This window comes from Syngnathus acus, chromosome 2 (assembly GCF_901709675.1).
Source record: "Syngnathus acus chromosome 2, fSynAcu1.2, whole genome shotgun sequence".
NCBI lineage: Eukaryota > Metazoa > Chordata > Actinopteri > Syngnathiformes > Syngnathidae > Syngnathus > Syngnathus acus.
In genome coordinates this window covers 3,794,492-3,915,079 of record NC_051088.1, presented here as the reverse complement: position 1 = coordinate 3,915,079, position 120,588 = coordinate 3,794,492, and the positions used below count along the sequence as shown (strand labels likewise).

Sequence of the window (120,588 nt, the reverse complement as noted above, 5' to 3'; positions counted from 1 at the left end):
AAGAGTGGTGTGAGTTCATCAGAGCAACAGCCTGGGGGAAGAAGCTGTCTCTGTGTCTGCTGGTTTTGGCGTACCGAGCTCTATAACGCCGTCCGGAGGGGAGTAGTTCAAACAGACTGCAACCTGGGTGAGAAGGGTCTGTAGAGATGTTCCTTGCACGTTTCCTGGTCCTGGACAGGTACAAGTCTTGGATAGATGGGAGGTTGATTCCAATTATCTTTTCTGCAGTCCTGATTGTCCGTTGCAGTCTGTGCTTGTCTTGTTTGGAGGCCGATCCAAACCAGACAGTGGTGGAGGTGCAGAGGACAGACTGGATGATGGCAGTGTAGAAGGTCCGCGGCAGGTTGAACTTCTTGAGCTGTCTCAGGAAGTAAAGCCTCTGCTGGGCCTTCTTCCGGACGGAATATATGTGGCCGGTCCATTTCAGGCCCCGAGAGATTGTGGTTCCCAGGAACTTGAAGGTGTCTGTGGAGAGAATAGTATTACTGCGGATAGTGAGGGGTAAAAGTGGTGAAGGGTCACGCCTGAAGTCCACTGTCATCTCCACGGTCTTGAGCGGGTTCAGCTCCAGGTGGTTTTGGCTGCACCAGTGGACCAGCCGCTCCACCTCCTGTCTGTACGCAGTCTCATCACCGTCCTGGATCAGTCCGATGAGAGTGGTGTCGTCTGCATACTTCAGGAGCTTCACAGGAGAGTCACCTGAGGAGAAATCGTTGGTGTAGAGAGAGAAGAGCAGTGGGGAGAGGACGCACCCCTGAGGGGCTCCAGTATTGGTGGTCCGGGTGTCAGATGTGATGCCCCCCAGCCTCACACGCTGTCTCCGGTTGGTCAGGAAGCTGGTGATCCACTGACAGGTGGAGGCAGGCACCGCAAGCTGGATGAGCTTCTGTTGGAGGATGTCAGGAGCGATGGTGTTGAACGCCGAGCTGAAGTCCACGAACAGGATCCTGGCGTACGTTCCTGGGGTGTCCAGGTGGTGCAGGATGTAGTGCAGTCCCATGTTGACCGCATCATCCACTGACCTGTTTGCCCGGTAGGCAAACTGCAGGGGGTCAAGCAGGGGGCCCGTGACATCCTTCAGGTGGTTCAGCACTAACCTCTCGAAAGATTTCATGACCACAGATGTCAGTGCGACAGGTCTATAGTCATTCAAACCTGTGATGGCGGGCTTCTTGGCCACTGGAACGATGGTGGAGCTCTTGAAGCACGAGGGCACCTCACACAGCTCCAGAGAACGGTTGAAGATCCGTGCAAAGGTGGGCGCCAGCTGCTCAGCGCAGACTTTCAAGCAGACACGCTGTCTGGGCCCGGTGCCTTCCTGGTCTTTTGTCTCCGGAACATCTGGCGCACCTCCTCCTCGCGGATCTGAAGTGCGGGCGCGGCCTCTGCAAGAGAGAGTGTGGGTGACAACGTTGATAGAGGTGTGGACAGAGCAGTTGTGGGGAGAGGTGAGTATGTAGATTGTGCTGCAGGAAGTCCCGTTGTGTGGGAGGACCGATCAAACCTGCAGTAGAACCTGTTTAGCTGCTCTGCAGACCTTTCCACACTGTTGAGGGATCAGGATCGGCAGAGAGGTGTCTCTTCAGGCTCTCCCCGTAACACCTCCTGGCTTTCCTGAGTGTGTTTCTGGTCTGCTTGAACAGGTCGCGGTCGCCGCTCCTGTAGGCCTCCTCCTTGACTTTGCGCAGCCTCCTGAGGTTCGGTGTAAACCAAGGTTTGTCGTTGTTGTACGTGCAGAAGGTCTTAGTCTGCACACACAGATCCTCACATCCTGTGACAGTGTCAGTGAGTTCATGCAGGTCTGGAGGTAGGATTTGAACTCCAGAGTAAGGGTTCGTGTTAGAAGACGCTTGCTTTACAACTGAGCTAATCAGGTTCCTTACGACAGCGATTCTTCACACGGGGCTGTGAGTCAAAATTAAATAAAAATATTACTTAATGTTAAATATTACGAAGTGGCCATGTTAATACTGTTGATGTTATAAACCTGTAGACATGACACAAACTATTACTTTCTGAAAGATATTGTAAATGACAAGAGCAAAACTCACTTGTTTTAAGTTTTAATAATAACAGACAAATTTGCATTACTTATAACTCCTGTTTAAAATGTTCATGAGGCAAAAATAATTTTAAACTCCTGTAAATGTAAGGTATTTCAAACAGTTTGTTCAATGTTATCTGACTCTTCAGATATGAATGAAAGGCAGAATTTGTGTTTTTAGAGTTGTTCACATCTGCCTGAATGGCTTATATTTGGTTATTTTGTCATTTGAAAAATAAAGACAATTGTGACAATGAAATTTGTTTTATAACTGTATTTGCATGAAATTGTTGAAGTTAAAAAATGTCTGAAAAAACTATTGGCCCCCGGGCCCCTTCACTTTATTAAATCTGGCCCTCCTTGCAAAAATTTTGGACACCCCTGGTTTAGCCTGTTGTTGCTCGTTCATGTCTGTTCTTGGTGTTGGATTTTGTCGAATAAATTTCCCCCAAAATGCGACTTGTACTCCGGAGCGACTTATATATGTGTTTTTTTTCACGTTATTGTGCATTTTATGGCTAATGCGACCTATATTCCGGAGCGACTTTTAGTCCGAAAATTACGGTATATAGAATTTGTTGAGTATTTTCAACAATTGGAAATAAAATAAAATCATTAATTACATTTCATTATCCAATTATTTAATAACAATGCTAAATGTATATACAAAATTATTTATTTTAATGTTATTTAATTATTATTTACGATAAATCAAGTAACCAATTATTTTATAACATCTCTTCCTTACAAATACATTTAAATGAACCAATTTTAACGGGGAAAACATAGTTCAACAAATATTACAGGACTCTTGGCAATAAAAAAAAAATGGATTAAAGAAATGAGACGGCCGCACGAATGGTGGATGGATGGATAGAATTCAAGACAAAGCAAAAGTAAATTGATGGCGTTGATACGTAGATACTGACTTCAGTATGTAGACCTATTACTTCAAAATGGCACATAGACAAGTTTGGCATAATTTATTTGTATTCTGTTGCGTTGGTAATAATCTGTGAAGGTTTACACTGGAAAGAAATTTACATATAGCACCATTAAACATAAAATATGGATTTAAATTGACGACAGATTAATGTGTTCAAGCCAGTATGTGTAAACTGACATCTTCTCTCACAATCTAACATTTAGACTAATAGCCATTATATTATGATGATAATAATAGAATGTGTTTGATTCATTGTATAAAACATTCCCCTCATTTAATATTTCTGCAATAGGATGTTGGACCCAGGGGTTGCTCTCTGGCTTAATGCAGCATTTGGAAATGTCTTTATTCACATGCAGCAGTAGCTTGTCAGATTACAGAGTGGAGACAGGACAACATGTCTATGGTGAAAGAGCTTTTGCATTACCAAGCAGAGAGAAAGTGAGCAAAAACTGTGCAAAACAATGCATCAACACTACTTTAGTTTGCAGCACTATGTATACACATTACTTTTTTTCCATAAGCAAAGCTGGTGTGTGTGTGCGTGTGTGTGTGTGTGTGTGCGTGCGTGTGTGTGTGTGTGTGCGCGTGTGTGTGCGTGCGTGTGTGTGTGTGTGTGTATGCGTGTGTGTGTGCGCGCGTGTGTGTGTTGCTCTAAATGGGCCACACCCCCACTACTTAAATGCCCCGCCCCTCAAAGACTACTTACAGATAGCAAAATAGTGATAAAAGGCACAAGAGAGTATCTGTGGAGGTTCAATCATGTCAATACAAAACATGTTTATTGCTGAGAAGAGGCCGCTCTGTCAAGTAAACCCCAATTGGAATGCAAAACATGTTACTGAACCATCTAAACTTGAATTAGTATCTATGTTTCTCCACGTCTTGTTGTTTTTTTGCAAAAAGGTGAGAAATAGTAACATCTAGTGTTCAATACTAACACCATAATTTGCAACTCTCCCATTGTACAACACTCATAAAAAGCAAATATTTCTGGATGTAAAAATCTATGATATGGCTTCTCTGTTTTTCATTGAATAAGATACACAGGGGATTTTTTTTTAAATTTCTTCCTATTTTGGATCGGCCCAAACATTCTTCCCAGATGTGAATTATCCTCTCAACAAAAGTGAACTTAAATATAAAAAAAATCTCAACGTTTTACTGTACCTTTAATTTTATGACGGACGTTTATTTAATCCACCCCACTCAAAGAAATTCTATAATTAAAGAAAAATTCAATTCCTCCAATATTTTAAGTTTATTAATTCAAATTGTCTTCTTCATTTCTCCATCACTTTCCCTCCATATGCTGCATCCCCCCGAGCAAACCCCCTCTACTTTTTGTAGTTTCCGAACTGGACAGCCATTCGGTCACCGACGCAGCGGAATGTTGCGGGCTGCACCTCCCAGTAATTGACAGGGTTGGAGAAGAGACTGATGCCGTGGTAGAAAGCTCTCTTAGTTCCTGCTCCTTTAGGACAGAAGGCATTCAAATCCACCTTGGCAATGTTGTTGTTATGGAGGTACACCACCTTGAGAGAATAAATAAAACACTTGTGGCAAGCCCTTATAAAAACACAACATGGCTGACGGGAGCTGTAGACTCACCTGCAAGTATTTCATATCCGGGAAGCCTTTGGGAACAGTGGAGAGTTGATTGTTGTCAAGGTGCAGCTCTCTGAGCCTCGGTATGAAAGCAAGACTTCCAGCCTCAATGTTGCGGATGTGATTGAAACTTAGGCCCAACCTGGAGAAAAAAAGAGGATGAGCGTGTAATTTATATATATACTATATATATATGTATTTGTGTGTTAGAGAATCGATGCTAGATTTGCATTGTGTGTAAGCATTTAGCTAGCAGCCTCCGTAAATTTAAACTGCTGTGGTTAAGGCTGTTGAAATAACAGAGGAGAACATAAACATACAGTAAAACAAAAACTTCACAATTGTGTGTTTTGGAAGATTATTTCTGCGTGAATTCAGCATGATCCCACAAGTGTTCCAATATAGGGTTGAGGTCAGGATTGTTGGCAGGCTACCCTATTCTTTGTTCTGTGAAATTCTGGAGGTAGTCTCTAAAAAACATGCCTGTGTGGGGGTGAGCAGTTCATTTAGATGAAGAGCCATCCCACAAATGGATGTTTAAGTTTAATTTTAAAAAGCAATTTATGTCTTATGACGATCGTTAAAACCGAGAAATAATATATCAAACGGTTTTTGTTTTACACTTATATTGTGGAAAATGTTTCAAATGCCTTTTGCTGGGTGTTACCTGAACAGGTTCTTGTAGCGTTTCATGTCCTCCAGTTCCACAGCCTGGATCTGATTGTGGTCAAGATGAAGCTCATGGAGACTGTCTGGGAGATCTGAAAGACAAACATACATTGTCTGAAAGACTACTGAGATTGACAGTAATACATTTTCCAAAAAAGTAAGTTCTATTTCCAAAGTCCTGTTCTGTCACACTGTGGTATGGTGTGCCGCAGGGTTCAACTTTGGGGCCACTGCTGTTTTCACAGTATGATGATGAATCAGGATGAGAGTTGTGGTACATGCAAAACTCATTATTAGTCAATCACAAGGCTGGCGTGTAGAGCGACTTCATTCACCCCAACACAAATGTGGCGTCTTCATTTGACGTATTAATGGGACTGTAGCAGAAAGCCACAGTACAAGCGGATATGATGCACAAAAAGCAGGAACCCAGTCTACAAACCTGTAACCTTCTTGCTGTGAGGCAATAGTACTTACCACTCAGTTGCTGTCGTTTTTTCATCTGATTACTCTATTGTAAACATATTTAGCCAGTCAATTACCTTTGGGTATGCCAGTCAGTCTGCTGTCTGATATGCGCAAAAAGTTCAGTGTCAGGCCCTTGAAGGCACCAGGTTCAAAACCACTGTTCTGGATAGGGTTTCCTCCCATCTCTGCAAGAGAGACAGATAAAATGAAGACACTTAAATCACCAGCGTCCCAGTCAATAACAAAGAGTTGTGTTCGGGATTTTTGACCTATGCAGTTCATGCTGCCCAGTCCTGAGAAAGCACCAGATTGCACCTTCCTGATCTGATTTTCGTGGATCCTAATCTCCACCAAGGAGGCAGGCAAGTTCTTGGGGATGCTGGTGAGCAGATTCTTGGAGAAGTAGAGCTTCTGCATGCTCTGGAGAGGGATAAATGCCCTGGGGTGGACCTTGGAGATGTAGTTGTTCCTCAGAGATAATCCCTGTGAAAGGCAAGTCAGCTAAGTGGCAGCATCCAAATAGTCAATAGAAAACAATGTCTTGTATTCTCTATAAAAAGTAAATCTCTCCATCTCCTAGGAAGTGAAGGTTCAAAATGATATTTCACACCAGCGCTGAAGCCAATGTAAGTTGAGTCGTTTACAAAGATTTCACGTTTGTCTTACATATAAATTGGTGAGGCCCTTGAAGTCATTCTCTCTCAGCTCGCTGATATGATTGTTCTGAAGATCCAGGAACCTGGTGTCAGGAGGGATATTACTTGGCACCTCACTCAGACCTGGAAACCAACAAAAACACAGAAGGGAGCCATGCTCCATTACAAACATCTCCGCGAGTAGCATGTGAAGCAAGACCCTTAAAAAACGCTACATAATTAGGATATCTTGACTTAGTTTTAAGGGAGTTGGTGTGTTTAGGACCTGCAGATTACAGTGCCATACAATGTCAAATCTGCGCATTGGGGTTCTGGGTTATTATTTTAATGAGAGATACATATAAATCATATCTAAACATACAGTAGGCAAAGCCATGGAGATCACTCACAGTAGCACATAACTGGTTGGTTGGATGTGTATGAAGTCATGCACACTTTAACACACACTCACTCACTCACACACACACACGCACACACACACGCACACCAGATGGGGACACCAGATGTTTTCCGTCTGGTCTTCATTTGACCAAAGTCACCAAGGCGACGATTTAAGTACCATCAGTATAAAGCTTCGGTTAAATGAAAAGGAAACAGAGCAAGCTTGCACTCCGATGCTTGTGTGTTTTTGTGTGTTTGCGTGCGTGTGCGTGCGTGTAGTGAAGTAGTTGCACTTGACGATGAAAGTGTCCTGTTGCGGCTGCAATGAAAAAACAAGTCCACAAAACAGTGATAATGTGTAGTTATTGATATCAATGATACCATCGCCTGTTCAGAAATTATATCTTTTGGTTTTTCTTTTCATTTTTTTTTTTTTTTAATTCAAAAACAACCCCAAGGAGATTTTTGCAATAATTCAACATCGGGTCCATTTAAAAAAAAAAAAATTTGAGCAAAATGACACTAGGTTATCTTCATTATCAACTAGATCACAAAGAGACGAGTCCTGTATGTTTCAAATGCAAGTCAGTTTATCTGCATGATGCAAGCAGGTCCGCTTGGCAGCCGGTACCAGCTGTCCCATTGGGATCCAGCCTTTCACCATCCCATCCCACCACATCTACCAGCCGCAGCTGTCCATTCAGAGTTAAGTTTAGATACGGCTTTGGCTGTAACCAGCCGCGCCCTCGCTTCTCACCACCAGGGATCGAACACCGCGGTGCCGTCCAGTTTCGGTTCAAATCCACGCAAGCAGCATTCAAGATGCAAGCGATTCTTAATCATACAGTAAAGGCACTTTGTGGGTGCGTGAATGCTTCTGACCAATAAGCCGCTCTGGGAGCATAATCAGACGAGGTGTTGAAGAAAAAAGAATTCTTTATCCTTGCCAGAGCAGCGTTCAGCATGCATGCTACAACTGGCACCCTCAAAGGTGGAATGCGGCATCAAAGTCAATATTAAAGAAACATTCAAGCGGCACACGGATCAAAATGCATCTCCAGTCACCTAAAAGCCCAGACCGCAGATTTCACCCGTAAAGCCACACGGCTCAAAGGCTTGACCACAGACTGACAAAACTGGCACCTTGTCAAACCCCCCGCCCCTCTCGACAAATACTCAACATGGTGCGGGGATGCACACAGAGAGGAGACAGACGCCACTGCACTGCCGAACACACATCTGTTCTAAATAAGCATGCAGGAAATTATATCCTTCCACATTTATCCTCTGCAGAATCACCAAGGTTCCACAGTAAATACAGAGAGTTCACAAAGTGATGAATCAACACAACCATTATGTCAAAACAGAAACTTGGAGAAGTTGAGCATCTTCATACCTGCGTATATGGCAGACCGCTGTATTTTTTGGGGGGGTGTCCAGACAAACTTGATTGGAAAATTAGGAGAATTATAATTCTTGTAGTTGAAGTGTGAACATCATGTTTAATGGGATTTTGATTGCTTGCTGGTTGATTGTAACTTTAAATGGAAATTTGGATGGATATTTGTCATAATGTTGCTTTGGTTTAATTAATCAAGATGATGAGACAGTGACCCGGACAAACATGGAGCTGTTTTGATTTTGTTTCCTTAAAAGTGCTGGTTCTGGAGATGCAAGATTTCCACCCGACGCTAGCGAACGTATTTGAAGTCTCAGCAGTGTGACATTGTATATTGCTTGAAATTATTTGGACACATTAGCTACATACTTGATCGCTCAGGATTTTGAATTTAAACTGTCTTTCAAAACTGAGCTTTCCAGTTAGATTTATCTTTGACGGAACTGAACATACCGTACCCTTTCCAAGCAAATGTTTCGTGAGAACCCATTGCCCTGAACATATAAAATAGCTTGTCTCCTCCCATCGTATACTATGAATGTCCGTTATTTGTCCAAGATCATACAGATTTTCTCTCGGCTGCTTCATTCCTTCACTCAATTCATCCGTAACAGTCCATCAACTTTCTCGGGTTACCGTTTATTTTCTGACTAAACCCCCCCCATCTTCCACCCAACATCTGCACAGAGAATCCCTGAAAGAGATGTCAAAACATACGTTCCCAAGGGATAAAATCCGTTTGATGTCAGACCAAAAGACGGCTTTGCGTTGCGGAGGCGTGAGGGTCACTGACCATTTTGTTTCACCCAAATTTCCGTTTTCCATTTGAAGACCTTGCACATTTTGTATCGCAGAAACATTTTCTTGCCAAAACCCAAACACACACACTCTCACCGACCGAGGTCAGAGCACTGGACCACTTTGAGTCGACACTGGCAGCCGAAGGGGCACGTGGGCATGTCGGGAGGGGGCAACTCTTCAATGGCTGATCCTTCTTCCTCATCCTTCATCATGGCCTTCAAGTCAATGTCCAGACTGTCCAGGGCAAAATCCCAGAAGCCTTTCTGCTCGAACGGCAGGGCAACAGACGGGCAGAGCAGCTGGGCCACGCATAGTAAGAGCAGGAAGGAGCAAGAGGACTGCATCTTTCTTTGGGATACCTGAAATGAAAAGAAACAAAGAAGCAGAAGTTGATATGATACAAATATGTCTGTGATAATATTTCGTAAAAGTTTGACCTGGCTTTGTTGATACATTTCTAAAACTCCATCACCAAACACAGAAAGAAATATGCACTGGTAACTAAACATAACAAATCATCATCTCCTGAGGTGGGCATTCCGTCACACCGTCACTGATACAAAGCCGTTTGGATGACGAATGATGAGAAACTTCAAAAAATGACAGACTAAACATTGAGGGAAGTCAGTTTCCAACCGTGTGCATAATCGTCATGAAGCGAGTCAAGTACAGACATTTCTCTTAAGCCAATAGCAAATGTTTTTCCCCCTTTGCCAGGTCAATAATTGCCAGTGCTCTGTAAGCTGAATATAGCGATTAACACACTTTGTAATAATACGACACAGTGGGATGAATCTGGGCTGCACAGCTCAGACGTTTACACTGCACCAAGAGGGACCCAAGAATCCGTTCAGGGAGTCGAAGCCACCCAAACCACAAAATGTTGGCGGTGCTTCTTGCGCACCGATTCTGAGGTCAGGTCTCTTTGCGGTTTAAGAGGTGGAAATTATTACATCGGTGCAACCTTACAAAGGTGCAGTTCATTCACAGAGGAAAGAGGTGAAGAGCAAGTGCGATTGTGTTTGTTCTTCTCGAAGAGCATGTCAGCAAAATTCCATGGTGCTAATCAAGAGCTACAAACATGTTAGATCATGTGGCTTGATTTATTCTGCCTGTGCTGACTAGACAGACACCCACTCTGTTGAGTCCCTACAAAAATAAGATTAACACCCCCCCCAAATTCATATCCATACCGAAGGAACTGTTGCTCTTTAGCATCAAGGCTAATCCCAGGAAGCTAGCTAATCTAGGCACATCGAGCAACTGATTTTCTCATCCATAGCGCGAATAATTCCACAGTGTACTGGAACTGGTTGTCTGCTTAAGGTGCCAAAAACCTGCATGCCATCCGCACCAGGAACTCCAGTTGGCTTAGCGGGAAAATTGGCAACAATGTCACTAAAAAATATATCTTTAGATTTGTGTAAACCGCAACCACCTTCACAAGAATGGGGTACCAAAATAACAGTTCCTTTCTTCTACTTTAAAGAAGTAAGAAAAAAAAGGAATATTGCATGACGTGGATTTGATCTGGTCCTTGCAGTGTGTTCCATGCAGTATAAATAGCAGCCAAATTATACCGTTTTGCAGCAAAGAAATAACAGCCCTGGTTTCGGCTTGGTCAGAAGAATGAAGCCAACAGGACACAGCCACGACGACACATTTGTTTAGCATCGCACAATGGCGCACAGAGAAGAGCTGCAACACAACACCAACAGACACCTACAATTTCTGCAACGTGCGCAGCACAAAATTATGGGCGATATCACAAATATAATGTCACTCTAAAAATGTGTGCCCTAATCAGTGGCTTTCTGACGCACAAACCGATGATTTGTCTGCTGTTAGTCTGCATGTGACGCAAGACGAGGGAAAGATCTGGAAAGAGAAATAAAAGATGGAATGGAATAAAGCAAGTAAGCACTTTGTTAAGAAACATGGCTACTATTATATTAAAGTTTAATATTGAAGTAAGAAGAAGACTGGGCGATACACATGAAATTAATAAATAAGATGTAAACTGATGAGACAATTATGCACCAAAGGGTAAATTATAAGGTCTGACAGGGGGAATTATTGAGCACAAGAAAAAGAGGAATTGGCTGATGAAACACGGCAATAATGTCAAGTTAACCAAAGTAAAACCAATAAATTGACCGCACATGACCACACCTCAGGCATGTATGATGAGCCTGACATTTTTTTATATTATAGGGAACCCATCAAGTGTTGGGTACTCGTCAGAGCTTCCATCCGTCACTCATATCTGATATTGCTGTCATTCCCACCGTGCAGGTTTGGCCCTTGTCAAGCTCAATATGTGTTTACCTTGTATGCTGCCTGTGTGGCAAGAATAATCACCCTGGCATACAGCCGGTGGTGTTTAGTCTTAAGTGAGTCAGGAGAATCATGTGACTCCCTGTCATTTAACTCACACGCTCACACTTTGAAATCAAACTACTCATTAGTTGAGATTCAGACTCAAACCTCAGGAAAATAAAACAGTAATGTTGGGACTTTTCAAATGCCTTGTAGGAAGGAGACATGTTTTCTACCTCTACAATCCTCCAAACCACTTAATGTCGGCTCATTCACCCTCCCGCGCAATGCAGCTGAGGTTTCAGAAAGGTCGCCATTTTTCCAATTATCTATGGCTCGCTAGGCAAACCAGCACACGATGCAGATTGGAAGCGCAGTCAAGACAGGGTCAAGGGGTTGAGCAAAAGTTGCCACGTCATTGTCGGGTCAAAATTTAGGACAGTGGTAAGATGGGTAAGATATTGTTGTTATTTTATGGGAGGATAATGGGAGATAGGTCAGGTAATGTTAAGATTAGCGGGCTAGGTTAATAATAACACTATCCGACCATACCAGGAAGTGGTCCGAAAGGAGGGCAGCGTTCAGAAGGCAGTTCGGTTAAACCTGCCACGTCAAAACTGAAAACTGATTAGCACTCGGGTAAAGCACAAAGTGCCAATTACCCATTTAACTTTTTATTGTTCTGTGGAGAGAAAATCTATTCATGGCCTGGGTTGGACAAAGGAAGAAAGTGTTTTTGTAACAAGTCGGTGTTATTCTGAATAGAAATCCAATATAAAATGCAAGCCAATAAAGCTAGAACAACACAAACCTAAAACTCACAAGTATTCACCCCGCTGGCCAAAATCACCACTGCTTGCACGTACGTTGACAAAGTGCTTTAGTCTGGGGATAAAATTAAACCCTGCTGGAAATGGGTCGGTTGAGCTGACCTCTTAATTTTGTCCATGTGGGCAAACACACACAAATTATTGGGCTGGAAAGTGTTTTGCTCACATGCACCATTTGCTCTTGTGCGTAAGTGTGTTTTGCTACAGTCTTCTTTCCTGCTGGAAAAAAATAATCTCCCCAATTAGGGACTAATAAAGGCCTCTTCTATTGCGTTCTACTCTATATTATTCTCTTCTAATCACATAACTCCAGTTGACACACAGGCTAAGCTAGGCGGGTCCTGTACCAGGCTCCGGGTGGAGTAAAGTGCCACAGTGGCTGTAATTTGGTGAGTGCTGCCCCTAAAAAAAAATTCTTTGCCAGCTCCTCTGATGCAGCCAAGCTTGGATGTGGTGGCAAGCTGCAGAGAGCAAAACTACATACAAAAGCACAAGAACAGCGCCCAATTGAAAGTACTGGCAGGTATTTTCGCAGAGGACGTGACTTTGAGTTGGATGCTGAGAGAGAGACAGGTGAATGGCGACACATGTGGGAGTGTGCCACAGACGGTCTAATAAGCGGGGAAAGTCAAGAGACAGGAAACAGACACGTTTCATTTAGAATGTCTGACCAGTTCCACCACACTGTTTGCTCTGTCTTTGCGCAGTTAAGGTGACTCAATGGCATGAGTGGCTCATACAGTGGCCATGAGGTCATGGCTATATGGCCGAACGGGGCCACCGAGGGAGTTCTGTTTTATTCTTGAGCACGTCAACATCAGACGTATAAGTCGAGTCTGGTGAAAAAAAAGAAAAAGAAAAGCTATGTGCGAGTTTCAAGTTCAACCGTCATTATTTTCTCGCTACGAACAAATTGCGCCATCTAGTGTAAATGTGGAACTAAGGTTGAAACCAGATATGATTTATGTAGGACGCCAATCATCAAGTCTTAGAGCTGACACAAATGTGCAATTATTTGGAGGGAAAGTAAATAAATAAAAAAATCTGAAACACAAAGGAAGATGTATTTGACTTAAAAAAAAATGGCGTATATAATCTTTGAAAAAATATACAGTTTATAGCACTGACGGAGTTGCACCTTGTACTTTTAAACGCAATTGCTTCTCAATGAAATAAACAGTTTTAGATTATTGTTACCCATTCCAAATTTCTGTGCAGAGCTGAATGTGGTATTCCAAATACAAAAGTTACAATTAATGTATTACATCCAATGGAATTTAAAAGAAAATTTGTCCCCTACCTTTTGAATAGAATTCTGATATTAACTCCAAATTCCAAGAGTAGGTGGAACACTGTTGCCTCCCTCGGTGCGTCAGATTATCCTGCAGATTTTTTGTTTTATATGTTCATCACATTCAGGGATTATTACTGTATTTGTCTTTGGTCCTCTGGCATCCAGCCTCTGCTCCTCCACCACCGTGTGCCACTGTGAGCCCAAATAGTGCTTCCAGCCCATAAAGTCAACAAGCCAGCCTCCTTTCTCCCCTTTTTTGGGATAGAGGAGGAGAAGTACAACACCGCTTCCCAGTGGTGCCTTGAGATACAAGTGGTTGAAGAATTGCAGGTCATAACTTTGCTTTTGATTAGCTTAATGCTAACAAATAATGCAAAACACCATTGACATGCTCACAAACAGCATCACAGCAGTATTCCATTTTAAGACAAATGGTGAAGTAACACAAATAACAATACCCTCTGGCATATTTTTTTAATCCTCTGAGATGAACAATCAATATTACTGTGATTTATTGAGGAGCTTTGACCAGCTCCATGTATATGTCTGAATGTACACACCAGAGGGGGCAGCACAATGTCCAGTGAATAGAATTAAAACAGTTTCTTTTTTTCAGCATATTTAATATTGCATTTTATCAAGTACACTTATAGAGAAGTGGTTGTCAAACTTCATTAACTTTTCAAAAATGCCAATGCTGTCGTCTATGAAGGAGACATGGTGTCACTTCCAGGCTCCATTACGAGGACGGATCAAGTATATTTGTAGGATACTGGTATTGTCTCTCCATTCTGCTTTCTATTTGATTTTGTTCAGGCAGGATGAACATTCTCATCTACTGGCTCTCTGATTTCCTCTCTGAGTTGCCAGAACCCAGACTGAGGCAGTTTAGCGAGCCGCACCATCTGGGAGCTTTTCCCACCTCGCCCGACAAGCTAGCCACAAAAACACTTTTCGACTAGCTCCACATTGGCCCCGAGCGCCACCGTTCTGGCTTTTGAATGTCACATCATATTATTTAGCCTCGCTATCTAGTGCAACAGTGACTTCCTGCTCCGTCTTACAGTGGACAGTCCATTGTTGCAGGGCCAGCCTGGTGCTTGGCAGAGATGCACTTTGGATGAAATCCTTTGCAGATAGCATTCTTCTTGTTCTTTTAACCCCATTCAGCTCTCGTTGTGTAGATTCAGGCACTTGTGTTTGTCTCATGTTTTTTTTTAATCCCTCCCTGTCGCTCTCTTACTGTGGCTTTTTTGATTATGGTGTTAGTCTAGAAATGGAGGGCTTGGCATCCCAATTAAACTCTATTTTTCACTCGCCCGAGTATCCGTGTATTAGCACAACCACTTATTTGCTCTTTGGATGATCATATGCAGTCAAAGTCCAAATTACTCATTCCCTGACCAAATTATGTGTAACCTTAATGTTTATTATCTCAATGTGTTCCTTTTGATAGGAAATAATGCATAAAACCTTTGAAGGAGTTGTGTGATAGTAATCCGCAATTTCATTGTAGTGTTGCTTTTGTAAAGTGAGGGAAGAAAATGCAAAAAGACCGAGACTCATTCAGTTTTTAAGCCACGTCTGTCTATGAAAATAGAGCCACAAAGGATCACTCCCCATTTGCCTAAGTGCGTTAGCACTCATTGGGAACAAAACAAATCTTCAAACTTGGTTTCAATGGACAAAATCTCCCAAACGTGGCAAAATGTTGCATGTTTTGCTCAAACTTTTCTTTTTTTAAATATTTTTACATGTACAGGTTAGAGGTCACATTAATGACCCAAAACTTTGATTTTTATTATTATATCACATAATACTAGCATTTTGACGGGGGGGTATGTGCATGCCACCCATCTTATTTGATTTTTTTTCAGCTACCTTTCTCTTTTTGAGCTTTCAATCTAAACATACGCGTCATGTGAAACAAAGAAACGCACCATGCCGCTCTTTCGCCGTCGTATTACAGTCGAGTTTACGAGGAGTTATTCAACATCTGTTGGATGGGATGTGGGTTTAACAGTACAGTCACACACATAATGATGGATGGCAAGCCTGTCAGATTTGAAAATACCCAAATGTGACGAGGGATTTAAGATGAGAGCGGACTGGCAGGGGCGCTGGGAACGCGGGCTAATACATTTTGGTTCGTGTTTGTGAAGCGGCAGCGACTGCCGCATAAATGAGAATGAGCGGTTCCTTCGACGGTAATATGCTGTTGGCTAAAGTGACTGTGCAATTATGGAGAATGGAAGCTTGCACCACATGCGCAAGGCTGAAAACGAGAAATGTAACATGTGATTACTCGCCCTGGCAGAGAACGTATAAATGCCAATGGTACAAAAGCAGCTTTGTAGCATTTTCGGAGCAGCTTTATTCAAACTCGATTCTGCTCTTCTTGTTTACTTAAGCATCTGCTAGAAGTCGTCTCTAATTTACAAGCAAATTACTTGCCTTTACAGTTACTTTTTATAGTCTTAACCCTTTTTCAGAATTAGGTTTGAGGACGTATGCTGAAGGCAGGTGGAATGAAAGTACAAGACTCATCACAGAAGAAGAGGGGCAACAGGGTTTTTTTTGGTCACTCACTCACACACACACGCACGCACGCACGCACACACACAGACACACGCACACACACTTACCGTCATACGTGGAACTCGACCTCAGTGTCGGCACACAAGGCAAGCAAGTGCACCCCGACACCATCAGCGACTCCCCTAGAGGGGCATCAGGTGATACTCAAACCGAGATAAGAGAGACATGAACGTAAAACCAAAACAGAAGCACGCCCAACATGAATCCGCAAACCAACAATTAGGGGCCACGTTTACACTCACATCACACATTCAAATGAAAACAAATGTTCACCCTCTATTTTTTTTAGAGGAATTTAATGAAGGAAAAGGTAAATGTAAAAGTTTCTCAATGGTAGTGAAAGCAAAATACAAAATCTGGCTTTCCTGTATGTTAATGTAAATAATTGAAAAGACAAGAGTTCAGCTGAGAAACATATGAATTGAGTCGGACTTCATACATACATACTTCATATGCTGCGATTAGCTTCTTCAGTGCATCACAACTGTAGCATGTTTGTGTAGTGTATTGAGATGAATGCAAAACTTTGCCAAAATCTAACGAGATCATGTTTACGTCTGAATTTCCGGCAAATCTCCTCGTTGAGGATAAATGACAAGTCCTTGAGCATCTGTGAGACAAGCGAAGGCATTCGAGGGAATCTTGTCCACTGCCAACAGGTTATTTTCTAAGTGGACTGACGCTAAGGTGGAGCCAGAATTCCTGGGGTGACACACTCCCCAGCGCTTCACCAGCCTGTAAACACCAATTATTGCAAATTACAACTTCAAAAAAAAAAAAAAGCGATCTCACCTGATATAGTTGTTGTCCAGCCTCAGCACTTGCAGGTTCTTAAACTGTCGAACCCAACGAGGGACCTCCCCCAGGTAGTTGTCGTCCAACAGGAGCTCAACGAGCGAACGGAACGTTCCGACAAAAGAGCCCTGATCGACGCCCTCGTCCGTCAAGGCGTTGTGAGACAGATCAAGGGAGCGTAAGCCAGGCCGCAGGTGGCGGAAAACCTGAGCGGGGATGTGGCTGATGTTGTTATTTTGGAGCTTCAGTTTGAGGAGACGGCGAGGAAGATTCATGGCCATCGACGTTAGCTGGTTGTGGGACAGGTCCAAGACTTCAAGTCTCCTGTGAAAAAAAAATTCTTCAGTCTGGATTTAAATAAAAGAAATCTCTAATTTGAGTTTAAAACTCTTACCCAATGTTGAAACCCTACTTTGAAAATTAACTAATTTGAAACCTTAACCTTTGCTCTCCAATCTGAGTTTAAAATCCTACTTTGAACCCCTAATGTGAGTTTGAAACCACAAATCTACTTTTAACCCCCTTCTTTGAAACCCCAAGTAGTTTCAAATAAATCAAACTTGTTGCTAGTTGATTTCATGAACACTCATTCAGCCATCGACTCATTCAAATCTAACAGTTGTTAATTTGTTAATATCTGTAGTGGAAAACGTATTTTTAGCAGTGTTGCATGAAAAAAAAAAATATAACAAAAGATCTATTAAGGCCGCAGCCTGCGTCATTCTTAATGGATGTCCTGTATTTCTCTCGTTTTGCATCGCTTAGCAATATATACTGTGCTTTTTCTCTGCAGTTTTGCTCTCCCAGAAGCTCCAGCCGTGGTTCAGAAGAATCCCAGGGAGCAATGGAAAAAGCCACAGGAATTAACTATATTTATACACGACTCACACGCACAAACTCACACACCCTCACAATCACATTGAGACATGCAATTGCCCTCGCTCACACAGCTACTCATCTCCACACACACATGGTCAACCTTCAGCCTGAGAATCTGTGAGCCTGTCATTGTGTCTTCAAAAGGGGGCAGAGGGTTGGGCGGGGGGGGGGGGGACAAAAGTACATAATTCATATTGACTGACACTGATGATAGGAACTCAAAATGAATTATTGTAAGCTCTAATTTGTATCGTGTTCTTTCTTGGCTGCGTGTGTGCATGTATGCATCATAGCTTGATGTGTAGGCACTGATATCATGAATAGCTAGCTAATGATCTCTGTCAGTGAAGGTTTCTTTGGCTGCCACAAGTTAAAACCGCTGCCAGCTTTATCATGAATCAAAATGCATGCAGTAGCATAATCTATAAGACACTGGCCTACCCCCTTGTGCCTGACACGGGAACTGCAGTATGATGTATGAAAAAAATGTATATTTTTTATATATATATATATATATATGTATATATAATATACATATATATATATATAGTATTTTTGTTTGTTTAGCATGTGATTTTCTACAAGCAACAATCACCCATTAAAGGTTGTGAAACAATAATTATGGATGAATTTACTGAAGGCGGCTCCAGACATGTTGTGCAAGGCCGTCTTCACGCAGAAGGTTATGACTCAGGTCCAACGTTTTCAAATTACTGCAGCCCCTGAGTGCCTCTTCTGTCAGCGCTTCGATCAGATTTTCATCCATATCTAAAGTCTGTTTGAAAGAAGGACCGAAAGAATGAATGACAGATGTGTGATCTATCCATCCATCCGTATAAACGTGGTGGTGTTGGTTGAACTTGGAAAGGAAGAACTTTTGCACCTGCAGAGAACGGGGAAGGCCCCGAGGGAGAGAGCGAAAGCGGTTGTTCTCCAGTGTGAGGTGACGAAGTCCCTTGAGCGGTTTAAACGCTCCGAGTGACACGCCACCCTCATGCAGACCGTTGCCTTCCAGCTCCAGTTTCATCAGGTTCGCCAACCCTAAAGGTGACAGAGCTATCATTTAAATCAATTGCCATATGGAAACCTACTTGCTCTTTGATGTACATGGACGTGATGTTGACCTGCGAAGCATTGAGGGAACAGGGTGCCTAGCTTGTTGTTGTTCACACTAAGTTCTTCAAGAGCCGGCGGCAGTGCGGGGATCACTGTGAGCCGGTTGCCATCTAAATTCAGCTTTTTCAGAGAGGTCAAGTTCTAAAGAGCACACATCAGAAAGAGCAGTGAAAAGGCCAAAGAACAAAATAAATGCTTGTCTTGAACGCCATCATTTTCATCAAGAAGATAGAATTACAGAGTTCAAAGAAGTGATCCAAGTGAAAGAAAGCCAAAAAAACTCTTCTATATCATCTATCATGTTGTATTTTTGGTACGGCCTATCAATGCGGCATTGAGCAAAAGCCTCGGCGGTCGATGCGTGTCATCTAAAAGCTGCGGACTGGATCCATTGCTGTGTCCTTCAAGCCAGTCCATCAGTCCTCTGTCATTACTGAAAGGGATGGGGGGGGCAGCACCCCTAAAAATAATTTCCTTCCCTCCTCGTCATTGGCCGCAGCTGTTTTCCAACAAATCCGCGCAGCCAATGTCGTCAGAGTGCTCCGACGGCGGCGCGTAATGATTGGTCGGGAAGCAGCCGGTCGCTCGAGTGCGGTCGGGATCTTTGTGTGCGTTTGGCCTGTGGTCAATTCGAGGTTGGACCGAAGGTTATTCTTAGGAAAGATGAGTTAATGTGATTCCCAGCACTCGCTCTCAAATTATTGTAATCATACGGGATTAAGAGTGCCTTTGATTTTAATGAGATGCGAGGGCCCGTTTGAATTTTGCATCAGTAAAAGACAATAAAAACTCACTCATACTTTTTGTGACATGATGCCAATCGTACGCCGAAATAACTTAAAATGAATTCTGCGCATGCCTATGTTATCACAAAGCTGCATTTGGCGTGGGTTTTAGTTCTTCCTGCCCCCTTGGTTTTGAAAGGCGCCCATGTTACTGGAAGTGGTTCTGCAAGACCTAATTTCTATGCATGAGCTCCACTGTGTGACGTTTTGGCCACAAGGTACGTGGACATTTTTGGAGGCTTGCACTATTTTGAGCGACTGGAAAGACGTGTAGGTACAAGACTACTCACAGACAGCGGTTTTTGGCTGAATGAATCATCGTCCAGTTGGTTTTTGCTCAGGTCCAGGGATTCCAGCTTTGGCAGACCGGAGAAAATGTCTGGAGGAATGACTCTGATGTTGTTGTCTTGGTGAGACAAAGAGGAGGGATAAAGTGCTTATTGTAATACAGAGGCAGAATTGCAATATGCAGACAAAAGTATTGGGACATTACTTCAATAACAACAATAGACAATTGACTTACTATTTGGCATAAACCTCCCATGTACAAATTTAGTGAATTGTTTTTGTTATTGCTGTTTTTTTCTTTCTTTTTTTGGCAAATTGATACTAGTAGTCAGTCCCAATGTAGGTCAGTTTTTTTTTTTTTTTTACAAATTATTGAATAATATAAAGTGTAGGGAATGGCTTGCTCCATCCATCCATCTTTTTTTCTTAAAATGACCTTTGCCAACAAATGCTGCATGAAGGTGCAGGCGGATCCGTAATTCATAAAGAATAAATGTTTTAGATTTCAAAGTTCATCAGAGAACACACCTCCCACGTCCAGCTTGGTGACCTCCAGGTTGTGGATGATTGGCAGGTGAGCCATGCCCACATCCCTGCAGTTGATTTCAGTGTTGTCAGTCTGGCACTGACCCACGGGAGACTCCGGCGAGATGCTTGTGGTTTCGCTCTGATTGCCAGGAGCTTCAGTTGCCTCTTCTTCTTCTCCCTCTTCCTCCTCCTCCTCCTCCTCCCCTTCCTCGTTGCCTTCCTCTCCTTCCTCTTCCTCCTCTTCCTGAGACAAACAAGTCAGCAAGGTGTTTCACTGAACATTAAACACAACTCCTTCAATAAGTTTGAACCTCTTCTTCATCTTCCTCCTCCTCGTCGTCGTCGTCGTCATCATCGTCGTCATCATCATCGTCGTCGTCATCTTCCTCTTCCTCTTCCTCCTCCTGTTTCCCGTGTGCTTTCTCTTGATCCATTAGCTGCCTCTTCTCATCATGAAACGCCTTCAGTACAGCCATTAGCGTGCTGCTCTCCTCCTCTCCTTTTTTGCTCATCCTCCAGCCCACCAGGCGTCGCCCTAAACCTGCCTAAAAATAGTTGCTTTACTGTTTCTCAATTTTTACGATAGAAAGTTCAAGACGCAAACTATGGAGGACCAAAACAAAACCCCACAAAATAGATAAAAGCGAAAATAAAACTAAATGTAAAAATATGTAATTAAAATAAAAAAATTAAAATATATAAAACAGTATTTATTGTATGTCTACATTTATTTTTGTATTATTTTCACATTTATTTGCTACTTATCTTAAATGTTTACGTGTTTTTTATTTTGTATTTTTGTTATTCTGTAATTCCATATAATTTGAAATTTTATTTTTTCAATTATATTTTTATCTTCGTTTTATTTCCCCTCTCCTTTTTTTCTTTGTTTGGCAGTTTTCGTCCTCTATAGGCAGACCACCGATCACAAAAAGACATTAAAAGACGTTATTCCACAGTTGGATCGGAATTTTCGGTGCCCCACGTGAAATTTCAAATAATAAATAAACTAAAAGTGCAAATTACAGTTATTCTGATCATTCAGCAGCATCTTGAACTGTGGTTCTAAAGATTTTCACACCACTGGTGAGCCTACGTCTGTAGAAAAACACAAAAAGTACGTATGACTTCTTACTATTCTATATGCAAAGGAGTCCACTTTGGCAGCATGTTTCCTCTTCCACCAGGCGTCTCTCCTTTGTCTATCAGCCTTGAGGAGTTCCTGGTTCTGCTCTTCTGTCATCATCAGGACGTGATTGTCTCCTCTTCCATCACCTTTGAAAAAAGATGTCGTTTTAAACATGATTCTATGTATGTCACGAGAATAACTTACCTTCAAGGGGAGATAGGTCAGAATCTGATAATTTCATCCTGGTATCAATCCCAGTTTCTTTGGTTGCTGTTTCTTCATGTTTAAGTGATTTGGGTTCCAGCCCTCCTTCTTCATCATGTGGCAAGCTGTGTCCAGATAAAAATGTGCCACTCAACAAAATGAGCACTAACCATAGCTGTGGCATTTTTGATAGTAGTCCACTGAGGTACCAAAAAAAAAAAGCTAAAGTTCTGAAAATTCAGAGGTTTTTTATTCCCGGCCACAAAGTGGGATAATGAACGCTGCAGGTAAAAACAGTGCAAGGCTCCACTCTGCTGCCTTGCCAGCTCAGTGACTGCTGCATGTACAGGGATACAAGTTATGTTGTAGGGGGAGAGGTAAAAAAAGAAAATCTCACATTGTTAATAGAGGCCCATGTTCGACTGAGCATGATATACACAGACACGCCTGACTCCTCCTCGTCTCGTCTCCCACTTCTTCTTCCTACCTACTGTCTGCCTCACACTTGCTAAGGGGCAAACATTTGACCTAGAGGTAAACATGCCATGCATATATTCAATCTATGGGAATTATTAATCCATTACATCTTTTGGTTTTACCCTTGAAAAAGCAATATTGTCTTTTCCTTTTGAATATTGACATACTAGGTGTGCAGTATATGTGTATTAGGTCCTTTCCCAGAGGTGGATTTTTCCATTTGTGGTCATGGGGTCATGTCAAAGTCAACCCTGTTTGGCAAAGCTCCACTAGCATCTATGTATGAAAACAAACACGACTACGTGGAAACAAACGATGTGACCCACCATCGTTATCTTCCCAACATATATAATGCATGTGCACGCACACAATTTGACACAGTGCTGTCTCAGCTCATCACGACGGGTAGGGTGCCACCAGCCGGGTCCTGTGGGTTGACACCTGCCCACAGCCACAATATATTCAGTCAGGAACTCCACTCACACCCCCAAATCTGTCATGTGTGGCCATTTAGCAAAGTCACACATGCTTGAAATGTGCCTTACCCTGGGTCATGTGCTGCAGACAACTGGCCAAATGCTGGAGTGCCAAATGGGGGAGAAAAGTGGTGACAAATCAAAGGGCCCAGTATTTCCACTTTGCGTGCATTGGAAGCATTTTTTTTTTCTCAGGGCCCCAAATCCTTGGCAGTACCAGTGGACAAATGCCACATGGAACAGTTTATCACCACTAAACACTGAAACACTCGGGTTCTGGTGGGCCCTTCACACACTTCTCTGAAAAAGTAATAAGAAAACAAGACTAAAAGCCGCCAGCAAGTCATAGTATCTGTAATTACTCAACTCAGCTTTATTTATAGAACATTTTAAAAGAACCACTGCTGGATACAAAGTGCTGCATGTGGAGTGAACATTTGTCACAAAACAGTTAAATCAAAATTAAACAGTAGATAAGGCCAGGGAGCCAAAGTCAACAGGCTATACCTGGGACACTGGGAGCAAACACCCTTTCATTGAAATTCAAGAAACTCAGTGCCATTGCGGCCCTAACCCTTAACGAGAAAGCAATTTTAGTGCTGAGTCGGGCATACTGTACAATTGATCTGAGTGACATTTGCAAAGAGGTGGAAAGAACTACTCCCATGTTTTTTTAAGATGTAATTTAGGGCCAGCCAATACAATGAAAACAGTCGGGGCCCCAAAATTTAACAAAGTGGAACACCAAACAAGTGAGGCATGGCGGGACAAGGCGAACACACAAAGGTCTGTCTGCCAAATACCCTAGACCAGTGGTTCTTAATCTGGGTTCGGCCAAACCCTAGGGGTTCGGTGAGTCAGTCTCAGGGGTTCGGCAGAGCCTCCACTGCGGAGGTCCGAACGTGTAAATTCGTGACGACGCATATCTGAACTGGTCTCGCAAAGGCAACAGCAGAAGTCACACTGATTTGCAGGTATGTAATTTGCTTTGAGTTCATGCATTGTGTTGGTTATGTTCTTTAAACATGAATGGCTCATTTCGTGCACCATTAATAAACATTGATGTCTTGAATTTGAAAAAAATATTTTTTTCACTAAAGAGTGAATGCACATATGAAACTGGTGGGGTTCGGTTCCTCCAATAAGGTTAAGAACCACTACCCTAGACACTAAACCTCTAGACAGTTTCCTGGTGCTCCAAACTAGCTGAGAAAATACTGTAGTTCACTGTATCGCAATGAATCCAAATGTCACTTCAAAACAATCACAACAGCTTCTAACAGAGCGCTTGTGGCATTACCCACTGAGTCAACGAAAAGCCAAATCGGCAAGAATAACTCGCGTTTTGTTTTGTTGTTCAGTTTCCTCCGCTTCTCAAAGACGTGAAAATCAGGCTTGCTTTTGCGAGAACCTTCATCATCACGACGTTCATCAGCCATTTTCAGTCAAAAGTCAAGCAGGGAACGCTACAACTAAGCCAAAGGGTCCAAAAACAGAGTTTTAATCACAAGTTATGCGCCATGTACTTGCGCAGGAATGTGAGCGAGCATGGATACCAACAAATACAGCTCAGTGGCCTATTGGTGGAGTGTCTGCCCTGAGACTGGAAGGTTGTGGGTTCAAACCCGGGCCGGGTCATACCAAAGACTATAAAAATGGGACCCATTGCCTCCCTGCTTGGCACTCAGCATCAAGGGTTGGAATTGGGGGGTTAGATCACCAAATGATTCCCGAGCGCGGCACCGCTGCTGCTCACTGCTCCCCTCTCCCCCAGGGGGTGGATCAAAATCACACGGGGATGGGTTAAATGCACATTGGGACTTTAACATTAACTTAAAAAGGAGATGAAATACGGAAAACTGAAAAGTTAACTGACCAGTGTTGCCATTATTCACCCCGACAATGATTGGTTGAGGTTTTTCTGGTCCCACAGAGCGCATGGTTTATGTATATTAATATATATTTTAAACATGACGACCGATTTAACAGTCAGTCAGTGGTATGCGGGGAGACATTTGAGAAATATTACAAAATAAATTCTAAGTAAGATCATATCGAATACCTTAAACACAGAGGAGTGAATATTTTGAAATGGTGTTTTATTGGAAAAAAAATCGAGAAAGCAATACAAATTAAAATCAACAAGAGATCAACATCAATTTTCCAAACAATCTGGAGCACATTCAATACATTCTCAATGTCATTTTACATCATTGGAATTATGGCAACATGCAAGTACGAGCCAGTGCTGTTACATTCAGTACACTAAGGTATTACGTATAACTACACCTGCCAACACTCCCAACCAAGACTAAAACAAATCTTTGTGCTGTTATAGTCTGTGTTTATGTGTTTTAAATGTGATTTTTATTGCTTAACCCTTAACTGTTACCTGATTATGAAGTATATTGTAATGTGTGGGAAAGACTTTGTTGTAATTGGTTTCGTGCTTCTATATCATAACCTTTCAAACAATTAATCTTGTATCTATTAAATTAGTAACATGTACTGTACATACAATCCTAATCTATATGAATACTAGCATATAAATACATGATATCCAGACAGAAGTGGTCCTTCCGTTGTTGACGTGCTGTCAATTCTTACTGACGTCTACCAGTGTCATGTCACCGCTCACTTTCACATGTGTGATCTTGTTTAAGCCGACTCTGTATTTGTATTCCAGTTGGTCTCTGTTGTTGACAGTCACATGGAAAGCGTCAGCGAAACAGGAGATGCGTATCTGAATGACAAGACAGGAGCAGTGAGCAACATGGCATCTTAAGAGAGCTTCAACCAGTAAACATGTTCTAGAACTAACTCTGGAAATGTACACAAACTTGATTCACACGTCAATGTCAGGGGACATAACAACTATTGACCTGAAAACGCTACCAAATATTGCTCGTCCGTCCATGACTTGAGCACCCTTCCTTATCCTTCATAATACAGTATAATCGTCCGTCCATCCGTCGTCATTCGAAAAGGATTCTTGGTCTGTCAAATGTCATACATAGTCCAACAGATTAGACCCTATTTGATTAAAATGATGGAGTGAATATAGTATCAGAGTATCTACACCATACAGTGGCTGCCAAAGAGCATTTACAAAGACTCAAAATCGTCACTTTGATTCACAACCCTAAGATGCCAAAACGGCATTGTAGCCAAGGGTAGAATCAGATCTAAGTTGGTTATAGGTTGGTTATACACAATATCTGTCCTCTCTGCAGCAAAAGGCTTTTCATGCGTCATGGCATAAATGAGTTTCCATATACATAAACATTTAAAGCTCATTAGCTGGCTGATTTAAATCCACTTTACTAACAACCCACTTCTGGGCTAATTGGCTTCACATTCACGTGTGTGCGCTTGTGCATGCGTGTGTGCGCGTACGTGCACGTGTGTGTGTGTAATGAAAACTATGGGGGAAAAAAACATACTAATACATTACAAAAGGGTGGGCGATAATTCAATATCAATATGAATTGCGATTGACAGGTAGCAATAGAAAATGCCTTCCATAAAATGTTTTATATGAATTCAGAAAGATGTTCCACATGAACTAAACAAAATCAAAACGCCTCCAAACACAAAGAAGCCTTTTTTAGCATTAGTTTTCTTTGGACTCCCTCTCTTCTGTCTGGCATTTAGTCTATTGCCACACTTTCCGATCTCTCTCTTAGCAGTTGCAGTACGAGTATGCAGAGTCATTATCTTTCTCCTTTCAGGAACAATGACATTGGTGTGAGCCCTGTCACAACTCGGTCTCTCCATGAAATCGTCAATCTGATGCAACGTCAGTGGAAGACATCCCAATGCTGGCTGTTCACTTATCACAGGCATAAAGCGCTGTTGGAATGACCACTGACAGAGACGTAGCTTGATGGCCGTAGTGATGCCTTTAGATGACCAAATGTTGCTGAGCCGTTGGAACACTCTTGCAGCTTTGCCTATTACAACCCTAACCCTATTCCTGATGTCTTTCTCCATGTGCCTTGGATTAGAGAGGTTACTTAAAAGGTACGTGAAATTGTCAACATGCTGTCTTGTTGGCCTGGAGTGGGCGTTGGAAGGTGTTGGTATTGTCCGATGGTCATGGCGTTGGTCTTTTCCTGGCTTATTCATAAATCGCTCATATCTCAGTGCTCACATAGACTGTTAATTCTTTTTTGGGGAATACTCAAGCTGCAAGATACTCTTCATTAGCTAACATGTATAAAGTCTCTAGACTTGACATGCCTTTTATCATACAAAATCTATTCAGACTGAGACAAAATAACCTTGGGCTCAGAGCTCACAACTTTGATCTAACAATCTGGTATAGTAGTGTACAGCCTGCTCCAGGAAAGCTGTACCATGAGCTCGTATACAATCAAAGGGCAGAAGCTACGGGCAGTGGACAACTTCTCCAATCTCTGCATCACCGTTTTACGAGCGTGTGAACATCGCCGTTGAGGTCAACAACAGGATCACTAAGGCCAGTGCTGCTTTCGGGAGACTCCGTGAGAACATGTGGGAGCAAAAGGGACTCGGTCTGTCCACCACGCAGAAGGTCTACCACGCAGTGGTTCTTACCACCCTTCTCTTTGCTGGCAAGACCTGCACGGTCTACAGCAGACACGCCCGACAGCTCAACCATCTCCACCTGAGTTGCCTCCGCAGACTCCTCCACATCAGATGGCAGGACAAAATATCCGACACAAAGGTCCTTGAGTGAGCCGGCATGCCCGGCATCTACACCCTCTATCAGAAAGCACAGGTCAGGTGGGCTGGGCTGCCTGACAGCCGACTGCCGAAACGGCTGCTGTACAGCGAGAGGCAGCCTAAAAGCTTCCCTCAGAGACCTCAGCATCGACGCCAACAGCTAGGATATGCATGCTTTGGACTACCAAGCTGGCTCGTGCAGCCAAATCTCGACGCAGCACAAAGGTTCAGTAAAAATGTGCCCAACGCAAGAACCGAGCTGCTGCAGTTACAGCAACTACACCCACCCGTGTCCCACATGTGGGTGAGCCTTCAGGGCCCGGTGGCATATTTTTTCATCATAGGGCCCGGTAGCATATTTTTTCATCATAAAGTCGATTTCAATGATGAAGACCAGTGAAGGCAACCCTGTTTTAAACTGGTCATGATGTCAAAGTCATTGGTTGTGCCGTTTTTCGTTTTGACTCGTCAAATGAGGTGATCTGCCAGTGATTATGGATAGATGCTGCCAAGGTTTCTTCTTGATGTAACATGAGTTACATGCCATCATTGTCCCTATATCCAAGAAAAACACAGTGAACTGCTTGAATGACTATCGCCCGGTTGCCTTTACCCCTATTATCACTAAATGCTTTGAGAGACTCATCCTCCCTTCCATCAAGTCCGCCAACCCAGCCAACATCGACTAGTGCCAGTTTGCCTACCGAGCAAACAGGTCAACGGAGGATGCAGTCATGATGGCGCTCCACACAGCCCTCACTCACCTGGATCAGAGAAACACGATGTGAGGAATGCTATTTGTGGACTTCTGCTCAGCATTTAACATGGTCATTCCCCAAAAGCTGGTCACAAAGCTGCACAACCCTGGGCTAGACAGTTCACTGTGTGCATGGATATGGGACCACTTATGGAATCCGCTTTTCTAGGATGACCAGGCGTGAATGGTATGGGCAACATTTATCTGAATATGATGGTATTAAAGAAACTCTGCAGGAAGACACCTCCCTCAAAACCTGGTCGATGCAGAATATCCATAGCAAACATTTATTGGAGTTGTTGTAATGGAGGTGTGTGCAGAAAGACAGTGTTCAGTGTAACCTGAAAGTCGTCGTCCGGTCTAAGGAGAAGGAGTTTATCTGGCGCTCCTCCATGCCCCAGGAACCAGACAGAAGGGAGTTCCGCGCAAACACGTTCACATCGCCTTTCCAGTTGAAGCGAGGGCTCAGGTTCAGTGCAATGCTGTTGCCATCGCGCATCATCAATGCAATGTCAAAACTGCAACACAAACACAAAAGCGCAAATATATAGTCACGGGCACACACCCTTATTTCTTATACATTGGATGTAACCTAGTACCGTTTTGGGTTCCGACTGACTCGCCCTTTGATGATTATAGTGCTGCCCACACTAAGACCTCCAATGAGCTCCCTGGTTGAACCACCCTGCAACAAGAGAATGCAATTTGTGAAAAAAAAAGAATAGTGTGAATTCTACCAAGAGTTGACACAAGTGACATGCTGTGGAATTAAAGGTTATACTGTACAGAAGCACCGGCGGAGCCAGAGGAGTGGCAATTGCCACCAACCCCATCAAAGCCTTGTGGCCACCCCTGGTGCCACCCTGATGAAGATGGCCATGTTTACACATACAATATTGCACTGCCGTAGCATTTTTGAAGAAAAATAACTTCCCAGTCCATGTGATTGCATCCTCACGCAGAGCACAGGCGTACGTGCTGCACTCTGGTGATTCATTGGATGAGATGACACAGTTCCTTCAGGTTGCAAAAAAACAGCAGCAGCATCAGCAAACAGCCTTTTGAGGCTGTTGATATGCGTGTCTTAAATTGGTAATACAAAATGAACTAAGGCAATGTAACATGCAAGCAAGAAGCCACTGGACTATTTAGCTTAGTTTTTTATGTGGCTGTCTTGTTCAGCTGACTGACTGCTGTCCATGGAGACCTGACAAGTGATGCAATTGTGAAAAACCTGGTTAAAAGGACGCAGATACAGTAGAGTTCCCGCAAAATACGTTCTGATTTATTATTATTAGGCAATCTAGCAGCAATTCACTTCTTTTTAACAGTATTCTTCCATGGTGTTAGAATACAAGGTTTAGTGTTTAGTTGGTAATGTCACACTCATGGTAAATGGACGATTTGGAATGGTCAGTTGACCTACCATGCATGTCTTTAGAGGGGTTCGGTGAGTCTGTCTCAGGGGTTCGGCAGAGCCTCCCGCTGTGGAGGTCCGAACATACCTGATTTATCGTGTAAATTTGTGATAATCCATATTTGAACTGGTGTCGCAAAGGCAACAGCACAAGTCACACTGATTTGCAGGTGTGTAATTTGTTGTGAGTTTATGCATTGTGTTAATTTTGTTCTTTGAACAAGGTGATGTTCATGCACGGCTACAGTGATGACCTTTTTGTTACTTTTCAGTCATTGTTTGTTTGTACTTTTGTCAAGAACGCTCCCTTTTGGACCGCTTTATGTTTAACTGTTTCTCAGTATGAGGTGTTTAATCTTATTGTTTGAATAAATTGCTGACTTGACGGCCAACTCATCTCTGTGCCTGAGTCCTCCATTCACCCAGTTGTGTCAAAGTGATTGAACAAACTAGCAATGTTTGTTCTCTCTGTGGCACCGTGGTGCTTCAAAATGCATGCACTATGAATTGAGGTCACTGCATTCTATTAGTTAACCACGAGATGGCACTAAACACACACGGGTCGTTTAAATACAGCTGAACCTGTCACAGAAATTCACTCAGGTTTACGCGCTAGTCATTTAGCTTCCAATGGTCTTTATATCTTCATAAATTGGAGTCTATGACCAAACCACGTTAGACAGAGTCGCATAAAATTGAAGCGCGTAAAATCAAGGTTCGGCTGTAGTGGCATTATGTAATACTGTTTCTAGAGATTAATAATAGTTTGTGGTTTCATATGATTTCAATATACTCTGTTTACTAATGTTTGCTCATTGGTTCCACAAGATATATTATTTAAAATGGTGGATGTAGAATTAGGTAAGGCAGTATATAGGACATTTCATACACAGGGCAACTCAATGTGCTTGACACAACCAAAAGCACCATAGCAAATAGAACACAGGCCGTTCATAACAGAGAGAACAAATACATTTGAATTAGTTAAAAGTCTTACATTTAAGCACAAAGAAATGAAAAGTAGCGTAATAAATGATTTATAAAGGTTTAAAATGGGACAAATGTATAGTTTTTAACGTGGATTTAGAAGCACTCATACTACGGACTGATTTCATTTCCAATGCTAATTTAAAGCTGACATATCATGGTTATAAATCCTTCTATAAGGATTTATAAGAATCCTATAAATCCTTCCTAAGTCCATACACATAAAATAAATCCCCTCACAATATTTATGAACACGTCTTGTAAACAAGCACTGCAGTCAAACTGCAAAGTATGAAATGCTAGCCCTAGCGTTAGCGAGAAGCTAACATTGTGTTTCCCAAGAATAATACAGCACCTTGGATGCAATTCATCTGATACAACTACTCAAAATACACCCCACAAGAAGTGAAAACAGAGCGCACAGCGCTAAAATCAGCAGAAAGACTGATGCTAATGCTATGAAAACGAGGGCATTATAGACACGTAGTAATATGAAAGTGACATATAGTTTATTATTTTTGTGTCATCTCAAGCTCACGGCTTTACTGTGTCTGTCATTTCCGTAGATTGAAGGAACTGAACTCTCTATGAAACAAAGTATTTTGGCGAATCCTTCCGAGCGTTGCCACCTGTCCTGGATTTTCCTTGTTGTCCCGAATTTTCATGGTCTGTCCCGGAAAAAAAAAAAAAAAGAAAATCCGGGACACAGCTGTCCAGGATTTTTGTACATATTGTGCAAAATGTGTATTTCAGTTTATTTGTAGCATGCCTACGTGCATAAACTTGTGCACAGCCTTATTGGCTCTAGAAAAATGACGTAGCATACTCATTTGAGGTGGTGGCGGCTCATTGGGAATGGTGAGGTGGAAACGGAGAGTGTGTAGCCATAGGATAAAGAGAGACAGAAAGGACAGGATCCACTGACTAAAAAGAGTGAAATTTTATCGTGAAAATGGGTGGAGAGACGGATGACGAGATGATGACAGGCCAGTAAAGAAAAAATATAAACACTTGACATGTTTTAACAATGACTGGTTAAAACAAGAGAAATATGCTATGTGGCTAAGACCATGACCAGGCGATCCATTTTATACTAGCTGCTCCCTGGGCCCAGCGAAAATTCTCAAATATGAAGGTAAAACCGCATTCGATGATCACGCCAAGTCTAAAAAACATCAAAATCGAACCCAGCCAAGAGCAGCCAGCAGCAGAGGCACAGGAAAGCACAAGCAAAGCACACACCACACGCTAAGCAATTAGGTAAGCTGTTTGACATTACACTTTACATTGCTACATTTGGTTATTCTTACAGACTGTGAATAATTACATTACCTACTTGTTTTTATTCTGCATAAGCAAACAGAACATAAATAATTATTCCGCCTTTTTCCCCCCAATACTGCCCCGAGGTGTCCACAACAACAAAAAAAAACATTGAAAATGAACCAAAATAATAAAGGCCTGCTATTAAATAAAGCAATTAACTAAACAAATAACTAGTAAATGTAATTTGTATTAATTAGAGGTATACAATTGCAGCGTAGAAGGGTGATTTTTATCTTAGGTTAGATGTGCGATGGGCGCCATTGCGTTTAAACAAAAAGGTCAATTCGATGGTCAAAATTTACAGGATTTTTGTCAGACCCAGGTGGTAACCCTAATCCTTCCCTATAGTAACAAGAGATTTCTGAAACACTCATCTTTAAAGTGAGACAAAGCACAGACAAGCAAGACTGCCCACAGATGTGGGAACTTCGTCCTGAAAATTTTAATTTAACCAGGCACTTCTTTGAGGTTCTTATGCTGGGGGACCGTGTAATGTGTTGTGTGGCTTAATGCATCCGACAACGCAAAATTTCAATCTCTCCACTTTAGCATCATTGAGTTGTTTGGACTACAAAACTCTGTTAAAGATGGCGGACTTGTGAAACAGTTTGGTCACACCCATCGTATTTAAAAGCTAAAAAGTGGATTTTCCATGATATATCTCATTTGTGTGCAGCATAGCAGCTAAATGCAGCTTCACCATGTTTGCTTTGAAACCTGGGTTCCACTAATTGACCAGGGTCTGTCGACATCTGTATCCTACAGGGTTTGTAACAAATAGCATTTGTATTCAAGACTCAAACCATTCAGCTGTTTATAGACCGGTAGCATAATTTTCTTTTTTTGTATTAGGTCATTTATGTAGGTTGGAATTTTAGGGAACGGTGTTGCTTGGTGCTGGGGGAACCAAGATCGGAGTGACCCTGGATCAGCATGTGTCGTTCCTACATGACAGCTCCAATAGTTGTAACACTACAGGCACTCTAATGAATGTGGCAATTAATATTTCTGCATCTTAAAGTGATGAGGAGACGTATCACTTGTCCCACCTGCAGGATTAGGACACCGTGGACTTCTCACACACCTTGAGTTTCTCACACACATCATTTTGGTTATGGTCATCCACACTGAACAGAGGCAACTTGGTTACATCCTACTCCTGCTAGTAACCACAGGGCTTACCTTGTCTTTGTGGTCTTTTGATTTGAGCGTGTTGCTTTCAGCTGTCTCACTGCTGCTGTCTGGGCTTTTTAAGATGAACAGCGGCAACAGGACCAAGATGGCAACCAGGACAGTCACCAGAATAGCTATGAGGATAGCCACATGCCGGGTCTGCACTGACGCTTGAGGAGAGGAAGGCTGCACACAAAAGTGTAATACTTAATACAGTCAGAACAATAATCCATGTCATGCTTTATGCTTCAGGTGAAATTAAATTGAACATAATCAACACCTTCCAGCTTCCGCTTGGACAGGGATTCACAATAGTGTGTACGTGTTCAATGTTCAAACTGGATATAATTAACGTGTTGTTGCACACGGTACGACTGATGCATAGTACCACGCCACCCAAAATAATGTCAATTGTTTAAACAGTTTTTAATACTGTATATTTGTTATTAATTTAACTTTCATGTATAATGCGTGGATTGGAATTGAGTTGAGATTCTCAAATTTGTCTTACGAGCCATAGACGAACGACCAAGCTGTGAGCAATAAAGGTTTTCTCTGGGAATTATCAACTGTGGCGGACAAGTTTTTAGGTCACTTGAGAGACAGAATGATATTGCTCAAAGTATAGCAGCATGGTGGAGAGCTTGTTTGCCCTTCGCCTCACAGTTCAAAATCAAATTTGGGCTCTGGTCTGACTGCCTTGAGTCTGTCTGCATCCTCTCACCATTCCTTCTTCATTCCTCAATCATACATGGTAGGTTAAGTGAACTCTTAATTCTTAATGTGAATGGTTGATAGTCTATGTGTGCGCTTCAATTGGCTAGTGAAAAGTTCAGTGTAACCCATTGGTTGGTTAAAGTCAGCGGGGACCCTAGCAATGACAAGCGGCACAGAAAATAAATGGACGTTTTACTTCACCATAATTCCAAGTTAGTACTACTAGTCAGAATACTGTTAGATATCTTGAATGAAAATTCCAACTATTCAAAGTCTATTTGCAATAAGTCAGAAAGGTGTTATTGAAATCTACAGTTTGGTTAGTTTGCACGGAGAAATTAGCAGTTCAGAGAAATGATAGGTGCATGTTGTTGACGTAAAATGTCAACTGAAAATCTGTTAAGTGGAGCGCCCGTGACGAAAATTGTTATCACCTATTTGTTGTAGGAGGGTCAGTGGGTTAGGGTTAGGCTTGTTTACTGTTAAAAAAAAAAATGTTAAAAAAATTGGTCATACTAAACTATGTCCAGCAGATAACAGTCTTTGGTCTCTTTAGGATGAGATCACCATGTCACAAAGGCAAGGCAAGTTTATTTGTATAGCATGTTTTATATAGAAGAAAATTCAAAGTGCTTTACATAAAACATTTAGCATTACAAAAAAAAAAAAAAAGATGAAGACATCATAATTAAATCTAAATGAAACAACAAGATTAAAATGATTAAAACCAAGCACCAGTCTAATAAAATGGGTAAATGAGAGATGGAGATGAAAATAATGGGGATTAAAACAAGAATAAAGTATGAATGGATTCACGAGAATGTTATGCAGTGAACAATAGTTTTCAGCCCTGATTTAAATGAACTGACCCCCAATTTCCTGGTGTTTCTAAGGACCAAGGAATGCAGAAGCATGTGAACATAGCTGCGCTTTGGAAATTTGACTGTTACAAGCAAGCAAGATCAATGTTCTTGTCATCTTAAATGTCACAAATGAGAGAAAGAATGACAAAGATTTAAAACAGAGCTCCAGACTCCATTTTTTGGGTGAACACAGTGGCACCTAACATGGAATTTTAAGGGTGCAAGTAGAAACTTTACAGGCTTGCAAAGTAAATACTCATGCCCATTGTCAGCAACAAAAAACATTCAATCATAATTTACAAAAAAACAAATCTGAAAATTACCTGAACTTTGCACCTGCATAAGCAAATGAAATTACTTGTACAGTCTCAAATATTAGAGGCACAATACCTCCTATTTTAGGGCAATCAGGAGCCCTGGTAGAAGTGATGACATAACACATGCGCTAAAATTTTATTCCGGTGAATACGCTGAAAAAATGTGTAAATACTTTATTCAATTTTATTTCCTCAAGTGTGCGTCAAATAAAAACATCAAGGTACATTTCTATGGAGACTATCCGCATCTAAATAATTTCATTTTGTGCAACTGCTTGACAATATTAAATTGAGTAAATTCATTACACCATTCTTTTCAGTCAGCTTACAATATTTGTACTTTTAAATTTTATCTGGATGCAGATGATTTTAGTTTGTGCAACCACTTGACAAAATAAAATTGAGTGAATTCAACTAAAATGTTTTTTTCTGTGTATTTTTAAATACATCATTTTGACCTTTAAATGTACATTTCTATTGTCTAGTATTTTGTAGAAAAGAGGCAGTACAGATGTCTTGAGGCATCAAAAACGCAAAATTAGCATCACAATTCACATGTCGCTTACATGCATAATACACAAGTTCACTAAAGGCATGTTGTCTATCTATCTATCTATCTATCTATCTATCTATCTATCTGTCTATCTGTCTGTCTGTCAATCTATGTGTCTATCTCGATGTAGATAAGTTGTCGCTACATAGACAAAGGTTGGATTAACTCACGTTAAGATTAGGTACAGCCATTTCTTCAAGCTCAATAGGCGTCAGCAGCAGTCGTGGTCGGAACTAATTCGGAAACTGGACTTCCTCGTACGGGCGAGCGCCTTCTTGACGAGCATTCGACCGCTGGTGGTTGTTTGCCTCTTTGTTTTGTGACGCACTTTGCGTTGCTTTTAAGACCTAAAGGATGACATTTCAAAAAGAGCCCACTAAATAAGGCTACAGAAGGAATCGACAGATTTCGTAGCCACGACGCAGTGGGGTTGGCTAACTGCTTCTCAAACGTCACAAAGTATAATAAATAAATAATAACACACCTCCTGTGCTCAAGTAGAACTTTGGCTGTCCCGTTTTACGTTGCCGTGTAGAGCCTTTTCCCAAATTCCCAAAAGTCCCGCTTTTTTTATTCGACCTTGCCCAAATAAAAACACGTCCAGTGGTGGCAACTGTTAAATTATGTTCAGAGAACACAACGCGCAGTAGTCAACGTTATCAAACTACTTACTGGCGCACGAACGTCTATCTTTACCGTTACGTCTAAAATGGGAGAGCGCAGAGGTCAATTATGTCAGCGACACGCTGCCGGAAAATTGTTGGCCGACTGGATTTCTAGATTGTCCTGACACACAAGCAAACTTTTTCTAATGCTGATTTTCTTTACTCTCTATTTTCGACCCCACATAGTAACTAAAAAATGCAATTTCTGGAGAAATTGCGTGTGAAGGCGAAGAAGCTGAATAAATTATTGGGGAATGCTCCAGTTTGATGTTGGAACGAATTGAATTACTTGAGAAATGTAGAAATGAGTAGTGTCAAGTGAAATTTTGGAGAATTTGGCGTGAATTTCAAAATTGAAAATTTGGAATTTTTGGTAAGTTGTGGAATAGGTGGGCAAATGATGAACAGTTGAAAGTTGAAATTGATTGAATCGGTTGAAAAACGTAGAAGTTAGAGCAAATGTTGAATGCCCCATAGAGAATGAATGGGGATTTAAAAATAAAAACAATTGCGCCAAAATTTTTGGGAATTTGGAGCCAAACGAAAACTACAGGTTTAAAAGGTTCCCTTTGGAATTCTACAGCTGAAACGGGTTGAATCGGGCAAAAATTGTAAAAGTTCGAGCAATTTTTTTTTGGGGCTCGTCAATCGTTAAAGCAAATTTTTACAACACTCATCACGTATGGCATTCGGAAACTGCAAGCCTAGTTTTAACTTCAACATTGAAACTATAACCCGAGTTTCAAACCTACAGGACTGTCTCAGAAAATTAGAATATTGTGATAAAGTTCTTTATTTTCTGTAATGCAATTAAAAAAACAAAAATGTCATACATTCTGGAGTCATTACAAATCAACTGAAATATTGCAAGCCTTTTATTATTTTAATATTGCTGAATATGGCATACAGCTTAAGAAAACTCAAATATCCTATCTCAAAATATTATAATATTTCCTCAGACCAAGTAAAAAAAAAGAAATGTCTGCAAGAGAGATGACTACAACCTTAACAGCATTGTGAAGAAGAGTCGCTTCCAGAATTTGGGGGAGCTTCAAAGACTGAAGCTGGAGTCCAGGTATCAAAAGCCACTGTTCACAGACGTGTCAGGGAAATGGCCTACAATAGCCGTATTCCCATGGTCAAGCCACTTCTGAACTCAAGACAACGGAAGAAGCGTCTGACTTGGGCTATGGAAAAGAAGCACTGGACAGTTGTAAAGTGGTCCAAAGTCCTCTTTTCAGACGAAAGCAAGTTTTGATTTTCATTTGGAAGTCAAGGCAACAGAGTCTGGAGAAAGGCTGGAGAGGAGCAAAATCCAAGTTGCTTGAAATCCAGTGTGAAGTTCCCACAGTCAGCGATGGTTTGGGGAGCCATGTCAGCTGCTGGTCCACTGTGTTTCATCAAGTCCAGAGTAAATGCAGATTTTAAAGCACTACATGCTTCTGTCTGCTGAAAAGCTCTATGGAGATGATGATTTCATTTTCCAGCATGATCTGGCACCTGCCCACAGTGCCAAAACCACCAGTAAGTGGTGTACTGACCATGGCATTGCTGTCCTCGATTGGCCTGCCAATTCCCCTGACCTGAACCCCATTAGAGAATTTGTGGGGTATTGTGAAGAAGAAGCTGAAAGACACCAGACCCAACAATGCAGATGAGCTAAAGGCCGCTATTGAAGCATCCTGGCCATCCATAACACCTCAGCAATGCCACAGGCTGATTGCCTCCATGCCACACCGCATTGGTTGCAGTAATCCATGCAAAAGGATTCCCAACCAAGTACTGAGTGCATTAATGGACATTTTCAAATGTTTGATTTTGTTCTGCTGTTTTAAATCTTTTTTTTACTTGGTCTGAGGAAATATTCTAATATTTTGAGATAGGATATTTGAGTTTTCTTAAGCTGTATGCCATAATCAGCAATATTAAAATAATAAAACACTTGCAATATTTCAGTTGATTTGTAATTAATCCAGAATGTATCATTTGTTTTTTTAATTGCATTACAGAAAATAAAGAACTTTATCACATTCTGGTGGCTCAGTGAAGCACTGGGTAGCACGTCTGCCTCACAGTTAAGAGGGTGCGAGTTCGATTCCACCTCTGGCCCTCCCTGTGTGGAGTTTGCATGTTCTCCCCGGGCCCGCGTGGGTTTTCTCCGGGCACTCCGGTTTCCTCCCAAAAACATGCTCGGTGGGCCAATTGAGCACTCCAAATTGTCCCTGAGTGCGAGTGTGAATGGTTGTTCGTCTCTGTGTGCCCTGTGATTGGCTGGTAACCGGTTCAGGGTGTCCCCCGCCTACTGCCCGATGACAGCTGGGATAGGCTCCAGCACACCCGCGACCCCCATGGGGACTAAGCGGTACAGAAAATGGATGGATGAATCACAATATTCTAAATTTCTGAGACAGTCCTGTATATTGCGTGGTGTCATCCATACCATTGTAGTTCCGTCTTTTACCGCTAGAGAGCAGACAATATACAATGAATAAAGAGGCTGGCTCCCTGTGAACTCAAAGCAGCAGTCATTATTTGTAAAATAACCCAACACAACAGTGTTGGGTTATGTTACAAATAATGACATTGCGCTTCCATGTAGGGTTGATCCCCTTTTCATGACATTTACTTTGATACAGCAAAATGCAGGTCGCAATGAAAAATTCGTGCTACCACATAAAAAGCTGTCAAAAACTTTTTTCTTTTTTGTCACTTAAACACACATTCTCACTATCTCGGGATCGAACTCACGGTGTCAGCACACAAGACAAGTAATTGTACCCCGACACCATCAGCCACTCCCAAAATTATTTCCCATTTACAGTTTCGCGGACGACATACAACACCGCCACGGACCACTCGAGAGCGGCGTACCACCGGTTGACATTCGCCGGTTAAAGGCAACTTCACCACAGCCATCAAGTGCCGATTTCTAGGGTGATATGTTCTATAAAAGGCAAAATGCTGACGTTCTTCGCGGCTTACGGCCACACTACTCTGAGAACGCCCGATCTCGTCCGATCTCGGAAGCTAAGCAGAGTCGGGCCTGGTTAGTACTTGGATGGGAGACCGCCTGGGAATACCAGGTGCTGTAAGCTTTTTTTATTTTTTTTTATTTTTTTTTTGCACTTCAATTGTTTATGCAAGTTTTTACAACAGCCTAAAAATGTTAAAAAGAAAATACATTGAGGTGAAACCTCAAAATAATTAGTTCATTATTACTATTTCCAACTCGAAAAAACATTCAAATAAGTATTTTTATTTTGAATACATTGTTTTATTTTCCAAGTTTTAAGATCAGCACGTTTATTTTCAGATTCAAGTTTTATTTTATTGAAGTTCGAGTTTTATTTTTTCAAGTACAAAACATTTGACCCCAATCTTCCTCCATATAATACCGCGTATGCCTGGAATATTCTCAAGATTTACTCGGGTAAGCTTTTCTAATCATTCGATCATTAAAGTCAGCGGTAGAGGACTGTGGTCGCACTAGAGCCATATCCTGCCCGTTTTCCACGTCTCCCACCAACACACTTGGTACAAATAATCAGGCTCGTTTCAGGTTTCTACAAAGCATGCAGATGAGCTGATCATTTCAATCGGGTGTGTTGGAGTCGGGAGAGACATACAACAGGCAATATATGGCTCTCGTGGGACCAGGGTTTAAAATACATTATATTTATTTACAATCAATCAAATTTGCTTTCACTGTTAAATGATTGCGGTTTTACAACGTTGCTACAGTGTGTCACGTGTATTCATTCAATTGAATATTTGTGTTACCTAGCGTTATAAAACAGCGTGTCTGACAGCTGCGTCAATATTTAAAATAAAATAGTTTAAAATAGATTTCTCTGTCGTTTTGTATTCTTTATGAAGCTACAAGATATACTATATTTTTTCAGGTTTACCAGACGTGTATTTGCACAAAGTACTGACAGTACTAGATGGGTATTGCAGACACTGGGTGAAATTTTATTGGATTGGATAGGCTCAAACAGTGAGTGAGCTGGGCAAATGGGAATATTCATAGGCAAGTTTGGTGGTTCATTCTTATTTTATTTTACAGACCTTCAAATAATATTAATACATCATTAGTTTGTGCCTCTCTGCCGACAGCGTGAGGAGGGCGCTTGCCGCTATCAACACCCGTAAGGCGGCGGGCCCTGACAACATCCCAGGACGGGCGCTGAAAGACTGCGCTGGGGAGCTGACGGGTGTCTTCACGGACATCTTTAACATTTCCCTGCAGCAGGCCATCGTCCCTTCGTGTTTCAAGGCTGCCACCATCGTACCTGTGCCGAAGAAACCTGCTCCGTCCTGCTTCAATGACTACCGCCCCGTGGCACTGACGCCCATCATCATGAAGTGCTTTGAGCGGCTTGTCATGGAGCACATCAGATCCATTCTCCCCCCCCACCATAGACCCCTTCCAGTTTGCGTACCGAGCCAAACGGTCCTCTGAGGATGCCATCTGCTCTGCCCTCCACTCGGCCCTCACCCACCTGGAGAGAAGGGACTCGTACGTGAGATTGCTGTTTGTGGACTTCAGTTCTGCCTTCAACACCATTGTGCCGCAACGACTCATCTGCAAACTCGACAAGCTGGGCCTCAGTACCTACCTCTGCAACTGGCTACTGGACTTCCTCTGTCAGAGGCCTCAGGTGGTACGTGTTGGCGTCAAAATCTCCGCCAGCATCACGCTGAGCACGGGGGCCCCCCAAGGCTGCGTGCTCAGTCCGCTGCTCTTCACCCTGCTGACGCATGACTGCACTGCAACCTACAGCGACAACCGCATCGTGAAGTTTGCTGACGACACGACTCTGGTGGGTCTCATCACCAAGGGCGACGAGACTCAGTACAGGTTGGAGGTTGACCTTCTGACCGCGGGGTGCAGGGGCAACAACCTCCTGCTGAACGTCAACAAGACCAAGGAAATTGTTGTTGACTTCCAGAAGGGTCACACCCAACACCTGCCACTGACCATCGACGGTGCTGTGGTGGAGAGAGTGAGCAGCACCAGATTCCTGGGGGTGGACATCAGCGAGGACCTCTCCTGGTCCGCCAACACCGCATCACTGGCAAAGAAAGCTCAGCGCCGCCTGTACTTCCTGCGGAAACTCAGGCGAGCAAGTGCTCCTCCGGCCGTCATGGCTACATTCTACCGTGGCACCATTGAGAGCGTCCTCTCCAGTTGTATCGCTGTCTGGGGTGGTAGCTGCACTGAATACAACATGAAGGCCCTGCAGCGCATAGTGAACACGGCTGGGAAGATTATTGGTGCTTCACTCCCCTCCCTGAAGGACATTTACACCTCCCATCTCACCCGCAAGGCGACCACGATTGTGAGTGATGTGAGTCACCCCGCTCACCCTTTGTTCGATCTTCTGACCTCTGGGAAGAGGTACAGGAGCCTGCGCTCCCGCACCACCAGACTCACAAACAGCTTCATTCTCCAGGCTGTTAGGATCCTGAACTCTCTCCCCCCTTCTGCGTAGCGTCCTGTACTTTTGCGCTATATTCTGACTGTCTGCTGTATGCACACTTGCTCCATTTTTGCTCCTCTTATTTATTGTGTTATTTGTTTATTTATTATTTATTCATCACTCTTATTCATTGTGTGTGCCTTCTTGTTTTTATTTTTTTGTGTTGTTTACTTGTTTGTATATTGTGTACTATGTCTTGTCACCGTGGGATAGTGGGAACGTTATTTCGATTTCTTTGTGTCTTGGCATGTGAAGAAATTGACAATAAAGCAGACTTTGACTTCTTCATAGTTAAGAATATCTTAATGTACTCCGTTCTTCAGCCACAGGAGACCATTTGTACTCAGAAACTAGTCAATCAAGATCCAAACAAAAAATGTATAAAACATGTTTTATTTCTCACTTTGTTGAAATTCTTAGTATATGATCTGCATCTGAATTTGAAAACTAGTTAACAATGGGAGCGAACATAACAGCGAACAAGCGTTAACTGAAAACAAGTGTGCTGCAATGTTCAGAACACCACATTTCATTTAGAACATTGCAGCAAAATAATATGTGTTTATAGTATTCCACTTGGACATGCATGAAAAAGTAAATATATTCATATGATACATTTATTTACAGTACAAAGACACCTCATCCAATCATCAGTCTACCAAGGGAGTGTTACAAAAATAACATGTACAGAACTGTAACATTGTTGCAACATTCAACAAACTGCTCATTTCACTACTTTTAACTACAGGTCAAATTAATATCGTGAAGACTGTCATGATTACTGGTAATAAGTTAGGGCAAAAGACCATATTCACGATAAAGTGTTTTATAGCAAGTTGTACAATTCTGGGGAGAAAGGAAGAGATGATGTGAACAACTAAAACTTTTAAAAAGTAGTCAAATGTGAAAGAAGTCCTTCCCCCATTTTTGTTGTACAGTACAGATAATTGATATTCTAAATACCATTGAAATAAAAGATTGTCAGAATAAGAAGAGCATAATGAACCAAAGCAACCATATTCTTGCAAGTTTTAGCGCATAAGGGCAAGCTCGTACATTTTGAGACAAATATCTTTCTTTTTTGCAAATACATGACCATACTAGGCAGAAAAGGTATTTTAAAAATTACACAAGGAAACGAAGAAAAATATCTGCTTATGTTATAGCCACGTTTCGTCACCAAATGACAGTACTGTTTGCATAATAGGATTTTTTTCTATCTTTGAATTTTTGTAACCCATAATAGAATGTTTATATGGAAATTTGAAGAGGCACACGTGATTTTAAGGTCATCTGTTCAGACACTAGCAGTGCAATTCAAAGAAGTGATGTCATGTCAAAAATGGTACATATTTAGAGAGGTGAATGTGTTTTTTGATTTGTGGTCATACACTATACATGGCTTTGTATTGTTTAATTTTTTTTGGTAAGGAGCATGTGGGATAGCAGCAATTATTTGCAACCGTCCTGAGTTACATAGAGTGCAACTTAAGTCACGAGTCCCACACGCTGAAATAGAAGCGTTAGCAAGATCGAGTAAATTCCCTGCAGGAACGGAATTATTGCTGACTCACATCATTTGAGTATTTTATCACCCCATTGTACTCGTCTTGGAGAGCAAGACAATTTTGTGTGTGTGCATATATGTAGTTGCACATAGAAGTAGGCTAAAGGAAGAAAATAAATGTAGCTAGCTAGTATCGTACATGATGCAAAGTAAACAAAGCGCTATGTTGGGATACACAGAACCATCCACAGTTTATATGATTTTTCATAAAGGGGTGTAACATGAGGTATGATTTTAAGTTGACATCAGTGTGTAGGAAGCACTTTCCAAATTATTTGGGAGTATTTTCCACATGAGCCATCGGGCATGTTTGTTTGCATGTCTTAAAAGTAGAGGCACTTTCTGCGTGTGACTTTGAAAGGAGCTGGATTCACACTACATGCATTATGTCGCAATTACCATTTTTGGCACAATTAGGATGAAACAAAACATCGGATATAATTTATATATAAAATATAAATTATATTTTTGCAAATTTGGACAAAAATTGGCTGTAGTCTGCTATTGTGTCTGGCCCGCAGGGTTGATTGACTGCACACAAATAAAGTAGCACACATTGATCCAGATTATTTAGATCAGTGGAGTCCAAACTAGTTTGCAAGTTCCCCCCGTGCCTGCGTGGGTTTGCTCTAGGTACGCTAGTTTCGTCCCACATTGCAAAACATGCATGGTAGGCTGACTGACCACTCTAAATTGTTGGGGTGATTGTGAGTGTGAACAGTTGTCTATGTGTGCCCTGCGATTAGCTGGCAACCAGTTCAGGGTGTCCCCCAAAGACAGCTGCGATAGGCTGTCCGCGAAAAGCAGTTCGGAAGCTGAAAGAATGAATGAATAAGGACATGGCCCGCAATGCTATTTAAAAACGGGTGCAGGGGTGTGAGAAGTCTTAGAAGTGTGGCTGTCGAAAAAAGTGTGGACACATGAGTGATGGGGACTAGTAGTGGCCGCGGCTCGGTGGTAGAGCGGGTCGTTCGGTAACCGGAGGATCGGCTGTTTAAATCCTACTCTGACCGAGTCATGTGTCATTTTGTCCTTGGGCAAGACACTTTATACGACTTGACTCCAATGCCACTCAAACTGGATGCATGCGAATGTTTGGCAGGAGTTTGAAGGGCCGCTGGCGCACACGCATCTGTCAGTCTGCCCCCGGGGCAGTTGTGTCTGCTTATGTAGTTTACCACCACCAGAATGAGAATGTTTAAGCGCATGAATGTGTAAAGCGTCTTTTAGTGTCCAGAATAACGCTACATAAATCTATTGTTATTACCTCTGCAAATATGCTAAGACACAATTTTTCAGCTAATTTAGAATTAAAATTTCTTTGGGAAATAAAATACTGACAAATCCAAATGGTTTGCATTCAGGATCCTCAAGTATATGGTCATCATTTTACAGATGATGACTTGGTTTGGTTCTGAATGTGGGGAGCAAATTTAACTGCTTCTCAGTGCAGGTGCGGAATCTATTCTCGTGGGATGTAGGACAAGAGCCACCCCAAAAAATCCTTATTGCCACTATCACCGTGATTCTAGAAACAATGTATAACAACAAAATAAATAAAACTAGCCAATTTCTTCCTTCTATTTTTCTGCATGCGGCAATTGGAGGGATGTTTGGAGTACTGTACTGACAGCGGCTATCTGGATTCTCGTGGGCCAATTCAGGTTGGGGGAACTGCAGCTCAACCTCCACTGCCAGGATAGTAGAGGGCTCCTCCGGCAGCCCTTCGCTCTGACTTGGACATCCACTTTTTTGATTCTCATGTTATGTATTATTTGTGCCCTCTCTGCATCCATTACAACCTGGTGATCCTGAAAGGGGGATCCTTCCATCTGTGGTCCCTTCTCAAGGTTTCTCATTTTCCCCGGGCAGGGGTTTTGAGTTTTTCCTTGCCCTTTTGGGAGCTTAAGATCAGGGGATGCTTTGAGAATAATTGTCAATTTTTGTCTATGTGAAGCCCTTTGAGACTGCTTGTGATTTAGGGCTATACAAATAAACTTGACTTGACTGTAGGGTATATGGAATATACGATGTAGTACTTTGCAAGGAATTTAACAGCATTCAAACCAATGGGGGTAAACGGTCAGTCCTGGCCAACTAATGATTCTGTTGTTGTTTACGTCCATGTTGTCACTTGTGTAGCTACGCATGTGGCTTCTTTCAGGTGTTTAGTAAATGAACCCGCAGTGACATCAGATAATGGTTGAACATAAAAATACATCTGAAAAAAAATTATGTAGACGAGTGAGATACTAATGCAGCAGTCAAGATCTTCTGTTAGTGCTCTTTGTCATCAGACATCCTAAATGGCTGGATTCAAAATGTAACAGAGCAGGCACAAAAGGTCAAAATCAAATGTCCTTTGTTCACAAAAAGTTGTGTAACACCAGCTCTGCTAAAGGACGAGTCCAGTCCAGCTCGAGCCCAATGTACTGGACACTTAGATGTGCTGTGTAAATCCTGCCGGACAGGCGTGAGTGTCTGCAAATGTGTGTGAGCGGTACATGTCAACCATTCAGTGAGGAAGAGAAGACACAACAAGGAGCAAGAGGGGGAGTCCAGCCCCTGTCATCTATGGCAAAGTGAACAGGAAGCTCTCTCAAAAGTCTCAGTCAGTCCATTTCCAGAAGGCTGCTACTGAGCTCCAAGGCCACAGTGTGATGGCTCAAGAGAAGGGCATGAAAGGGCAGGGAAGACGCTGCTCTTCTTCACTGAGTGAAAAATGTGAGGGGAGTCTGTGTGGCTGGCGCCATTGCTCATCATCTGGCGGCGGACTGCGAATGTGCAGCCATGATGATGTGAGAAGCTCCGCTCTCGACGTTCTGCTGTTGACCCAAACCAGCGAGCACAGACATGGCCATGGCTTCAGCCGCCGCCCTCGAACTCAGGCCGTTGTGGACGACCGAGGGGCTGGGCGCCAACGAGCTGTGCTGGATCACCGGCGCGGGGGAACCTGTTGGTTCCGAGGTATCTTTCATGTTCTCGTCCACAGCTACTGTGAATCAAAGATCATCATCATCATCATCATCGGTTTAAAGTCCGCTTTCCAGGCGCCGCTGCAATCAAAGATGCACCATTATACTTTCAACCTGCAGAAAACCACAAGACACACTCTCGACAACTATGATCAAGTCAATATGGCATTTTATTTATGCTGACTGATCACAAGCTTGTAAAAAGCAAACCGCGTTTGTCCCTTCAGGACAACTGTGCCTTTATTGGAACTCAGAACAAATCAGTACAAAGCAGGAAACTCCTGCAGGTGACATTAGCACTGTTCTAAAAATGGAGTATGTCAGATCTGAGCTAAGTAATTATAGTTTTGTGCCTAAAGTCTGTTGGCAATGTTTGTTTTTGCTAGGCTCACCTAGGTAGGTGGATTTCTTCTGCAGGGTGGTGATAGGACAGTCCTTGTGTGCCAACAGCAGCTGCTTCAAATGAGCCACCTCGTTTCGCAACAGAGACACCTCGTTCTGTACAAGCACAGCATTCCAACACAAAGTTTATCTCCAGAGCTCCCACTTAAAGTATTGAGTTGTGGGTTAAGGGAGCAATATTGAAAAAGTTCATTAAGTATCCTTTGTTCCCATTTCATAACCCGACATGCAACGAAAAAACTGTGACCCTTTATCAGGTTTCCAGCATCCTCTACAACAGGGGTCACCAACACGGTGCCCGCGGGCACCAGATCGCCCGTGAGGACCGCCTGAGTCACCTGCAGGGCTGTTCTAAAATTAGCTCAAATAGCGGCACTTATCAGTGAACTGCATCTATTTATTTTATTTTAGCTATTCTTGTTTAAATCACACGTGAACTGGAAATGACAAGTAATAATAACACATACAGGCTAAATTGAGCAAATTGGCTATTTCAGAAGTGTGTGTCAAACTGGTAGCCCATTGCCTTAATCAGTACCCAGGTAGTAGCCCTCGGTTTAAGAAAGGTTGGTGACCCCTGCTCTACAATATGCTCTACTGAGGACGGACAAACGGATAATTCATTCCAAACCTCGAGGTACCATTGCATAACTGCTTTTCAGATATTGTCTTGTTATCTGACACCCTCAGAGTAATTTGCTCTTGGCCCACAGACGTACCGACAGCGAGACGTTCATGCTGCTGAGATCCTCTGCCTTTTTTTCCAACGAGTTGACCCACAGTTTGCGTTTCTGCCTGCAGCGTGATGCCGCCGCTCGATTCCTCTCCAAGAAGCGCTGCCTCCGCTCATCCGGGTCATCGTCTGCTGTCCGTCGCCGACGCCCACCTGTGGGCTGTGCTGGTGATACCTGCAGATGGGTGGGTAGATGCGGTCCAGGCAGATGCAGGGTTTGATAGAAAAGGGAAGCTTGAGTTAACCCTTGGTTATTTTGGTACATCATAGATGTTTAGAAAAAAAAAAGACAGGCCTGACAACAAAAGCCAGACACACACTTTTTCTGATAGATTCTCAGTTGGTATTGAGCGACGCAACTGACTTTGATTTGAATAATCTATTTGAGTCCATCTGTTTCTGTAGCCAGGGATTATTGGATCACCAAGGTCCCCACCTTTGTCTGCCTCCCAGCTCACATTGCATCTGACCCCTTTGGCCCCTCCCACAGGTGGTGAGCCATGAGACCCGGAGAGGCGTGATTAGGAGGAACGGGCCCCCCACGATATCTACCCGAGTGGTGTTTCGTTACTGGGCTTCTTTGCTCGACATGAATTCAAGTCAAATGAAGTATATAGAATTTGCAGAAAGTGTGCAATCATTACTTAAACAAAAGTAGGCAGGTGCATGCATACATTTGGGCACCCCAACAGAAAAATTACATCAATATTTAGTAGATCCTCCTTTTGCAGAAATAACAGCCTCTAAACGCTCCCTATAGCTTCCAATGAGAGTCTGGATTTTGGTTGAAGGTATTTTTGACCATTCTTCTTGACAAAACATGCCCAAATTTATGCACCTGCCTACTTTTGTTCAAGTAAGGATTGCACACTTTCTGTAAATCCTATAAACTTCAATTCAGTTCTCAAATATCACTGTGTTTGTCTGCTATATGATATATTTAACTGAAATTGATTATCCGAACAACCAATGATTTATAAAGAAATATCATGAAAATGATCAGGGGTGCCCAAACTTCTGCATACGACTGTACATGCCCGCCGAGAAAAACTTGGGAGAAACTGCGACAAAGGCAACGCTTTGTATGATCCATGTTATATTTTCTTGTTTTCATGTAAACGGAACTATATGTCTGACACTTATCTTTTCTAGTTTTATTCTGTTATTGGTGGTAAGATTTCCTAATATAGCTACAAAACGACCGAAGGACGTCTTGCGTCATCAGTTCAGCGTTAGCTCACTGTCGAGCTTGGACAAAGCCAACACGCATCTTAGTGAGGACAGTACAATGTCGCTTTTAAATGAAAGCCAGTCAATTTGGCTCTTAACGAATGGTAATTAAACATTAAAACACCTGCGGCTTATGGTACGGTGCGGTTTATATCTGAAAAAACAAGATTTTCCCCTAATTTTAGCTGGTGCGGTTTATAATCAGGTGCGGCTTATAGTCCAGAAATTACGGTAATTAAAAATGTAAGATGCAGTCTCAGAAAACATATTGCAAATCTTGAAACGCATTAAATTTAAGACATTTGAGCATTAAAAGTTACAGAATACTTTTTTTCTTGCAAACAATTATCATTTGAATGCTAACAATGCCAATATTATGTCAGTAAAAATATTTGATTTTCAAAATGAAATTCTGTGGTGGTGAATAAAGACCTTTGGGAATATAGTATACTATAGTGTTATTATTTTGAAAATATCCACTTGAAGAATGTCTGACAGATGACACCGTGTACCTGAGGCTGTGCAGGTGATTGAGCATCTGGCTGCTGGACAAGCAGCTGGCTCTGTTCTGCTCTCTGAGGTGCCATAGGACTGTTGCCCATGGCCATCATGCCTATACTGTGTCCTGATGGGCTCTGCTGGGACAGCGCTGCCTTCAGACGCTACGGGAAAATGCATCAGTCAGTAGGCAGACTTTGATGGCAAATGGCGTAACTGAGAGATGAATGTGGGCTAAATCGACTCCAGAGTGGGATTAAAAATCACCAAGGGCCTCATTTATCATCTATGAATAGAAGCATTTCGAAATTCTTGTGTGCTGGAGAAGGATGACATATCAAGCATCCAGAATTACAGTTAAATAACGACACCAGTTACTTGGGTACAACAGCTGTAAATAGTTAGCCAACATAACTGCCAAATAATTGGCAAATATCGGCCATTTAGATGATCGCTTTGGCCGATGTCTGAAGGGTCAGAATTGGCTATCCAATTAAAGAACGAAACTACCGTAATTTTCGGACTATAAGTCGCTCCGGAGTACAAGTCGCATCAGCCATAAAATGCCCAAAAAAGTGAAAAAAAACAACATATAAATCGCTCCGGAGTATAAGTCGCATTTTGGGGGGCAATTTATTCAACAAAATCCAACACCAAGAACAGTCATGAACGAGCAACAACAGGCTAAGCGATAGGTATGCTAACGTGACAAACACAAACGAAGAGCTGAGAACGGCCCTGACGTAACATTCAGAGTTATTTAAAAAAAACGATTACATAAATAACACGTTTATAAAACCATCTGTGTCACTCCAATTCATTAAATCCATCGATCGTCCTTTGTCAACAATGGGTGCGCGCCGCTGACGGCGCTTGAACTTCAAAATAATCCACAGCTCCATATAACGATATATAAATTAGAAATCAAATAACTATTATATAAGCAATAATATTATCAAACCATCTGTGCACTCTAAATCATAAAATCCATCGATCAAATTCCTCGTCCTTTGTCAACAACGCCGCGCGTGAGCCCTGACGTCAGCCTCGTCGTTACTCCACAGATCTACTATATAACTATATTGTAGCGTTAACAAAGTACAAGGAAAGACGTGGGTTTGGTAAACGGCTCTTTATTTAACAAAACAAACTTCCAGGCGTGCGGCGGTGTGGACTTCCAGCCACGGAGGTGGAAGAGAGTAATAATAGTTTTTCAAACTTTCTGTGTCACTCCAAATCCTTAAATCCTTCAAACTCTTTGTCCGCCGTGTCACTTAGAAACAAAGCCGCTAATGATGCCGGGAGTACGTGGGGCCCTTCGTCATCTTCGTCATTCCGTGATCAATTTTTGTCCTTTATGTAAACAACCGCCACGCCACGCCGCGTCGCGCTGCTGACATCACTTGAAATTCAAATTACAGTAATCCCTTGCTACATCGCGGTTCGTTTATCGCGGTTTCACTTCTTTTTTTTTTTTGGGAAAGTTTTTGAAAAAAAACACATATAAGTCCCTCATTATAAGTCGCCCCCCCACCCAAACTATGAAGAAAACCGCGATTTATAGTCCGAAAATTACGGTAATCAAAAATCCCTGTTTGGAACACTTAATGCAGGTGAGACTACAAAAAAAATGAGCGTGAGATAATGGCTGCATTTATTTCTGATGGATCAGAGGTTAAGAGCATGCAAATAAAACACAAGAAAATAAATTGACTTTGTCATAATTTTGAGTTTAGTTTTTTAGTTAACAAATACAAGTACTGCCTGTGCTCAAAAGCCGAGTGTGTCTGAGGGGCATTTGGGGGGCATCAACTGACAAACAACTGCACACACAACTGCAGATCAGCAGAAATCAACATACGCATGCACCGACCGACGTTTTGTTCACATGTTCAAGTTGTGCTTAAATTTATGTTCCTAACCCTTTGCATGATGATGTTCGTATGCACGGTTGATAAATAAGCCCCTCTGGCACTGCTCCAAGACAATGTTCTGTAGATGGGAGAAAGAATGTGTTGCCCGAGTGGCAGGAACACTCAGTCGATGGGCTACAATTCTTGTTTGCGTCTGTTTTCAAATCGGAGCACTTTGTCCTCCCTGTGCAAACCCACGCATTCCCTTCAACAGCGACCTTCCGCCACTTGCTGCATTTTCTGTTGTTTGCTGTGATGCTGCAGAGGCCACTGAAAAATATGCCTTCCTCACCTCCGCCTTGGTTTCAGTGTTTGAGAAATGGCATTACCTTTTTTAAATTTCGATGGTCATCATGTTCTCCACTTAACACAACATTTATCAGCATAGTTCAGCGGTGGCCAACCCGCGGCTCGCGAGCCGCATGCGGCTCTTTGGCTAGTTTCATGCGGCTCTTTTACGTTCATATCAACATTTGTGTTTATTTTTCGTGCGTATTTGCTTCGCTTGAGTTCAATATGGTATTTTGGTCAAACGCGCATGCGCGTGAGGTGAAATCCCGCAAAGGAGGAGGGACAAACAGAGCGATTGGTTTTGCTGGCTTTTTAATGAATGGCGACTGTGACTACGGGGGCCCATTAGGTCCAGAAAAGCTGACAAGACGCTTGCCAAAATGGCAAGGAAAAAATGCACAGCTAAACGAATATATGACGATGAACACAGGACGTTTTTAACAGAGTTAAAGTTGTTTTTTGTTGAACGCTATGGCAAGCCATTCTGCCTGATATGTCGGACGTCATTGGCGCATTTAAAAGCTTCAAATGGTCAGCGCCACTTCAGCTCACTTCATGCCAATATCGATAAAGACTTTGCAAAAGGGACTGAATTTTGCAAGCACAAGTTTGGAGACTTTGAAAAGTCAGGCAGAAAAATAGGTACAGTTTTTCAAAAAAATTACGAAGCACTCAGAGGCTGTCACACTTGCATTGTTTCAACTGGCTTGGAACATTGCACGGGCTAAAAAGCCATACAATGAAGTGGAGTTCGTTAAAATATGCCTCAGTGACGTTATTGAAATCTTGTCTCCTGAAAACGACGAACTCAAACGAATGGTCTGTCCCGCCACACATAGTAAGTGAAAAAACTTATTATGGTTTTGTTTGTGGAATTTGTTGAACTGAGAGTTTGTCTGTGTGAGACAATGCACACAATGTTCATTGTTGAAAATGTGGTCTTTGGTCTGTGGTTTTAGTACTGTAGGAGTCAATTTGTCATTATCATGTTGGTGCGTGACATAATAATGTCACACAATAAATTTGGCTGAGCAGAGGGGTGTGTGTGTGTGCGTGCGTGTTTGTGTGCGTGTGTGTGTGTGGGGGGGGGGGTGTTCATGTGTATGATGTGGCTCTTTGCGATGACACAGTAAAAAATGTGGCTCTTAGTCTCTGACTGGTTGGCCACCCCTGGCATAGTTCATTTATATTTCTGTGGAGGCCGAATGATGAGAATAATATCTAGAGATTTGACTTGGATTTCCTACAGGTGTGTGTACACATGATTTATTTAAGATTTAGTTTTGTTGCGCACCATTTTCAGCTTTTATTCTATTTTCGGCTTTTAGCCTTTTGTAGTTATCACCGCATTTAGCTAACAACGCCTCTGTCGCTGACACCTTGTTGTATTCTTTGTTGATGAAACTACAAATGGCATGTTGGATATGTCTTCAGTTTAGCATCTTTTCCCTCTCACACAATTAAGGATGTTGAAGTGCACTCGGCTAATTGCTGATGTGTTGTTGTAGCCATTAAGCTACCACTGCTACCAGCTGTTTGACTCCATTTTGCATTTATTTTTTAAAGTTAAAAGTCAAGTCCCAATGATCGTCACACACACATCTGGGTGTGGTGAAATTTGTCCTCTGCATTTAACCCATCCCCGTGTGATTTTGATCCTTTCCCTGGGGGAGCAGGGAGCAGTGAGCAGCAGCGTTGCCGCGCTGGGGAATCATTTGGTGGACTAACCCCCCAATTCCAACCCTTAATGCTGAGTGCCAAGCAGGGAGGCAATGGGTCCCATTTTTATAGTCTTTGGTATGACCCGGCCCGGGTTAGAACCCACAACCTTCCAGTCTCAGGGCGGACACTCTACCACTAGGCCACTGAGCTGTGTTGCTTTGTCCACAAATCACTTGCTATTCTAATATCTGTTTACCTTCTTGTGCCCAATAAGAACAGATGGATGTAATGATTTACGTGTAATGTAAGAAAATTTGTCGGGAGTTACTTTTTACGATTTCTAATGAGTAAGACGTACATATGATTGTAAATGTTTTAGTCAAAATAAAATCCGTTGCGATGGTGTATGTTTGAGATTCGTTAACTTGTTTAACTTGTTGACTTTTTACCAGTACTGTCTATGCTCAAGAGAATACCTAAGACTGTTAATTGAGCTAATTTTTTGTCTTTACAAATATGCTAAATGTCCATACTATTTCTTCTCTACTACGCATCAATATTTGTAAACTTGGGTCTCAAGGGTTAAGTACAATAATATAAAGTCATAGGACTACGAAACTGAGCCAAATGAAGACCAATGGGTGGCTGCAGGGTGATAATGGAGACAAAAACGGCAGAGAGATAAAAAGGTTAAAAATAGAGAGCTTATCAAGCGCTAACCATCTTGGCCTCGGAGTGGATGCTGTAGCCAGAGGGGGAATTTGAACCGCTGCTGCTGCTTCCAAGAGAAGGACCAGGGATCCCGGGAATGTTTGGTATCATACACATGGGTCGAGCCAGCTTGAAAGCACATAAAATACACCACATTCAGAAATAATTCAAATTATTGTCACCCAAAAAGTTTTTTTTGCAGGCCTTACATTGATGACAGATGGTATCTGAACAGGCCCTGGGAGGACAGGCACCGCCTGACCCGAGGGGAGCATCATCATGGGGTAGTGGCTTGTTGGTGAACTAAACAGAAATCAGAGGTGTTTGCATAGGTGATAAAAATCAAAATGTGCAGGGAAAAAAAAGGGTACACTACATGTGTGTGTGTGTGTGTGTGTGTGTGTGTGTGTGTGTCTCTCTCTCTCTCTCTCTCTCTCTCTCTCTTTCTCAGGCCCACCGCTACATGGACAGCTTAATGTAGGACCTTGTATTTAGTTTTGTAAAGTTGTAGAGTTGTAAAGTAGTTGTAGTTTAAGCAGATCCTATTTGTTTTATTTTAATGAGATTGCGTCTATGTCAAATGGCCACCTTATCATGGTGGTGGTGGTGGTGGTGCCATGGCGTGGGCATGTATGGCTACCAATGGAATATTGATGGTTATTATAAAGCCAGCAGAATAATCTCTTTTCAAGAGGTACGGGCAATATTATCTGCTCATATTCAGCTAGATGCTTCAGAACTCATGAATACGAACATACGCCCTTCACTTGATTTGGATGTCAATAAATTGAAATTAAATCTTTAAGTCGGCAGTTTATGCACATCTTGTTCATTTCAAATCTATTGAGGTTGAGAACAAATTATGACATGACAATTAGTTGACGATACTTGAGATATGAACAATAGGTTGATACGTCACGTCGCTTTGAGCTACGTGCCTACAGTGACACTATGTAGAATTGCGGGGGCAGAAAGTCATCATATTCCTTGCTTGCAGACAGCACTAAAACGAAAATAACAAGGATGCCTGCACATTGTGCAGAATGCAAACCTCTCCAGATCCTTTGGACAAATATAAAATCCTTCTGCATTTGGTGAGGCACAATTTTCTATTCTTTTTAGCTGTGGATTCACAAACAACTCAATGTTCCATACATACATTTATTGTGAATAGTTTTGAGTATCGTGTACCTTTTGAAACGGTCAGCTCATGCACCAGAAACTTTTTTTCTGATCATATTTGTTTTGTTATGTATAGATTTATTTAAAAATGCAAACGCTGTATTGTTATATAATGTGAATACGACTAAGAAAATTTCAAGATATTGCTATAGGCTATATTTGTTATTTTAAAAAAATAATAATAAATGTATTAATTATTAATAAATTTGTAATAAAAATAACAGTAATAAATCCTAGAATTGCCACTACTAGCGAAGTTGGTGAGTGAGGAAATAAATAAGCACCAATGCTAGTAAATCCTGGCAACTACCATCCACTAAAGCTAAAACTAATCCTGCTATGTATGTGCTCCTGCTTCGCAATGTTTCCTACTGTTTTTTTTTTCATGAAGTGCAAACAGTGGTGGAAGTGGAGAGGTGCAGAGACACTCACCCCAAAGTGCGATTAGAAGGTGGTGCCTGTGTGATAACGGAGGTGGGTGATGGCATGGTGGGCTGAAGGGCATCAAAGCCCAGGTGCAACGGCAGGGAACCTGGACGCACAATGGTAGGTGTTGGAGCTGAGCTCCTGGGTGGCATGTCCTGTGACAATATCACGGTTAATGTCATTATTTACATTCACTCCTCGTTTGCAATAAAATAATGTGTCCTACCTTCACCTTGACCAAGGGCGCTCTGCTCTCTGTTGTTGCAGAGATGGAGTCTGGACTGTCTGGTGGCGAGGAGTCAACCTCCACTGGTTCCTCCTCCTTCACCTTCACATCTGATGGTGTCTGCAGGCTCATGTCCAAAGCCGCGGAAGAGGGAGCCGGGAGCTAAGAAGGCAGAAACGAAGAGATACATACAGTAAATACCTCGTACACATGTAAGTACACCCACCACCGTTGGTTTGTCAAACTGGAATTTGTAGAACTAAAATCAACATTTCCAACAAAGACAGTGACAGACAAACATTATTTGTGTTTTCAGGCAAAATTCTACAGCAGGAATAGCCAAATTGAGATGTGTAAGATTAAAAGTTAGCACATTTTCTATATCCATTTTCTGAACCGCTTCTTCCTCACGAGGATCGCGAGCGTGCTGGAGCCTATCCCAGCTTGCAGTAGGCGTGGGACACCCTGAACTGGTTGCCAGCCAATTGCAGGGTACATATAGATGAAAAACCAACTGCACTCAGTCAGACCCAGGGGCAATTTGGAGTGATCAATCGGCCCACCATGCACGTTTTTGGGATGTGGGAGGAAACCAGAGTACCTGAAAGAAACCCACCCAAGCACAGGGAGAACATGCAAACTCCACACAGGAGCCGGAACCACATCCTCTGCACTGTGAGGCAGACGTGCTAACCAGTGAGCCCTTTGTAAAAACAGTTTGGCAAAATTCTACTAAAATCCTCCTTCACCTCGTGTAATTCATGGTATTTTTTTTTTGTAGATGAAAAAAGTAATGAACTGTGTCGAACTTGTGTAAAATTATGTTGTAATATGTTTAGCTCATGTTTGCAAGATGGCTTGGATTGGCATTTGTCTTTAGGGCCTGAGCACAAAAGGACCTCTTGGAATAGAATAGAACTGGAAAGAAGCAGAGTAGCCATTCTGTAATGATTCCAGAGAGCACAGCATAACGTATTCAATAAGGTAAAGAAAACTCTCAGATTTCCTGAAATCTCAAAAACTATGTATTAAGTCACAGCTGCTCAAAAATAAATAACACTGATTTAGTTTTGAAGTCTGCAAAAAGCCCCTGGATGTTTCAGAATGCTACTGTGCCAGAAAACTATCATGTGGAAAGATAAAACAAAAGTGGAGTTGTTCATATGGTACAGACAAGTATACCGTAATTTCCGGACTATAAGCCGCGACTTTTTTCCAAAAGTTTGAACCCTGCGGCTTATAGTCCGGTGCGGCTTATATAAGATTTTTTGCGTGATTTTTGTGATGACTTGATCACTTTTATACACTCGTAAAAAGGCTGTGGACCGCTGTTGTGCGGTAGCTTGAAGAAAAAAACAACAAAAATACTATTTTGAAACACTACTATGGCTGCTGCTTATTCTGGCTGTGTTGCTTGTGACTATTATGCGCTTTAGTAGGAATGCACGCTAGGTGACCTGCGTCAAAGGGCTCTAAACCAGGGGTGCCCAAACTTTTTCAAGTCGCGAGCTACTTTTGAAATGACCAAGTCACCAAGATCTACCCACTAAAAAAAAAAAAAATTTTTTTTATATATATATATGTCAGCGTGAAAAAAAGTCCTACTCCCATTCCCTATGAAAGTGATACTTCTTACTATGGCCAGCTGCCCCACTCATTTTTATACCCTTTCTTAAGTTTAAGAGAAAAAACAGGGTTCTGACAATTGGAGGGAACTCGCGAGCTAGCGTGTTTGTGTTTTGTTGTTAGCGCCGTTGTTTGTACACGCATCAAGTGAGAGAAAAAAAAAAATTAAAATTTAATATCACGCGATCGACCAATAGTGGCTTGGCGATCGACCGGTCGATCGCGATCGACGTATTGGGCACCCCTGCTCTAAACCCTTTCTCTTACTCTGCCATGTGACTCAGAGATTACACAAAGCAGTGGTGCTGTTTGGACCATCTGCATTGTATTGAAACCCAATCAATCAGCATTTAAATTCAATTCTTCTGACATTTTGCTCACCAAAAACAAATTGTAATGAATGTGAACTTTTAATGCATTTTATTCAGAAGGTTACTTTGAACCCTGAGGCTTAAATGGCGGCGCGGCGTATTTATGGATTTTTACGGCCTCCAGGGGGCGCTCTAGCAGGAAGCAAGAGCGAGACAGACGAAGAAGAGATAATGCGCCGAAGAAGACGTGCTAGTTTGATTGTGTTTTGAACATTTCGCGCATCACGCACACACCCTCATCATGGAAAACACACGAAGAAATTAAAGATTAAGATTAAAGATTAAAGTCCCAATGATCGTCACACACACACCTGGGTGTGGTGAAATTTGTCCTCTGCATTTAACCCATCCCCGTGTGATTTTAATCCATCCCCTGGGGGAGAGGGGAGCAGTGAGCAGCAGCGGTGCCGCGCTCGGGAATCAGTTGGTGATCTAACCCCCCAATTCCAACCCTTAATGCTGAGTGCCAAGCAGGGAGGCAATGGGTCCCATTTTTATAGTCTTTGGTATGACCCGGCCGGGGTTTGAACCCACAACCTTCCAGTCTCAGGGCGGACACTCTACCACTAGGCCACTGAGCTGATTATGATTGAAATGCATTTGATGCAGCTTTTAAGTTAAAAGCAATCGATTTGGAATGCATAAAAGCGACGACAAAAGAGAGACTGAGACTGTGTGGCGAAGGATATCTAACGCTATTCCAATCGGACACTGAGGAGGAAGACTTCGATGGTTTCAGTGCACAGGAGGAAGATGAAGACGACGGCTCTCTTTTACTAGCATTTTTTTTCCAACCAGCCCTGTTAGTGCTGCGCTACCGTGTTGCTGCTGTGTTACTGCTGCGTCTCAGTGACTTTTACCGCTATGCTTTTTTTAATCCAGCCCTATTAGCGCTGTGTTACTTCCGTGTTGCTGCGGTATTACTGCCGCGTCACAGGCAGTGTTTGGAAAGAAATGTTAAGGTATGTTATTAAAACTTTAAAAAGGCTTTCTGTGTACCGTCTTTCTTTGTAAATAACTCGCGTGCACACTTCCGTGTTGCTGCGGTACTACTGCTGCGTCACAGGCAATGTTTAGAAAGACATGTTAAAGTATGTTATTAAAACTTTAAAAAGGCTTTCTGTGTACTGTCTTTCTTTGTAAAAAACTCGTGTGCACGTGCGGCTTATAGTCCGGTGCGGCTTATATAAGAAAAAAACTAAAATATCCACGGATTTTAGCTGGTGCGGTTTATAGTCCGGTGCGGCTTATAGTCCGGACATTACGGTATGTGTAGCGCAAAAAAACAAAAACATTTGGTCTCTGTCCCATGAAAAACATGCATAGCAATTTTCTGTATGTTTTGATATGAGTGTATCAACAAATAGACATACGAAACAAAATCCATCTTACAGAGTTCTTCGCTCGCTTGCTGTCATCGTCGTCTTGTTCGAAGGAGTTGGCCAGATCATTGAACAGACCTACTTCCTCGCAGTTCTTTAGGAAGCGAGTAGGAGTGGGCGTCTGGTCTGGGAAATGAGAATACCAAAAGCAAAACCTTTTATCAAACAAAGTGCCCTAAAAAGTGCACCATTTTACCATGTTGAGGAATAGCATAACCGGTACCTGCAATAATGACCGAGTCTGTCCTGGGTGCAAACTTTAGCGTCATCTCATGCTTGTGTTTGTGTACAGCCAAGTGGTCCTCATTGGTAAATCTCTGGTAAAGAAAAGTATAGAGTTGAGGGAAATAGGATGGAGTGAACATATTGTAGGCTCATGGCTATCACATTGTCTCTTGGAAATGTTGCTCACACCTGTGTCTATGGTGTAATGATGACACAATCCATTATTTTTAGGGATGCACCGAAATAAAAATTCTTGGCCGAAACCGAAAACCAAAAATGAGGAAACCAAGGCCGAAAACCGAAAACCGAAACACCGAAAGAAATGATTATGCCAGTTATTAGAACCACAGCATTTATGGCTACATGTGTACTAACCTCACTAAAATCAAGGCATTGCAATAAACCAGTTACAAAAGTATGAAAATATTTATTTAGCACTGACATTACAACAATGCACAATATAAATTCAAATTCAAAAATAAAATGAAATAAAAATAAAATGTTTAACTTGACCCCACTCATGTGTACATTAAATAATAATTTACAGGCTTATAACTGACTGGCCTGCTGAAAGACTGTAAAATTAAATATGTTCTCTTGGCAGAATCACTCATCTTGCCTTTTCAAAAACGTTTGCCACAGACGGAGTGGGCGTGCTCGGTGTCAGTTTCCTTTTCTGTGTCGCCTTCTTCTCATATTCAGAATGGCGATCGGGATGTTTGGATTTCAGGTAATGAATTAAACCCGACGTGGAGAAACCTTTTGCAGATGCACCCCTCTTGAAATTTCAGCATTGCATGTTTTGCAAATCGCTATCCGTGGGTCTTTCTCTGAGATAGTGAAATCAGTCCACACCGCAGACATGCTGGCTCTTATCCCGTTTTCTCGCGTGCTGGCTGCGCTGTTTGCTCACGTCATCACAAGTTTCGGCCGTGTTGTTTCGGTGATTTAGGTCTTTCGGCCAAAAACCGAAAATGCACTTTTGGGTCATTTTCGGCCGAAAATTTTCGGTGGCCGAATTTTCGGTGCATCCCTAATTATTTTGCTAGTCGACTAGTTACCGAAAGTAGTTGTGATTAGTCGACTAATCGTATCATTATGTAAATAACCATATGAATCGTCTAAGGGCCTGTTCCAAAAATAGCTCAGCATTGATGCAACATGGTGATTTCCTTGTAATGTTATACACGTAATCATTTTAAACATGGCAGTTTACTGGCATGTTTGTACACTGGCAGAGATGTATTCAAAAAAAGCTATTGCATAAAGCATATTGGTCTCTTTCATAACATAATCATTGTCTTCAAAATAATGAATATCATTATTACTCATAGAATAATAACAACTAAAGGTCATTTGAGAACATTTGTTACTTCAAAAGTATGTATGTCAAACTAGTAGTAGTCCTACACTAGAAGTAGACCCCTGCTTTGAGGTATGTGCCAATTAAAAATAAAGACAATGAGGATCACAGTAATTCAATTTTGATTACACTTTGCAGCTTGTACCACTATTCGTGACATGGTTATAAATGTGAGAGAGAGCGAGAGTGAGAGAGCGAGAGAGAGAGAGCGAGAGAGAGAGAGCGAGAGAGAGAGAGAGAGAGAGAGAGAGAGAGAGAGAGAGATCGCTGGGGGAAATTCAGCAATTAAATACATAAATAAACGACAACAAAAGAGAGGAAGAGAATAGATCTGATTAGATTAAATAGATAGGTTAATAATAATAATTAAATACATCAAAATAGGTTAATAATAATAATTAAATACATCAAATAAATAAACAATAAACAGTATCATGACCGATGATGATGAATGATGATGGTGCCAGCCAAAAAGCGATACTGTGGCAGTAACATTCTTGACTTTAAATGTTAAGCACATTTTAAAATGTAACCAAAATGATATATTATGCATCGTTGGGCTATGAATACTTTAAATGTATCCATACATACAAAAGTAAATACTTCCCTCTTCTCAGTCATCAAATATTTTACTATAAAAGAAATCACATGAGTCCCATTAGGAAAAGGTGCTTAAGAAAATAAAAATAAACAAATATTTGATTCATTTATTAAACTTAAGACAACAGTCAGGAAAGATTGCACCTATAAAAAGCAATCTTTTTACATATAAAGACATATTACAGAAAATTTCAAAAATCAATCATTAAAAACACAACGAGAAACATTTTATTTATGATTATGATTTTATTTAACCTTATTTATGCAGTTTTGCTTTTGCTTCACTCATAATTTCAAAATATTCAATTGAGGTACAAAATCAAAATGTGACATTCACCTAAAACGAAAAAACTAAATCCTTAAATCTGAACTTTTTTTTGCAACATTGTATATTGCCATGAACTGGGTCATGTGTTGCCGGAGAGGGGTTGTGAGGGGAGGTGAACTTGTGGCAAACGTCAAGGTCTTTTGCAGTGAGTTTGTGTGAGCTGTTTCAGAGTTCTTAAACGTATCACTATGCAACTGTGGGAACAAGGGGGAGAGAGAGCGAGAAAGTGTGTGCGCTGTTCATGTTTGTTTTGTGCCATTAACTCAGCATTCCAAGAAGATTAAACTATATCATGATACTTTTAATGCATGTATATTAGCCAGTCATTTGTGAGTCACTTGATCTATTCTGTTTTGACTTGCATTGCATATCCAATGAAGTTGGACACGCATGAAAATGTAGACAAATGCTGCATGCACTTGAGGTCATTTATTGACTGAAACTACAGCAGGGGTCATCAACTCCGGTCGCTGACAGTGAGGGGCGTGCCTCTGAGCAATGTACATCACTGCAGACAAGCGCGGGAAGTGCGCCAGCCAGGCTGTCACGAACAAGGCAGGACAACCATGTGCATCATGGACTGTTTATTGAGGGAATATGAAAAGAGGAAAAGGGGAAAAGGGAGGCTGGAATGCCAGCAGAGCAGGTGCACGAGGCGCCGGTCAGCGTGCTCGTGTCGTGTGTCGTGGTGGCATCTCATGACACAGCGGATCAGGCAAACGGAAATCAGGTGGAAGGCGTGCGTGTGTCAAGGCAGACAACCAGCCAGGCTACACAACGGATCAGGCAAACGGGAATCAAGTGGCAGGGGTGCGTACGTCAAAGCAGACGAAACGGCGTGGACTGACCGGCAACGAACGACGTCTATATACACGCCCTAATCAGTGGGTAACACGGGACAGGTGTTGACGATCAGCGTCGATTAACACGCGCACTTCCGTATTGGCGACGTGCGCCCCCAAGGTCTAGTGCGGAGGGTGTCAGCCGACCAGCAGGGCGAGACCGAAGACATGACGCAGCCAGCTGCCCGCGAAGGTAGAAAAAAAGCAATGCCGCCCAATAGTCGGGGCAGCGGCAATGAGCCCTGATAGCGCGCGGCGTGCCTCTGAGCAATGTGCGTCACTGCGGATGTCACGGAGTTCGGGCGCAGGAGGCGGCATCTGGCCACGCACGAGGGAAGCACCATCCATCCATCCATCCATCCATTTTCTGTACCGCTTTGTCCCCATGGGGGTCACGGTTGTGCTGGAGCCTATCCCAGCTGTCATCGGGCATAGGCGGGGGACACCCTGAACTGGTTGCCAGCCAATCGCAGGGCACACAGGGACGAACAACCATTCGCACTCGCACTCACACCTAGGGGCAATTTGGAGTGCTCAATTGGCCTACAAAGCATGTTTTGGGGATGTGGGAGGACACTGGAGTGCCCGGAAAAAACCCACACGGACACGGGGAGAACATGCAAACTCCACACAGGGAGGGCCAGAGAGGCGGACGTGCTAGGAAGAAGCACCAAACGGTGCACTAGGAGGTACAATAGATGCACAGAAGCGTGTGGGGGATGGTTACAAGGCAATGGGAAAGGCTTATATCGCGTAAAGGTATTGGGGAGGGTTTTAAAAACTTTAATATTGTGTACTGGACCACAATACAATAGCAGATTCATGTGCAACCATGACTCACTTTGGTTTCGCTATCATGATGTCCCCCAGGTTAATGTATTGTGGCAATTGTGAAGATGGACATTTGGCATTGCTTTGCAAGGTAAACCATACTTCTAATTAACTTACAGTACACTCATGCCCTCTAGCGGCCAACAAGATCCCCAGGTTGTTTCAGCGAGGCGGCGGATCAGCGCGGCTCTTGATGTCACCTTGGCCTTGACTTCTTCCAGGTGTTGTTTGAAGGATAATGTCCGATCCAGACGCACTCCAAGGTACTTCGGGGCTTGCTGGACCTCCAGACATTTGTTGTCAACGCGCACCTCAAGTTCCCTCCTGGCTTCTCTGGTGCTAAGGTGGTATGCCGCTGCGACTGTCTTTCCGACGCTGAGCTGTAGACGCCACCTCCGAAGGTATGCTACCAGTGTGCCCATGTCTTCATTATGACCCTCTTCCATCGCCTTCCACGTTGGTCGGCTCAGCATGATGGCAGGGTCGTCTGCGTAGCCATACTTTCTCGATGCTGTATCAGGTAGGTCGTGGATGTAAACATTGAACAGCATCGGCGAGAGGACAGACCCCTGCGGTACCCCGTTCCTCAGTCTTCTGAGCCTACTGCACTGGCCACTGCTGGTCTGGAGGATGAAGCTGCGGTTGGAAATTGTCTCCATGATGAACTTCACCATGTGCCGGTCTGGTATTGTCCTCAGCAGCTTCAGGTGGAGTCCCCGGTGCCACACGGTGTCATATGCAGCCGTCAGATCCAGGTACACTACCCCAGCTTTCTCACTGTCCTGGAAGCTGTTCTCGATGTCCTGACAGTAGTGTTACCTGGTCTGCTGTTGATCTTCCATGACGGAAACCAGCTTGTTCCCGTGGGAGCTGTGAGTCCACCACTGGCTCGATGCGGCTATGGATCATCTTCTCCAAGATCTTAAATGGGACACAGAGCAGCGAGATTGGTCTGTATGACTTAGGATCTTCTGCAGGTTTATTTGGCTTCGGCAGAGCTATGACAGAGGCACGGCGGCAAGTCTTTGGGAGCTTTAATCTCCGGTAGCATGATGTAAAGAAAGCACAGAGCCAACCAGATGTTGTTGTGCTCTGGTGGATGACAAACTCTGGGTGGATGTTGTCACGGCCAGGGGATTTGCCTGGCTTGAGCTTGCTCAAGGCCTCACTGAGTTCCTCTGCTGTGAATTCTCCCGAGAGGTTGGAATCGACACTGGCCGCTCCCGAGAGGCCAGACACCTCACACGATATCAGTCGGGCAAAAACTTTGTCAGCATCCGGGAAGCGGCCGTTCTTCAGGAGATGGGATGCAATGGCATTTGCTGTGACTGGGCAGCTGTGGGGTGTTGTATTTCTGCCTGTGAGCTGGTTGATGGTCTGCCACGCCTTGCGACTAGAATGGGTGAAGTCGATTGATTCGACGACTTCTGTCCATCTAGCCCTACGGGTGATATCCAGCTTCTGGAGCAGTGCTGCTGCAGTCGTGTCCACCTCTTCTCTGGAGCTAGCCCTCTGGTGATCACACAGAAGGCGGCTGCATTCCTTGTCCCAACCCGGGATGTAGTTCCTGTTATAGCCCCGTGGGATGGTCTTCTTTGCCGCACCTAGGAGGACCTGGCAGTAGGCTGCATAGGCCGCATCCAGATCGGCTGTGTCTGCGTCTGGCAGGCCAGCTGACCTTCTTTCAGTCTCCTCAGCATACGACTCCCAGTTGGCCTTTCGGAAGTTCCATCGCTTGACGGGTTTCCCTGGTACCGGTTCCACCAGTGCTGGGACTTTACTGATGGATGGCCGGTGATGTGATCGGGGAAACCTATCCAGGATGCGTCTCTCCGGTTTCGGGTCGTTACTGTGGCAGATGGCGAAGGCCAGGTCCGGGTTGGTGGAGGTGTTCCAGCGTGCAGAGAAGAACGTTGGAGGCTCCTTGGGGTCGTACAGCAGCAGAGCATCAGTGTTGGAGGCCCATTCACTCAGCGCCACTCCATTAGGTGTTGTGTGGTTGTAACCCCAGTCTGTGTGCTGACAGTTGAAGTCACCTGCATAGATGGCAGGTGCAGTTATTGATGGGAGTGATGTCACGGACAGCTCCGATGGTGGGGGTTTGTATACGTTGACGACTGATGTTTCCTGGATTTTTGTAACCAGCCACTCGATCTTAGAGCCTGGTGCGGATTGGCTGCTGGCTGACCAGCTTAATTCAGTCCTGACGAACGTTGCCACACCGTGTTGCTTGCTGTAGATGGACCCAGCAAGATGGAACCCAGGAATCTTGAGGATGTTGTCGGATGTGCAGTGTGTCTCCTGCAGGAGCAGAACCGCTGCCTCGTTGGAATCAGCCAGGTGACGCAGGACTTCGAGTTTGGCGGTTGTTAGGCCCTCGACATTGAGTTGAAGCACTGACAGGCCTCGGTTCGTTAATCGCGGTTTCACGACACCGTGGATTTTTTTTCCAAATAAAAAAAAATTTTTGAGTCAAAATAAAACTTCTAAATTGAGGAATTATGGCACAAAACTTGCCCACATAATTGCAGTGCGTACACTTGTACCTTTTTATAAAAAGAATTATGATAATAAGAGTTCTAAAAACACATTTACAGTGTTGTGCCTTGTTATAGAATTTTTTTTATAATAATAAAAGAGTTCTAAAAACATATTTACAGTATGTACACTTGTACTTTGTTATAAAAAATTTATAATAATAAAAGTTGTTCTAAAAACATATTTACAATATGTGTTAAGATATCTCCAGCCGTGCTTTGATTTGAGGTAGGGTAATTTATTTTGAAGGCCGTTTTCAGGCGATGCCACTTCCTGTTTTACGTTCGTGTACATATGTCGGTTACAGTGGTACAGGAGTCATTGACGATGTAAGTGGGTCTCCTAACAAGAGAAATGAACGATCACGTATCTAACCTTTAGGACAATGTAGTATTGCTCCAAATGTTCATTTAAATTCCTTTAGAGGTCCGTTTTTGTGTGTTAGCACGATCGCGAATGAGCATCTTTCCGCTAACTCGTTAGCCTGCCCAGTACTTCTTGTTAACATGTTACACGCACACACGTATAATATTCATATTTTCAATATTTATACAAAATATTCTGGATGTTATTTATACTATTAATGTATTATTTACATGTTTGAAACAATTATTTAATGTTCCAATAATAAAATATGCACTTAAATGGTTTCATATACATTTAGTGACACAGAAAATGTACAGATAAAAAAAATGTATTGACGAGAGGGTGACCATACTTCGCGGATTTCACGTATCGCGGGTGTTTTTTTGGAACCAATTATCAGCGATAAACGAGGGATTACTGTATACCATTTCTACTTTGCGGAATTTCGTTTGTCACGGTGGTTCTGGAACGTATTTCCCGCAAAAGACGAGGGGTCACTGTATAATTTATATACATGCTAAGCAGAAAGGACTGTCCACGATGATATCAAAAGTGTTTCAGTGTCATGTTGAAGATTGTGGCCAGTAAAAATTTAGTTATTTAGCGCTTTTATTTTGATGGGCTTCTTTTTGGGCTTTCTTGTTCTTCTTGAAGAAGCTTTTTGTGGACAAATGACTTGGTTGACATTTCTGTGATTGGTGTCATGCATTTGAGGGCACCTGTTTGAGATGTTTGACATGGAACACTGAGTGAAGATTTATGCTGAATTCGAGGAAAGTGGAGTCGGACCTTTCCGACTTCAAACTTGGAAAGGTGCACAAGAACACCCTTTTGAACTGGGAGGACTCCGAGCTCACCGACGGACTACAGTACAATGTGACGTCATTTGACAATGGAGACCGCGTGCAGACAGTCTGTGAATGGCAAAACTTAACAAGATTATAAACGTATATTTAGCTTTATTCAATAATTATTACATTAATTTAGTAATTGGAAATAACATAACAGTGTGATTTCTACTGACTGTGTGAAGATATGCCATTATCCACCAGCATGAAGTTATTTGGTGAAATGACTGAAATACTTTGAAGTGAAATGAATAAATTACTTTGAAGATACATTATTTCTTTTATATAAATTAAAGAAATTATGGTTTGTTGTTAGTCAAAATGTGTCGTGATAAACAAGAAGAACAATTGATCACAATCAGCCATGTTTGACTTCTGACCTTCCTCGAATGTAGCATTATACCACTAAGTTACCTTGTGCTAGAATAGTAGCTAGCGAGCTGCCTTCTGGATTACCCTGTTTCTCCTTGGTGCTCAAAAGACGTGTTTTGTGTGTGCTTTGTTTTTTTCTAACATAAAATTAGTAATGACTTCCATTATTCATGATAAGTGTGTTATATTGTATTTGATACTTAATTTGGAATTAAATATTCCAAACATAATTCATCCCGGTGGGAAGTTTTGTTTTGACAGAGAACCAAATTAAAGTTCAACCAGCATCACAGATTTTGAGGTCTGGCATTTGGGAAAGTCAGGCCTCAAAAAAAGTTGCTCTGTGGAGAAGTGGCTATGTGAATCAGCCAGCGGTGTAAGAGGAATAATCTTGGCTATGGCACCAGGCTTGTTGCCGTTGGCTGTGTCCTATTTTAAGGGCGCCGCGTTGCAGTTGTGAATGCTGCCGTGCAAGAGTGAAGTGGAAACAGTCAAGTGTCGGGGGGGGGGCCTTATTTTTAGCCCTGCTGGGCCACATCACCAATAGAACTCCACGTCTCATTTGTTTGCAGAGTCTTGCTGAGGAAACGATAGAGAACTAATCACCACGCTGGAGATACTGCCAGCTAGGATTACCATAGAGCTCAGTGAAAATACTGGACAACATATAATGGGGGGCAGTTGTTGTTGCTGCTCAGAGAAGAGCCAGAAGTCAAAAACATCCTCAGGAGTGATTCAGACTTTCCTGGTAGACAACTGTTGCATGTAAAATAGCAGTGGGACGCAAAACGTGGTACACGCATTGGACACGCCTGGATATCGAATGAGATATTGAAAACTGGAAAAAAGCTAACGTGTGACTTCTATGTTTTTGGGGGGAAAGGGGGTGGGTGATCAGTTATATCGGGTAGTAATCAATAATCATTTAGGTGGTGAGCGGTGGCACACAAGACCAAGTCAGTGCCGACATCAACACACGAATCACATGTCTTGTCTTTTTGAATGTATTATTGGGAGCATAAACAGCCTTTAGCAGGTTGTAATCAGGGTTCCTACGTCACAAGTTAATACATTCGAGACAAGGGTTGTTTTAATCCAATTTAATTCAATAGATTTAAGAGCAACTTCCAATGTTCAAAAGTTGCTCCAGGACATAAATGATGTGCATCTGGTCTTTAGATTCTCCACTAAAAATATCACTGTTCTGTCAATTATTCTGTCAACTTTATTTAGTGTAGTTAGTGTTCATTTATTCTCAAATTTGTGACTTTTTACTATCATAAAATATTATTTTCTTTGTCTTTTGACTTTGGAGACTTTTGAGAGACTGAGTAGACATTTTAATGAAAATTCAGATATTCTTTCGAGATGCATGGATTCTAACACTTTGGAAGACTTTTTAAGGATTCGCAAGGATGGTAATAGTTGGAAAATGAATTTCCTCGAGCCATACAAAGGTATGCAAAAAAATGTAGAGTTCATCCTCTACCTATGTTCCCCCTCTACAAACATCTTGTGGAAAATGGTTTTGTTTTGCGCACAATTATGCTAGCGATCTATGAAGAGAGGACTCAAACGTAAATCCACTCTTTAACAAGCAACAATCAAAACTGACCATTGCATGTACGTTATGCTGCCAGTCAAATTGACCCATTTTAAACTTTATCAAAACTACTGAAAAGCCACTGTTATGACAGCGTTAATCAGATATGGCCCAAATTAACATAAAAAGGCAATACATATAAGGAGTCTTCTGTATTCTCCTTCACATCCACAATGATGAAAAAAATTCTTTGTAGTAACAGTAAGCGTAAGACTAAAGAAAGCATCGAGGGCATATTTACGCTTGTTTTGACTTTTCAATTGAGAAAAAATCTAAATAGAAACAACCACAGCTCATGACAAAAAAAAATAATGATCTCACCAAATCGTATGTTTGGATTTGGATAAACACGCCAACCTTTACGGATAACATTTCCAACACAAATGGAAGAAGACATTGTTTCTGTTTATCCAATAGTTGAAAAGTAAGAACCCGCTCATGTGAGTTCCACAGCTGCACACCAAATGCTGACATCAAGCAAGCTAAATGAATAATGATGTTTACATCACAAGAGTGTGTTAAATGGAAAGCAATCCCTAGGTGTTCACTGTGCCCTGAGAGCAAACAACAACAAAAAGCAACCATTTATTCAGTTGACAACCAAATTTGATATACTCTCTAGCCTGCAATCGTCTTCTGAATCGCAAATGATTCTTAAACACTAGGGGTGTAAATCGCGGGTTTTGTCACGATACGATATCATATCGATACAAAGAAGCACGATACGATATTTGCCGATATCTTAAAGCCTGCTGTGATTCATTCACGATACATCACGATATAGTGCTCTACGATCGATATAGAACAATATCCTGATTTATAACAATTCATACGCAAAATCAACAAGGTACTGCAAACTCTTTATTTAGGAAATTACAAGAGTATTGTAGTATACAAAGTGCTTATTTTAACACTGAACTTTATCAAATTCCTATATTTTTTCTCATATAAGTAAGTAAAGAAAAATGAATATTCTTTCTTTTTTGTAATACCATTAACTTTAAAGTGCATGACTGAACTATTTAATTACAATAATTTTAATTGTCCGTTGAGCCATCTTTTCTTTGGAATCCAAAGTGCTTCCAAACGAATGACTTGAAGCCCAAAGGGGAGCGAATTTCCTCGTCTTCTTGGACACTAGCCATAGCACCAGCCCAGGAGCCGCGTAGTTGTCGGCTCCCCTTTCACGTGCCTGCTCTGCTCACAACACAACACGCCGCGCACTGCTCCCGGAAAGAGGAAGCAAGCAACAATGAACTGGATTTCAAAATAAAGTCGCGTCTAATGTCCGAGGTCAAAAACGGGCGATATAGATCGATGTTTACGTTTAGCATCGATGCCAACAAATCGTAGAGCATTATATCGATTAATCGATGTGTATCGATGAATCGTTACACCCCTATTAAACACACAAAAACTTTAATGCTCCAGCCCAGGAGAGCTAAGCAGTCACCAAGCCCGCAACACACATTCTAAGTGTGGACATCTCCTGCGTGAAATTCAAGTAGACTTTTGGAGTTTCAGGGAAATCAGGACCACCTTGAGTCACTGGCGGCCACAGCTGCAAATTGTGTCTGCAGGCAGTCCGGGACAGCAGCGACAGGTTGCAACAATATCGCTCTGATTACTCACAGGAGCTTCCGGACTGACTCACTGCTGGAGGAGACAGCGGCGTCTCTCGCAACGCCAGCGTCTTTGAATACACACAGCCGTAGCGTATAAAGCACATGAGAGCAGACTCACCTGTCCACAGCCAGGAGCATGGCACACAAAAGGTCGGTCGTCGCCCATTTTTGCAAAGAGCTTGCAATGCAACTGCGGGAGAGAAGAGGAGAACATGACTGGGCGGTTTTTCGCTTGATGCCCCTTCGGTCCAAGAAGGTGGCTATTTAAAAACAACCCCTGTCAAAGAGGGAAACACACAGCAAGGCAGCGAAAGCAAGTTTCCCTGATGATATTTCCTCCACACGACGGGGGCTTCTGCTCAGCCAATGATGAGCCGGCAAGCAACATCTCACGCTTTCTCATCTTCTGTGTCATTTGCTTTGTAACCCCGCCTTCTCTCTTGCTGTCCAGCTTAAGTTTGTCTGACAACTCGCTGATAGTACAGGCAGATGACCCGCCGTGCATTCTTTAAATTTATGACAAAGTGCAGAACGGCTGGATAAAAGGGATGGGCGGGAGTAGCTCATTTGTGACGACTTGGGCTTTGGAACCAGAGGGTCATGTTTCATGGGTTGCTACAGACACAATGTAAAAATAGCAAGTAGGTCTTGGAGCGATGCGAGCCTGCTTCCTGGCGATTGTCGAGGTGCCCTTGAGCAAGGCGCCAACCCCAGTCCCCAGCTTAAGTGATGTGAGAATGAAGCACTGTGTGCACGTCTCTTTCACAGTGACTGCTTTCTTTGTATGCCAGCATTTGTGTGAAATGATTCACTGTGAGGTGAGCACCAAATATACAGCTGACTGACGGTTTGACAAAAAAACTGTTTCTGTTACTATATTTGACTTATTTACAACATTTTCTTATGTTTTGCTTTTGGTAGACATTTCTCAAAGTCCCAAATCTAATTCAAATGCCAAGGCATCTCATTTCCAGTGACTACAATAAGGAATAGGGATGCGATCAACGATTATTCAAACATTAATGTAATGATGAATGTCGATGAATTGGGAAATAAAATATTTCTTAAGCCAACATTTCAAGTCAAAGGCCTGGCATGACACCAGGTGTGAAACAGGTCGCAGTTTTGTGCGTCAGTCTCCATCGCGGATATACGTGCTAGACACCCGGTCTGGTTCCACCAACACATCGGTGCCAGGACCCTCACAAAGTACTGAGCCTATTTGGGAAGACAGCGGTGTGCACATGGGACTCTTACCAAGTTCGTTAGAGGAAGGGTGTGGACTGCGAGTGGCAAACAACACATTTGTGTGGGGGAGCAACACATTTCAATTTTACTATAAGGACACGCAAGACAAACTTGGCCAGAACCAACATGAACTGTCACATTTGATTTTTGGGGAAAGTCCACCATAAACGCCTAGAAGGACATGAGTGGAAAAGAACATTTTGTTTTAGGATCATGGCAGATGTTCTCCACTAGTGGGTCGGAACCCAAAAGTGAGAAGTGAGGACAGCGAGTGAAATACATGTATTATTATTTTGATTATTCCGGTGCAGCGCAGAGGTGAACAAGTATCCACATGAAACATATAAGGTAACTTTTGGAAGCAAAAGAAAACCTTACACACACACACGCACATACATACACACACACACACACACCGTCAAGCAGAGTAAGTCCAGTTCTTAGTGGACTAGGGCTGTGCTGTGTGTCAGCAGGTATTCCGCAAAGAAAGAGGAGTTTCACTTTTGGAGTCTATGGAGGGTAAGAGCCGTTTGATCTCCTGAAGCACATGATGCTTACGGCTGCCAACATTTACAAGCGATTTTTCTAAACAAGAAGCCCAAAGGTACCGATCATATGCGGACCCGGCAACCATGGCTGCACGGACCCGTCTGCAGTTACAAGAGCGTGAGTGACAGCCCATGGAAAATAATTGTAACGTTTTTAAAAATAAAATGTATTATTTAGACTTGATTTATTTTCCAGCTAATTGTGTGAATCATTTACCCATCCAAATTATGTCAAATTTCGCAGAGATTCCGAAAATAGACAAACAGATGTAAATAAATACCCTGTATAGGTCTATCCTTCGGTGCAAAATAAAATATTCCGCCAAAGCAGTGATGCCCGAGTTGTTTCTTGGTTAAACTGATGGTCCCTTGGACAAAACCAGTTGAAAACCCCTGCATTAGGGCATATCGTCCCATGCAGAGCGGAGCAAATGGTTTCACACTTTGCCGTGTACCATTGCATCCTTAATGTTTACATCTGCTTGTGTGATTTGCGCGCCAGACGTCTGGACTTATACTCACTTTATATACAATCTATATACACAAACTGCGTTATTTTCACCGTAGAGACAGAAAATAATATGAAAAGGCTGCAGAGAAATGAATATATCCACGTTCTGCTCAAGTACTGTGCTGCAAAGCCAATATCTCACGCCTCACTTTTAACCCGATCAATTTTATTCGGGTTGGAAAAAGAGCAGCCCAGAGGTCTTAGCCGGAATTTTAAAAACCCATTCAAAGGCATATTCGGATTTCTGCGTGTGTTTACATGGAATTTAAAAACCCGAACACTGCCCTTATTCCGTTTTGAGAACGATTATTGACTGCATGTAAACGTAGTCAATATAGCCTCCCTGGAACTGCTCACCTTTTGAGTGACATTCATGAAACATTACTCGCTTGTTGTCATTTAAAGACGTGAAGAACACACATTTGTGTGTTTTGATTTTCACTTTCATGAACAAGGTTTTGCATAAAGAAAAAGTGCTTGCATTCAACGATCGATAGATGCATGGTGAAGCGAATGAACTGTACACACTAGCATTTGAGCATGTAGCAAGGGGCACATGGATTTTAGCGCATCTGATATTTTTGAAAGAGGAATATGTAAGCCTTTGGCAAAAAATGGTATTGTTTTTATACATTATGCTTCATACAGAACCCACTGCAGCAAGTTAATTGAATGTGAAATAGTCGAAATTACAACATAGTTTCTATGCAAAACTCTCACCAGCAATGCTCAACACACTGCAGATTGAGGCTAAAATTTTACCTGGCTGTCATTATTTTACACACAAACTAAAGTGAAGTGTTAGTTTTAATAGAACACAGAGCAATCCAATCACCGGTAACAGGAACACATAAATATATGACAAGGATTAATATTCTCATTAATTGATTAATTAAACGTTTTGCGCCACGCAATGCATTATGGGGACAGAGTGACTGGATCATATGACAAGACTGTGCGGCAGTGTGCTGACTGCAACAAACCAGCACGTACCAGCAAGGTGCAACTGGCTCTATGTTCATTAGTGTCACCAAAAAAAAACAAGAACATTATCAAGATTTATGCTCTAAGTAAGGCTCATGAATTGAGAATTGAGCAAGCTATGGCTTATTTTCAATGCACATGCATTGCTTTTAGATGGGAACGTCACCACCATCAGCTCACTTGCATTAGCATTCAGTTTTGTTGCGCTCCACTCATATATGATTTTGTGTGGGTGCCATCCAGTGTTCAGATAGAGAAGCTACAGTTGAAAACTGGTAACACCTAAATCACGATTTAGTCGCTTCAATCGTATGCGACTTTCTTTTTAACACGGTTTGGTCATGGACTCCAATTTCTTTTGTCGAAAGTACATTTTCAAGTAGTATTTTAAATGAATGATGTAAGGACCGTATGAAGCTAAATGACTAGTGCTTAAACCATAGCGCTAATGATTGATGAATTTTACATGACCAATTTAAAAGCTTTTGATAATAAGAAGTCGGGCTGTTTGATCTTTCGGACCGCTTTATCGCAGAGTTAGGGATAGCTAGGATTGTTTTTGATTCGGAAAGGGGGAAGTTCGCAGAAGCACCTCATCTACAGTCACTCAAGTCAAAAAGGGTCGACTGACACAGTAGTAGAATAAGTAAGTGGCTGCTTATTTCTCTCTTCCATCCAATTCAAATGGCATCAAAATGATTTGATGTGTGTGGGAATTCACGGTGAAGGACGGCAAAAGTACCCCTTCAGCTGTCCAACAACATGCCTGACCTAAATTAACGTTACAAAGGACCCCTTCTGCTTCCTAAATATATGCCTTTCTAAAAAACCAAGACTTTCTATAGACTTTCGGGGTGAACGCGATTCCCAAATTCTGGACCCCGAAGTCCACATACAATCGAGATTTAGGCGTATATGTCAAGTCGAGTCCTCACATGCAGAATACATAGAATATTTTCAAAATCACAAAACCTTAACTATTGCCAAAAGTTACTTGAACCACTCTCCCTCTTTTTCTTATGTAATTATTTTAATTATACTTATCCACACATCCATTATCTTAACCGCTTTATCCTCACAAGGGTTGCAGGTGGGCTGGACCCTATCCCAGTGGTCTTTGAGCAGTAGGCGGGAGACACCCTGAACGGGCTGCATTTATCCCTTAATGAATCAAGAATTGGTCTGTTTTTTATACTAAAAGCATATAGATTCAACAATGTTTTCAATCAAATTAATGAATTGCTTGGAAAAAAAATACCAGGTTAATCGATTATTAAATAAAAATCAGGTCAGTGTAGCTCGAACATTCAAACTTTTACATTGAATCCATTAATCGTTATGAGTATTGGTCTATCACACTCATGGATAATCATTTGGTATTGGAATTAGCAGCATAAAAGTAGAATAGAATAGAATATTTTCAAAATCACAAAACCTTAACTATTGCCCTAGTTTTAAGGCATATCCAGGTTAACTAAACACTAACATTTAACATTTATCTTATGTAATACTGTTGTTATTCTGATGTTATCCGATGCTGACATGCAGGTAGTTGTTTATGTGCATTTTGGCCATCTGCGCGTAGGGGTTATTTCAGATGTTTCTTCAGTAAAAACAAACTCGGTGCAGAGTGCCGTCAGAAACAAATTATTCAATTTTGGTTATTCCCTGTATATAAAAGTGTGTGTACTTCCAAAAAGAATAGTGTTGAAAATGCTAGGATCTATTGTAGGACTGTTTTAATCCCATTTATTCCAACACTTGGTATCAAGTGTGCCTACTTTCACCTCCTTTTATTCAAGGTGTAATGGAGGTCTTTAAAGATCCAAAGTGACACAGTGGTCTTTACTTCAAGGTGTCCAGATATTTTATTTCCACTTTCCCATTGAGCTGCAGCCGAGCTCACTCCATTTAACTTGGGTTTCTCCAACTCAGCAGGTGTAAGGGAACAAGTCTTAAGCTATAAGCAGCCACCCGGTGTTTGATGCCGCTTGCTAGGAAACTGGCTAAACAAACTGTATTAATAGCTCACGCTGCAGCCATGACGTTGGAATTGGAGGCTTAAATTGCCAGAGGCTAGGGAAAGACCCCACACAAAATGAAAGGAATAAGAACGCAAGGGGTGGAAGAACAAAAGTTGGCCATTGGTGCACAGCGGGAACCTGAGGTGCTGTTAATATGGTTTACGACCTTCTAAAATGGGCGTGTACGTATATTTATGTAAGCAAGTGGACCTGAGATTTGGACACCAGAACAAATGAAATTTGATACCCATCACTGATCTAAAAGCCACATTCATACTATGCGACCACATCATGCTGGACAATGCAGAAAGGACAGAGGTTTTTCTTCCAATAAAGAATGAAATATTTCAGCTGTATTGAACAAGCCCTCAAACTACCTCTTTTCATGGCAATTCCTCAAAATGATTAGCAAACTTGGGGCGCCATGCTCCACCCACATAAGATGTCATATGAGAACCTAAAACACATACATTTTTACCAGAATCCACTCGTTTGCAAGTATATGTGAGTTTTGGACATGCTGATGGCCCCAAAAAGGCTGTTATTTCATCAGATGAATATTAGTTGAAACTGGGAGCATTAAACTTTGATGCCAAGTTCCACATCCCTTAGTGGTCCCCAACATTTTTAGCACCACGGACCGGATTACTGTCAGACAATATTTTCACGGACCAGTGTTTGATGACGTCACGAGTTTTGCGAATAAAACTTCTAAAAACAATTCTAGAAAATCAAATGTCGAAAGCATCAATAAATTAAATAATCACTGCACATTGTTTATAGACGTTTTCTTTGCAAAAATCATCCATGTTTGAACTACAATCTCATTTCTGCAAAACAGACCAACCACAATCCTAAACGTCATCGTACTTTCTTTCCAGCCAATCATATAGCAGAACAACAACAGAAGTGCGTTACCACATAAACGTCACTATCCCAACTCAGACTTCAACCCTTAGTTCCAAGGGGGAATTCTGTATGGGAACACCACAGTATAATATAATAATAAAACGTGAATCCACTGTGTATTCTATGCAACTTTACTTGCAGCATCCTCATAACATCGTGCCAACAACATTGAGTAATGTTATGTGATGTTCACATCACCGAGGTGTAAAATAATGCAAGTTATTTATTCTTTCTTGTGCGGCCCGGTACCAAATGATCCACAGACCGGTACTGGTCCACAGCCCGGGGTTTGGGGTCCACTGGCTTAGATGACATACATTTTCAGAGAAAGAGCTTCTTGCAAGAATTGGTGAGCAATTCATGGCATGTGCTCAAAACGCCAATAAGTGGAAAACAGAACTATGTGACATTGCGCTCATGTCGCATTTATATGGCTTGTCCAAATTTGTGGACAGTTGATTACGCCTGTTTGTAGCCCTCTCCATAGAATACAAAAGTGTGCCAAAAACATGACCTTCATTCACCTGATGAAGGCGTTGACAAGCATATGTTTGAATGCCGTGGCGTTGAGCAGCTCAGGTATCAATACTTAAAAATATCATCATTACTTGGGACGAACTACAGGCCTGATCTTGCAGATAGATCCTCAACTCCACGATACGGCAGCTGAGCAGATAACGCACTTTTGTGACGTCCAATACGCGCCAAAGAAAGAAGCGTGCATTGTAATAACTTGTTCGTAAGCGCGCCAGAGAGTTTGCCGTATTTTACCATTGTTTTTAGTCTGTATCAATTTCAGACAAACATCACCCCGCCTTTTACCGTAATACGGCAGCCGATTCTCTTCGATTGGCTTGCGAGCACGTCAATCAATAACATGTAAGGCAATCAAAGCCTCCGAGACTGACACTCGGATCGTCGAGCAGACGCTCATTGGCTAAAAGCTTCGAAATCACTTTTGTATTCACGAGACAGAAAAAAAAGAGGAAAAAAAAGAAAAGAAACAACTAATGGCTAACTGCTGTGCTAGCATTAACAACAGGCCAAAAGCACACTCGGCGCGGTTAATAACATCGTTATTGACAGTTTCCGAGATGACAGCAGTGTTAAATAAACGCCAATGCACACGTAACCGACTTGAGCCGATGTGCTTGACACACTTTACGATTGACTAAAGTCAGGGAAAATAAACTAACATGACTTGTTAGCGGACTGACACTTTGAGTTCAAAGCGCGTCCGAATGAAAGGTTAGAGCAGCGACAACACTTGACGTGCACTATAAAAACACCAACATAGCATGAAAACGAGCGTGAAAAACTACTTTAGTGATGGCTAGCATCAGGGACACATTTGTGTAGAATTCAAATGGTAATAAAGTGTTTACAAACTCACTCTTGTGCCTCTCTCTCGGGCTCTCCTTTCCTTTCCCCTGGAATTTGACACTCCCCTTGACGTCGAGATATCGCGAGAACTGAAGTACGTCACGTTGTGACTCATCGGCCGCCCAAGTATCCTCTCATCGCTCCCGCTCTCCAAAATAAAAGTAAAAAAACTACTAGAAAATTTACATCTTATCCATCGAAGCAGGAATAAAAGGAGACGCGTCAAGCAATGAATAATAGTATAAAAACTGTCTAATACAACAACTGTAGCCATAAGCAATGAAAGCAAAGGAAAAATAAATATCGGATATCTTGAAGTTATTACCTTAGTAGTTATCGTGATAGGTAAAAGATGATCACGCTCAATTTGTAAAACACAAATTGGGCATACTCAACTTTTTCCATTTATAGTTTACACATTCAAACACGTCTTTGATTAAAATGTCCTTTAAACAAGTTCGAAAATATGCAATAAGACGATAGCTTTGTTGGTTTCATTTTTAATTAGAAGGCTATGGAGACCCAACACGGGAACTTTGAATACATTTTTATTTTGCGTGTTTGTGTTTTTTCCATTTCTATGAGTGATACAAGGGTTTACCAAACTTTCTTCCTTTTTTTTTTTTTTTAAATGGCTCAATTGCTTGTGTATAGTTTTGGAGGTTTTGAGCCATGTGCGGTTGGTAATAAGAGAATGTGATCAAAGACAAGGAACAAGAATAGTCTTACCCGTGGAGTGTGTGTCCTCAATGAATTAGAGTCACAGTAGGTTGGAAGAATCGGATTTGTAGATTGCTAGCATGAATGTATGCTTTCTTCCAAATTGTGTTCCACCTTCTTTTGTCTCTGTGTGACGCTGACGCTGCTGTTGCGGCTATTGAGGAGCGATTGTGACGTTTGCGGCACTGCGCTCTTTTGATCTGCTCCATTATGGTACTTATAATCTTATATATTAAACAAAATACACGAGGAAAAAGGCCATACAAAGCTGGGAGAATAAGGCCAATAATAAAGTCAGCTGGACCACAGGCTTTTGGATGGCACGGTTAAAAGGCTTCAAGGAGATTCGAGACGCGATTAAATGTGCGCGCGTGTTTAGTGACTTAACTTTATTGTGTTTATTGTGTTGATGTAAGCCTTACATCATTCAATTTCATTCTCCGTAAGGGTTATGAAACTTCACATTAAGGCAGCCCTAAATTTCACCTCAATGCCCTTACAAATTATGGTGATAACATTTATTACAATGATTACAAACAGATTCTTTTGTTCAGACAAAAGTTACAGTCGAAAATGTCAGCATATAACAACTAAAACTTTTATTTGTCTGAACAAAAGAATCTGTTTATAATAATTACGGAGACATGATGAATCTCATCGAAATAATTTATTACAATGTTTTTTTTTATCATCAACCCTGAGTCGTACGTACACTTGGACCGCGATTTTGCGAAAATGCTCCATTTTAGTCTCTGGAATGCGCGCTCTGCTACTACACAATTCAGAATGCATTGCGATAGCTGGTGCTATGTCATACAACAATTCTGTTGGCACAGACAGTTCTCCAGTCCTGTGTTTCCCAGCCTTTTTTCATCCACGGCCCAGGTTTTCATTGAAAAATTCTCGAGACACACAACCAACAAAAATTTGTAAAGTGTTACACCAGCTTCTATATTAAAAATAGTTATATTACAACAAAAGACGTTGTGAAAGTGCTATTTAAATAAAGTCATACTCCTATATAGGTATATATACGGAGAGAGAGAGAGTGAAATAATTGAATATGAATAAATAACTATATATTTTCTAAATTGTATTTCTTTTTTAAAAAAAAGTGACGATTTTATAAAAAGGATTTAGAGAATGTAAGGAATAAGCGATCAAAAGTGATTAAAATCCAAAAGAATCAACATGACTTTGTTTACTAGCTCTATAAATATTGAGACAATAAGAACAAAGTCACATTTAAAGACGCTCTGCTGTTCTGGCAGCAGTTGAGTGGTGATCTGATCACAGTCAAGGTGTCATGACTTGACTGTGTATTTTATGCTGGTGAAAATGAACAATCCAGGTTCTCCGGTTGAACTATATGCTGGGATTTCTGTTAGTCGGCAAACTTAACACGGCCGTCAGAGTGTCACTGTTAGCAAAAGCACACAGCAACACACACATAACCTGAATATTTGCCGATGCACCACAATCAGACCAACACATCATGAAATCTCAAGCTTAGTAAGTGGCTGACCAGGCCTTGCGCTAATTGACCAGTGGTTTGGCGATCCCATTTACAATGCGCTCCGTAATTAATAACGGACAATTTCCCACAGCACAGCTGAACATCTCTCATGGCACATCAGTGTGCCATGGTACAGTGGTTGGGAAATACTGCTTTGTGCAGGTCATTCAAATCACGTTTACGCTGTCGTTTTATTTGAAAGATGTTCTGAAAATAAAATCACTTCTCAAAATGGCGTCACTAGTTCGCTAGCTTCGATGAACAAATCATTGCACTGGCTTACAGAAAGAGTTCGTAAAGGTCAATCCACTAGTACTTGCAGTTTAATAAACTTGTTTAATCAATTATTAAGTAAATTGCAAGAGAATAAAATAACAGTTCGAAACATTGATTATCTTACGTGATTTCCTCTGAGTGGAGCTTACACCCTGTGTCTTATGTTTGTTTCTTCTCATAATCGTTAACTATGACACTGTAATTATTTAGCTTTAAGTAGTTGTGTAATGGGCGGCTCGGTGGCGCACTGGGTAGCACGTCCGCCTCACAGTTAGGAGGGTGCGGGTTCAATTCCACCTCCCTGTGCGGAGTTTGCATGTTCTCCCCGGGCCCGCGTGGGTTTTCTCCGGGCACTCCGGTTTCCTCCCACATCCCAAGAACATGCTTGGTAGGCCGATTGAAGACTCCGAATTGTCCCTAGGTGTGAGTGCGAGTGCAAATGGTTGTTTGTCTCTGTGTGCCCTGCGATTGGCTGGCAACTGGTTCAGGGTGTCCCCCGCCTACTGCTCGATGACGGCTGGGATAGGCTCCAGCACGCCCGCGACCCCCGTGGGGACTGAAGCGGTTCAGAAAATGGATGGATGGATGGATAGTTGTGTAATGGGGGGCGGCTCGGTGTCGCACTGGCTAGCACATCCGCCTCACAGTAAGGAGGGTGCAGGTTCGATTCCACCTCCGGCCCTCCCTGTGTGGAGTTTGCATGTTCTCCCCGTGTCCGCGTGGGTTTTCTCCGGGCACTCCGGTTTCCTCCCACATCCCCAAAAAACATGCTTGGTAGGCCGATTGAGCGGTCCAAATTGCCCCTAGGTGTGAGTGTGTGTGCGGATGGTTGTTCGTCTCTGTGTGCCCTGCGATTGGCTGGCAACCAGTTCAGGGTGTCCCCCGCCTACTGCCCGATGACAGCTGGGATAGGCTCCGGCAAGCCCGCGACCCCCGTGGGGATAAAGCGGTACAGAAAATGGATGGATGGATGGATAGTTGTGTAATGGGGGCGGCTCGGTGGAGCACTGGGTAGCACGTCCGCCTCACAGTTAGGAGGGTGCGGGTTCGATTCCACCTCCGGCCCTCCCTGTTTGTTTGCATGTTCTCCCCGTGTCCGCGTGGGTTTTCTCTCCGGGCACTCCGGTTTCCTCCCACATCCCAAAAACATGCTTGGTAGACCGATTGAGCACTCCAAATTGCCCCCAGGTGTGAGTACGAGTGCGGATGGTTGTTCGTCTCTGTGTGCCCTGCGATTGGCTGGCAACCAGTTCAGGGTGTCCCCCGGCTACTGCCCGATGACGGCTGGGATAGGCTCCAGCGCGCCCGCGACCCCCGTGGGGACAAAGCGGTACAGAAAATGGATGGATGGATGGATAGTTGTGTAATGGGCACCTCTGATGTATCCACCATTATCTTCTACCGCTTATCCGGAGTCGGGTCGCGGGGGCAGCAGCTTTAGGAGGGAGGCCCAGACTTCCCTTTACCCAGCTACTCCCCAGTCCTGCTCATCCCGGGGGACCCCAAGGCGTTCCCAGGCCAGCTGAGAGACAGTCTCTCCAGCGCTTCCTGGGTCATCCCCGGTATCTCCTGCCGGTGGGACATGCAACACATCCCCCAAGGAGGCGTACAGGAGGCATCCTGAAGACATGCCTGAGCCAACTCATCTGGCTCCTCTAAATGTGGAGGAGCAGCAGCTTCACTCCGTGACCCTCATGGATGACCGAGCTTCTCAGCCTTTCTCCAAGGGATACCTCAGATACCCTGCGAAGGAAACTCATTTCGGCCGCTTGTATCCGGAATCTCGTTCGTGACCATAGGTAAGGGCAGGAACGTAGATGGACCGGTAAATTGTGAGCTTCACCTTTCGGCTCCGCTCCCTCTTCGCCTCTTGTCTCAGCTCTCTCTTCACCACACCGGACCAGTACGGAGCAGATGCTGCAGCGATCCACCTGTCGACCTCACGTTCCATCCTGCCCTCGCTCGTGAACAAGACCCCAAGATACTTGAACTCCTCTACTTGGGGCAAGAGCGTATCCCCAGAGAGGGCATTCCACTCTGTTCCGACTGAGGATCATGGTCTCAGATTGGGAGGTGCTGATTTTCATCCCAACCGCTTCACACTCGGCTGCTCCAGTGAAAACTGGAGATCACGGCTTGAAGAAGAACCACATCATCTGCTAAAAGCAGAGATGCGTTCCTAAAATCACTAAACCGGACACCCTCAATGCCTCGGCTGCGCCTAAAAATTATGACAATAAAAGTTATGAACAGAATCGGTGACAGAGGAAAGCCTTGGCGGAGTCCTACCCTCATCGATAAAGCCAACTCACTGCCAGAAATGCGGACCAAACTCTGACATCGGTGGTACAGGGACTGAACCGTTCTTATCAGTGGGTTCGGTAACCCGTACTCCCGAAGCACGCCCCACAGAACTCCCAGAGAGACACGGTCGAACGCCTTCTCCAGCGACAAAAAACTTGTGGACTGGTTGAGCTCCCATGCACCCTCGAGGAATCTGCCGAGGGTATACATATAGACGTCGTTCGTTGCCGGTCAGTCCATGCCGTTTCGTCTGCTTTGACATACGCACCCCTGTCACTTGATTCCCGTTTGCCTGATCCGTTGTATAGCCTGGCTGGTTGTCTGCCTTGACACACGCACGCCTTCCACCTGATTTCCGTTTGCCTGATCCGCTGTGTAATGAGATGCCACCACGACACACGACGCGAGCACGCTGACCGGCTCGTCAGTCGCCTCGTGCACCTGCTCTGCTGGCATTCCAGCCTCCCTTTTCCCCTTTTCCTCTTTTCATATTCCCTCAATAAACAGTCCATGATGCACATGGTTGTCCTGCCTTGTTCGTGACAGGCTGGCTGGCGCGCTTGTCTGCAGTGATGTACATTGATCAGAGGCACGCCCCTCACTGTCAGCGACCGGAGTTGATGACCCCTGCTGTAGTTTCAGTCAATAAATGACCTCAAGTGCATGCAGCATTTGTCTACATTTTCTTGCGTGTCCAACTTCATTGGATATGCAATGCAAGTCAAAACAGAATAGATCAAGTGACTCACAAATGACTGGCTAATATACATGCATTAAAAGTATCATGATATAGTTTAATCTTCTTTGAATGCTGAGTTAATGGCACACAAAAAACATGAACAGCGCACACACTTTCTCGCTCTCTCTCCCCCTTGTTCCCACAGTTGCATAGTGATATGTTTAAGAACTCTGAAACAGCTCACACAAACTCACTGCAAAAGACCTTGACGTTTGCCACAAGTTCACCTCCCCTCACAACCCCTCTCCGGCAACACATGACCCAGTTCATGGCAATATACAATGTTGCAATGATATATATAAAAAAAAAAAAAAAAGTTCAGATTTAAGGATTTACTTTTTTCGTTCTTCATTCAAAGATCCTCACTGAACTTCTGGAGTGAGTTTGCTGCACTGAAAGTAAAGGGGCCGAATAATATTGCAGGCCCCACTTTTCAGTTTTTCATTTGTTAAAAAAGTTTAAATTATCCAATAAATTTTGTTCCACTTCACGATTGTGTCCCACTTGTTGTTGATTCTTGACAAAAAAATAAACTTTTATATCTTTATGTTTGAAGCCTGAAATGTCGCGAAATGTTGAAAGGTTCAAGGGGGCCGAATACTTTCGCAAGGCACTGTATAGCTGGTTCACTGTTCCATGGCCAGGACGAATACCACTCTGCTCCTCCTGAATCCGAGATTCGACCTCCCGACGGACCCTTCTCTCCAGCACCCCTGAATAGACCTTACCAGGGAGGCTGAGGAGTTTGATCCCTTTGTAGTTGGAACGCATCCTCCGGTCCCCCTTGTTGAAAAGGGGGCCTACCACCCCAGTCTGCTAATACAGAGGTACTGTCCCCGATGTCCTCGCGATGTAGTAGAGGCGTGTCAACCAGGACAGCCCCACAACATCCAGATTCTTTAGGAACTCTGGGTGGATCTCATCCACCCCCGGGGCATTGCCACAGAGAAGTTTTTAAACTATCTCTGTGACTTCAACCCCAGAGATTAGAGAGCCCACCTCAGAGTCCCCAGGCTCTGCTTCCACCGTGTCGGTGGAATTGAGGCGGTCTTTGAAGTACTCGCCCCACTAACTCATAACTTCCCGAGTCAAGGTCAGCAGCACGCCATCTCCACCGTAAACAGTGTTGGCGGTGCACTGCTTCCCCCTCCTGAGACGCCGGATAGTGGACCAGAATTTCACCGAAGTCGTCCGGAAGTAATTTTCCATGGCCTCGCCGAACCCCTCATGCCCCTATTTTTGGCTCAGCGACTGCCGAAGCCACGTTTCACTTGGCCATCCGGTACCTGTCGGCGGCCTCCTGAGTCCCACAGGTCAAAAAGGCATGATAGGACTCCTTCAGCTTGACAACATCCCTTACCGGCGGTGTCCACCAGCGGGTTCGGGGATTGTTGCCACCTTACAACCACAGCTTTAGTCGGCCGTCTCAACAATGGAGGCAAAGAACATGGTCCACTCAGACTCAATGTTGCCCACCTCCCCCAGGATGTGGGAAAAGACCTGCTGGAGGTGGGAGTTGAAGCTTTTTCTGACAGGGGAGTCTGCCAAACCTTCCCAGCAAACCCTCAATACATTTGGGTCTGCCAGGTCAGACCGGCATCTTCCCCCAGCATCGTAGCCAACCCACCACCAAGTATTGATCAGTTGACAGCTCCGCTCCTCTCTTCACCCTAGTGTCCAAAACATGTGGCCGCAAATCCGATGACACCACTACAAAGTCAATCATTGAACTGCGCCTTAGGGTGTCCTGGTGCCAAGTGCATCCACCCTTAGGTTTGAACATGGTGTTCATTATGGACAATCCATGTCGAGCACAGAAGTCCAGCAATACAACACTGCTCGGGTTCTGATCGGGGGGGGGGGGGGGGGGGGGGGTGCGTTCTTCCCAATCACGCCTCTCCAAGTCTCACTGTCATTGCCCACGTGAGCATTGAAATCACTTATTTTCTACCGCGCATACCACCTCGGGCTCTTTTCCAGCCAGAGGGGACATTCCACGTCCCCTCGAGCCAGCTTCTGTAGCCAGTCTTGATTGGACCGCCAAGCCTTTGGCCACCGCCCAGCCAATCCCTTTGGTCCCTCCCACAGGTGGTGAGCCCATGGGAAGAGGGACTCATGTTGCCTTTGCCCGGCCATCAGACACTCACCTTCAAGCCCCTGCTTCCAGGACGTCTGACGTATTTTATTTAAATTACTACCTGATGATGACTATTGATGTACACAAAAAATGAAAAAGTACATTACATTCATTAAAGTTACCCCCCCCCCCCAAAAAAAGATGCTTTTGTTGGCGTAAAGAAGATGCACCTTTAACATGATATAAACATCTGCAGCACCACAACACAAAACCATTCATTTTCAACTTAGGTACATAATACAAAGCATATTGTGTAAATCTTAAAAATATTAGTAACTTGATGTTCATTATAGTTACATTAGAGACAGTTTAAAACACACACACGCGCATACACAAACAGAGCGAACGGTTCGCTCCTCTATGGCAACTTTGTTTTACGTTGAATTGCACACAGAACAGCAGGCAAGGTGTCACGTTATCAGGCGAGACTTAGGTGATCAATTTGTTACCCATCATTTGTTACCTCAGTAGTGTAAAAGAAAGTGATGATCCCTGGAACAACATGAAATAAAATCTCTCATCCTTGTTCCGTGCATTAAAGACCGCCTTGACAGACTAAGTGCTTGGAATTTTAGAGGTGCCTCCATGAATTATATAACATGAAATGTAAATGGTGCAGCGATACAGCCGTGTGACATTCTTAAACACACTTCACTGTAACTTCTGGTGACATTTCATCAAAAGCTACGTACTTGACATGCCATGCCCCTTTTCCACTGTAACTACCTTATGTTAGTAACTGTTCTGTCAGTGTTCCAAGCATAGCAAGTCAATATCGGATCAGTACATATTGAAACTTGTCAAGAGTCAAACACACAAGAATCTCTTTACTGTTGTTAAGCCTGTATCTCACTGAGCCGCAATTATTTGCGCATGTAGATTTGTTTTTTTTCGTCAGGAATCCTAAAAGGTTGCAAAAAGTTGCAAACACTTTTTCTTGTTGAAAAGATCAAATTTTATTTGCGACAAAAACAAAAAACTGTTGACGACCCTCAAAACTGTTGATGAATGTCTAGCGAACGTCTGTGAGACGGTTTGCGACTTTAAACAAACCCTGATGAGGGGGGAAAAAAAATAAAAAATAAACATTCGTGCGCAAATGCTTGCCAACCTTTGCAGTTCAGTGAAATACGGGATTTAGCAACAGAGATTAATTTGCTATCCTGTTATGATACATTGAGGCATGAAGGCGTATTTGGGCCACATTCTGGAAAAAAACAATACTTCTTAACAATATGACTGATTTAGTGATACGAGTTTACTGGTATTTTTGGTGGGATATTTAATTCAATTCTACAATTTTGATTTGTGTGATTTTGGCCTGCTTTGTGTGGCCTTCTGATACATAGGTGTTCAAGATCCAAATTCAAGGACTCTCCCGTTGTCCATGTACTTTTGTTCTAAAATACTATATGTAATCATATTGCACTAAGTGCCCAAAACAATAAATTACTTGTAGTAAAGTACTTGAATGCCTGTCAATGTTAATTTTTTTTTCTTCCAATATACTGATGGCAGCTGAATGAGTCACTTTTGTAAGTATGTCTTGTTTAGACTGAGGCGCTCAGTGCAGCGCAGTTTTCAACTAGATCGCCTCGATCCAGTTCTGCGCAGTGGAAAGGGGGCATGAGAGGCTGTTGTGTTTGTTTGAGGCAAGAAGAAAAACTCCGCCGCAACCCAATGCTGTCTTAGTCTCTGAGGAGGAGATACTCCTTGATGGTCTCTGGTAGAGGAAGCTCTTTGACTGCTGTGGGCAGGAACCGCACGCCAAGACTATGCCTCACGGCGCAGCGTGCCAGAGAGCGCAGTGTGGGCGCCTGGGCTACCATGCCGGTGAGCCTGGCAAGCAGCTGTGGATCCTTACTAAGCTCTTTGGGAAGCGTTCCGTCGGCCCGGCGGATTTTGAAGTGCCCGGCTGCCCGGCACAACAATTCCAGGCACTCCTCCTCCTGCTCGGTGCCCAGGCCGCGTGCCAAGAGGGCCACCAGTCGGGATATGGGCGTCTGGCCCTTCAAGTTGGTCACATGCACCTGTGCGCCATAGTCCAAAAGCACTTTGACGCTTTCCAGGTTACCCTTCATGGCTGCCCAGCTCAGTGGCGTATCACTGTTGTAGTCGCGGGCATTGGGGCAAGCCCCGCTGTCGAGCAGCGCTCGCACACACTCGGGGTTGTCTTTAAACGCGGCCCAGTGGAGCGGAGTGTCCTTATTGCCATCCAGAGCGTTGGGCTGGGCCCCGTACTCCAGCAGCAGCTCCACACAGCTCTCGTCCTTCTCTGCTGCATAGTGGAGCGCCGTGCGGTTGTAGCCATCTAAAGCGTTCACCTGACAAGATGCAGAGATTACGCTAGGGCGGGACATACAATGCAAAGTCCAAATTCCAATACAAGCCCAGTGTGAGGTTTTTATATGATGTATTTACGTTTCCAGGGACATAAATCATATGACCTTACAACCACAAACGCCAAAATTAACTCGCCTTATCTACTGCATATCACTGTTTTTTTTCCCCCACCAAGAGTGAATTACTTTTTAGCCTTAACAAAAGTCAAGTATGTCAAGTATGAGGTTCTCAAGACACTTACATTTGTTGAGGGAAAAGTTTTGAAGGCGCATTGACTCATTGGAGAGCCAAGCATGGGAATCACCTCTTGCCATAAATCCATATTTCAAGTGTGTCTTCTATTATTATCTATGAATTGCATCTTTCTTTTGTGTTGAAAGAAACACAAAAGGCACTTGTATTGAATCCTCAGTGGGCCCTTTGCAATTGCAGAGAAACTTTCCAAATACTTTTGTTTGTTTTACTCATTTTGCTAGCTTGTGGATGGAAGAAGGATGAATGATGGATTGTGAAAATTTGGCAAATTGCTCACCTCTGGTTATAAGTAAAATAAAAAAGATCCACAACACAGAGAAGCCTTAAAAAGTGAACCACAAGAAACGAGTATCCACTATTCACAGTCAGCAGTTAATTATCGACACACCCAAACAGAGAATATTTAAAAAAATTTAACCCTCTAATGTACTATATTTACATTACATGTTAGTGTCAATGCATTCCCTGGAGTTTAGATTTAGAGAGTGTCTTTATAACGTTTATTTGTGTTGTTTGGGCAGATGCTGGTGTATAAATATCACTGATTGGTGTACAGTACAGCAATCCTTCGCTATATCGCGGTTCACCTTTCACGGCCTCGCTGCTTCACAGATTTTTTTCACAGTGCATTGTGTTATGGCTTCAGAAGAAAAAGGCACTACAGAGTGGAGTCAGGCGGCAGCGGCACAGTCAGAAGCGCAGTGAAATATGCGTGATTCACAATTTGTCTATAGTACGTAACTATATAGTATGTACTTTGCATTGATGATTAAAACTCTTGTACTGTAGTTATTTGTAAGAAAGCGTTTACTTCTCTTTGTTAAACAAATGCTTGGGCATGAAAACAGGTTTTGTAGTTTGGTTTCAATGTTATACATGTATAATAATGGTAATAAAATAAAGGTTTCTACTTCACGGATTTCGCCTATCACAGGGTTTTTTTGGAACGTAACCCCAGCGAAAAATGAGGGATTACTGTAATTCAGTGATGTCAAGCTACCAAAGATCAGGCATCAGTGTGTTTAAGATGCACTTCCATATACAGATATACAAAACGATTTTTATCCACATTTGGAAAAGGCCTTTTTGTGATCTGCTGATAACTAATATCATGTTTTTTTTTCATCTCTTTTTCACTGCCGCGATGCATATCCCAACTGTGCCCCAAAAATTCTCAATCACTTAAGAGGACATATTTTGTAAAAGTGACCTTTGAGTTGCTTGCATGAAAACAAATAAGTCTCTGGAGCGCCTGCCCACTCATAGTGTGACACATACCTCTGCCCCCTTCTCCAACAGCAGCTCCACACAGTCAGCATCAGCAACCATGCAGGCGCAGTGCAGGGGCTTCAGTGTGCCATGCATGCGGTTCACATCGGCACCCTTTGTGTGACATATTAACAACATCCATCAACACAAAAAATGGGAAAACATATTCTGGCTATATAGTCAGACAAGACAGGTCACCTTGCGAATGAGATCCTCCACGTTGTCATGCGGGAAGGAACGGATGGCAGCGATGGTGCGGATGAGCCGCTCGGACAGGGAGTATTTACTTTGAATGCTTTGCATGATGTACCACATAGTAGAACTCATGTGTTACTGACGACCATGGCACCCATACAGGGGTGACACTGTGGCACATCCACACACAGGGTTAAGTGTAAGGAGGGAAACACAGCAGCAGTGCACTGACATCAGCAACTCTTGCAAGACCTGCTCAGGGTGCATCGAAGGAAGGGGTGGGGAAAACCTTCGTGCTGAAGGGCCACGTTTGATATTAAATCTGGCACATGGGCCAGGTCATTGTTACATTTTATTTGAAATAGCTTTGTAAAATCATCCAATGGAATTTATTGTATTGTTATACCTCTAATTACAGTTAATCATTGAACTTTGGGAAATATTGACAGAAACAGGTGACACGCAATATTATATTGCATGTTACATTGACATAGTTTAACAATAAGCATACATTACATATTATACTTAAATGTGGCTATTGAATGTAAATGCATGATCCGCCACGTTAACATTACTCACGATCCGACGCCAAATGAAAATATATTGTTGAAAAAGGATGCACACGTTATACCGTGGGAATACGTTTGATAACCACACAGCACCTAGAACAAGCTGACGACCTCATTTAAAAAAAAAATTGGGCTATTTTTGCACCACTGTCTACAGTACGGCAACAGATAGCAAGCTCGCTAGCATTAGCTAGCTAGCAAGCTAATGCAGTGAGCATTGAAAACCAAACACCGAAGGCACATAATACACAAACGACAACAATTTTGAGTTCTTAGCGATGGACCTTCCTTCGACCCTCTAGAAGTGGACGGTTAAAGGCGAATACGTACCGTTAGTGATCAGCAAACTGACGCGTTTGTCAAGCTGCCTATTTGGAGGGACCGTTTATTTGCTACTCGGTTTGACAGACAAAAATAAGACGTCATCGTCACATGTGACCACGCCCCAGGTTCCTCGACCACTGCACTAGTGCAAACCGCAGTGTGTGTGTGTGTGTGTGCGTGTGTGTGTGTGTGCGTGCGTACCGTGTGTGTGTGTGCGTGTGTGTGTGTGTGTGTGTGCTGTGTGTGTGCGTGTGTGCCATCGATATCTCTCTCTCTCTATGAAATATTTTTTTCTGTAAATAGATCAACACTGATTGAAGGTAACTTCAGGTATTTGTTTTCATTAGAATTTCTTTTAAATCCAATTCAGCAACTGATTCCAAAATGCTTTTCAAAGAAAACAACACCGGTATAGATATGAGAACAAGCAAGTTCTCTTCAATGAAAACTCCAGCGACCTGAAAATTTATACCTAATGAATGCCACCTATTGGTCAATATGTAAAACTATATTATATATATATATATATATATATATATATATATATATATATATATATATATTATATTTTTTTCCATTTCATTACAAAACATAAGGCATTATGTTTTATCCTTTAAGTCAGCGACCTGAAAATTTATACCTAATGAATGCCACCTATTGGTCAATATATATATATATATATATTTTATTTTTTTTTTAAATTATTTTCCGTTTCATTACAAAACATAAGGCATTATGTTTTTGCCTTTAAGTCAGCCTTTTGTCTTTGATTCTCAGAATTATGGAATCTAGTCAGGAGCCGGATTGTGTGGTTCGGTGGGTCAGACTTGGCCTATGATCTTGTTGATCACTGCTGTATATTGTCTCAAATATCTCAAATCTGTATGCATATTGACCTCATTGTTTCATTTGCAGCTGATATACATTTCATCGTCACAAAACATTTAAAATTTTACTGTCAGTAATATTGTGGCACCCCCCCAAGAAGTGAATCTATTTGTAACTCTATGACTTTTCAGTGACTAAGAGGGAAATAATTTTTTGATGGGTGGCCATTTTAAATCATCCAATATGGATAGAGCATCCTAACAAGTACCAGTGTACCAAATTTCATACGTCAAGACCAATTTGCATTTATCCTCCTTACAGACCAGATTAAGATATTACTGCTTAATTTGTACTCCACAAATAGTTTATCAGAATGCAGTTTAGACTAGTAGGGGCACATAGAATACTATTACTGTAAAGAAAATGTTTGACTAGAAATCTCCAAAATACAACAAACACACGAGGCCATGTTTTTAAAAAATAGGACACATTAACAACCCTCCCCAAACTATCAGCGCTTGCTTACAGAAGCTCACTTTCTCACTCTTACACAAAAATAGAGTAAGTAAAATGTATTTGCCATGGCGTATGATGCACGCAGAAGCAGAGAAAAGAAGAATGTGACACAGGAAAAGCCAAATCAAAATAATTTATTTTTTGGTGACAATTCTTACAGTTCTAGGATTGTGTCTCAAACACTTGTTTGATCAATTATCTATATTTCCTTTGACAATCCCAACCCAAAATCAAAATCAATAAAATAAGCCAAACATAAAAGGACGGGGTGGTGGTCATTTCTGCCTGTCAAGCAAACGCTTGCAAAAATCATTTCACATTTTCCACGAGCAGATGTATTTGGACATTAGTGCATTTCTTGTTAATTTACGTCATTGGTAAAACCCAAATGGCAGCTCCAGTGATTACTGCACCTCCACACCCAAAACATCAAATATTTCTCTGCTGGCATGTTGAATGGTTCATGCAACGCAGCATGATTCCAGTTGGTTTTGTTAATGCGATTTCACAAAACCAGCCTACCAATATTGGGAGAAAAGCCTCACGCAGCAAATAATAAATATGTAAAAAGCAATACATACAGTGAGCTCAAACCTCAACATTCTAAAGTAACCATTTTTTCCCCCTCAAAAAAGGCAGACTCACTCTAAAAAGCGCAATCGGGTTTTCCCCTGCTGTCAAACTTCCAAACTTGCTATTGAAATTTCCCACACATCTAGTGAAGGGTTTTAAGAGCTAACAGCGCAACCAACTATATCACTATGGTCTCTGCAAAAATCAACTTTTTTTGAGCCAATATATCCGTCAAACCCCAACAAAGACATTCGTCGGACTGTATGCCTGTGCGCCGCCATCTCCGGCAGCTTGATAATGACAATTACTTTACATCCAAAAGTAGCTGAGTGCCCAGCTAATGGAACGCTGCGGACTCTGACGCCGTGGCGGTACTTCAGCACGATTCAGACATTCCGCGACCGCCAATGGTCTTGTATCGTCCCTGCTAAACAAAAATGTAAACTGAGATCCTGCTTGATTATCAATGTTGTGAATCCAAAACATGAAAATAGAAAGCATTGCAGAAACTGAGGAACATGTCAGGCAAAACTTAAACTCATTATCTTCTTATATTTGCCCGCCGCAACTCCGAAGCCAATCGTGAATTGGGATCCGACAAGCTTTCAGTCGGATTCTTTGTCTCTCATAAAACATCAATCATTTTGTTTGAACAATCAATACAGAAACAGTCAACCCTTTCAGTCATACTTGCAAATCAAAGCACAGCTCAATGTGTGTTAGTGATATCTGTATATGTACATGGCATATGCATGTTTTCCTCTTTAGTGCATATTGTTCTTGAAATCATAAGGTGGTAGAGGGCCACGTACAGGGCGCCAGCATCCTACCTCTCCCAAGGCGAGCACAAATGAGAGCACCTCCATGGAAAGTCAATTCATTTGAGCACAACGCCATAAAAAGCCTTTTGAAATCACTCGTCACCAGCTGTCATTTTGCCCACAAGTCTTTGATGTGCTGCCGTGTGGAAAAAATCCAGGGAAAGGTAGCTACCATAACGTTGTTGCTTTTATGTTAATCATTTTATATAATTAGACATATATGCATGTAGATTTTCATACATCTTTTTCATAGAGTTTTCTTTTCTTTTACTTTGGCGATACTGGTGGGATATTCTGCTCTTTGCCCACGTGCCTGTAAGTACCCTGCGGAGAGTGGCGTCGGGCAAGAGTCGGTCGCCTCTGCTCTCGGAACTTGAGGCCAGGGCCGTTGCCCCGGGGCACGTTGCTGCGGTAGTGACCTTTGGAGTCCCGCTCGCGTGCGGGCCGCCCGTCTTTGCACTCACGGGCCGCCTCTCGGTCATGGCCTCGCTCTGGCTTGTCCCCAGGAGTGCCGCTGGAGCCGGGTTCCTCCGACTTGTTCACGCGCAACTCGCGCAAAGGTTGCCCCGCCGCCAAGACGCAGGGGGCCGGGGCGGTGGGTGGGAGATCTTTGGGAGGCCGTTGGCACACCTCAGCATAGCTGAGCTTGCGGGGCTCCTAAAGAAGGGGGAGGGAACATGACATTGGTCATCATGACATTGGTCAACAGCTTTGTGTGTGTGTGCCTTAACTTATTTTTAAAAATATTAAAAAATGTCTATTTTTTAGTAGAACAGGTTTTTGAGATGTTTTCGTTTTTTTGTTTGACCGATAAAAGCTTGCTCAATTCGGATTTTACCTTGCCTTGCAATTTATAGCTATAACATTTCAGAGAAAAGAAATCCACCTCAATAACCCTCAAATCATATGGTATATATTAATAAATATCACTACATTATCCATCCATCTTCTACCGCTTATCTGGAGTTAAGTCACAGGGCAGCTTTAGCAGGGAAACCCAAACTTCCTTCTCCCTGGCGAATTCTTCCAGCTCTTCTTGAGGGATAATAAGGCATTCCCAACCAGGCCAGCCAGGAGACACAAGTCTCTCAAGTAGGGAGGGCTGTATATCATTTGGAATTTAGCGATGTCAATACCAATACTCCTTATCGATGCCAATATTTATCACTACTCATCGATGTTCGTATGTAAATTGATTGAAGTAAGGATGTGAACAAGAAGATGAAAAATATTCATTTATAACAACTACTTTATTGCTGCAAGGGGGAATAACACGAGCTACATCATGTACCTTCAATGTAAGCTTTCAACAAGGCAACAAGCTTTGCAGTATCAGTAGCTGGAAAACAAACTAACCGAACCTTATTCTCCGTGACAGTGATACTGAACATTTAAAATGAATGGTTTATGTACTGCTTCAACTGTACATGTAAAGCTTCAACAGACTGCAACTAGTCATCTTTATTTTCCCTCTTTTAGCGAGTGAATGGGGTTCTTGTGTGCGGACGACTGTGGTGGCTTTACTGAAAAAGAAAGCAACATAACATTAACAGCCAGATGTTATTAGCTGAGTTAACGACAAACATTGCAAGCCTACTATGACTTGTTGCCAAAGCATGGTCAAAAGAGCTGGAAGGATTCGTTGAAGATGCGGAGTTTGCGTTAGCATTAGCCGGTCCATGTAAACAGTCAAACACAGCAATCCAATTTGGTACCAGTACCAAAAAGTACTGGTCCACGGTATGCATCCCTACTCTCCAGCGTGTCCGAGGTCTTCCCTGGGGTCCCCTATCGGTGGGGCATGCCCAAAGCGCCTCACCAAGGAGGAATCCAAGCGGCATCCCAATCAGATGCTGCCTGAGCCACATTACCTGGCTCCTCACAACAGGAGAAACAGTGTCTGGACTGAGTCCCACTCAGATGACCGAGCTTCTCACCCTCTCGAAAGGAAAGCCCAGATACCCTGAGGCGGAAACTCCTTTCGGCCGCTTGTATTCAGGATCTTGCACCCTCGCAGACCCTGCTGAAGGTGTAGAGCTGGTCCACTGTTCCACGGCAGGGACAAAAACCACACTATTCCCCCTGAATCTCTGATTCGGCCTCCCAGCACCTTACCAGGGAGGCTGAGGAGTGTGATTCTTCTGTAGATGGAACACCGCTCCCCTTTCTTCAAAAGTGGGGGACCACCATGCTGGTCTGCCAATCCAGAGCCCTAAGGAACTCCGGGACAATCTCATCCACCCCAGGGGGGCGTTGCCACCAAGGAGATTTTTAACTCGGTCGGTGACTTCAACCTCAGAGATAGGACAGTCCACCTCAGTCTCCAGGCTCTGCTTCCTTAATGGAAGGTGTGTCAGTGGAATTGAGAAAGTCTTCAAAGTTGTTGCTCCACCGATTCACAACGTCCCGAGTTGAAGTCAGCAGCACCCAATTTCCACAATTGTGTAAACAGTGCACTGCACCCCCACCCGAGACGTCGGATGGTGGACCAGAATTTCTTCTAAGTCGTCCAGAAGTGATTTTTCCATGGCCTCCCCGAACTCCTCCCATGCCCGGGTTTTTGCTTCAGCAACCACCAAAGCCGCGTTTCATTTGGCTATCCGGTACCTGTCAGCTCCCTCTGTAGCAGTGTTTCCCAACCACTGTGCCGCGGCACACTGGTGTGCCGTGAGAGATGTTCAGCTGTGCCGTGAGATTGTCCAATATTAATTATGGAACGCATTGTAAACAGGATCGCCAAACCACTGGTCAGTTCGCGCAAGGCCTGGTCAGCTACTTGCTAATCTTGCATGCGTGGAGAATCGGAGAATCTTGAGATTTCATGTTGTGTCGGTCTGATTGTATTGCATCGGCAAATATTCAGTTTATGTGTGTGTTGCTGTGTGCTTTTGCTAACAGTGACAGACACTATGACGGTTGTGGTGCGTTTGTGGTCCAATGGAAATCAGAGCATGCAGTTCAACCGGAGAACCTGGATTGGTTATTTTTCACATACATAAAATAAACAGTCAAGTCGAGACACCTCGACTGTGATAGCCACTCAGCTGCTGTCAGAACAGCAGAGCGTCTTTAGAAGTGACATTGTTCTTATTGTCGTAATATTTATAGCGCTAGTCTAAAACAGTAAACAAAGTCATGTTGATTCTTTTGGATTTTAATCACAATCACTTTCAATAGTTTATTCCTTACACTGTCTAAAACATTTTTAAAAAACTCACTTTTATTTAAAAAAAGAAATACAATTAAAATAATATTTAGTCCATCCATCCATCCATCCATCCATCCATCCATCCATCCATCCATCCATTTTCTGTACCGCTTTGTCCCCATGGGGGTCGCGTGCGTACTGGAGCCTATCCCAGCCGTCATCGGCAGTAGGCGGGAGACACCCTGAACTGGTTGCCAGCCAACACAGAGAAGAACAACCATTCGCACTCGCACTCACACCTAGGGGCAATTTGGAGTGCTCAATCAGCCTACCAAACATGTTTTTTTGGAATGTGGGAGGAAACCAGAGTGTCCGGAGAAAACCCACGCGGACACGGGGAGAACATGCACACTCTACACAGGGAGGGCCGGAGATGGAATCGAACACGCACCCTCCTAACTGTGAGGCGGACGTGCAAGCCAGTGCGTATTTTTATCAGTGTGTATATTTAGTACCGTAATTTTCGGACTATAAGTCGCGTTTTTTTCTATAGTTTGGGTGGGGGGGCGACTTGTACTGAGGAGCGACTTATATGTGAACTTTTTCAAAAAAAAGTGAAACCGCGATAAACGAACCGCGATGTAGCAAGGGATTACTGTAATTTGAATTTCAAGTGACAGCAGCGCGGCGTGGCGGTTGTTTACAAAAAGGACAAAGATTGATCACGGGATGACGAAGGGCCCCACGTACTACCGGCCTCATTTGCGGCTTTGTTTGTAAGTGACACGGAGGACGAAGAGTTTGAAGGATTTAATGATTTGGAGTGACACAGAAGGTTTGAAAAACTATTATGGCTTTTACCCACGCCCGGTCCTACTCTACGGAGCTCTCTTTCACTTCCGTGGATTGAAGTCGGGGGTCGGCGCTCGGCTGTCCAGGGACGGTGGATGGGGCTCGGACAATGCTTTTACGCACGTCCGGTCCTACTCTACCGAGCTGTCTTTCACCTCCGTGGATGGAAGTCGAGGGCCGGCGCTCGGCCAGGTGGCTGTCCGGGGACAGTGGATGGGGCTCGGTCATGGCTTTTACGCACGCCCGGTCCTATTCTATGGAGCTCTCTTCCACTTCCGTGGTTGGAAGTCCACGCCGCCACACGCCTGGAAGTTTGTTTTGTTAAATAAAGAGCCGTTTACCAAACCCACGTCTTTCCTTGAACTTTGTTAACACTACAATATAGTTATATAGTAGATCTGCGGAATAACGACGAGGCTGACGTCAGGGCGCACGCGCGCCGTTGTTGACGAAGGACGAGGAATTTGATCGATGGATTTAATGATTTAGAGTGCACAGATGGCTTGATAATACTATTGCTTATATAATAGTTATTTGATATCTAATTTATATATCGTTATATGGGCCTGTGGAATATTTTGAAGTGCAAGCGCCGTCAGCTGCGCGCACCCATTGTTGACAAAGGACGATCGATGGATTTAATGATTTGGAGTGACACAGATGGTTTGATAACATTATTCTTATATAATAGTTATTTGATATATAATTTATATATCGTTATATGGGCCTGTGGAATATTTTGAAGTGCAAGCGCCGTCAGCGGCGCGCACACATTGTTGACAAAGGACGATCGATGGATTTAATGAATTGGAGTGACACAGATGGTTTTATTAACGTGTTATTTATGTAATAGTTTTTTGAATAACTCTGAATTTTACGTCAGGGCCGTTCTCAGCTCTTCGTTTGTGTTTATGTCACGTTAGCATACCTATCGTTTAGCCTGTTGTTGCTCGTTCATGACTGTTCTTGGTGTTGGATTTTGTCGAATAGATTGCCCCCCAAAATGCGACTTATACTCCGGAGCGACTTATATATGTTTTTTTTCACATTTTTGGGCATTTTATGGCTGATGCGACTTGTACTCCGGAGCGACTTATAGTCCGAAAAATACGGTATTTACTTTTATTCAATTATTCGACTCTTCATACATATATAGGAATAGGTCTTTCATTGTAATATAACTGATTTTAATATAGAAGCTGGTGTAACACTTAACAGATTTTTGTTGGTGGTGTGCCTCAAGATTTTTTCCAATGAAAAGGTGTGCCGTGAATGAAAAAAGGTTGGGAAACACTGCTCTGGAGTACCACAGGCCAATAAGCCCAATAGGACTCTTTCTTCAGCTAGACGGCATCCCTTAACGTCGGTGTCCACCCGCAGGTTCAAATGTTGCCGCCACGACAGGCACCGACCATCTTACGGCCACAGCTCTGATCGGACACCTTGACAATGGTCCGATCGTACTCTATGTCTCCCTCAGGACGTGGGCAAAGTTCTGTTTGAGGTGGGAGTTGAAGCTCTTTCTGACAGGGGATTCTGTCAGAAGTTCCCAGCAAACCGCCACCATAAGTTTTGGTCTGCCACGTCAAACCGGCATTTCTCTCCACCATTGGAGCCAACACATCAACAGGTGGTGAAATCCAAATCCACAAATCCAATGATATAAAGTGTCGATCATCGAACTGTGACCTAGTGTGTTCTGACCACCATATAATGCAAGGTTTATGCCACATTGGCCTTAAATATGCAGAAAAATTATGATGTATGTCATGATCTCTAATACTAAAAAGGTCCGTTTGTAGATGGAAATTTGTTGCTGTAACTACTGACAGTAAAAGTCGGCAGTTCCTCACCACCTGTGGAGGCGCAGAAACAGCAGCAGGAAGAGGTGGTGGCGTGGCAGGCATCAGTGGGGCGGAGGCCGAGGCAGCAGGCGACGCGGGAGGCCTCCAGCTGTGCACAGCTTGCGTGGAGGAGGCGGGGATTACGGCGGTTTCAGTAGGCACGCTAGCAATCGCTTTGGAAACCACCGCCGCTGGCTGGTCCACTTTCTTCTCCCGACTCCTGGTGTTATGGCCAAATCAAAACGTCTCACACCTCCAGCAATGTTGAGTGTGGAATTACTCTGCCACACTGTTACTTACCTCTGGGCCAGTGGTGCAGGTGGTTGTGTGACAGACTTTGCAGCAGTCTGGCTCGGACTTGAGCATGTCAAACTATCTTCAGTGACTGCACTTGTACTTGCACTGCTTTCTTTATTTTCCGTTTCCATCTTTAAATGACAAAATATGCATGTTATAAAGGTCATTACCATATGAAGTGGTACCTTTAAGTTTGAATGCCACAAAGATTATGCAATTTGTTGATGAATAAAATGTTCCTAGGGCTTTTGAACACTTCATAACATCATCACAATAAAAAGTATTCAGCACAGCCAACACAAAGATTAATTAAGTCGTGTGTTCCTTTTGCCTATTTCCTTTGAAACAATATTTACGTTTGGCAATGTGTGAAATTGTTGGTAGGGCAGGGGGCTATTCATGAATGTCGAAAAATTATTTCATTGCCTAAGGGGTCTCTTTGTCCACACAGGCCTTGACTTCTGCTAGAAGACGGAAGCAGTTGGATGCCACAAACACTAGGCACAGAGCGAGGCGGAAAAGGAGAGTGCAAAATTACTGTATTTTCCGCACCATAAGGCGTACTTAAAAGCCTTTGATTTTCTCAAAGAACGAAGGTGCACCTTTTCTGTGGACCGAATTTCAAAATCTGTAAAGTTGTTTTGCCACACAGATGTAATATACAGGCGTACTATGTAGACATGATGAACCAATTAGAGGACGTTACGTTTTCCGTAGATTTGGGGCAGTAAACCAATCAGAGGACTGTACGTAATGTGAGCCTCCGCCGCGATTGATAAATAAATACTATCGTTTGTGCAAAGCAAACAGCATTAGGGCCCTCTAAAATGGCATCGACAAAGAGACATCTTTACAAGGCACAACTCAAGCTTTCTGGAAAGCTGGGATCATTGCCGAAAAATAACGTGACAGGGGGGAGGGGGGGGGGACAGTTGCACGGCGCGATAACACACTCCATTCAATGAAAACTTGTCACATGACGAGCACCCCCCCACACACACTCGCCCTTTTATTTTGATTGTGGGAAGAACTATAGACATTTCATTTTAGAACCATAAATTGGGTTAATAAAATTTCAATTATGAAATATGACTTGACAAGTTCATTTTAAAATTTATGAACTGAACTTTGAACTAGTTTGTGTAGAAAATGAACTTTGACAGTTTTTTTTTGTTTTTTTTAAACATGTTCAATAAATACTGTTCCAACATTAACTGCTTTTCTAATTTCAAAACAATCATGTAAATAATCGTGATTTCAATATTGGAGAATAATCGTGATTATGATTTTTACCCATAATTGAGCAGCCCTAGTACAAAGGATTTTTTTTCTTACCTTGTCCCTGTACAAACCACGAACAACATCTGACATTCGGTTCTCAAGCACGGGCTCTCCTTGTGTGCTGATCACACAGCCCGGAAGAGGGGGGAAATTGGTTGCAGCCAAGTCAAATTTGGGAGGAGGAACCTTAACCTCGGCCAGAGGTACGGGCCGCTGCAGTACAAGGATATGCAGACAACTGGTTATCATCAGAACAATGGCATTCACATGACTGTCCACTATTAAAGTGAGCGTACCATAATCCGTTCGTCTTCTCGCCTTCTACGTGTCCCTCTGTAAGTTGTGCTCCGTCTGAAACGCAAACACTCAGTCAAGGGTTTTGGCTGAATTCAGCACCCATAAAATAGAGACACACTGAACAATAAAAGAAGAGATAGTTACCGTCCACGTCCAGCCATGCTATTGTCATCGTTGGGGTCCAAGGAGGAAGACGAGGAAGACAGATGTGAGAACATGGAGCTTAGGTCAGAAGCCGCCTGTGCCGGGTTGGAGGAGACATGCGGCTGTGGACTGCGCAGTCCTGTCAGACTCTCCAGGGGGACAGGGGCGATGGATGTTGAGGTCACCTCATTTGTCCTCACCGGGGGCTTCACGTGATTTCTGGGGGAGAGGAGCACCGTCGTACACATGGCATGTATTGCAGACATAGTCATTTGCTACCCAGGGTTTTCTGTTTTTACCAACTTGACACTAAATAATTTTGATGCAAAGAAAATGGGGGATGGAATCACATGGTAACTACAGGCTTAAGGCAAATTCAAGACTTTGCAAGAAGTGTAATCCCACAATATTTCATTACTTAGATGTAAAATCAGCATCTTTTTTAAGTGACTGAAGCGAGTGAGTTCTAAATTATAATCCAAGTTTTATTTACACTCAACCATGCCCCAAAAATCACTCTTTACTTTGTTGCAGGCATCAATTCCCACAGCTCAACAATTGACACTGGAGCAATGTTGCAAAATTGTTGCTTGCCTCAGAGGGTTGTAAACCTTTTCCATACTTTAGGTTATTGAGGATTATCCGCTCCTGATCTAAGTCTTTCCACAGCCTCAAGTGAGTAGATGTAAAGTTAGCATTCTGTGAAGCATTGATGGAATCCATTTTATATAGCGAGTTTCATTTTGAATTGCTTTGTGCAAACACCTGCTCTAAGAGTTTGGCGTTTTTGTCAGTAGTGGTTGGTTGTAGCAGAAACGGATGTGACGTCAAGTTGTTGACTGGGCAGCCCCCACCACACTATTGAGTATTACATCAGATTGCTTGCCTATGAATTAAAACCTGTCTTTAAATTATTTTTTTTGTAATCGCTGGATGACCCCGATAACCTGATAAAAAAAAAAAGACCACCGCCTGCCAGACAAACAGAAAGACCATGGGCGAGTACATCAGCGCCGCCTTCAACATTGAGACGTCCCCGGGATCCACCCGACCATTCGACAACACCTGGTTCTGATGATAAATGCAATAAATAAGTAGATCAAAAGTCCAGAGTGCTGCTGTCGAGAGCTCTGAGGGCTGGGGTCTGCATCAGACTGTCTTGCAACATTAAAACACGGTGCGGCTTATATATGAACAAAACAGGATTTTCTCCCAATTTAAGATGATGCACCTCATATTCAGGTGCGGTTTATGCTGCGTTCACGCTAACGTCGTTGCTCGCGATCCTGGCGACACGATCACAGTGAATGGAGTTCGTGCGTGCCAGCGCGTCTCAGTGCGGAGCGGCGCGTTTGGGGCGTGCAACGCAAAAACACTCATTCCGCCTCTCTGTGGGATATTAAGTTAACTTTTGATGCACTACGCCTCACGTCAGCCAATCAGCCAATTTGGGAACATACAAAGTGACGCACCGCAAAGAAACATCTCTTTCCTGACCATTTTCTTTGTGTATATTCTCTTACAAATGGTAATTAAACATTAAAAAACCTGCGGCTTATTGTCCGGTGCTTATATATGAAAAAACAAGATTTTCCCATAATTTTTTGCCTGTGCGTTTTATAATCAGGTGCGGCTTATAGTCCAGAAATTACGGTAGTTGCATTTGAAGTAAGTTTACAGCAGGTTTTAACGGAAGCACTGACCGACTACAAAAGAATATTTTCTAGAATACACCAAGGGTTTATGATGAGAAGAACTCAGAAGAACACTTGATATACATTCCATCAAAGAGTCTGTCACATAACACACTTGAAGATGACAAAAAAAAAACAGCAGCATGGGGTGATCTCCACAGTCTGCGACCCTCAGATCTCATAATCTTCATGGTCATTGGGATAGAGAGAGTAAAGTGCCTAACTTTGTCAAGAGAGAGAGAGAGAGAGAGAGAGAGAGAGAGAGAGAGAGAGAGAGAGAGAGAGAGAGAGAGAGAGAGAGAGAGAGAGAGAGAGAGACAAAGCCAGTTACTTCACACCTCCATGTCCCTCTATGCGTCATGATTTCATCACTGGGTCGAACTGGAAGAGAGCTGGGAGATTTTTTTTTTCCATTGCCAACCGGGGGTGCAGCACTCAAAGTTTTTTTCCGCTACTAATTAACAGTTTTTTACTTTGGCTCAAACGACAATGTATGATGCAATCGGACACTAATGTACATTGACTGTGTTCACTTTTACTTTCTTGTTCTGGGCTTTTTGGTCAACATTCTTATTATATGGCTCTTCAATTCGTAATCCATTTTCTTCTTGGATTGTAGACCCTGAACTTCTGAATTACAGTGGCTAGCGAAAGGACATGATATTTTAATTTTTGAAGAATCAACAAGTGGGACACAATCGTGAAGGGGAACAATATAGCATATGATATTTTTAACTTTTTCGGAAATACAAGTGAAAAGAGCTTGGAAAATTATTCGGTCTCCTTGTATTAATAGTTTGTAAAATCACCTACAGCTGCAAACCTTGTCATCTCGAGACTGGAATCTTGCCCCATTCTTCTTTGCAAAAAGCTATGCCCCAGTGCGCCACAAGACATTCAAAGCTTGAGAAATCTTTCTATATCCTAGTCCTGCTTAAAACTTCTCCGAAACTTTATCCCAGACCTGCCTGGTCTGTTCCTTGATGGGCTGAGTTTGGAGCCCCTCGACTAGCGTTGTCAAAAGAACTGATCAGTACCAACACACAAAAAATATGTCGATACCTACTTTTTGTGACTACCGAATATCTAACTTTTCACTCGGCAAGCTGTGTCAATCCTTGCCGGAACTGAAGGGGGCAGTATACGCATGCGAGCAGCACGGAGCAGCACTCAGTGGCGCCGAAGAAGCGGCAGTCCGTATTTTGCTATGAATTGTTTCAAAGGCAGTGACAGCTGATACAGGAGAGTGACCGGCCACTCCCCACCTTGCGTTGCATTATTGTTAGTTATTTTTACTATGTTTACAACATCTTGCAGCCGTTTCATCAAACATTGTGGAGCTTATGCCAGCAGTAATTGCACGTGAACAATTGCATTGACTTCCGTCTATGCTATAAAGCATCTCAGCACATTTGTAGTTTTTTGTGTGGCAGTAAAAGCAATACAGATGCCGTCAGGCCATGACAGTGGTACCATTCACTGTTTCAACAGAAGAGTTATAAAAACATTTAATGAGTTATGAAAATACTGTCAAATCCTTGACAGTGCTGCTTTAAATTTTTTTTAAAAATATCGCATTAATTTCTTTCCACTTCACCATTGGTGTTGATTCCTCACAGAAAAAAGTACAATTTTGTATCTATTTTTGAAGCCTGAAATGAGGCCAAAGGTCCAAAGGGGGTGGATAACTTTTGTAAGCCACTGAAGGAGAGCGACTGCCCTCACAGGAAACAGCTGCTTCGAGATGGTCAAATAGATTTTACCTTGAACATGCTTGATTTTCTTTCTGATCCTCTGAGACAACTTCATCATTTCCTTTCTGTGTTTGTTTTGCGTGGTACACGTTACCTAAGGTTCAATGATGTTAGTCACCCTTTAGACAGGCACACTAACTGATTACAGATTTGAAGACTCCTGTGATACGAATGAGAGGACACACCTTTTAATGAGTAATTAGCTCAAATTATTTTTCAAGCTTTTGTTTGTTAACTGTTTTGTCCACGCTTGTTTCATCTTTAATGATACTTTTGAACCGAAATTCAAAATTAATGTCTGGTTTCCAATGATTTTTCTTATTCATCATCAACTTTGTCGGTTTCAAACTGTTGCCGTGACCCTTGTGAATTTTCTTTTAATTAGCAAAGGTATATCAATGCCAATTTAGCAAACAAAATCAGTTTGAATGTACCGTATTTTCCGCACCATAAGGTGCTTCGGGTTAAAAGGCGCAGACTCAATTGCTGGGTCTATTTTGTATTTAATCAACACAAAGCATGTCTCTTTGTCTATGCCATTTTAGAGAGTCCTAATGCTGTTTTCTTTGCACAAACGATAGTATTTATTTATCAATGGCAGCGGAGGTACGTACTCTACGTGTTACGTGAAGTCCTCTGTTTGGTTTACCGCCCCGATCTACGTAAAACGTAATGTCCTCTGATCGGGTGTCTGTATATTACGTCTCTGTGTGGCGGAACCCACACAAAACAACTTTACAGATTTGCACAAACGATAGTACTTATTTACCAATGGCGGTGGAGGTACGTACTCCTCTACGTGTTACGTATAGTCCTCTGATTGTTTTTTTGCCCTAAACTACGTAAAACGTAATGTCCTCTAATTGGTTCATCGGGTCTTCATGTTAGGCATGTATATTACGGAAGCCACACAAAACAACTTTGCAGATTTTGGAATTCGGTCCACACAAAAGGCGCATCTTATTAAAAGGCGCACCTTCATTTTTTGAGGAAATTAAAGGCTTTTAAGTGTGCCTTATGGTGCGGAAAATACGGTAAACAATTATTTTTCATTGCTTCAAATATCTGATTTTTTTGGATGCAATTAATAGTGTATAAATGGATTGTTTTCAACCACGTGATCTGAATGCGTTGTTGTTTGTTTGCTATTTTAAAGTGTGGGATCTGGAGGATAAGATAGGCTTAGAAACACTAGTAAATTATATGGAGGGGAAAAAAAGCACAGGTACAGGTGTATTCTCAAGTTACGCTATTAAATACACCACTGTCATCTTGGTCAGTTACATAAATTTTGTTGGTTCTGAAAATCACTTTTAGTGTTGCTGTATTTTCACTTTGTAACGTAAAACAGTGCGATGCTTTCAGTGTGTGCAACTGATTTTTTGGAGGATCGGTGATATGCTAATACCAATAAGCATGGTTATGAAATGCCCATGTTGATTCATTTCTAGGTATGACAATGTTGTGTGCTGTTAGGGTGATCTGCAACTGTTACATATCGCAGTAACATCGTCAACAAAGCCGCTGTAAAAAAAAACATGAGCCAATGGATGGTTAATAATTAGGAAGGATGAAAAGGAAATGTAATGGAGCAACAACTGTAAACGCTAACTGCCAAAGCCATATTTTATCACATGACTTTTAACTGATTGTGTACCATTCGCTGATACACAACACCTCCACATACAAAAAGGAGTCGAATGAAAAGATGAGGGGTTGCAATGAAGCTTATTGGAAAATGTTAATATTGGTACCTGAAGGCATTTATAACATTCTTTCTTGAATAGAGGGGGACACTGTGGGGATAGCAAGAAGACAGGGAGTGAGGAACAATTCCCTGCTGGGGTCAATGTATCTCATTATCATGGCACTTGATGAACATTCACAACGATAACATCGAGCCAAGTAAAACGGAAGAATTACTTACCGATTTCTGTTGAAAGGCCGAGTGATTGTAACAGAACCAGATCCAGTTTTGTAGTGCCCAGAGCCATATCCATTCACAAAGCTACTGTTGGGAAAAGGTGCCTGTAGAGACGAGGTATTTTATAAAAAAATAAATATGTTTGCACAAGTTCCCAAGAAACAAATGTGCAACCGTAAAACAATGTGGAGCGATCACGTGTCGGACTCTACTGGAATGAATATTCATATTGTTGCAGGAGAGTGTTTTACATATATCTAATATTAATGATTCAAATAAAAAACAGTCCCCAAATAAACATTTGCAGTACTTAGCAGTGACATTTGAACAATGCACTCACCCAGAATTTTAAATAAAGGCAGGACTCCAGGAGGTTTTAGTGCTTTCATGTGAAGACATTTCATGGACCAAAATTAAATGATTAAAAATATCAATCATCAGGTGCACTTCAATGAGTCATGGCCGTTTGTATTTGAACGAGTATTAATTACAATTATGACAGTAGGGCACACTGCAGTGTCACCGCATTTTCTATCCATCCATTTTCTGTACCACTTATCCTCACTTGGGTGGCAAGCATGCAATAAAGTTGTTAGTTTTTGTCTGCACATATGGCAATGAAACTTTGTGCTGTTGCCTTTGTTTCTTTTTTTTGTGATGTGTTGTTTTACGTTACTATATGGTTTTGTAAAGCACTGTTACAGCAAAAGATGTGAAAGTGAGATACAGATGTATGGTATAGTTGTACTGAAGCATGGGGTATGTGAGTGTGTAGCCAGGGTTACATGATTAATAATTAAATGCAACAGTCCGGAATGTAGCAGTTTCTCACTAGTTGCAGTTCCAGTTCAGCTATTTGGCGTGAACGGATCTGGTGTTGGATATAGAGAGGGTCGTCAGCGGAGGCTTGAGTGGCTAGCCATTAACGCCGCTTTTGTTCACGTTCGCTCAGCCGCTTATGGTGTCTGCTTCACCCAAAAACTATCCATGCACGCTCTCTCATCTGCGATGTTGCAACTCAGGTCCTCAATATTATATATAGTTTTACTTACAGTTTCACTCTCAGTCATTTGACAATAATTTGAAGAAGTCATTAAATGCGTGCGGTTTGTCTACGTTGAACACTCGCACGAGGGGTAACTCGGAGAGAACAGTATGTGAAAGTTGCGCCATTTCAACAACTTCTTTTTATTTTATAAACCATCTTATTTGTATTTGTTTAGTAATGTTCACTAGATATGTGAAGAAAAAAAAACTTGCTGATGGACTATGATGTTTATCAGAAGGGAATGGGTGTCCTACAGGCAATTATTCACAATTTACATGTTGGCACAAATTGCAGTAAGGAAATCCAGTGCTCTGATTTACACCGCCTGATCTCATGCATCTTTAACCCTCAGATCTCATAATCTCATGGGTCATTGGGTGGGAGTGAAGAGTCTGACTTTGGAAAGAAAAGGGGGAAAGGGAATTGGGTAGGTAACTAGAGAGATAGAAAGAGAAATAAGGACCAAAGCCAGTTTCTTCACACCAGATTCCCTCCATGTGTCATGATTTCATCACCGGGTCTGGCATAAGTCACGACAATAAGTCTATTGATGACCAAGCACTAGGGATGGGAATCTGTGGCACGAGGCCCATTCATATTTAGATGTACGGATTGTGATAAATCTCAGGGCGGATCAGTATCCGATTGCTCAATACAATTTGATCCAAACAATGATTTAACATTTGTCAGGCAGATATTTTTAGAGGCAGCTTATATAAATAAAAGACAGTGGCCTAGAATGTGTACATTTGTGATTTCAGTTACTTTGTCTTATTAAAATCTGCCGTGTGCATGTTCGAGCTTAAAAACATCACTTTTACAGCTGCGTTTGTTTAAAATACTCTATAATTAAAGTTGAGTTGTGTGTGTGTGTGTGTGTGTGTGTGTGTGTGCGTGTGTGATATATCCCCTGGCAAAATTATAAAATTACAGCTCCTGGAAGATGATCATTTGGATGTTGATTTTAGGAGGAAAAAGGAAAATCACATTTGTTCCATAAAAATTTTTTTTATTCATAATTCCACCCAGTTGGCTTAAAAATTAAGAAAATTGTTGCAGTCCGTCACATTTTTAAGAACGAGTAGAAGGGCAAATATACGGAATTGCTCAATTCTATGGAAAAAAATATGCAATCATTCAATCAGAAACAGAACAAAACACCCACTACACCTGTGGTGCTTTGTTGCATCACCTTTGGCTTTTATAGCAGTTTTTTTCCTCTCTCGCTCACGCTCTCTATCTCACATATTTCTCTCTACCTACCTACTGACTGACCTTTCCTTGTTTTTTTTCTGTTTAAATGTTAAGAGTGGCTTTCCTTTGTCCATTCTGCATGTAAATAGTACTTGTGGGTTTCTCATTCATAGAGGTCATTACTCTCTCTGGTCATTGAATCAATGGCAACTGGAGTGCTCTGTTACTATTTCCTATAGACTTCGTTCACAGGCATGGACTCCAGTCTCCGCCTATTTGTACCTCATTTGTTTTGATGTGAATTTCTATTTCCAAAACATATTGCTTTAAATTTTTCACCCTGACGGCTTGATGTCTTCCTTTGTCTACCATTACGCTTGGCCTTTACAACCTTCCCATATTGTTTGTACTTGGTCCAGATTTTAGACACTGCTGACTGAAAACCACCACTACCTTTTGCAACATTCTGGTGATGCTTTTTTTCCCCACCTTCTTCTAAGTTTCATAATGCTCTCCTTTTGTTTTATTTCAATCGACATGGAATAACACCTCCACAAGGTGTGCACGTTAATATTTAACTGGTGAATAAACAGACTGAATGTGATGCAGATGTTTGTTTCACAGCTAAAAAAAAAAAAGCCAATTTATTAATTTTTCCTTGGAATTGAGCATTGTTTTCCTCTACTAATTAAAAAAAAAAAAAGTGACTGACTGACAACCTTTTAGTTGTTAAAGCCAAATGGGTGGCAAGAATTGTTTAGTGGAACATCCATAATTTTCCCATTTTCTTCAAAACTGAACACAGTCATTCTCCAGTAGCAGGGATTTCATTATTTTTGCCAGGGGTTGTAGTTCATGCAGCGTGTCTCACCAAAGGAGTTTCAAAGTATGGTGCAGGTGAATGGGCCCAGGTGGGGGGCACGATGCCGTAGACGGGGTACTGCTGCTGCGGGTAGACGTGCTGCATGTAGAGGGGGGAGCTGTACTGGGAGTGACTCTGAGTCTGCTGGGAGTAAAGGCTGCTGTCCATGCTACGGTAGCCATTCTTTGCAAAGAACGTGTTGATGGCTTTTATCCTGGCCTGTCAACATGCAATGGAGAAAGGAAAAAAGACAAAACAATAAAACTAGACCTTATTGTGACGACAAAAACAGCCTTTACTCACCATTATGGGTTTTCCCTGAAATGTTTTGACTTCCTCTCGCAGGTACTCATACGCCTGCGAATAGAGCAACATTGAAACAAATTGCTTATTGATGTACAATTACAATATACCGTTCAGCAAAGTAAAACATTTTGTTGTGCAATATTACCCCGTTGTTTATATTGTTTCGTTGAAGTGCGAGGTATTGGGTTAGCTCTGTTGTGCACTGTGTATTCACTCCAACAAAGTATGATTTTAAGACTGACTTTAGACGCCCAACATTTACAGAGGACCCTTAGCTAAATGTAGTAGTAGTAGCATGTTTACGAGTGATGGGCAAGTACCAATATCTGTATCGGGCCGCTAATACCCTTATTTTAAGGATTTCGGGTCCTCATGGAGACTACCGATACCAACCACCGATACTTATGGGGGGAAAAAAAATTCTCCTTAGGAGTAGTTGGTGCTATACTGCAGCAGTTTGACAGAATGGTGAATCACCATCTGTGTTATAAAAAAAGAGCCTTACCAATTTTTTGTCAGCTCAGTGGGCTAGTGGTAGAGTGTCCGCCCTGAGACTGGAAGGTTGTGGGTTCAAACCCCGGCCGGGTCATACCAAAGACTATAAAAATGGGACCCATTGCCTCCCTGCTTGGCACTCAGCATTAAGGGTTGGAATTGGGGGGTTAGATCGCCAAATGATTCCCGAGCGCGGCACCGCTGCTGCTCACTGTTCCCCTCTCCCCCAGGGGATGGATCAAAATCACACGGGGATGGGTTAAATGCAGAGGACAAATTTCACCACACCCAGATGTGTGTGTGACGATCATTGGGACTTTAATCTTTAATTAGAATGAACTTTATGTATCAAAACTACTAGAGGTATCGGTACTCCATAACGGTGAGTGCTCGATAGAGCATACTTACTCCCTAACAAACAAATGTGAGTTTTTCCTTGCCCTCCTGGGAGTTTAAGATCAGGGGATGTTTGAGAATAATTGTCAATTTTTGCACATGTTGTCCTGAATGTTGTTAGCTACCTAAATGTTGTACAGAGGCCGAGATGTACCGGGGTCAAATTCCTTGTTTGGCATGCTCAAACTTGGCAAATAAAGAATGATTTGATTTGATTAACGTTTGATTCACCTGTATTTGTCTATGGCACCGCAAAAGAACTACAGATGTAAACAACGTTGTACAATGCACTCAAGTACAATGCACAGAGAAGTGTATATTTCTTCAAAACCGACGAGACAAGCACGTAATTTAAAAGGGTATTTTCCACAGGATTTTGTGATTTATTGAATTATTTGGGTTTATACATTTTATTGTTTGCTATACGAAACACTTTAGGGATAATTGTAGAAGAAATATAAGAAAATTGCCATAAACATAATTAATTTTAGGGAGAAATACAAAATTGGGACATGAATAAAGAGGCAAAAAAAAAATATTCACCTGCTGAGCATCAGTGTCGGACTGGAATGTGATGTACCAGTTGTTGTTGTGTGCAAACTCAACGCTTATCACCTTCGGACAGTTGCCGTTGTTAAACAGCGACTCCACTTCCTTTAAATAAAAAATTATAAAAAAAAAAAAGAAGGAAATGAGAAAAAATAAGGTCATGAGTGGGTGTCTTCTCATGTTGCAAATGCAAACCATCTTGGTTTCAGTTTTCTATTGTGAAGTGGCGTTTACCTCAACGGGTGTGGTCTCAGGGACCTCCCGCAGGATGATAATACACCGTTTGTGGTTGGGGCGCACTTTTTCCCCCTTCTCATCCACTTGTACCATGGGTGATGCTGAAGGGATATTTTCAACAACAACAACAACAAAAATCAAACGCTCCAATCCAAACATTTCAGCATAAATCAATGTAACATTCCACCTACATCTCAACACATCCAAAATGAGCTCCATGTCACTGGTGAGAACCTTGATGCCATCCATGCTGGCAATGGTCCAAATAGGGACAAACTGGTCACTGTCCATTTGGGACATCAGGTACAGATCCTTTGAGAGGTTTTCTCTGAATGTTAAAAAAGCATGAACATTTTTAATATTTAGATTGCTCCTAACTTATTGAATACCATCTATTTTCCAAATTAGGTCAGGGATTTCAACTCTTACCTTGAGAAATAAAACTCAAGTTCTTTTTTCAGAGACTCGCGTAGATTTTCTGTTGAGATAGGCTCATCTTCTGTTTTGGCATCTGCTGTAGAGCAAAAACAAATTGGAGCAATTACAAATGAGGAGGGGTATAAAAGATGTGACGCATGGCATTTTGTAACATTGTTTCACGCCATGTATCAAACAGCTGGTTGGCCATAAGAAGTTAACTTATAAGCCAGTCTGAAGAGAGTCCATTGTCCTTCTGGTCAAACTCAAATGCAACAATTGACTCAAATGAACGACAAAGTAGGGCTGGGCAATTGATCGAAATGTGATTTAGCTTTTGGCTTTTCACAAAGTTGAACCCTTTACAGTCAATGCAAAATTCTATTGATGAATATTCACACACAAACGCTTCAGGAAGACATACTAAATACTTATTATCAATTAATTAATATAGCAACACTCAAGCACATGTTCATCCTCATCTGTAACAAACGAGTTACAACTCAACCATTCTCTTTATGAATGTGTGTACTCCAGCACCATAGTCTCTAAGCTTGGTTTATGCTTGACACATGTACGTACAGCACAGAGTTCGGCCGGCATCATTTTTTAAGTCTTTCATATTCTGCGCGCCTTGTCTACTGCATATGATGAAAAACACTTTTCCACAATAGAAGTACAAAACAATGTTATTTTCATATTCAATAAACTATTGTTACAGTTTGGGGTGAACGTCTACATAAATTTAACGTAAATAAATGGGGAAAGAAATCGGGCACTAGAAAACAGCTCTTGCTCATCCACCACGTTTTCCGCACAAGAGCTGCAGCATGGTTTAGAATTTCAAATATTTAATATTGATTAGGGTCAGACCAATTGATCGGCCCGTTGATTTAATCGGCTGATTAAAACTCTTTACAAAATAATCACCATCAGCCCAAATTTGGCCAAATGTGGCGCCCATGTCTGGAGTTTGACATCTGTGATCTAGATTGAAACTGTGTGTGTGTGTGCGTGCGTGCGTGCGTGCGTGCGTGCGTGCGTGCGTGCGGCGTGACAAACCTGAAGTCCCTGCAGTGGTGAGCTCGGCAGGGGAAAAGGCCAATTCCGGAGGGTCCATTCCATTGACTGTAATCTCAGCTGCTGTGCTGCTTTCATCCGGGTTTGGGAATCCCACAGTGTACGGCTTGCAACCAGCAGAAGACGGCTCAGCGTAACCTGGGAAAGGTTACATTCAGTCATGCGACTAATCAAGGCCTCGTCTTCATCCATTGTCTTGACCATTTTAGTTAATCCCATCGTGGTCATCGAGTCTCGAGTGATTGTGGTACACCTCAAAGTGATCTAACATTAACTAAAGCTTTTAGATTTCATACAGAACCCAGCAAATATTCAAACTGTCACTTTCACACATCTTGTATTTCTGAAGGGTAAATAAATGACATTGTGTCGGGCAGAAACTCTTTTTCCCCCAAACTCTAACTCCTTACCCGCATCCCCCCAAGCTGAACCCACAAAACATTCTTAGCGTTGATGCTCCCTCTGTCTGACTACCAGATAAATCTCTTCTTTGTCTTGGACCAGGCGAGTGACCACACGCTACAAGTCTGACTCTGACTAGATCCAGCCAGATCATCACGTCATCATCAGGTGGGGAAGCGGGACATAATAAAAGGCAACTAGGACAGTTTATTGGTATGCATGGAATATACGCGATCCGTGCCAGAGATGTAAGCTCTGCAGGAACAAAAATGCCTGTTGTGGTTTTTCCTGCATTCAAAACTGTGGAGTGGTCGCCACCAGCTAATTTTGTGGCGCCCCCAGCCAGAGAGATTGGTATCGCTCAGCGACGAATTATTGATGTCACTCTGCAGGAGCTGCAGTTGCAGCGTTGTGCCACTAGGAAGGCGCTATATCAACAACAGTGCACCAAAAAGACCTTAAGCAACTACCGAGGAAGAAAGCTCAAATTTGTCTTTTTTCCACTTCTTCACAGATTTTCCCGAGTGGATGGTACAAACATTATTGCCTCAACATGACCTCAAGTTATTAGTGTAACGATAGCATTTTGCTTTTGGTGCTTGCAGCAGCACCTTCCATTTTACATATAAGGAAAGGTGGGACATTGGAATTGAACAAAGATTGACAGATGGATGACTTCAACTCACCATCGCTGAGGTCCGGAGAGGGCCAGTGGGGGCTGTTGGTCACCGCCTCACTGGGGGTCACAGGCATCTCCTGCCACACCTTGGCATTTGGGTTTAAACTGGTGCCTTTCGATGTGACCTTGAGAGTAGAAAAAAATGTGCTTTAAGAGTGTGTGTGTGGGCACATGCGTATGAAGAGTTCAAATGCAAATGGGTCAATTTTTCATGTCTTTTAGGTTGGTTTTTTCCCTATTTACCACGCAAATTGCCCTGCACTCCTACAGATGACGGCATTTTTTTTTTTTTTAATCTCGTGAAGCCAAAAAGATGTTAGATACTCGCCTCAAGGTCTCTTTAAAATAAAAGGTCACTGAAAACTATGCAGTTACTGGAACGAGCTTTAATTACAGTGGCGCCCATTCATGGTTGGGGCAACTCTGAACCCCTCCACTCCCAAAAAAAAAAAAAGTCAAATAGCAACCTTTGAGATTAACAAATTGTTTTTTATCAAATTGCAATGTATTTTGCAATTGCCGTCAATGGTTCATTTTGCCCTAGCTTTAAGAGAGACCCTCTCCTCCCTATTAAGCCACTTGGTTCTAGAACTGCCTGGCCCTCCATCGCCCCGGCCTAGCCTCTGTTACCAATCAAATGGGACAACACAGGGGTTTGAATCAGCTGAACTACACAAGCCTCCATTGCACACACACAGTTTTTGCAGGGTTTTGCCTGATTCAGTTTGTGGTTTGCTTATTGTTTTCCAATATAAACACGGATGTTTGCAAATGTCTTGTACAAAAGAAATCAATCTGCTTTCATGAGAGACTACTGTATAGAAATCAGAAATTACTCTTGAGAGGTGGATAATAAGAGGGTTTGGATAATTTGAAGTAAAACGATGGTTCAATTGATTACTCTGCAAAAGTAATTGCCAATTTATTTGATCAACTAGTTGTCAATAAATGTATTCATTTTAAAATCTTGAGCTCCACTGCAACCCCATCGCCCTTTAAATAAATAAGGGATGTGCGATGACATGGGGCGGAACCTTGCCTTTACGGGGTAGAATCGGTACAATAGAAAAGGGTCTTAAATTAAGGGTCTGCTATTGTCCTTTTTCATGGTCTTGTTCAGCCTGAGACAGAGTTGGGCCTTTCTCTGTTGGTCCAATCTTGTCTTGCTAAAACCCAACCTCTAAAACTGTTCTTTTATCACGACTTTGACTGGATAAATGGTAGGCATAGTTGAATGTTACTTAAAGCAATGTGTTGTGTTTATTTGCACACTGCATTGTGTAAAAAAAAAAAAAAAAAAGGTTAGACTACAAGACATTTTTAAGGTATTTGCCCACCTGATATTTGTGTTTTATTTTTTATAAACTTTATTGTGTTGCATGGTCTATTTTGCAAGCCTTAAAAATTGCCATTAATTCCATGTGATTTTAAGGTAAAATCAACTCTGTTTATAAATGTTTGTCCAGATCGCACACCTCTACGTATGTGATGGAGGCCTGCTCAATTCATCAAATTTTAATCATGATTACGATTTTGCCTCCAGACAATTTTAAAATTCATATAATCATGGACAAACAATTATTTGATGTTTCCGTTTTGAGATGTGCATGCGCAACTCAACCGCGATGCCCCCGCGTGTGTGGAGATCCAGGCCATATTTGACAGGCAGTGTTGTACGTTGACGCTTTCAATGAACAACGCGTTCATATTTCGAACGAACGTGAACTGAACGTAGCGCATCTTTGCCTCATGAACCTTTTTGTGAGACACTCATTTTGGGGGCAATGAATGTTTTTGAACGGCTCTTTACTTTCATTCAAGGATGCCAGGTTTTCGCTTCTGAAAGTTCATCATAAAACCCCGCTAAACACAATGTAAACAATGCGGGTGAAAAAGGATTTGCCAACGCCGACCACAAACAGTTGCCTTATCAAAATGCGGTAGACGCGCGATGACAGTTGCTCCTCCATTCGATGTCGTGCGACGAGCAGCCCCACTAGCCCTTTCTTGTAAAACGGCAACAATGATGCATCATCCTGTGAGAGCATTCAGTAATTTGGCGTAGAACCACAAATTACTCTTAATGAGATTGTTTCTGTTGTTTTAGTAATTTATTTGGGCTTTGCACCTTTACCTTCGCACTTTTACATCCCACATTCTAAACGTTTTCAGATTCTTTGGGGAAACAAGAAATAATACTTTCACTAAAAACGTGAGTTAAAATAAATATACTTTTTGTTTTGCACATTGAATACTTCATTGTACATGCTTCCTTTCCAACCTTAGTCTGGCACTTCCAGTAGTTTTTGTTTGCACATTCTGGACCACAGTTATGTTTTTGTTTCAGTCCATCAAAGAAAAAGACAGTTCAAGCAATTTTCTCTTGTATGTAAGATTGTAAGGTGATAGCAACTGGATACTAGTGTGAATGGAGTGGGTGAAAACAATGAGAAAATACCAGAGGGTAACAGCTTGAAGCAATTCTGTTTTTTAATTGGGGGAAGAAAATAATTATAAATGTTTCCTTTTCGAAACAATTCACTTAGTCAATAAAATCTCAATTATGAACTATGTACTGAACAAGTTCAATTTCAAAAATGAACTTTTCCCACACTGTTAACAGGAGTGTGTTTTTTTAAATGCGTTTTAAACATTTTAAATAAATGGTTCTCCAATTTCAAAACCATAATCGTGTAAATAATCGTGATTTCAATATTGAACAGAATAATCGTGATTATGATTTTTACCCATAATTGAGCAGCCCTAATGTGATGCACGACAAAACATTCCTGCAAGTGTGCAGCTTTTTAAGCTCTCTCTTTGTATTAGTTGTACCGGCTCGGCAAGGCAAATGTGCAGATTAGAAGCAAATGTTCCCAATGTGGATAATGCACTGATAAAGCACTGTGTGTGTGTGTGTGGGGGGGGGGGGGGGGGGGGGGGGGGGGGTTCCACTGCACTCCTCTTGAAATATATTAATGATCACACCTGTTTCTCAGTCACAAGTTGTTTTATTCTATAATAGTCACTACAGAAGTTGGAAAAACTTGTTAAATATAATGATGAATCGTTAAGTTGGCGATTGTGCTTTTGTAAACCACTTCAGCTAGATATGATGGATAAACATGGAATTTATGTAAACTTAATTCAGTTAAGTTCGTGAGTACAATACTTCGGTTGAAATGCTAAAATAAAATGCCAATGTGTAGGGCAGGGGTGGTCAACCCGCGGCTCGCGAGCCGCATGCGGCTCTTTTACGTTCATATCAACATTTGTGTGTTTTTTTGTGTGTTCAATTCGCATGAATTCAATATGGCATTTTCGTCAAACGCGCATGCGCATGAGGTGAAATCCCGCAAAGGGGGAGGGGCAAACCCATTCGAGGAAACAGTGTCAATTTCCTTCTCAAAATGGCAGGGGAAAAATGCACAGCTAAACGAGGGGGTTAGATCACCAAATGATTCCCGAGCGCGGCACCGCTGCTGATCACTGCTCCCCTCTCCCCCAGGGGATGGATCAAAATCACACAGGGATGGGTTAAATGCAGAGGACAAATTTCACCACACCCAGATGTGTGTGTGACGATCATTGGGACTTTAACTTAACTTATACCGTTGGGTTATAGCTATTTTTGGATCCAACATATTAACACATTATCTCTGCATCGGATACTGCCGAAATAATAGAGGGATTATTGGAAGATATATTACCATACAAAACAGGAACATTAGGAACATACGGTGCTAATATTGTACAAATTGTTTACTTGGAAATATATGAGCATGCATTCTAAAGTGCACAAAACACCATATCAGCTTCTGTAAATAAGCACCCTTTATATGAACTGAATTACGAACAACGATAAACGGCGTTACTGTATTCGTTATCAGCCACCACCTGCAATCATACGTCCCTGCCCCCCACACCCCTGGGAGGGGCAAACCACCCCGGTCTGACATGAACACAGCTGGTCACTAGAAAACACTTCTCAGGACGCCATTTAGCGACATTATAGATGTCGTCGTCCCCAGATTTGCCTCTAAGTGATGACAATGCGTGCCTCTGTGTCACAGAGAGTCAAGTGGAGTCGAGTCAGCTGACTGAGCTGCGCAGGCCGGGTCCTTGCTACGCATGTCACAGTTGCTAGGTAGCCTAGCTTTAACCACGCTAGCGATTAAGCTAGCGGCAACGTTCGGGGCAAGCAAGCGTTTTAACTTCAACGTGATAATAATCAAAGATGGGGGCATGCAAAGAATCTGTGAAAGCTTATCTGACCACATTGGAATCCAAAACAAACCCGACTATTATATACGCACGGTGGCTTCAGAACTTATTGGCTAATGATTAGTCAGCAAACGACTTAATGGACTTCCCGGTGGATAGCTAACATTTAGCAAGCTATTTGTCGAAACTTCTGTCAAAATTAACACTGTTGAAAGTGTCAATTGACGGGACTGCTTGCGCATTGGAACCATTATCACGACCACAGCGAGACAGTGTTCGAACAGTCACAAGTACTAGGGGGGGAAAAAACAAGCGACCATTTTGTGACTTAAGAGTCTTTATCGGGTTAAATTTAGCTGTTAGCTAAAAATATGGCTCATCATGCAGAGGTCCCGGTGGGTCGCCGTGTCGCAACGCGCTACTTGGTTTAACCATCAGGCCTTACTCACCATGCCGCCCGACCCTCCCTCGTTCCTCGGCGGAGCTTCGTCCTCCCCGCCGGTCGTCGGTCCGGGATCAGCCTCCTCCTGCAGCAACGGCGGCTCTCCGCTCTGGTCTGAACTCATCAGCCGTTCCTGACACACTTCCACCCCGTCGCGTTCTCCCAACCCCGCCGGCCTGCCTGGCGCTTGCCTCTCTGGCAGCCGCGATCACCAGTCCGCCCGGTAGTCTGTCCCCAGTGCTCGACTGGATTGGCCAGCGACGCTCGGAAACTAGCTCACCTCGTAAGCTAGCTAGCTAGCCGGCTAGCGGTTAAGCTCGGGACCTGGCGTTCTACGAATCAATGAAGCGGGCTAACGTCAGCTAGCTCAACGAGTCAAACCTGTCGCCTGTATTGCGATACAAATAAAACTAACAAACTGCAAGCACAACTGCAGCGTCTTCGGTCACTTTGTCACACAGCACGCCGCTCAACCGCGCATTGCAGACTGGGCGACCGGAGCGGACACTGGGGACACGCACCTTCCCTCGGCGCAGGGATACAGTCCGCCGACGTCCCGGCAACCACCGCGAGTTCTCGGTGACCTCTGCGACGGCCGCTTCCGTTTCCGGTTTCACTTTTGTAATTTTACCTGCAACCGCTTTTCTTTTCAGTAACACCTCATTCATCATGAAAAACGAGTCAGGGTGAATGATTCATGTAACATGAAATATACACAGATATTCCATATTCCTCCTCAGTTACATCATCATAAACAAAGATTACACGATTACGTAAATTTTTACACACACACACACACACACACACACATTATATATATATATATATATATATATATATATATATATATATATATATATATATATATATATTCGAACAATAAATTCGAGATTTCTTTGCTTCGGATGTCGCGAGATGAGCCGAGAGCATGCCAACCGACTCCGTTCGTTATTACGTTCTCGTTACTCTGAGGATTGCATCAACTCTAATCATGCCTCCAAAGGAAGCAAGTGGGGAGCAGTAAAGCCATCCTAAAACACAAAGACGCTCCTAAAGCAATGCGACAGTGAGCGCCCGGCGCGCTGCGGTTGCGCGATTGGACCAAATTAAGCTCCCTGCGCACTGAGGTCCACTTAAATTTTGGAAAGTCCATTAGGACTTTAAAAATATTTTCTAAATTTGAGCGACCGCTCTGTCACAATAATGAGACCAGCGCGGTGCAGTTGCGCGGTCGGCGGCGCGCTACGGTTGCACGTTCCGCGGTGCGCTACAGTTGCGCGATCGGACAAAATTAAGCTCCCTGCGCACTGATGTCCACTTAAATTTTGGAAAGTACATCAGGACTTTAAAAATATTTTCTAAATTTCAGCGACGGCTCTGTCACAATAATGCGACCAGCGCGGTGCAGTTGCGCGGTCGGCGACGCGCTACGGTTGGGCGTTCGGCGGTGCACTGCAGTTGCGCGATCGGACAAAAATGCGCAAATGAAAAAATGCTTAAAAAAGGCGTTTTTTTTTTTTGTTTGGAGCGGATTGAAAAAATTTCCATTATCTGTAATGGGAAAACATGAGTCGAACTTCTCGAACAGCCTTCTGGAAACAGAAAGACAGAAAACATGCAGGCCCTCAAGGACCGGAGT

At 42.5% G+C, this 120,588-nt stretch overlaps 6 protein-coding genes, 2 long non-coding RNA genes and 1 other non-coding gene across 17 annotated transcripts; 2 read left to right on the top strand and 7 right to left on the bottom strand.

The window, feature by feature from the left end:
• Window positions 1-3,012: 3,012 nt before the first annotated feature.
• On the bottom strand, window positions 3,013-13,643 carry bgnb (biglycan b). 2 transcript variants are annotated; one of them, XM_037239530.1, is made up of 8 exons: window positions 13,422-13,643; window positions 9,070-9,331; window positions 6,402-6,514; window positions 6,005-6,218; window positions 5,810-5,920; window positions 5,266-5,359; window positions 4,602-4,740; window positions 4,328-4,525 (listed from the first exon to the last, which is right to left on the bottom strand). In XM_037239530.1, the coding sequence occupies exons 2-8, from the start codon at window positions 9,314-9,316 to the stop codon at window positions 4,328-4,330; spliced, it is 1,116 nt and encodes a 371-aa protein (XP_037095425.1). In that variant the 5' UTR covers window positions 9,317-9,331; window positions 13,422-13,643. The 2 variants fall into 2 exon arrangements, with proteins under 2 accessions (XP_037095435.1, XP_037095425.1); XM_037239540.1 differs by lacking the exon at window positions 13,422-13,643 and having other exon boundaries at window positions 3,013-4,525; window positions 9,070-9,316.
• A 2,661-nt stretch (window positions 13,644-16,304) lies between these two features.
• LOC119117497 (extracellular matrix protein 2-like) lies at window positions 16,305-22,051 on the bottom strand. Its single transcript, XM_037243787.1, has 10 exons — window positions 21,738-22,051; window positions 21,540-21,679; window positions 20,716-20,949; window positions 20,405-20,648; window positions 19,879-19,994; window positions 18,812-18,944; window positions 18,571-18,728; window positions 18,323-18,462; window positions 16,806-17,132; window positions 16,305-16,748 (listed from the first exon to the last, which is right to left on the bottom strand). The coding sequence occupies exons 1-10, from the start codon at window positions 21,919-21,921 to the stop codon at window positions 16,565-16,567; spliced, it is 1,860 nt and encodes a 619-aa protein (XP_037099682.1). The 5' UTR covers window positions 21,922-22,051; the 3' UTR covers window positions 16,305-16,564.
• Window positions 22,052-24,772: 2,721 nt separating this feature from the next.
• Window positions 24,773-35,896, bottom strand: LOC119137595 (galectin-8-like). Its single transcript, XM_037277057.1, has 5 exons — window positions 35,678-35,896; window positions 33,067-33,243; window positions 28,754-28,839; window positions 28,496-28,672; window positions 24,773-25,433 (listed from the first exon to the last, which is right to left on the bottom strand). Exons 1-5 carry the CDS (start codon window positions 35,696-35,698, stop codon window positions 25,397-25,399), a joined length of 498 nt encoding a protein of 165 aa, XP_037132952.1. The 5' UTR covers window positions 35,699-35,896; the 3' UTR covers window positions 24,773-25,396.
• Window positions 35,897-39,148: 3,252 nt separating this feature from the next.
• On the top strand, window positions 39,149-39,267 carry LOC119119841. The gene has a single exon (XR_005097404.1). It is a non-coding gene; the product is annotated as a 5S ribosomal RNA (ribosomal RNA).
• Window positions 39,268-45,234: 5,967 nt separating this feature from the next.
• atf7a (activating transcription factor 7a) lies at window positions 45,235-78,074 on the bottom strand. 5 transcript variants are annotated; one of them, XM_037274791.1, is made up of 12 exons: window positions 78,009-78,074; window positions 70,510-70,581; window positions 59,074-59,167; window positions 58,861-58,976; window positions 55,472-55,633; window positions 55,252-55,400; window positions 53,847-53,940; window positions 53,647-53,766; window positions 49,075-49,224; window positions 47,319-47,507; window positions 46,590-46,695; window positions 45,235-46,217 (listed from the first exon to the last, which is right to left on the bottom strand). In XM_037274791.1, exons 2-12 carry the CDS (start codon window positions 70,555-70,557, stop codon window positions 45,982-45,984), a joined length of 1,464 nt encoding a protein of 487 aa, XP_037130686.1. In that variant the 5' UTR covers window positions 70,558-70,581; window positions 78,009-78,074; the 3' UTR covers window positions 45,235-45,981. The 5 variants fall into 5 exon arrangements, with proteins under 5 accessions (XP_037130686.1, XP_037130660.1, XP_037130650.1 ...); XM_037274765.1 differs by lacking the exon at window positions 78,009-78,074 and adding an exon at window positions 70,690-72,005 and having other exon boundaries at window positions 45,235-46,214; XM_037274755.1 differs by lacking the exon at window positions 78,009-78,074 and adding an exon at window positions 70,690-72,003.
• A 2,476-nt stretch (window positions 78,075-80,550) lies between these two features.
• LOC119115104 lies at window positions 80,551-81,246 on the bottom strand. The gene is made up of 2 exons (XR_005096095.1): window positions 81,184-81,246; window positions 80,551-80,807 (listed from the first exon to the last, which is right to left on the bottom strand). It is a non-coding gene; the product is annotated as an uncharacterized LOC119115104 (long non-coding RNA).
• Window positions 80,709-81,482, top strand: LOC119115101. The gene is made up of 2 exons (XR_005096094.1): window positions 80,709-80,795; window positions 81,172-81,482. It is a non-coding gene; the product is annotated as an uncharacterized LOC119115101 (long non-coding RNA).
• A 4,358-nt stretch (window positions 81,483-85,840) lies between these two features.
• Window positions 85,841-90,821, bottom strand: asb8 (ankyrin repeat and SOCS box containing 8). Its single transcript, XM_037239283.1, has 4 exons — window positions 90,652-90,821; window positions 89,756-89,922; window positions 89,567-89,671; window positions 85,841-88,014 (listed from the first exon to the last, which is right to left on the bottom strand). The coding sequence occupies exons 2-4, from the start codon at window positions 89,882-89,884 to the stop codon at window positions 87,379-87,381; spliced, it is 870 nt and encodes a 289-aa protein (XP_037095178.1). The 5' UTR covers window positions 89,885-89,922; window positions 90,652-90,821; the 3' UTR covers window positions 85,841-87,378.
• A 1,286-nt stretch (window positions 90,822-92,107) lies between these two features.
• LOC119134904 (la-related protein 4) lies at window positions 92,108-119,530 on the bottom strand. Of its 4 annotated transcripts, none has more exons than XM_037272141.1 (17): window positions 118,957-119,530; window positions 114,291-114,408; window positions 113,185-113,340; window positions 112,135-112,219; window positions 111,897-112,033; window positions 111,703-111,806; window positions 111,463-111,573; window positions 110,026-110,079; window positions 109,732-109,941; window positions 106,622-106,722; window positions 106,449-106,490; window positions 101,247-101,465; window positions 101,102-101,156; window positions 100,860-101,018; window positions 99,528-99,655; window positions 99,237-99,447; window positions 92,108-94,040 (listed from the first exon to the last, which is right to left on the bottom strand). In XM_037272141.1, exons 1-17 carry the CDS (start codon window positions 119,071-119,073, stop codon window positions 93,651-93,653), a joined length of 2,397 nt encoding a protein of 798 aa, XP_037128036.1. In that variant the 5' UTR covers window positions 119,074-119,530; the 3' UTR covers window positions 92,108-93,650. The 4 variants fall into 4 exon arrangements, with proteins under 4 accessions (XP_037128036.1, XP_037128054.1, XP_037128044.1 ...); XM_037272159.1 differs by having other exon boundaries at window positions 99,240-99,447; XM_037272149.1 differs by having other exon boundaries at window positions 112,135-112,216.
• Between the last annotated feature and the right edge of the window lie 1,058 nt (window positions 119,531-120,588).

Coding starts and splice junctions, on each gene's coding strand:
- bgnb (XM_037239530.1), bottom strand. CDS start 9,316: ATGCAGTCCTCTTGCTCCTTCCTGCTCTTACTATGCGTGGCCCAGCTG. Junction 5,921..6,004: donor GGGCAGCATGAACTGCATAG/GTCAAAAATCCC, acceptor TCTCTCTTGCAG/AGATGGGAGGAAACCCTATC. Junction 4,741..5,265: donor CGCTACAAGAACCTGTTCAG/GTAACACCCAGC, acceptor TTTTTTCTCCAG/GTTGGGCCTAAGTTTCAATC.
- LOC119117497 (XM_037243787.1), bottom strand. CDS start 21,921: ATGCCACAGCTATGGTTAGTGCTCATTTTGTTGAGTGGCACATTTTTA. Junction 21,680..21,737: donor TGACCTATCTCCCCTTGAAG/GTAAGTTATTCT, acceptor CTTTTTTCAAAG/GTGATGGAAGAGGAGACAAT. Junction 18,729..18,811: donor GTTCCCTCAATGCTTCGCAG/GTCAACATCACG, acceptor TGTCACCTTTAG/GGTTGGCGAACCTGATGAAA.
- LOC119137595 (XM_037277057.1), bottom strand. CDS start 35,698: ATGGCTGTACCTAATCTTAAC. Junction 28,673..28,753: donor GTCAGTCGGAACCCAAAACG/GTACTAGGTTAC, acceptor TTTGTGTTGCAG/TTTTGACATTGCATTGATGA. Junction 25,434..28,495: donor GACCGGACGACGACTTTCAG/GTTACACTGAAC, acceptor CTTGTCATTCAG/ATACGCATCTCCTGTTTCGC.
- atf7a (XM_037274755.1), bottom strand. CDS start 70,896: ATGCACGGCGGGTCATCTGCCTGTACTATCAGCGAGTTGTCAGACAAA. Junction 70,582..70,689: donor CTTGCTTTCGCTGCCTTGCT/GTGTGTTTCCCT, acceptor TCTCTCCCGCAG/TTGCATTGCAAGCTCTTTGC. Junction 53,767..53,846: donor AGATACCATCTGTCATCAAT/GTAAGGCCTGCA, acceptor TGTGCTTTCAAG/CTGGCTCGACCCATGTGTAT.
- asb8 (XM_037239283.1), bottom strand. CDS start 89,884: ATGAGTTCTACTATGTGGTACATCATGCAAAGCATTCAAAGTAAATAC. Junction 89,672..89,755: donor TGGAGGATCTCATTCGCAAG/GTGACCTGTCTT, acceptor TGTCACACAAAG/GGTGCCGATGTGAACCGCAT. Junction 88,015..89,566: donor TGTTGGAGAAGGGGGCAGAG/GTATGTGTCACA, acceptor GCATCTTGTCAG/GTGAACGCTTTAGATGGCTA.
- LOC119134904 (XM_037272141.1), bottom strand. CDS start 119,073: ATGAGTTCAGACCAGAGCGGAGAGCCGCCGTTGCTGCAGGAGGAGGCT. Junction 101,466..106,448: donor AATGTTATAAATGCCTTCAG/GTACCAATATTA, acceptor CCTCTCCCCCAG/AAATCACGTGAAGCCCCCGG. Junction 101,019..101,101: donor GAGAAGACGAACGGATTATG/GTACGCTCACTT, acceptor CTTGTACTGCAG/CGGCCCGTACCTCTGGCCGA.